A 144,179-nucleotide genomic window follows, 5' to 3' on the forward strand; every position below is an offset into this window, starting at 1 on the left:
GATACAACTAGGAACAAATTCAGAAGTGACCAAAATAGTGCAATGAGTTAATAGGTTAAGAGAGAGAATGAGAGGGGTTGGGAATGGGGATGTTTGGTAGAATCACTGACTAAGATGAAAGAAACAGATCTGCAGAGAAAGTGAAGAGTTAGAATTCAACTTGTTTTTCAGGCCTTAATCTCAAATTTACTACTTTTTAAATGTGTAGGGATTTTTAGAAGTACAGTTTCTAATGTTGCTTTAAATTACTTAGAATTTAGATTATGAATAAATATGTTAAATATTTTTGTCTGGTACTGGTAGAGTCTCTGTTTACTGTGAAACAGAATGAAGTAGTAAATTATTACAATGAGCAGGTTGCATTTCCAGTTGTAGTGAACCCCCTACTTACGACCAACCTCTGCCCCGCTCCCCCCTCAAAAAAAGAGAGAGAGAGAGAGAGAGTTGGCATTGCGCTGTGATACACATTAAGGAGTGTTCTAGTGTAAGAAAAGCTATTCTGTGGCTAGAATTTAATACAATGATTATCTTTAACTTTTATGTGAAACTCTATTTTCTTTTTGTCGCTGTATTGACCTAAAACAGACAGTGAAGATATAGGTTAATTTTTCTTTTGGCTTTTTCCAATCTTTCCTTTTTAACTCATTCCTATAACAGTCTGTTTTAAGCAACTCCTTTGACAGAAAAACCTATGAGGGGTTTCAAATTCAATAACACAGACTGGATAGAAGGCATCCCTCATCCCAACTTCAGCTGACTAACTACAGATCCTTAATACTACACACTATGCTGGAGGTCTTCACAGTGATCAGTCTGCTGAAAATATGCTGACAGCTCAGGGTGCTCTTGTATTGTCTAAAATGTGTTGTACTGCTATCAGGGTTTAATATGCTCAGAGGACTTTGGAAAAGATGGCTTATAAACAAAATGACCTGAGTTTTCTGTGTTTCCTCAGTTCCTTATGTTTATGTTCAGGAATACTGTGCATGTTTATAATGTACACATATAGCATACAAAAACTTGCATTAAAATTTAAGTTGCAAAGTCAAGCACTTGCAAGCTAGGAAATGTCAGAATGACGGTTTAATGTGAAAGCTTATTTCTGCCCAGTTGAAAGATGGGAATAATTAATTAATTTAGAATTTGCAGAATATAGACAAAATTCAGTGTCTTTAAATGTTGAGTCTATTTTTGTTTTTGTGGGGTTTCCTATGTTTTATTTTGCTACTTTCAATTTTCTCTTTAGTCTGATGTAAATGCAGTGTTGTTGAGAGTTTTCTCTAGCTGCTTATGCAAGATAAGCTTACTATGGGTCTTGGGCTGGCAAGAGATGAGGACCCTTACTCCTGATGGCAGGATGCTCAGCTTTTCACAGGAGTAAGTGCAGGTTACTATTTCACTATCAATATCTACATTAACCATTCCCTAACACCATTAGTATCCTATGTTCCTTAACATCCAGTATATATTTTAGACATATGTAGTTCCCTTTGGAACACGGAATACTCAAATTGCTCGTGTGGAATATTTTCTTGATAAAATAGGATGAAACACTCTGTTTTGGTAGCACTTTCAAAAATATGCTATCTCAAATAGCTTCCTAATATACAAATTACCATTCCCTCTAGTCTCGTCAACACACATTGGGTGAGAATGTCTACCTTAGAGAGGTGGTTTGGGGATATTGTGATCGTTGTTCCCGATGTGTTATTAGATTCACAGATAAAAAGGGTTCATTCTGTAAAACTTTAAATGTCCTTTCTTGGTTTACAGCTATAAAACATCTCTTCATTCTTTAAAAAGTGACAGAAAAAAATCTCTCAAAACTGGTGCCATTTCATGTATCAAAGTATCACTCCTTCTGGAGGAATCAACTAATATTTCTTAAGTGTGCTCCGTGGTACAAAGCAATAAGTATCGCATTCATCCAGATGTTATCTCCAGTTATATACTGACTTTGCTACATTTTCACTGTAGCAGGCTTCAGAACAAGGTGATAGCTTGTGTCACTTTTACAGAGAAAGACCTACAGCTAGTGTCAGTCTCATGGACAGCGACTAGCTGTGTTTTTGCCCCTCAAAAGGCCAACTCTCTCCTGTTCTCCCTGAGGTTTAAAAAAAAAAAATCTTCAGTGCTCAACTAGGTAACTGAACTCCCTCAATTATCCAATCTGAGTATAACATTTCTTATGTTTGTAAGCTGTGTAGCCTGAAGCTCTAGGGGTAAGGAGCTCTCTGCGCCTATCTGTTGGTGAACAGGAGAGAAGAATGGCTGGAGAGGTGTTTCTTCTGCATACACTATTTATCCAGTACTCCAAATGGACCAAAGCTCTGGAGAGGAAGGAACTATTTGCTCCAATCTATTGGTGAACAGGGGAAATACAGCTATAGCTTCATTTGCATAAGCTTTCTACCCAGAATTCCTCGTTGGGAGCCAGCATAACTGTACACAGAATCAGAATGGGTTAGTAGAACTGAGCTGAGAGAAGAGTAAGAGAGGAGAAGGGCTCCTCTCTAGTGCCAAGGAGTGCCCGGGTTGCAAGGACTTCTCTCAAGGGTCCTAAATGCTGCTGGTTCCTCCCCCTTCAGGATCCTGCTCTGTTCAGAGGACTTTGTGGTCAGACAACACAGACTGAGGCTTTTCAAGTCAGTGCTCAGCAACTAAATAATTGAAATCACTATCTCTGGGTTAGGTGGCAAAGTTTCAGGACTGGACTTCACTTTTCAAAGGACTAGAGACAGGCCTGCTTGAGAGCACTTCCAGACTCTGGGACTATATAACTCCCAGACACACAACCATGAGTGGGGTTTGGAGAATGGGGAAATGAGATGGTAACGGACATTTGCCTATTTGATGTTCACATCAGTGAGTAGGGAGCTAAGTAAACAGATAACTGCAAACGTTACTGTGGGGGGAAGTTTATTTATTAATTTAGATACACTTTTCTTATGTTTTCCCAAGCTTATGCTGTGTTTCCGTTCCTCCAGTAAAGTTTACCATGTTTGTCTTGCAAGTAAAGAGCTCTATCCCATTAAGTGTATCCAGGGAAGGTATTTAGTGATTCCAGAAATTTTGGATGTGGATTTTAGCTGGTGATGTGTGTTAGTTTTGAGAGAGACTCCTAGCCATTTGAATATGGCTCTTGTGGTTTACAACAGTGAAAGAAGGGTTTCACATATTTTGAGACTGTCTCCCTTAGGCTCAATTTTTTCCCTCATGACGTTTTTATTGGACCAATTATACACTAGTTTCCAGACCAAAAAAGTTACAATATTCAACTGTTAAGTCTCTTTCAAAGCAGTATGTACAATATGGTGTGGAAATGACAGTAAATAGGTCAAGTGTCCATTTCATATTAAAATAAAAAATGCAATGTGATTAATAATGTAAATGTCCATAAGCCAGTAAATGTGAACCAGGGTCGAACAGGTCTCTTAAGATTGTTCACTTGTCTTTTATTGCAGTCTTTATGATAGTGTTTACAACTGTATATGCTTACCTTGTACTTCTCTATCAATACAATTCCATCACATTCTTTGATTTGAGATTCAGATTTTGTGTGCCCTTCCTTTATACTGTGCCAGGCTTTAATAGAAATGGTTCCCTTTCTTACTTAGGAGATTAAAACTGGACCTCTGGAGAGACAGAAATCCGTGCTGTAATCAGTCTCTTCAAAGTGCTAAAGTATTCATTGGTTCATTTGAAATACCTAGTGGGAACCACTCCTTACTCAGACAAATCTCCCATTAAACGAGTAAGTCTGGAAATTTCCAAGCTATCTAAGGCAGTTAGACACCCATCTTCCATTGAAATTCAGATGGAATTGGGAGCCTATCTCCCTTGGCTCCTTCTGAAAATTCCAACTGAAAAGTTCTGCCTACCTAAGAAGCTTTGGCCCATTATTTTTTTTCCTTTTCACTTTAGTATTATTTGTCTTTAAATTGTTGTGATAAAATTACATCTCAAGCTTTCACATTTGCGTATCTCCTTGTAGCATGTCCATGCATCTTGGGCCAAATTCTGATTGCCTTAGGTTTCAAGTCAATGGGATTAATAGTGTGTAAGGCAAGCATGACTTTTTCCCCCCTCCTCATGTGAGGTCACATAGATGATGAGTGGTTCTAATATGTTAATACTATTCTCCACATCAGTGGATCTTCTGTACCAGAAGCTATAGTGTGTAAGTGACATACTTGTACTACAAGAAACACTGGTTCTGACCTCAAATCTCCAGTGTATTAGTTGATTTGCCACAATGCCTTTGGGCAAAGCAATTCAAATATATTGTAAACAACTTGCCTTAAGACTGAAACACATTCTATTTTCTTTATATTCCTTTCTAGTGTTCAATTTTTTTCCTTGAAAAAAGATTAAAGAACAGAATTATATTGGAACTGGTGGAGGCATGATCGTTCCCCCCCAATTATACTGAAACATTAAAATATCATCAGCATGTTAATTTTATCACTTGAACTATATCAGATTTATTCAGCATCTCTATCTGTTACATTAGTCTCTAGATATAATTTATTCTGATTGTGAGAATGTCATAGAAGGAGACCAAAAACATCTGGACTTCTTAATATGAAACAAATTTTCTAGGATGCATATCACCATATTAAAATTAATTCTGTTTGAGAAGACAGAAATAGTACATCCTGTTGCACATTCAGACTTCGGCCCCAAACCCTCTACTGGGCTAGTGCAATAGATTCTTATAGACTGCCACTGAAGGCCTAAACTTCATTCACCCTCAATTTCATAATAGAATCTCAGGTAGAATGAATTACTCTTCCCAATCTAAAATTAATTGATTGATTGATTGGCGATTCCTAGATTCGAGGATGATCTCAACCACGGATTTACATATGGGTCCTGAGACGACTCAGAAGTCCAATCCTGGAAATGCAAATCCACCCAAAGTAGATACAGACATTTCATGGCAGGCCATCTGCCTGCTGGGAGAAAGTTCTTTCTTTTTCCTTCCTCCTCTCTCTCTCTTTTCAGCCTAGAGGGCAAGGCGCTCCTCCTCCAAGCGGAGGATGGAGGATATGGTGCCACTGGGGTCAGTTGGTGGCTTGCTCCTCCCAGTCTGTGATGTCCACATCAGTTTTCTTAAGATACGCTTTCAATGTCTTTGTAGCGTTTCCTCTGACCACCACGGGATCTCTGACCATGGTTGAGCTGAGAGTAGAGGACTTGTTTTGGGAGGTTAGAGTCTGGCATCTACACACAGCATCCAGCCCAGCGAAGTTGGTGCATGAGGATCATTGCTTCAATGCTAGTGACACTGGCTTCGGCTAGGAGCTGGCGTTAGTGTGGTGATCTTGCCACTTGATGTGAAGAATCTTCCAGAGGCATCATTAATGATACCTCTCCAAACTCTTGAGATGCTGGTGATAGGTCACCAAGGTTTTGTATCCACAGAGAAATGTAGGATCAACAATTGTCTTATAGACCTGGACCTTGGTGTCATGCCATAGGTCAAGGTCTGTGAAAACATGTCGGAGCAATTTCCCAAAGGAAGCACTTGAGCACTGGATCCTGTGCTGGATCTCAATGTTGAATTTTGCATTTTGAGAAAGGTGGCTACTGAGATAGCAAAAGTGCTCAACTGTCTCCAAAATCTGACTCTCAATGGTGGTTTGTGGTGGGTCATGTGCAAGGCCTGTAGCAGGTCGATAGAGCACTTTAGTCTTCTCAATATTGAGTGAGAGTCCTAGGCTTTGGTAAGCTTGTGCGAGAAAATCCAGGTCATTCTCAGTGTATGCAAGGATGACATAGTCATCAGCATACTGAAGACTTTAGAATTCTAGCAGAGACATGGAAGATTAAAGAGCTGCCCTTTCATTCCATATTGAATATTAACTCCATTGGGGAGGTGATCTTTCAAAGGACCAAAATAACTGCTAAATTGATGGAGAACAGGGTTGGGGCAACAACGCATCTTGCTTAAGCCCAGTTTTGATGATGAGAGGTTCTGTCTCAAGGCCATTACAGACAACTGTGGCAGCCATTTGATCATGGAGAAGCCTTAGGTCCTTAATAAATTTTGGAGGGCACCCAAATCTGGATTGCACCTTCCACAGGGCTTTGCGATTAACAGAGTCATAGGCAGTTAACAGATTGACAGAGCGAGATGGGAATACCTAGAAATCACCTACTACAGGACAGGCCCAACAAGGAAAATAACAGAACACCACTGGCCATCACGTACAGCCCCCAGCTAAAACCTCTTAAGCACATTATCAATGATCTACAACCTATTCTGGAAAATGATCCCTCACTCTCACAGACCTTGGGAGGCAGGCCAGTCCTTGCATACAGACAGCCCCCCAACCTGAAGCAAATACCAGCAACTGCACACCACACCACAGAAACACTAACCCAGGAACCAATCCCTTTAGCAAACGTTGTTGCCTACTTTGTCTCCATATCTACTCTAGCAACACCACCAGAGGACCCAACCACATCAGCCACACCATCAAGGGCTCATTCACCTGCATGTCTACTAATGTTTTATATGCCATCATGTGCCAGCAATGCCCCTCTGCCATGTATATTGGCCAAATCAGACAGTCCCTACCTAAGAGAATAAATGGACACAAATCGAACATCAGGAATGGTAACGTATAAAAGCCAGTAGGAAAATACTTCCATCTCCCTGGATGTTCTATAGCAGATTTAAAAGTAGTTATACTTGAACAAAAAAACCTTCAGAAACAGACTTCAAAGAGAAACAGCAGAACTAAAATTCATTTGCAAATTTAACACCATTAATTTGGGCTTGAATAGGGACTGGGATTGGCTGGCTCATTACAAAAGCAGCTTTGCCTCTCCTGGGATTGACACCTCCTTATCTGTTGCTGGGAGTGGACTTACATCCACCCTGATCCAATTGGCCGTGTCAACACTGGTTCTCCACTTGTGAGGCAACTCCCTTCTCTTCATGTGTCATTATTTAATATCTACATCTGTAATTTTCACTCCATGCATCTGAAGAAGTGGGTTTTTTACCCATGAAAGCTTATGCCCAAATATATCTGTTAGTCTTTAAGGTGCCACTGGACTCCTCAGAGTCAAAGGCCTTTATCAAATTGATGAAGGCCATATACAGGTTCTAATTTTGCTCCCGGAGGTTTTCCTGGATTTGGTGGGTAACGAAGACTCTGTTGGTTGTCCCGTGGGATGGTCTAAAACCACACTGAGAATCTGGCAATATTTTCTTAGCAAGGGGAAGCAATCGGTTTAAGAGGGTATGAGCAAGAATTTTCCCTGCTGTAGATAGCAAGACAATGCACAACATGAATACACAACAGCAGATAACATAAAACCTAGGCATTGCAAACAATTATTTTCAATAAAGTATTTATCTAGAAAAACAAAAATCTTATAATTTTCTGAGTTATATTTTTCTGGATTTTCTTTAGAAGCACACAAAATGAATAACTAAGAAAACCTCAATTGGAAGACACTTTCCTGTTAACAAACATACTTAGTTTCACAGGGCTAGATTATCACATACCTTACTCAGCCATGCAATATTGAGATTGCAACTCTGATTGTATCAGCTATTTTCATGATATCTCCTTTTGCAGGCAATTGTGGGAGAAGCAGATGGAGGGGGACGGGAATAGTAGGAGATCTGGTTCTGCTCACCCCTGCCCACTTGCTAGTTGGGGACAGACAGGGAGTAGTTTATTCTCCCTCAGAACAAGGTGGACTCAATGGAGAAATTGTTATTGAGTTTAAAATTTGTCTTATAGACTGGGTTGGTATAGCTATGTGCCACCCTTCTCAAAGTTACCATCTAACCCACAGGAATAACAAGATTTCCCCCAGCTTCTACTAACACAAAGCTTGGTGTGTGCTTTGTTGAAAGAGAGGGTCAGAAGATAAAGGTTAATCTCTAGTAAGAAGTCTCTATAAGGTCAGTTTTTATTGAGTTTTTTTTGGAGTGTTTCCAAGGAAGGTGCATGAGGGTGGAGGGTGCATGAGAGATCCAGGTGAGCAAGGTCAGCAGCCCTATATGACTGTGACACTGTCATTAGACCACAGCTGTATTGTAAAGCAACTAGATGTAGAGGGCAGAATAAAAAACCAAAGTACATTACTAACACAGACTCAGAACAATTTTAGAACCATGTTTTCAGCCATGTGTCTTTTTAATTTCCTATTGGTTCATTATACCATTTACTTACGTAATTAATTTTATTTAGATTTGTAAAACAAAAAGGCTCCTATGCTCCTCATTCTAAGGGCTATGTTTTTGTATGACATTTAATATTATCAAAGAAAAGGAAATTGTGTTCTGCTTTATTACCTAACAGGAGTATTGGTGCTTTGCTTAATCCCCTATCAGAGAGGAACATTCTTAAAATGATGGGTAAAAAATATCTTGTCCTGTTCTGGCAAGAATCTGGCCATATCCCTTGATGATAAATCAGGCATGAGTGAATAGGCATTCATAGGAATATGTTTACCAATGAATTATATGCCAAGGTTTTGACACAACCATCAGTTATGCCAGATGCAAATAATTTACTCTCTGTCAGTTCAAATTCACAGTCTTGTTTGGATGGCTTAAATCTTTACTGGCACCAAAATACAGCAAGCAGTATTGCTCAACTGTAGAGTTGAAAGCATAGACATAGGTATAAAGTGCCAGAAATGGAAATAAGAAAATTCATGCTGCATTTGCTGAGTGTTTCTTCTTGGTAACATTTCATGGTATGCTTTTTGGGGTGGAGGGTCAGTAGATTTTAGTGCTCCAGAATGGTGTCTGGTTGTACTGATGTGCTGTATTTTAGGTAAGCTGCAAAACTGAAGTCCTGTCCATGCATTGCCACTAAAGGACATTAGGAACACTTAGCAAGTATGGGGGGCTTTCTAGTCAAATTTTTACTTGGACAATTACATTCTGTCTATTCAAAGTAATTCTGCATTGTCCATTGGCTAAAGTATTCTTAAATGATCAAATTTCTAATGCAGTTCATAGTTATCTTTTCAGGACACATTAATCCCATGCTATAGTTAAGGCTACGATTTAGTCATGAGTATTTTTAGTAAAAGTCATGGACAGGTCACAGGCAATAAACAAAAATTCATGGCCTGTGGCCTATGACCTTTACTATAAATACCCCTAATGAAATGGTAGCTGGGGGGCTCCAGGTTGCCGGCTGCTCTGTAGGGCCTTTGTAGTGCCACTACTTGGGCCATTCGCCTGCTGTGGCTGTGCCCGGGGCTGCTGCTCTGTCCATCCCCGGGGCTGCTTCTCTGTCCACCCCCAGGGCTGCTGCTCAGATGGTCCCTGGCTGTGGGGCTGCTCCAGCAGTGATCCGTGCTGCTGGCTGCAGGGCTGCTCAAGCGGCTCGCTGTGGGGCGGCTCCAGCAGTGGCCGGTGTAGCTGAACCCGAGGTTCCTGCTCAGGTGGACCCTGGGGCCAGCTGCTGGGGGCCGCGTAGTAGCAGCTGCTCTGGCTGCCTCAGGGTCACTGGTCCAGGGTTGCTGCTCCAGCCGCCCCCGGAACCTCTGCTCAGGCATGTCCCTGGGGCCAGCTGCGCTGGTCACTACCCGGGTTGTCCTTGCGGCCTTGTCCTGGGGCTGCTCCAGCAGTGGGTGGTGTGGCTGTCCTTGGGCCACCTTAGTAGCTGTCCCCGAGATTAGTTGCTTGGGCGGCCCTGGGGTCAGCCACGCTGATGGCTGCAGAAGTCACGGTGGTCATGGAAAGTCAAGGAATCTGTGATTTCCCCAACCTCTGTGACAAATACAGAGCCTTAACTATTGTTGTTGTAAAAAGCTGTTAATTCATTAAAAAAAAATCTTACTGTAGAGATCTGGAAAAAAAAAACAAAATTAAGGGATCATCTAGTCTGACATTTTGCACAGCATAGGCCATAGGTTTCACCCAGGTAAATTTGGCATCCAGCCCAGGAACTTATGGCTGAACTTAAAGAATATCTTTTAGAAAGACCTCCAATTTTGATTTAAAGACTCTAGTGGAGAATTTTCTCCATCTCTTAGAAAAAATTACTTAAAAAATACATGACAATTTAATAAAAAATGGATTGTATGGGCTTCAGATATTTGAAAGAGATTTTTAATTTCTGTATGTTTCATTATATTTAAAAAGAATGGAAGCTTTTCTTCTCAGGACAGAAGTTAAATATTTTAGTATATATAGAATATATAGTACTGTACTCACACTCTTTTTTTTTAATTAAAAAAATGCTAACAAGTTAGTGTAATTTCATTCTATTTTTTATTTAGGTTTAATTTGCAACTTTTGGAAATCTATTTGTATAAACTGTATCATATTTTACATAACAAAGCTAACTTTAAAAAAAAAACCCAGAAAAAAATTGACGTATGTATTTAGCACTTGGTCTGCTTCTATTTCCCTGTCACCATAGCGTCTGAGTGCCTTTTTAATATATTTATCCTTACAATACCCATGAGGTAGGGAAGTATTATTATCCCTGTTTTACAGAGAAACATCATATAAAGCATACCTTGGAAGTTGTACCAATTACAATTTCTCAATACATCTATTCAGATTAATCCATAGTGAAAACACACGTTCATGTCACACACACATCTATTCCCCCTATTTTATAAGTAGTCATCTTTTCCACAATTAACAATTCATTACAAGCCCCTGCCCCAATTCTTAGCATACAGTGAGTACTTCATTTACTGTAGAAAGTGCTCTACAAATACATCCAGAGATGCACTATTCTCCCTATTCCATTGCCCATGCAAGTCTGTTATTTGAGTGCATAAAGCAACCCGGGTTTCTGTTGTCTGTATGCATCCTGCGACAGGTGCACATTCTGGCTGAGTGTACTGGTTCAGCAATCCATTACTGTCATAGCTCCATTCAGGGTCAAATGGCTCACTTTAGAATTCATGAAGATTGTGAAGAACATAGCAAGTGACAATAATGCGGACAGCATTGATGGTACTGGAATCCATATGGGTCTGTAGACATTGTCAATGGGATTTTAATCTGCCAAACACACATTTAACCACTATTCTACATCTACTAAGAGTGCAATTAAACTTTCATTTGCAGGTCCTCTGAGATCCAGGTATGGTTTCATAAGCCAAGGCAAAAGGAGATACGTGGGGTCCTCTAGAATGAACACAGGGTCAGTCACTCTATTGATAAAGTCATTTGATGGGAATGGTGGTGGGGCTCTGCATGATGGTAGACTCCTGATCAGTGGAATTGTCAAGGGTTTTTCCCCCACTTTGAACTTTAGGGTACAAAAAGTGGGGACCTGCATGAACACTTTTAAGCTTAATTATTAGCTTAAATCTGGTACGCTGCCACCAGCCAGAATTTAGTGTCTGGCACACTTTCTGTTCCCCCAAAACCTTCCCTGGGGAACCTAGACCCAAACCCCTTGGATCTTAAAACAAGGAGAAATTAACCATCCCCCTCCTTTCCCCCCACCAATCCCTGGTGAGTTCAGACTTAATCCCTTGGATTTTAAACCAAGGAAAAATCAATCAGATTCTTAAAAAGAAAGCTTTTAATTAAAGAAAGAAAAAAATTAAAAGTTATCTCTGTAAAATCAGGATGGAAAATGCTTTACAGGGTACTCAGATTCATATAGACTAGAGGGACCTCCCCTCCAGCCTTAGATTCAAAGTTACAGCAAACAGAGGTAAAAATGCTTCCAGCAAAAAGACACATTTACACATTGAGAAAACAAACATAAGACTAATCTGCTTTGCCTGGCTACTACTTACAATTTTGAAACATGAAAGACTGATTCAGAAAGATTTGGAAAATCTGGAATGATGTCCCTTCCCTCTCAGTCCCGAGAGCGAACAATGAACCAACAAAGAAGTACAAACAAAGACTTCCCTCCACCAAGATTTGAAAGTATCTTGTCCCCCTATTGGTTCTCTGGTCAGGTGTCAGCCAGGTTTACTGAGCTTCTTAACCCTTTACAGGTAAGAGAGACATTAACCCTTAACCATCTGTTTATGACAGGAATACTCTGGTATCATGAGCTTTTCCAGTGTAGCCCACGATAGCATCCATAAATCAGCCTCAATGGTCTACAAGGGCCTGAAGTTTATGTGCTGATGCTCCTTGAGAAGGGCAAACTATGAGCACATCAGTCCCATCAGTGGCCCCAGTGCAGTTTGGAAACCCCATTCACTCAAAACCAGCAGTTACTTCTTAGATATTGTTTATGCCCACCACCTTTGGCTAAATCACATGCCTGATTGCTTCAGAAACCTCCACTGGTACTTTACCAACAGTTGACTTTCGAACTGGTTAGCAATAGCTGAAGTAGCCAGCTTCCAGATGGTTATACCTACCAACTTCTGGATTTAGCATGGCTGCCCTCATGTGTGTGTTGTGACCCTGGAAGGTTGGTGTAAGCTACTCATAAAGGTTCCGAAACCAGCTTGTTTCATGCAAAAGTTCTGAAGCCACTGCTGATCACCCGAGGACTGCATGATGATGTGATCACACCAGTCTGTATGTGGGGCCCTGTTCCAGAAGCACTGGTGTAGGTAGGGGGACATCAGTGGCTATACTGATAGTCATGAGTAGCATCAGGCAGTTTGAGTCTCCCATGTCTGTATCATACTCCATCTCTGACAGGTGCCTTTGGTAGATCAGAAAACACCACCGAAATGTCCACCAGAATCTCACAAATGCTCCACTCATTTTCTGAAACAGAAGTGAAAGCCCAAGCAGGACAAGTTCTTCAAATGGTGACTCCTCTGCGTTTCTGGGAGCATGTAGACCCAAGATGACTTGGCAAGACATATTGGTGGGCCTGTAAAATGCTGTGGGATGGACAGTTAAGTTTTCCTACAATGCACCAGAAAAAGTAGGTTAGAGGAGCTACAGCTGAAGAGGGCACTAGGAATCCTGAAAGAGGTTAGTTTGACTTGGGTCTGCATAGTACAGTGCAGATGCTTAAGCACAACTGTGAGATCCAGATCCAGGAATTCTCAACCTAGGGTCAGCGTGGGCACTCGAATCTTGGCTTATGAACACTGAGCCTGTGGACTCAAGTCCCACAGACCCTGGACTTATATTGCAACATAAACATTTCCTAAGTGACTTGCCCAAAGTCACAGAGAGAGTCTGTGGTAGAGCAGGGAACTGTGAACCTGTATTTCCCAAGCCCTAGGCTAGTGTCCTAAACACCCTTCTTTTACAATTTGAGTGCTGTAAACTTTTAACTAGTTAATCCAGCTACTATCCTACAGTAATTTGGCAGGCAGGCAGGCAAATAAGTGTTACATATGTTTTGTAAATGGGGAAACAAAGGCAGACAGGTTGTGATTGGCCCATGGCAGCTGAGGGAATTGGAATGTCAGAGATGGAATTGAGCTGTCCCTGGCTTCCTAGTCCCATATTTAGTTTGCTTGACCACACTATCTTAAAGTTAAGAATGCATCTGAAGCTAGTGATTGGTGGGACAAAAACACAGAGCTGGTCAAAATTATTAGATTTTTTTTTTTAAACTAGAAAAATTCAAAATCAAAATTTAATTTCAAATCAACATTTTGAAATGAACGAAAACTTTTTGTTTCATTTTGACTTAAAATGAATTTACAATATATTACTATTTAGAATTTTGGAAACCAAAAATCTTGGTTTCTCTTTTTCAGTATCTGGATTTTTGAAACTGAAATTAAAGTTTTCATTTTGAGAATTTCCAAAAAAGGAACCTTGTGGTGTGAAAATATTTGTTTTTTCTACCAACTCTGATTCACATACATAAGGGAAGTGAGACTCTTCCGAGTACCTCCATGAGTAGTTGCTACTGCAGATCTTCATTTCTGAACGGACAGAATGTGCTCAGAATTCCAGTCTTCTCAGGGTGTACATGGCTGGCCCTAATTTCACCTTTGCTCACACCAGTTTACAGTGGGATAGAATTTAGGACTCTGTTCTGCAGATAAATACTCAGGTAGTAAACTTTATGCACTGTGAGTAGTCCCATTGACAGTGCATAAAGTTAAGCATGTACATCAGTCTTTGGAAGATTGGGGCCTTAGTCCTTAATCAATATCCTTAAACGTTTAATTCATGTTTGGTTAGATTGTCAAATAATTTGTTCCTCTGTCATCAGCTAAAAATTCTGCTCATTTTATAGTAGTTCAACTTGCATGGATTCACTGGACTACAGAAAAAGTGAAATTTTAGACATATCTTAAGCTGAGTTCATAGAGGCCCACATTTCCGATAACAAAACTAGCAGTGACAGTGATGTATGGTTTTTTTTATGAGACCCGATAACTGATGGATATGTGATCTTATAAATGCTTAGACAAACTAATGGACATTATATTTTCCATTTGAAGTGTATTGCTAGGCATTCTAATACAATATCATTAGTTGAAATGGCCACAATGATACAGCTTGGGCAGTTTGTCACAGTAATTACAGGGTGATTATTTTTGACTGGAATAAAGATTTCAGTTTTAGTATGGTGGAAAGCACAATCACAAATTAGAAACAGTCTCAGAATAAAAAAAAGTGGTGTTTAAATATGGATTATAGTATAATTCTAAAACAATTTCTTTAAAAAGTAAAATGCACACATTTGGCTGAATGCATGATTTTTATTACTATTATTATTATTTAGTTTTAAACTAAGGTCCTACAAAGAGAATGACACTTACCTAATTAACCATTCCAATGTTTAAATACTTTACTGTAAGGGAGAATTTGGGCATGCTAACTAAGGTTTGTGTTATAATTTACATAACTGCTAAAATAGGCTTTTTTTTTAATCGGCACAAAAATAGATCATTTGTCTTCACTGTTTTCAGAATGGTTGATTAAAGTAGACAGTGTCCTAACATCTGTATTGAAAACTATATTAATCAATTGATTAATCATGAGGCATTAATCAAAATCTTCCTTAAGTGTTTTAGTTTTGGAGTGGCTCTTAATATTTTCTATCAGATTCCTTTTAAGGTGTCCATTATAGAGATTAAATTTGGGTGGTAAATATTGAGGGGTTGAGGCACATGTGGCTTTCCACTTGAAGGTCACAGCCATTGCTCATTAGTGTTACTTTTAATGGGATAAGAAGCAAAAGTTTTTAATATATGACTAAATCAATTAATCATATGCACAGTTGATTCTCTTTCCAGTAAGCGGTCTGTATTTTCAGAATATGCAAAGGGATCCCTAGCCTTTGTACATCCATAAATAGTTTAGTCTAAACTAAAGAATATTTTTATTTTAAAGGATTTAAGAGGAACATACAGTATAATGAACTGATGCATTGACTGCTATAAACTAAATTATTCTCAGCTACTTTTAAATATGCTGTTTTGTAAAAAAAACCATTTAAAGGAATCCTGAGTCAACCTTCATTAAGAATATATTTAAATAATATATCCTTGCCCTATACAATGAGTAAAAAGCTTCTGATTACTGGAATGAAGCTTTTTAGAATTAAAAAGTTATTTCAAGCATTTAGTTTGACTCAAGTGAAGCATAGCCATGCTATGCAACAAGCTGATCAACTGAGAATTTCAAGATTTGTGTTTCTCTGTGTTTGTTTTTGCTTGTTCCTATTTGTTTTTCCAGTCTGAAACATTAAATACTGGTACTCAAGTAAATGTATTTTGTGAAGCATCAATTATAGTACAAAAGAAAAGCAGTGATTACATATCTTTTCATGTGAATAAAAAATGTATGTTTCTTTCTGAATTCCTCTGGGATTCTTTAAGAAAAAATTAACAATATTAGTGTGGCTATTTATACTGTAGATAGAAAATATTATCTTTTTAACTCAGTTTCCTTAAGAAATTGCCATGTGATATTTCTATTTATTGATTTTAATTCTGAAAAAAATATATGGGAGAGGTTGGAATGTAGAGATAGAATTCATCTGAAATTCCAGTCAACTTTAGCATAAGTTCAAAGAAACTAGGCATCAAAATTTAGCAAACAGGAAACCTCTTCGCGGTGTGTGTGTGTGTGTGTGTGTGTGTGTGTGTGTGTGTGTGTGTGAGTGTGTGTGAGAGAATATTTATAATACCTATATATTTTCAATTTGAGGCACAGAGTATTTCTTACCAGTTTTATTGTAATGTATTAAAATAATCAAATATGCAGAAAGGCATAACAAATGAACTATGAACCATTATTATTATTTTATGGTATTATGGCAGCCGCTAGAGACCAACCAAGATCAAGACCCTTTTGTGTTAGGCACTGTACGAGCACAGAGTAAGAGAAAGACCCTGCCCCCAAAATATCATTCCTTGTGTGTCCTTTATCAAAAGTCAGTCACAGAACAAAGCACAGTAGGTTCAGATGTTCAGACTTGTTGAGACATATGCTGGAACAGCCCAGAGTAGCTATAATCTAAAAGAGGGAAGAAACTTCCACTGAATAAAGTGAGTCCGGGAGCAGGCTTTAGTGCATTAACTACAGAGAAATGCAGCACTACTACATTTAATGCAGCGCTACTAATCTGATTATGAAAGCCAGTTGCTACTGGTTTGCACTATAGACTGTTATGTGAGAATTCTTAAAAGTTCATTTGATGTATGTTAAATGGATGCTACATATAGGTTATTACATATTTCAAGCTATGAAACTGCACTGGAAATTTTCTAAGCTTTGAAAAAATGTTACTTGGACTACTTGTCACACAGTTACATGGAAAAGAAACGTGTCTTAAAGTCTTGAAAAAATTAGCAATACATATCTGAAAATAAGATAAAATCTACTCCTCTGTTGTTGTTCCACAGCTGAGCTCTGTTTTCGTTTTGCAATTGGTGGTGAAGGTTGGTTGCCTTCAGCAGGGAAGAAAATGCAATCTGCATAATTCCCATTAGTTTTTCATTGCGCAAATATATACTGATGATAATTCTATAGTGGGCTAGTTTGTGGCTAATCATCTTTATGCTTAGCAGCAGGTGCTGTGACAGTACTGAAAAAGTATCATGCATTTTAGAAATTATGGCTGTATAATTCATTTATAAAACACCTTTCTTGTTAACAAAATTATGTTCAACAGCTCATCAATTCAGCTCTTGGAGAATACAACCGTGTTACTGGCATGTAGGCTTATCACTATTGTGTTATCAAGAGCCATTGACAGAAACCAGGCAGAGAAACTAGGCTTTGAGATGATATATTCAGAACATAGAGGCTACTTCATATTTTCAGATGGTCAGAGGAACATGGGAGAGGCATTTTCTGACCACTCTCCATGTACAGGAAATAAATGTGTTGTTTGCAATAATATATATGGGTTGGAAATAGAGGAGTGGATGGGTATAGAGAAAAGGGACATAGTGATTCACAGTAGGCCAGTTAGTGGTTTTGAGATCTTTGAAGAGGAAAGATAAGAGGGGTTGGGGGGGAAATGCATTTAAAAGAGAGAGGGTGGAAGATAGTGAAATAATGGACAAGAATAGTGGGAAGTGGGATATGTATATAATTTCAATTTATAGAAATGTGCTTGTTCAATACTTAGAGCATGTACATGTGTGCTCGTTAGAAAAATCAACTTCTTGGACCAGTGTCCAACAAATGGAACTTTTTCAAACTCCTGGATTTATCCACAATGAGAACTTTTCCAGCATCAGCCACCAAATCAATTCTCTCCCTCCCACTTTACCCCTACTTTCCTCCTCTGGGAAAAGGCTAGGAGGATGAAATAGGTTTGCATCTTAACCTGAAGACCAACAAATCATGCATGGGGGGAAAGATACATGGGGTGAAAGGAAAAGTAGAAAGGAACATGTAGAAGGATGACTGAGGAAGAAATGAAGCTGTAGAGAAGAGTCAGAAAGATGAGTTACCGGACTAGTCTGAGTGAAAAATTAAGTAATGAATGTCTTAGGAAGATGTATTGGATGGAAAGCAAACACTCAGAAAAGAAAACATACAACAAGGTAGAGCAGAAAGAGGAAAAGTAGAATAAGAGATAAGGAAGAACAAAGCAAGGGAGACAGTATAGATTAAAATGATTTTTAAGGGAAGTCACATGCAAAAATGTTACAATAAATGCATTAAAGCAATCTAGTATTGGGCACATTGAACCCTGATGTGTCTGTTCACCCCATACTTGCCCTGAAAGGGTTAATGTAGGCTAAGAAACAGGTCAATGAACCAGACAGGCCACAGCTGAGGGGAATTAGGTGGCTTAAAGAATCCTCTAACTGAATGAGGGAGCCCAGCAGAGAAGGGACAAGCTGAATTTACAAAGGCAAGAAGCCGATAGCAGCCAAGAGGAGGCGTCCAACTGCAATAAGTGAACCCTGTGACAGTCTGTTTTACATAAAGCATGGAATTTTCAAACTTTGGTGCTTATCTTTAGATACCCACATTCATAATTGGTAGAGCTGGTCAGACATAATTTATTTTTTCCATTGAATAGTTCAATGAAAATGTTCTAATAAAAAAAATTAGTAGACAATTTTACCTTTTTTAATTTAATAAAAACTCTTAGTTTAAAACAGTAAAATTTCTGGCTGAAAACAAATATCTTTGAATATGGTTTTTCTGACAAAAGAAAAAATTTTAGAGGGAAGCAGACACTTTCCATTTTCACTTTGTCAAAAGACTAATTTTCCATCAACCAATATTTTGATAGGAAACTTTGACCAGCAGTAATTGTTAGGCTCATAAAAATGGGTCTTGGTTTCTAAGGTCCTGAGCATTTGCATGTCTGTCTGATGTCAATGGAAGTTGTGGGTGTTTTGCAGCTCTGAAAATTAGGCTAATTTTTAGGTATCTAAATATAGATATTGAGGTCTAAATATAGCATCCAAGTTTGAAAACACGCACTTTTCAGACCAGATAGCCGCTTCAGGGTGAAAGTAAAAACTAGTGTTGTGTGACACTTTTTCCATATTTACTTTGAAGGTAAAAAATAATGTTTCTGCAGTTTTGAAGAAAATTGCTAAGAGGTACTTTGTTTAAAAATGTACTTTGACTTGAAATTGTCCTTTACCTAACATTTTATTTCTCCCTCTAGATCAAAATGGATTTAAACTTTCTAGATAATTAAGTCACCTTCAAAACTTATGCACTGGCTATATTTGTGGAAAACAAGTTGTGATTAAGTATTAATGACTTTTGTCAGATAGTTTGCCGTCTATTAAGAATAATGAGAGTTTTTGCCTTTAATCTGAGTGGGAGCAGGATTGGACTGTGTGTGCGTGCGCATGTGAGTGTGTGTGTGAGAGAGAATATATTCCCCCACTGGTTAATTGTAGTTTAGAATATATGTCTGTTTCTATGCATAACTGAGATCTTGTTCAAGTAGTGGTTAGAAAACTAGACTATGTCTTTGGAGTAAACTTGTAGTCTTGGCTCTTCTGGTACGTATTCTATTATGGACAGGGGATGGATTCTCGATGGTTACATTTGCAATCACAGTCCCTTTATGAGTAATTTTGATCTCCACTGAAACTCAAAAAAGAAAAGCCTGTGTTAATTTACATATCCCTGACAACTAAAACATTTTCTGAAATTTTTAATTAAAACATGCTTTTTCAGATTTACACAATAGTAATAGTAATAATAATAATATCACATTTCTACCACAGATTTTGATAACATATGGAAGAAATAATAAATATTTTTGTAAAATTGCTATTTGAAAGCTAGAGAAGGTTTTTATGTTGATTTGTAACCAATAGAGGGGAAAATTACAGTAAAGAACATTTCCATCATCTAACTCCAAAGAGGTACTTTTTTTGCTGCCACATTCTCCCCAGAATGCTCCCTGCACTAAGGGGGAATATTCAGTTGTTCACTTTCCAAATGGGGTAATAGGAATTGAGAGTTTGTTGCCTGTCAAGTGTAACAGAGGATGCTTGTGGAAAACTCATGAACATCTGGATGTAGTAGACCTATATCTGAGCTACTAGATGATAGGTTCAAGTGTCTATAGTTAGACCATGTATAAAATGGGGATTAATATTTACTTATCTCTGAAAAACATAGACAAAAAATACAAAGTGTAAAGCACAATCTCAATGTTTCTGCACGTTGTAATTAATGCAAACAGAAATTAATCTGACTGTGACGCATTGCAGCCTAATGGGTTAGGCAGTGAGCCTAAAAAAAGAAGACCTGAGTTCTAGTTTTGGTTTTGACCCTTCCCTATGTTTTTAGCACCTTTACCAATGTATAGAGTGATGACAGACACTACTATCCCTGCATGCATGGCTAACGTAGCTATTTAGTGATCTTGTGTATGTTCTCGTGTGCATTAAATGAGCTAAGGCTCCACAGGAGCCATTTTTAGCTTACCCAGCACCACTTGCTATGTTAATAATCTAGATCCATCAATCCCCAACAAAATGAAATGCAGAGGGTGCAGCATGGAAGAAGGCACAGAGATGATTGTGTGGGAAGTGGACAAAGAAGTAATTTAGTAGAATTGATCAAAATTTTTCCACAGAACGTTTCCATCTTAAAATGCTGTTTCAATGGAATCAAAACATTCTGTGGAAATATATCACTTCCATCAAAACATGTCATGGAAACCAGGCAGACAGACTGGCTGGCCAGCTAGCTTTCCTGGTTTTCTGCCAGCCAGCCAGCTGGCTACTGACTTCCCGGCTTGCAGACAGGTGGGCTGCCTGGCTAGCATGTGGATGGGCTGTCTGGCTCCCTGGCAGCGCTGCCAGCTTACCATGCAGCCCATCCTGATGGCTTCCTAGCGCCCCAGCTGCCCAGTGGGCTAAGTAGGCACTGAAATAGATTGCTTCATTTCACTGGAAATTCTGTGATGTTGACACATTTCATTCTGATGCAGAACAATACAAAACATTGACAAACCAGAACCTCCCATAAAACAGAAATTCTGTTTTTTGGCAGCTCTGGAATGGAGGTTGACATTGGACAGGAGAAAGCAGTAAGTGATGGGTTAAAAGACCAATCAGAGTTGTAGGTCGAAGCCCCGTTATGATATCTAGGGCAATGACAGACATGAGTAGGTAATGAGTAGTAGTAATCTAGAGTAATACTGATGTGTGTGTATATGCATTGTAATAGGTTTACCTTAGCTCATTCACCAGATTGCAGGGTAGTGAGAGGCCAGTGGATTGGAAAGAACAAGTGTTCTTTGGGATGGTGTCACTCCCAGCCAGCTTTAGGGAACAAGGCAATTCAGTGTGAGGGCTCAGTCTTCTCTAAATGATTGTTAGATTTAAAGACACAAGGGCAAATCCTCAGCTGCTGTAAAAGTGTCATAGCACCATTCAAGTCAGTAGGTATATGATCATTTACACTAGCTGAGGATCTACCTCAGGGTAGTCTGACTTTATTAATCTGATACCCCTTAAACTCGGCATCTCTAGTGTGAGTAAAAAGAAACACTGAGTTTAACTGTTAAAAAAACACATGTATTCCTGAGGTCGTCATGTTTCAATTTGGAGGAGTGTCTTTTAAAGTCAAATTAAGAGTTGTTAAAGATGGAGACTGCAAATGGAAAAATGAATATAGCTTTAATAATGGCACTCCACACATCATGACTATGATATAACTGCTGTGTTTGTTATCACTGCTCTCTGACTCCTGCTTTTTATTAGCATGTGACTCAATTGTTCAAACAATACAATGTCTGAACATGGATGTCATATTTTTCTGGTGGCAAGAAACCTACTTTTGACCTTTCTTTCTGAGCATGACACTAGTTGAATCCTGCTTCAGTTCCTGGCAATGGACTAAACCCTTTGAGAGTTCACTAGTTAATTACTGCTAAGTGAATTTTTAATTTGCTCCTAAGATTACATGGTGAATACAGTCATTACTGTTAAGTTTATTTTAGAAATTGGCACTAGAGGGAGCTAAGTAATTGTATCATCTATGTGTCTGAGGAAAAAAAGATTCATTTCAAAACTTGCATTTTTTCTAAACTTGCTGATTTTACAAATATGGCAGCTATGCCTCAGCAAGTTATAAGCAATAATGAATTAGTTAATTTTCTTTAGTGAAAACTGCTATGCTAAGATGATTAAATTATTCTATTTCTACTTAGGGAAAGTAGTGACCAGTCAGTAAATTAGGATTTCTAGGACTCTTTTGGGAGAGTGATTTTGTACAATTATTCTTGTTTATCCTTATTTTGGTTTTAACAGAATGACAATGCTAATAATTACCTTCCCAAAATGTTTGTTCCAAAATGTTACTGGATGAATGCTCTTATAAAATATAGGAACTCTATCCGGAGCAAAAGAACTTATCTGTGGCATAGGTCATGAAGACTTTTGGAGATTTCCTGATTGTAGGAAGGCTGGCTGGAAAACAATAATTCTGTTCCTGAGAAATTGAGGTTTCAAAATATTTTGCCTGTGGTGTAAAATGAAAATGAGGCCACCTGAATTTTTTCAGGGAGAAAACGGGGAGAGACTGATCAACCCACCCCAGAATACCAAATAGCATAGTGGTTATGGCACCTACCCAGGATGTAGGAACCCCAGATTAAAATCCCTCCTCTGCCTGTTTCGGAGCAAGGACTTGAACCTGGGTCTCCTGTGTCACAGACAAGTGCTCTAGGTACCCAGCTGCAGAGTCTGTCTTTCTCACTAAATTGCTTCTGCTGGAGCTGTTCCACTTTAATTAAATCTATAAATAATTACATATTAATTGGCCACTGACTCAATAGCCTGGTAGTGAGGGCATTCAGTTGGAATGTGGAAGACCCATGCGCAGATCCCTGTTCTGAATCGGGTAGAGCAGAGCCTTGCATGTGAGTTCCTACATGCCAGGTTAATGATCTGATTACCCCTGCCCCTCCTCCTCTTGTAGTTTTTGACCAGAAATTCCTGGACAAAAGCTGCTGAGAACCATTTTCAATTGGGGAGAAAAAATATTAAAAAATTTTCAGTCAGCACTAGTCTCTATGCAAAATCAATTTTTCCCCCCAAAGTAAGGGTCCAAGCCAACTCACACTCAACAGACATTCCATTGATTTTGCTGTTTTGAGATATTAATCTGCATAACTCCTAGTTCAGACTTCCAATGGAATTCTGTCTTCAGAAATGCATGTACTTATCTCTGAAACATGGGCTAACATACTGAACTGCAGGATTCTACTGTAATCCTGAAGAATTTTGTAATTACTTTCAAATTCTCTCACTAACTCTGCTGCAGCATTCTATAAAGACAAACAGCTCCTTTTTAGCGCTATGGGATTTATTTCTATACCACCATTTGAAAAATTACTTAACTGAAGTCTATTTTGGGAACTTTTAGCATAGTTGGTGACCTTATAAAAAATTTCTATTGCCAATTCTCCAAATAAACCATGGTCTGAGAGATGCTAGGAGGAGAGTACACTTATAACGTTTATGGATGATTCCAACCTGGAAAAACTGGAGAAATGGTCTGAAGTAAATAGGATGAAATTCAATAAGGACAAATACAAAGTACTCCACTTAGGACGGAAAAATCAGTTGCACACATACACGATGGGAAATGACTATCTAGGAAGGAGTACTGCAGACAGGTATCTGTGGGTCATAGTGGTTCACAGGCTAAATGTGTGTCAGCAATGTAACACTTGCAAAAAAAAAAAAAAAGAAAAGAAAAAGCAAACATCATTAGGGGATGTATTAGCAAGAGTGTTGTAAGCAAGACACGAGAAGTAATTCTTCCACTCTACTCCATGCTGATTAGGCCTCAACTTGAGTATTGTGTCCAGGTCTGGGTACCACATTTCAGGAAAGATGTGAACAAATTGGAGAAAGTCCAGAGAAGAGCAACAGAAATTGATTAAAGATCTAAAAAACATGACCTGTGAGGGAAGACTGAAAAAATGGGTTTGTTTAATCTGGAGAAGAGAAGACTAAGAGAGGACATAACGGCTTTCAAGTACATAAAAGGTTGTTACAATGAAGAGGGAGAAAAATTGTTCTCCTTAACCTCTGAGGATAAGACAAGAAACAATGGGCTTAAATTGCAGCAAGGGCAGTTTAAGTTGGATATTAGGAAAAGCTCACTGTCAGGGTGGTTAAGCACTGGAATCAATTGCCTAGAGAAGCTGTAGAATTTCCATCACTGGAGATTTTTAAGAGCTTGTTAAACAAACCCCTGTCAGGGATAATCTAGATAATACTAAGACATGCCATGAGTGCAAGGGACTGGACTAGATGACCTCTCAAGGTGACTTCCTGTCCTACAATTCTATGATTGCATGGACATTCTTGCAAATTGTTGATAAATTTAAACACAAATAATTTAATTCAAGGTCTTCAAAAGATTTGTGGTCTAAATATGGAAAATGTGCAGAAATTTGTATAACCTCTAGAGGCCTCATGGAGTCTCCACAATCCTCCATCACCACAAATCCCTCATATACAAAAACATTTTCTTTCTCTGGGTATCTTCAGAGAATTGATTGCCCCCTCATGTCATCTCAGGATAAGGGCAGGATGAGGGCAAGTCTCTTTGTCCCAGGCAACTAAGGGGAGGCTGGCAGGCCAGTTTCCTCTTAGGGGGCAATGTAAGGAGATTGTAATGTATCTTTCTCCAGCAATTGTTTTTTTTTTCAGGTCATGGACCTTCTCAGCTTTTTCTCCTGTTCCCTGGGGGATCATGAAAGAGGCAGCTGCTCCTTCTAGGGGTCCCCGTAATAAAGGTTTGGCACACAGGATAGTGCTGGTGACCCCAATCCATTATTTGTTAGCCTCAGTCTGCTGGTCTTCCTAGTGGTTATAAATGTTAATCTGTCACATGAAAGTTGCAGGAATCCATTGACTCCAATCAGTGCTGTTGTATCTTCACTTCCTTGTTTTTTGAAAATTGTACTACGTGGTGCAATGGCCAATTAATTAAAATGCATACATGTCAAGGGTTGAGGTCCAGGTAGATGACCTGAGCTACTTGATAGATGAGATGATTTATCTGCCATTCACCTGTCATTAACTACTATCTCTGAACCTTGGTGGATTTCTTTACTCACAACAGCTCCTTCTACAGTCTCCTGTTCAGCCACTGAAATGGATCAACTACCTGGAGTCTGTTTGGTGCTTCTGATATTTTTCATTGTCAGTGACTGGGTGGATGGGTGGGTGTTATTTAGTCAGTAGCATAGGTCCACCATCTGTGGTGTGCACCAGTTACCAAGCAACAGAGGACTAGTATCCTCCTTGGCTTTGTTTTGATGATACCCCATAGAGATGGTTATAATATGCGCTTGATGAGGATGGTATAACTCTTTGCTTTCTGTGGAAAACCTAAGATTCTCTTCAGCCTATAATGGGGGTAACTGTTTGACATTCTTTTTATGGCTTACAAACTATGAATCCCTTGGATATGCCAGTGCTGCTGCTTTTTAAAAATCAAGTCATTTGCTATTTGAATTCATTTTTCTGTTACAACATTTCATTGTGCACAATAATATCTTGATATGGTTGCATGAACAGATAGCAAAAAGAATTGCCTGAGTAAGAGTTGCTCATGAATTGTGGACCATTTATTAACACTTAAGGAATCCCTTGGCAAGGACATAGTGATTTACAATGTGTTATGACATTGATACTTGATGTGTTGTGCAACAGAGCTATTTCAAATAAATATATGTAGTAGTATGCTCATAAGAGGGGTTCTTTAGGTCAAATCTGTTTCACAATTGGTACAAGGGCAACCAGTAATGGCGTGTCATTCTTTTGCATGTTGCTTTTAGTTTTATTATACATTTTGCACTTGGGTAAGTTGTCTCCAGTGACAGCATTTATGCCTGGCCAGAACAATACATCCTGACCTTTCTTTTTACACTTTTTACCAAGATGTGCACTGTGGATTATGCTTATATTCTAATATAATGATACATTACTCTTTGCCCAGAATGCCACCATATTTACCTCTAGAGTTCCTTTCAAATGTTTTATGTTGGGAAATGCCTGGGCTATTTGTGTTGGCTTTCAATTTAAAATCATTTTCTCAAGATAGACAAATCTTGATTTGGAAATGGGTGGTACTTGAATCATTTTTACTTTATACTGTAGCTTATAAATAATGTGATAACTAATTATTATTTTGTTGATTAAACTCCCATTATTTAAATTTATTCTGTACTACAGGTTAAAAATTCAGTGGTCTCACCTGGCAATGGATTTCTTGTAAAGAAAATGAGCCTTTCCCAAATGACATACTCTTATGGATCACAGTATTCATAACATTTTTGAATTACTTTGGTTGGCAATTTTCAGTCACTTAATATGTCCACTGGAGTTTACTGTAGATCTTCAATTCCTCTCTAGCTGTCACAGGTATTCCACCGCTTACTTGCCCATTTGGCCACTGCCTCCAGAATTTCCAACATGCCTGGCAGCGGATTACACAGGACCGCTGGTCCTCGAAATAGTTCAGACCGGTTACTCCATCCCTTTTATATCCTACCCTCCTACTCTTCCCCCTTCCCCGTCCCTCTTTAGGGACCCTTCTCACGAGCAATTACTTCGCACAGAAGTGGCACATCTTCTACAACTAGGTGGTGGAACCTATGCCAACGCAACCCCAAAGGACAGTTTTCTACTCCCATTACTTTCTAACACAGAAAAAGACCGGGGGATGGAGGCCTGTACTAGACCTACGCCGACTGAACAAATTCGTGAGAAAACAAAGATTCAAGATGGTCACACTGGGCACAATAATACCTGTATTGGATCAAGGGGACTGGTTCACAGCCCTTGACCTACAAGATGCTTCCATATATCAATTCATCCAGCTCACAGACGCTTCCTATAATTCACAATTGGTTAGGATCATTTTCAATACAGAGTTCTTCCTTTTGGACTCTCCACAGCTCCAAGAGTTTTTTCCAAGACCCTAGCCGTGGTTGTGGCTCACTTCTGCAAACACGGGGTCACACTGTTCCCCTGCCTGGACGATTGTCTCATCAAGGGCGACTCCTATGGCGAGACACTTCAAGCCATGCGTTTCGCCATCTCCCTCTTTCACAGCCTAGGCCTCCAAATAAACATCCAAAAATCCACCCTGACACCTATGCAACAGATTGAGTTCACTGGAGCTCATCTCAACTCAGCCCAGAGCAGGCCTCGCTCCCATACAACAGATTCCTCACTATCACGCAGCTCATACGCACACTTTCTATTCGTCCCAGGACGCAAGCAAGAATCTCCCTACAGTTCCTTGGTCACATGGCAGCCACCACCTTCGTGGTTCAACATGCCAAGCTACATATGAGATGCCTCCAGGGCTGGTTCAACTCCAGTTTCAAACCCAACAGACATCCCTTAGGGAGGCTGCTAACTTCTCCTCTCAATGTTATAACTTCCCTACAACGGTGGACAAGTCCAGAAAACCTCTGCACGGGGGTTTCCTTCCAGCAACGATCCCCAATGCTCATGCTCACCACGGACGCTTCCCTGATCGATTGGGGAGCGCATCTAGGGGAACACAGTGCACAAAGCCAGTGGTCCGCATCAGAGGCGCATCTACACATAAATCTCTTAGAGCTCAGAGCAGTGAGGAGAGCATGCCTTCACTTTCTTCCCCTCATAAAGAACAAATACCTGCGGGTCTTAACAGACAACATAGCATGTATGTATTACATAAACAGACAAGGGGGAGCCTGATCATATTCCCTTTGCATGGAAGCCATTCGACTATGAAATTGGTGCATATGACATTGAATACAGATCATCGCTTCCTACCTACCAGGCTGCCACAACACTACTGCTGATGCACTCAGCTGATGCACTTCTCGACAGAACATGAATGGGAACTGCACCCCGCAATACTCCAACAGCTCTTCTCCCACTGGGGCACCCCGTCAATAGATCTCTTCACCACGACCCAAAACCAAAAATGCCCCCTCTTTTGCTCCAGGGCGGAACTCGGGACTGCATCCCTAGGGGATGCATTCCTCATCCCATGGAACAACTACCTCCTGTACACCTTCCCACCTATCCTTCTGCTATACAGGGCTCTTTGGAAGATTGCAGATGACAAGGCCCAGGTCATCCTTATTGCCCCAGCTTGGCCAAGACAGACGTGGTATCCCTACCTTCTCCGCATGTCCTTCCGTCACCCATGGGCTCTCCCCAACAGGCCAGACATCCTTTACCAGGACAGCGGACGAGTTCTTCACCCCCAGCTCCAAAAGCTCCACCTCAGAGCCTGGTTCCTTCATGGTTCCAAACCCATGAACTAGCCTGTTCCGAGCAAGTCCAATATGTCATCTTGCACAGTAGGAAAGACTCCACTCGTAAAACCTACCTGCAGAAGTGGAAGCATTTTGCTTTTTGGTGCTCACATAAACATTTAGCACCCAATAACGTGACCCTCCCTAACATTCTAAACTACATCCTGAAACTAAAACAGGACGGACTTTCACTCAGCTCCATCAAAGTGCCCCTGGCGGCGCTTACCACCTTCCATGACCTATTGGATGGGTACTCACTCTTTACACACCCCACCATTAAACGCTTTCTCACCGGCCTGCAAAATCTCTACCCTGAAATTCACCCAACAGCGGCTACATGGAATCTTAACCTCATTCTTCATGCCCTCATGAAACCTCTGTTTGAGCCTTTGGCTATCTCCTCTCATCTCCATATGTCCATGAAGGTGGCTTTCCTAGTTGCCATGACATCAGCGAGGAGAGCTGGTGAAATGAGTGCCCTTATGGCCCACCCTCCCTACACAATCTTCTCCAAAGATAAAGTCACTTTGAGACCACATCGTAAATTTCTTCCTAAGGTGGTGTCGACCTTCCACCTCAACCAATCTATATATTTACCTACTTTCTATCCCAAACCTCTCAAAACTCCGCAAGACGCAACCCTGCATGCTCTCGACGTCAGGCGAGCAATTGCCTTTCATTTATACAGGACTAAACCATTTTGCAAGTCTCCATGACTCTTTGTTTCCATTGCCGAAAGATCAAAAGGCACGGCTATCTCTAAACAACGTCTATCCAAGTGGATTTCTGACTGCATCAGATCCTGTTACCGTGCAAAGAATCTTCAACCGCCTGATGACATTAGAACTCATTCCACTAGAGCCATGTCGGCATCCATTGCCTTCCTACACAACATTCCCATTCCTGATATCTGCAAAGCGGCTACATGGTCATCTGAACACACGTTTGCAAAACACTATGCTCTCATGCAAGACACCACGGGAGACACAATAGTAGGCCATACAGTACTATTTTCAGTACTCCCTGCCGCATCTCCAAAGTCCCACCAACCATAGTGGATACTGCTACACATTCACCTGGAGTGGAGCACCCACAGGGACAGCAGTTGAAGAAGAAGAGAAAGTTACTCACCTTACAGTAACTGAGGTTCTTCGAGATGTGTGTCCCTGTGGGTGCTTCACTCTCCCCCACCCCCCCTTTACTTTGGAGTACTGGTATGACTCTTCATGGCAGAGGAGGAACTGAGGAGGGTGTGGGTCGCATGCACTCAGGAAGATTCCAGCTAGACAGGAGATACCATCTGGGTGTGTGCGCCCCGGCCAGGCACTGCTACTGAAAATCTCCGATCGACAGTGCCGGGACGCACTGTCACCTAGAGTGGAGCACCCACAAGGACACACATCTCGAAGAACCTCAGTTACTGCAAGGTGAGTAACTTTCTCTTTTCCTATTTTTAGAGAAGGAGGTGAGAGCATAGTAGAATGGAAACTGCTTATTCTAAATTTAAGTTTGAAACACTCCCTGTTTTAACAGGGAATGTCCAGAATTGAATAAGTGAGCTACTAGTTTGAAAACCAAATATAAAAGTTGTCAAAGAAACATTGACATGAATGAAAAAACTTCTGAGAACTGTATAGAATGGTCAAACTACAAAAGACTGAATAAGAGCAGTGCTATCCTAAACTCTCCAATAAATCAAGCTGTGATGACTTCAAATGATATGCCAAAATGAGACTCCATTGACTGTTCTTCATAATGTGATTGATCCGTGTTCTTCCATGCATGTTTTGATCAGCAGTAAAATATTTAATGTTTCCAGTTACACTTTGATCTTCATACTTCAGAGTCAACACCTCATTGAAATCAATAAGGTTGATATCAATGGGTCCTTGAATAGAATGGTTAAATGGAGCATGAATTGTTTTCCTGTTTCAATGGCTCTTGACCCGTCTCAGCTATTGTTTCAGGCTGTCTATAGACTCAAACAGACATTACTGCGCTGTTTTAAACTCTCTTCACATTTTTAAGAGTATCTTAAGAGAGCGATCAGGGCTAGAGACTATTTTTTTTTGTTTGCCTGTTTTTAAATGTAAACTTAAATTCTAGGGCACAAGATGGCAGCATAAGGAAAAAAGTTTGGCAATGTTTGGGAAAAATTGTCTTGCTGAACTTGTAAACTGGCTCAGTTCAAGGACTGGTTGTGATTTGAAATAGATTTAAACAGTGAATGGGTTAAAGATTTTCACCAGGAAAATCCATAATTTGCACAACCTTTTCCAATAATCATAAAAAAAAATCCCAAAAGCCAGCCTCATAACTGACTTTCCTCTCCAAACCCAGAGCTTCTCTTTTTAAAAATAAACATTCTAAATTCTACTGTTCATCTTACAACAGAAGCAAAATAAACCTCAAATGAAAAACACCCAAGTGAAAAACAGTCAAGGTACTTGTTCCCAAACAGTAAAAGGCAATTCTTAAGAAATACCCAGAAGCTTGTTTCAGTCATTAAAATGTGCCCTGATCCTAAATCCCTTTCTTATGTACATCAGAACATATTGTACCATTTAAAATAGAAGACTGAATTTCATAAGCACCTCTTTATATACTTATGTGCTGAACTCTGAGTTGTTTGTGCTGACTGCAATTGAGCAGAATTCAGCTCTTTGGTAGCAACCTTTGAGTAGTGCTGAATTCATAGCTCTGTAGAACCAAATATATGAAATGCCCAGTGGTTTACTGAACATGATCTTTCTGCACTATCTCAGCAGCTGTTGGAGAATTGGTTGAGGCTTCTGCCTGCATCTCCTCTGAATATATATGGAGCACAGTTTGGTATGTTTTGACTATTTTCATACTTTTCAGAGCGACTGAAAAGTGTTTTTCATGGTTTCAATAGTATTCATAGAATCTTAATATATGGCTGGAAGGGTCAAGAGGTCATCAAGTCCAGCCCCATGTGCTGAGGCAGGACGAAGTAAGCCTAGGCCATCCCTGACAGGTATTTGTCCAACCTGTTCTTAAAAATTTCCAAAGCAGGGGATTCCACAATCTCCCTTGGAAGCCTATTCCAGAACTTAACTACCCTTATAGTTAGAAAGATATAAGAAAAATCTAACCCAAGTCCCCTTGCTGCAGATTTAAGCCCATTACTTCTTATCCTCACTTCAGTGGACACAGAGAAAAATTGATCACTGTCTTCTTTATAACAATGCTTAACATATTTGAAGGGTGTGATAAGGTCTTCTGTCTTCTTTTCTCAAGAGGTTTTTCTGTGTTTCAGAGGAATGTCCCCCAGTACTGTTTTTTAGCTTGGAAGTATGTGCACAGAGTTCTTTAAGAATGTATGTTGTGCTAGTGTGGCAAGGACAACATAAATGGTCTCCACATGCTAAACTGCATAGTTTTTTGTTGCAGTAGGAATTGTCTAGGAGGAGCCACAAGTTTTCAGAGCTAACCGAGAAATCTGTATCTACCTTTACCCCCTACCTTCAAGTTTGCTTGATTTTTGGGAGTGGGGGAAGTCTGTATTAGTTCTTTTTCATGTACTAATCCCTGTGGATATTCACTGTAGATGCGCATGTGTTCTATGCACCCAGGACCAGAAATGCTTTGATAGCAGTGCACTTTGTGCCTCCTCACACTTTCAACTGAGGGCACAAAGGGTGGCATGGATGAGTTGCCTCTCCATTTCCTTTTCTACAATCGCAGTCTGGGTTAGAACCTCTTCTCTCCATTCTTCTTTTCTCAAATCTCCTTCATTGAATTGGTAAATATTGCAAATATTATTTTAGCATGGATAGTTAGTTTTAGTGCTACTTAGTTACATGAGGTTTGGGGGAGAGCCAATGTGGGATTGTCCCCTCCATTAGCTCCACTTTGTTTTTGGCACCTATTATATCCAAAGTGCCAGGTTTTACACCTTGCCTGGCCTGCTTCCAATTCTTCCTGATGAGCAACCCATACAAGACCTGCCTGTATTGCCCAAAGCTTGTTCTTTGCTTTTCTTCCACATACCAAACACTCTCATGAATTCAGACTCTGGAGATCCCACTCAGATCCTGGACCCTCCTACTCTCCTTCCATCAGTCTGCAACCGCTGGACAGCACCCTGTAGAGTGTTTGCAATCCTCTACCACACACAGGAACCAGAAGCACAAGGAGGACAAGGGCAAACATCCCCATAAGAATAGGGATAAGTCCCCATCTAAATAATTGAAGAAAAGATCTGCCTTGCCCTTTCCTCTGGCCTGATGCTCTGTGCCCAGAATAGAGGCACCCGGAGCTTGGACTAGAAAAAGTGTCTGAGACAATACTGGTCACTTGTAGTGCCGGAAACCACACACTGAGGGGCCGTTAACTATGCTTGTACTGCATAAGGTCAGAAAAGATTGTGCTCCCCCTCTTCTGACAGTATTCACCACATACAGATCCACCACCTCCAAGTAGTCACCAATGGTCCAGACAAAGCCTGAGACAGTTCACTGCAGATGGGTCCTTGCTGTGCTCTCTTGGGAGGCTTAGCTATGTAGTTGGACCTGGAGTCTGATTTTTCTCAGAACCGATCCTGCTGCAGGAAGTCTCCACTCTGATGACCTCATATTCATCAGTACAAGGATCCAAGCAGGAACTGGAGGATAATCCTCATCATCTTTGCTACTGAACTTCCACCTCCAGCCCCACCGTTGGAATGTGAGGAGTCCTATTCATTGGACAAAAATGAGCTGGTACTGATGGTTCCTTCAGATACCCAGAGAAGAGCTATCAGTCTGGACAGGGCTTCCAGATCCACTTTTCTGCCTTCACTTCTTTGTCCAGAGAAATTCTGACCCAGGGACCAATGATAACCATCCAGGAATACACCTTGGTATCCCTGCATCTGACTATGAGGATCCTGCATGTGGCTACTACTTGATGAAGAACCAGCCCACAACCATCTGGACATTGTCCAAGCCACAGTTCCCTCTAATATGGCATTCCTGATTGGCAGGGTCCAAGATGGCATTGTTGAAGTGGTCTGGCACACTCCTGCCACCTTTACCATGACTCCAAAGGGGGCTGAGAAATGCTCTTTCATTCTCTCCAAAGAAGTGGAATTTCTGTTTTACCACCCTAAACACCAAATCCTTGATGGTCCAGATGGCTACAGGAAGAAGCTGGCTACACCAGTCAAAGTCCATTCCACTAGATAAAGATGCCAAATGACTAGACCATTTTGGAAGGAAAATGTTTTCTTTGGCCAGCTTAACATTCCAAATAACAAATTACTAAGCTTTGAAGTCCAGGTATGACTTCTTGAATTACAACAAGCTGTTGGATTTCATGAACAAACTCCCTTAGGAGTGCAGATCTCAGTTCCAGGACATCCTGGATGAGGGAAGGCTACTCACAAGAGCTTTCTCCTATGTGTCCTTTGATGCAGTGGACACAGTTCCACACTCTCTGGTTTCCTCAGTAGTCAATAGATAGGCTACATAGCAGTAGGTGTAAGGGTTCTGCAATGAGGTCCAAACCACCATTAAGGACCTTGTTTTTGAGGATAGCAACCTCTTTAGTGACAAAACTGATGAGTCATTGCATACCCTCAAAGACACTCATGCTACCCTCTGCTCCCTGGGTATTCATACTCCAGCACTTGTAGAAAATACTTCAGGCCTCCTCTGTCTCAACATCGATTCCTGCCTCCATCCTTCTTCCAACAGAGGACATATGTACGCCCTACGAAATAGCAGAGGACTCTGTGGGGTAGGCAACCTGCATGACCACTGTCCTCCACTTTTCAGTCTCAACACTTCTTAGAAAGCCATTTTGACACGACACTTGAGGGTCAACAGCCAGTCTCCACAACAACTGTTCCCACCCTTTGTCAGCCTCCTGACCCATTTTCTCCCAATGAGGTGTACCATTATAACAGACAGATGGGTCCTGGACATTATATCAAATGTCTACACACTAAAGAATTGCTTTCTTCCTCAACTCAGGTGATGGGTTTATGACCCTCAATTTGAAAGACACATTTTCATTTAGGCATTCACCCTGCTCACAAAAGGGTTCTGTGCTTTACAGGGTGCAAAAAGCACTTTCAATGCACAGTGCTCCCCTTTAGCCTCTTGACAGCCCCCAGGGTCCTACAAAAAATGTTGTAGCGATGGCAATACTTTCACAGGCAAAGAAGACTGATATTTCCTTACTTGGATGATTGGCTGTTCACTGCTTCATCATATCAGGAGGTATAAGCAATAACCAACACCACACTACAACTTTTTCTTTGCTTAGGACTCTAAGTCAACTTAAACAAGTCCACATTGACACCCATTCAAACCATAGAATTCATTGGGGTGGACTTGAACTCAGTTACATGCGTGCCTCCATACCTCAGGACTGATTCTTCATTACGAGGGATCTCATCAACCAGCTTTGTCATAGCCCTCAGATGACAACCTGATCCTGCCTTGTCAAAATGGCAGCCATCAATACTTCCCCCTGACACCTCCTCTTGGAGAGCTGCTCAGTATTTACTGACCCTTCTACCACAAAGTTCCTGAAAGACAAGATTCCCTCCAGTTCTGAAACTGGTCCCTGTCTGGGATCTGAACTTCATCCTCTTGGCTGTCACGAGACCACCATTTGAACTTTAGCTTCTCGTTCTGTTCTACACCTGTTCCTGAAAATCACCTAGTCATGCTAGAAGTATTGGGGCATATAGAGCCCAGTATGACAGATCTGCCTTACGCAGATTTCCACAGGGACAAGGTTTCATTGTGACCACATTCTAAGTTCATACCTAAAGTACCTTTTGAGTTTCACCATAGCAAGACTGTTCACCTTCCACTGTTCTACCAAAGGATAGAGGAGATGAGACTTCATTCCATAGAGATATGCAGGGCTCTAGCCTTCCACTGCCAAAGAATGGCATCCTCCTGAAAGTCTCCAAGGCTGTTTGTTACTATTGTGAAAAGAATGAAAGGTAAAGTTATCTCATCCCAAAGATTCTGTAAGTGGACCTGCATCCTCTTTTTGCTATATTATTATGAAAGCCCCCATGTCTCAAATTGCCAGGGACCATTCTACAACAGCTCAAGTGGCATTGCCAACATCCTTAAATGGTCATAACTTCTCTTCTGAGAGATATGCAGAGCAGCCACTTGGGTCTCCATAAACACTTCCACTAGGCATTATGCTGTCATCCCAGCTTCAGCTGCAGATGCCTCCTTTGGCTTAGTGATCTTCCACTCTGTGGTATAACATAATTCCTTGCACACTCTTTCTTAATGGGTACTGCTTAGGAATCACCCCAAGTGATTGTCAATAGGGATCAGCACTTGAAGAAGAGAGATAACATAGTGTATAGTAACTGGAGTTCTTTGAAATTTGTGGTTTCTATGGGTATTCATGACTTGCCCACTTTCCTCTCCACTTGGGTTCTTTTGGGACTCACAATAGAGTCAAAACAGGAGAGGTGGTCAGTTTACAACTTCCTTTATGCCCTCGTTTGGGAGCACAAGGAGGCATAAGGCATAGGCATGGACCAATGAACACTGCTATTGAAGAATTTCCGTTCCTGGGCACACAGAACTCCTGTACATTCATAGTGAATATTCATTGGGACCACACACCCCAAGAAACTCCACTTACTATAAGGTAAGTAATCTTTTATGGAATGTGCTGAGATTCTTCCCAGGCCTACCACGTGTTGTCACAAAGTTGAGCTATTTAAGGACTATATATCAAAATTCGATGTTATCTCTGCTCTCTACTACAATCAGACTGGCATAGCTCCTGCAGCTAAGTTCAGTGGTGGAGGAGGAGACAGAATACCTGCATGAGTGCTAGGCTATAGGCCCTTGTTTTCAAAAATGTATAAATATTTGTGAACCACTTGTGACACTGAAAATGTTTCCTGTTTGTTCATACTTGTTAGAATGTTAACTAGCAAATATCACACAGTGAAATTCTTTTGTCATGGAGAACTCACCCCAAACTCCCCTAGAACTTCATTTCCATTTGCTGTGACTCTTTTTAACAGTGATGAAACCTGCACCACTTTTACCATATATTTTCATACATCTGACAAATCCCCAGTGGTTAGATTAGGCTGTTGGCAGGCTGTGGATGTAGTGCGCATATGGATACTCCAAACCCAGAAACTTCTTATCACAGTTCCCCATAGCTAACCTGTATACCAAGGCATGTATACTGTACTCATTGTGGTGGAAGCCATACCAAAACTGAACTTGAGTCTCAGGCTATGCTTGAGCATGCTCTATTTCAGTGTCTCATTCTGGTTTACCAATACAAAACAGGCTCCTAAAGAAACTGGCCAGGTAATATTGTATAGATTGTAAGGGGGTAGTTGGGTAGAGTTGTATGTGTATTGCAGCGGCGGCTTCAGGCACCAGCACTCCAAGCTTGTGCCTGGGGTGGCAAGCCGCAAGGGTGGCCTGCCGGTCCCTGTGAGTGTGGCAGTCAGGGAGCCTTCGGTGGCTAGCCTGTGGGAGGTCCACTGGTCCCGTGGATTGGCAGCAATTCGGCAGCGGGTATACCGAAGCTGCAGGACTGGCGGACCTCCCGCAGGTACACCACCGAAGGCAGCCTGCCTGCTGTGTTTGGGGCAGCAAAAAAGCTAGAGCCGCCCCTGGTGTATTGGATATAAATAGTGTAGCTAATTGTACATATTTGGTCCTCAATTCTTCGTTGTGATCTGCTAGCATAAATCATAGTCTTCCAACTGGTTGGAGAAGGTCTCCACTAATGGATACTAATGCAGCAGTGGGACTATAAGTTATATCCCTCTCCTCCACTCAACATATGCTGCTGCTTCTAGCTAGGAAGTAAGTTTTTTGGAACAGGGACTCTGTTACCAACTCTCGCAATTATATTGAAAGTCTTGTGATGTTTGGTGAATTTCTTAAAGCCCCAGCTCCTAATCATCTCATGCGAATTAATGAGAATCTCATGTTTGATTTAAAATCAAAACATACATTTCTAGCCTCATGATTGTAGAGAAAAGTTTGAAAATGTGACTTGAGTGCACATTAAAGGTCCAAACCCCAGAAGGAAAATAAAATGAACACGGCGTGAATGTCCTGGTTCTGAGACTAGCTGCACCTTTGGCCCTTCTGTAATTCCTTGGAGTGCGCTCTTTAAGGTGACAGGCCTCACATCTTCATTTCTCTCATGGTGGAATCCTGTGATTTTTCCCACTCTTAGACTGGATCCCCTGGCTGCAGTACCACATGTAACCACTGAGACAGCTCAACGGATCCAACTGGGTTTGGCTACCTATGAGTCTTCCCTTCAGGAACTGTGACCAGAAGTGAATACAATGACCAAAACAGCCTTCTCGAAACAAAGTATTGTTTAATCTCAACTGTAGGAACAAAGCATAACACAATAAAAGTTTTTTTTTATTATAAATAATGAATACACACATCTATCTTACTCATAGGCTTAGGTAGGCCAAGCTTATACCAGACATCCCAATGTTTGCTTTTTTTTTTTTTTTTTTTTACATTGCTCTGTATTTCCTGATCCTGTAAAGTGCTGAAATAACATGTCACGTTATTCCTGGTCAAGCTGAAAGGAGGAAGTATTTAGATTTCAGAAGAAAATCTTTTTTCATGAGATTTCCTGGCCAGTTTGGCTGACCCAAGTGGTTCATGTAATTTTGGATGAGGTTTATGTAAGCAACTTAACTTGCATGTTCTTATAAAACTTCACCTTTTCAAATCTATTTCACTTATAAGAACTATAGGACATCAGTGCAACTTCTGTTCAGCAATATTAAATAGTCATCTCTCCAAAGCTACATTAACTATAGCTATTAAATGGTAGGGAATTGTAAGTACGTGCATAGTTTTTTGTGTTTGTGTTTTTTTTGTTTTTTTACTGTGACATTCAAAAAGGTTTAAACTTTTAAGTTACTTTTTGTTCATTTCCTCAAATTCCCCAGACACATCATTTTTAGCTGTGAGTTGCCAGCAACCTGTATACTAGAGTCATCCTTTTACAGCATTTTATTCCTTTTCTATGTGTGTGCACGCACTGTTTTTTGTTTTGGGTTGTATGTTATGAGGAATGTAATTGAGCTCAGTTGTGCTTTGTAAGTTTCATGTTTAATCAGTAAAAACAATGATGGAATGTTTGAGGTAATTAATTTTTTTTAGGTTCCTTGATTTTTGATTTCTAAATGGCAGGGTCTGTTCTAGTGATAGACACATCTCCATAGTTTCAGGACTCTAGATGGGATAGTAGTCTGAAAGTTTAGAAGCTTATTCAAGTAGTTGCTTGATTTGTTTGAGTTTGGGCTGAAAATCTCATGAAAAGAGACTTTCATGTAGGAGTCTGAGGATTTCCCAATCTCAGATGTGCTAGAAATACTAGAACAATATTTTTTTTGGAGTATTTTGGTACTGTATGTCTTCTCCCAGTCCTGCTGCACACTTATCAAAAGAGTCATCAACGAGGCATATTTGGCCCCCGAGCCAGGAATTTGAGCTGTCCAAGCATAATCTTCTGCAGCCCCTTGAATTCAATAGGTCTCTGCACAAGGCAAGGGTCAGCCCAGCACCCCACAGATCAGATTGCAGGATTGAGATGATCATTTGTCCATCTGGCAAACTTCAAAAGATATTAGTTTCCCTAGGGAAATATTTGCCTAGGGAAAATTCCACTATTATTTTCTTAAATTTTACACACCATTTGTTCCCTCCTCATCCCATCTTCTTTTCTTTATTTTAAATGAAAGATCCTTGTGCTTTTTACTTTGAAGAAACATAAGCATAGAGACTTGCTCCCTGAGTATATAAGGGAATAGCTAAGAATTACCTGGTATTTTCATTTTGTCATAAAATGTGTCCTGATCTTAAATTCCTTTAATATGAACTTGGTGGGAGCATTTTGTAGCATTTCAAAAATATTACTGGAAAAACTTAAGCAATTCCATACACGCTCATCTGCTTAATTCAGAAATGCTTGTGCATGACTGCAGAAGAGCAGAAATTTGCTCACAGCGCTTTTTGATTTATTTCCACAGAACCAAATACACAGAAGTTGTATTTCCACAGAACCAAAATTAGGCCTCTTCAACGCTGACTTCAGGCTGACTTTATTGAATATGTTCCTGAGTCTGAGGTTCCAAAGCTATCGTGGTTCTCATTTATATCTACCTATCTTCTGTGTCAGGCATACTGATCAGAGCTGGGGGAGGGAGGGCAGGCTTGGATATTAGAGCTGAGATGGAGTGAAGAATCAGGGTCATGGGACACTCAGGGGTGTAGTCAAGAGCTGAGCCAAGGGTTAGAGCCAGGGACCAGAAGCTAAATGCTATAACTGATGGGCAAGCCAGAGATGTGGTCAGAAAGCAGAGCCATGGATGTCAAGAGAGAGAAGGGCAGGAATTGGAATGAGCACAAGAGTAAGCTGGGCAGGGGCAGATGTAGGAAACAGGATCAAGGTCAGCTGCAGCATGAGATGCACTGAGCAGGTAGCAAGCTCTGGCTGCTGCTGGCTCAAGAAGTAGCTTAGTTCTGCTTCTCTACTGACAGGGAAGCGCATCAATCAGGGAGACCCTGCCAGGATCAGCCATGCCCACTGTATTGCTAGGAGACTGACCTTGCTGTGGCAGGCTCCATGACAGAGAGAATTCACAACACCCTTTGTGAGTTATACCTACTCAGCACCTGGCTTCCTTTTCAGGATGACTGTTAAACTGAGTTCATCTCTGTGTGTTCATCTGCTTTGCCATTTGGGACTGGTAGTGCATCTTCCTATATATTCTATAAAATACCATGCCACAGCTATGGCAAAGCAGATATAATAAAGTAATTAGTATAGAATCACAGAAACATAGGACTGGAAGGGACCTCAGTAGGTCATCTAGTCTGGCCCCCCTAGTAATAGGGATATTACTTGCTCTGATGTTTCTTCAAATGGACTAAAACAGGGCAAAGTTATGGTTGTTGACTATATGTGAAGACTAATAAACTTTAGCCTCTTGAGTGTCAGTGGTTTAGAGTTATATTACTGATGAGCTAGCTTCTTCTTTATGGTAACTCAGGCTGGGTAATAACTTAATCTATAAGTAGACCTAGTGAAAGTTCTTCAGCAGCAATTGTAATTCTTTGTAAACAATGCGGCTACTTATGGAATCAAGCATTACCCAGCCTGAGAATGGATGAAAGAAGCTGGCCCACAAGCTCTGATATTCTCATGCCTTGCTGCTATATTTCACAATCCTAAAGAAGTTCATTCTGTTCCTGATTCTCTGGAGGTGTTGGGGGTTAGTAAAATGTTGTCAGAAAACTTTTTGCAGACCAAGGACTAGATCCTCATCTAAATTTTTTTTTTAAATGTAGCATCAATGGAGCAATGCTGATTTATGCCTCCTGATGATCTGCCCCTAAATATCTAAACTGCCCCAATAACATACTTTTATGTATTAAATGCATATCCCATCATTTAATATCTTCATATCAGTGTCCGCCTGGCAAAACTCCTCTTTAAATCAATGTGGGTGTTGTGTGTACATTAATGGCAGGAGGAGACCTCTGGTCTCTGACATAATCAGCCCAAGATGCTCTGGGCTGCAATTCACCACTTGAAATGATCAAGCAAGGAGAATTTCCTTTTTCTAAAATAGTATAGTATCAAACTAACTGAGTAATCATCAAAATGGTATATGTTAGATAATCTGATTTTTTTATAAAGAAATACATCATTAGGGGTTACTATTATGGGGTGCAGTTATCTTTATCAACTAATTAGTGCAAGGATTAACTACAGGTTTCATTAAAATGTGAAGGTTTTTAACCCTGTTCTCTCTAGTTACTGAATGTGTTAATGAGACAAAAGGTCCAAGTAGCAAGCACCCTGCTCATAGGAGTTTTGGTGAGTAGCTGAACCTTTTTTTTTTTTTTAAAAGCTCTTGCAGAATCTTTCCCGCTGATGCTCCATGTTGTGACATGTCATGTAAAACTGCATCTGTTATGTTGAATTAAGAATATGAGAGAGACTCTGACATGATGAATCACAACACAACTTTAACAGCAGAAACATTTAAAACACAACACTATTTCCCTGTCACTAACCTCAGCCCTGGTAAATATGAGATATTTAGTTTAGTTTCCATCTTTACTATATCTGCATTGGATCCTTAACAAATCTTCTGGTAATTTTAGGCCCAATCCTTGAATTTTTTAGACTTGAAAACTGTCACTAACTTCTAAGTTCTGAAGTCAGTGGAAACTTTGCCTGAGTAAGGACTGCAGGATTTGGCCCCAGAGTTTTTACCATCTGTGAAGTATAAAATAGACTCAAGATTATACTAGCAGACTTGTTATTTGACAGTTTATAAAATATTTTAGTATCTTTTTGGCAGTAGCAGTTTGAATGCTGGCAAATGTACACATTGCTTGTAGTTTCAAAACCTTGTAATGAGTATTTTCCACTGTAATAGCAGTGAGTTGAAATTTGGATAAACCACTTAGACTTGTGAACTCTGACATGCATGGTAACTATGTCTTTGCAAAAGAATTTTGTAAAGTATTGGAGCTCCTACTAATAGCACATCCATCTTTCTGCACACCATAAATCTTAAGAAAATTTCTATTACTCTGCAATTTGTCTGGCTTATGCTATTTATTAGCCATTTTATTCTGCTGCTTTAAGAAGTAATGTGATGTTCATTTTATTGCTGGTTCAATAAATTGTTAATTATAATGCAGTGATTGCTGCTGATGTGATTTAAAAGCTACATTAGCACTATAGCATTAAGTTTTAACTATTTTACCCTTCAATTCCCTGTTTATACAACAGTAAAAGGAAAATGGTCTTAGACTAATTTAAAAAATGAAGGTACTTGTGTCTATTGATCACATGACATACTAGAAACTTTTGTTTAAAAAAGAAAAGGTTACATTCAGGTCTGGAAAGAGAAAAAATGCATCAACCAATTGCAGTGTTGCACTGCAGAGAAAAGTGTTCTTAAGGCAAAATTAACCCTAAAGTTAAATTAACTAAATTATTCAATTAAACTTATTAAAGGAAAAAAAGGTATTCAGACAAATCACCATAATTTTCGAGACATTGAATGCATTAGCTGGAGTACACATTCTATGTGTGCCTATTAAAGCAAAGGAATTTTACTGAGGCCTAAAGTGGAAGAAGCACATACTTTCTGTAAGAATACTGTCTGTATGAGGCTTGGGGGAAATCCTCTTAAAAATGAAAACAAATTGCTACAAGTATAATAAAAAAAATCCATGACTGAATACATAGACACCACAATGGCCTCTAAACCACAAACCAGGAACTTATTATGTAAGGAAAGAATTCACCTCAGAAACACAGACTTCCTACCCCTTATGTGAATGAAAGATATTTATTAGCTGTTAATACTATTAGAGTATGTAGCCTCTAGAGAGTGAGGCCCTTAAGGAGATCTGATCCATCTAATAGAAAGCATACACATCATATATATCCAGCAAGTCCTTCCCCAAATTAGCCTTCATAGCCTTCATAGAAAGTCAGTCCAATAGTTGGGTGCCAGTCAGTACCGGAGCTTGATACATGTATAAACAGAAGTTATGAATCTGGGTGTTCAGCTTTTGTAGTCTCCTCCTAAAGAAAAAGCATTCTTTAAAACTGCCATCTGAGCCTGTGCAGGTTGAGAAATGACTGAGAGAGCTGCTTGCTCTGTGCAGTTGTTCTTCCACACTCCTTTGGCTCTCCACATTGACTGGTACAGCTCTGGCATGTTTCATATTTGTGCCTTCTGAGTTTTAGCAGTGTGTTTGTGCCTTTCATTGTCTGTATTGTGAACTGTGACGATTAAGCTTAGTATGCTTGTAGAGCAACTTTCTCATCTCTGTATCTTCTCATATTGAAGTTGAAAGTTCACTGCTAGTAACTGTATCAGCACAAGCAGCAAAACAGTTTTCTTGAGTGTTACTGCAGCAGATATCTGACCCATTGTATAGATGGATAAGTGGAGACAGTGACTAGGGACCAAGGTTATTACGCACCTAAAAATGCAGATAGGCACTTTTGAAAAGTTCATTAAGTGACTATGTGCCTAACTCCTACTGAAATCAATGGGAGTTGAGTAAACTAGGTGCTTTTGAAAATTCCACTAGGCATCTTTCTGTATATTTAGACATGTAAATACCTTTAAAAATCTGGCCTTAGATGATTTTTCCAAGATCACAGCTGAAGTCAGTAATAGTTAATGAATCCATGAGTCCTGTTTTGGTCACCTGTTTTATCCTCTATACACTCCACTTTGCCAACTGAATCAAGGTGAAAATTGTCTGTCTTGAAGGAAGGGATTTTTTTGTTTCCAAACAGCACACAGCAAAACTGTATTTTAATATATCCTAACACTGTTTTTATAGCATCCTTATATTGTTGGTAGTCAAGACAGTAATTTTACAGGTCAATAAAGGATTAATCTTAGCCATTTCTGAAGGTGGTAACAAGAATTACAGAAAAGGAAGGTGTCTGAGGAAAAGTTTGACAGTCTAACTCAGATTTGTTTCTAAGGGAGCAAAGGTCTGAGTTAGAGACCAATAAAGATAACTGTGTAGGCATAATATATTTAGACTTCTGCAAGGTGTTTGGCTTTGTACCTCACAACATTCTAATAGGAAAAATAAGACATACAAAATCAATTTAGACCATATTAAATAGATTAAAAACTGGTTAGCTGATTGTACAAAGTAATTGTAAATTGGGAATCATCACCCAAATGGGGTCTCGCTGGGATCTCTTCTTGGCCAGTAGGAATTCCAAAATGTCATTGCTGAGAGCTGGCGCCTGGGAGACCATGTAATTTGGCCTGCCGAGCAGCTGAGCCAGGGCTCTGAAGGACCCAGGAGTAAGGAAGCCATAGGAGCCTGGGCTGCTGGGAAACCTGGGACCCTCTGCAGCTCACCAGGTAGGCCGCTGAGGAGGTGGATGGACAAGTTCGCAGGAAACTAGGCAGGTATCCATGGAATACAGTTTCAATGAACTGGCATTTTCCAATGGAAAAATTTTCGAATAAGTTTCCAACCAGATACAATTTTAATACAGTTAAATGTAAGGTAATGCGACTATGAACCACAAGCGCAGGTCAGACTTAATGATGAACTGTGTCCTGGAAAGCAGTAACTGTGAATAGAAATTAAGGATTATGGTGGATAATCAACTGAACATGAGCTCCTACTTCGGTGCAGTAAAGCAAATGCAGTCCTTGGATGTATGAGTAGAGAAAAATCCGGTAGAAGTAAGGAGATGTTATTACCACTGTATTTGTCATTAGACCATTACTGGAATAGTACCTCCATTTTTTTGGGTCCACAGTTTTAGAAATTGAAAAAGGTTCAGAAAAGAGCTAGAAGAATTTATATAAGGTCTGGAAAACCTGCCTGACAGTGAGGGAGAACTTCCGGCTTTCAGTAGCAAAATTCTGTGGTATAACTAGGTACTAACAGTCAGGATGGACAGACAGATTAGAGAGAATGCACCAACAGAAATATATAGTTTAACATAAAACCATCGTGTAATGCAGTAAGTAGCAGTGAGCAATCCATAATGAAAGATTTGAAAGGAAGATGATAAGACTGTACCAGAAATATCAAGGAAACAGTTATAAAGGTAGCATGCAAAGCAACTGTGGTAGAAGAGTAATGAAAGCACCAGTTTCTTGCACATAGGAAACCACTTAAAAGAATTGAGAGAATGAGAGAGGGCTGTATTATATGAGGCATGCAGTGTCAAAATTGTCAGCCTTTGTTTTTGAAAACTGTTCACATTGTAAATTTGGAGATACCAATTTACCACTGGCTGTAGGTAGCACATATAAAGTTATCCAGAAACCCATAACAGAAAAAGAAACTACTAATGAACTGTGAAACCAGATGCTTTATGAAGGAGAAGTGCATTCAAAAGTCTGCATATTATTATTTTATATTTCAGTAGTGCCACAGTGTGCTCGGTAATTTTCAAACATAGAGGCAGACTCAGTTCCTCCCCTGAAGTGCTTATGAAAGGAGTATTTTAATGTATTTGTTTGGCGTAAGGGTGGAAAAGTATTTGTGATTTAATAAGGGACCCTTTGTTGATTATTGTTGAGATTTGTAACACAAGTGTAAATTATAAATTTCATTTTTCAAGAGTATTTTACAGTTCGGGGCGAGGTGTGAAACTATTGCAGACAACCCAGCCCCATAGAGGAGACCACCCCTGGCTTTGACTAGGGCTGTTAAAAAGTGATAGTAGAGCCTGGATGGCTTATGTCAGAGCTTCTAAGAGCTAGACTGGGCTGAAACTGAGGGTACTTGATGCCCCAGAAATATGTATGAGACAAAGAATATGCTTAGAGATTAATTCTCAAAAGGGTTGACAGTCAGGAGAGGGTGGGATATGGGACAACAATATCTCTCTAGGGGAAAGCCTCTTCAACACACAAAGGCCACTGTGAGTGTGTTAATTACTTCTGGCTTAGTCTTCTCTGGAAAGCAGGAAGGAGAAGGCCTTTTAAAGGGAGAAGGGGAGACAAAAGAAGGAGGCTAAGAGAACAGGCTAAGCAAACAGCATGACAGATTGTCAGCTAGGGCGAGAAGGGCCATGAAGCGATGTTTGCTTCTAAAGGAATGTGCTTCTAAAGGAATGTAAGCTGATTCTTCTCTTTCTGTAACCAAATCTAACAACCTACATAGCTAATATTTGGGAAAAATAAACATAAAATATGTTAAACTTTTTAATCAATTGTACTTACTTTTAATGTAGTTTACTAAGAAGTCTGCTGTCTGTTTGGAAAGATTAGCCCAGGTCTTCTATTTCCCAGGAAAAATAGACTCAGATAGTATCAGCCTTAGGGGCCTGTCAGGTAAAGGAGTCTGGAGACTCAGGAAACTCACCCTTTTTTCAGTCTAGAATAGTGAGGATTGTGGGACACACATCAGTGATGGGTGAACTGCAAAGGCTGAAAATGGTCAATTCTCGAGGGGGCAGCTGAGAGACAAAAGTAGAGCAAAAGATGCTGGGGGCCTGAAGTTCATAACTCTTTTGCAAATATTGAGAGCAAAGTTTTGATCCTTAGAATGATTGAGAAAAGAAAGGGGAGTGTTACAAAATATATATTTGCATGAGTATTTGTGCTGGAAGTGTTGTTACAGCCATAATAAAAGCTTTTTGTGGGTTTGGAATTTGTCCAATCATGGAACAGAAGCAATGCTGTATGACTTAGGTGACCAATCACAAATAGTGTGTTCTGGATAGTGAAAGATGACTATAGACTGAAATATGTTTGAATTAAGTATGTATCAATGAATTGATAGAATAGTAAAAGCCCAACATCTGTTCACAGTTAATTTGTGAACAGAAAAAGGGGCTATATTTGTTTAATAATTTATTCAACATGAATAATTCACTCAGTTCTTGTAAGCAGTGAGACATAGAAATAACTTTCTTAAATATATGTTAATATAGAAATGATTAGTAATAACAACATATGCCCTGACTAATAAGGCAAACAAAAATGGTTCAAAATGGCAATATTGTGTTTCACTTTGTTTTGCTCTGACATATTGTGAGGCATTATACAATCATGGGATTTATTTTATTTTCAAGAGGGAGACCAAAACTTGCTGCTAAGAATTTGATGCTTGATTCTTCTACAACCAACATCTTTCTAAATAAGTGTTATAACTGGAACCACTGTTAGAAGATGTTAACACCACTATCTCCATTTTCTAATTTATCTATTACTAACGTTAAGATTTTTGTCACTGTTATTCTTAGTAAAAGCCAGGACAGGTCACGGGCTATAAACAAAAATTCACAGAAGCCCCTGACTTTCACTGAAAATAACTGAGACAAAATAGAGCTGAAGGGGTGGGGAGGACTGAATCCTGAGTGGAGGTAGGGAGGGGAAGAGAGCCTGAGCCCCTATGGGGAAAAGGGGAGGGGTCCAGCATGTGCCACCATGGTGGCTTGGAGCTTCAGGGGCTGCCTGTGATGGCTGGGAGCTGCAGGGCCCTCGCTGGCTGAGAGGTCCAGCCTGCCCCCCCCTGGGCTGAAGTGGAAAATGTCACAAAGGTCTCTGAAAGTCATGGAATCCATGACTTCTGTGACCTCCATAACATAATCTTATCTTTACCTATTACAGGAACCATTTCTAGAGCAACTCCACACATGGAACTTCTATTGTAGGCAATGATACAACTAGTATAATTAATATAGGTTGCAATTTAATAGGCTGGGTGACTGCTGGAGAGTTTGTGGGTATGAATGGTTGTTGAGGAGGTATGTGAAGGAAAAAAAGAGGTTATATGGCATAGTAGAACACTAGATGAAATCCAGGCATAATGATCAATATTGGAGAAATTCCAAGTTTGTCGGAGGAGGAGGACAGTAAAGGTGTCTGACAAAAACAGTATTTGTAGGGCACAGGGCCCACTTAAGGAGTGATGGATAATGAGAAATAACATGAAGGCGGGGCAGACTTTTGAAAAGGCCTTGCAAGCACGGAAATAGTTTGATTTGATGTCATCTCAGTTGAAGAGAATCTGGCTGGGAAAACATGGTTAGAGCAACATTAATATTTGCTTGACGCCAGGATTGGATGGACTTGGAGAAGCGTAAGCCAAGGGTTAATAAGGCCAAACAGATGGAAGTTGAAGAAGTGAAGGTGGGAAGTCAAGGAAGCTCCAGTATTATTTTTTGTTTAGGCTAGAACAGAAATAATGTTTAGTACTGGCATTTTCAGTCCTGGCTATGACCAAGAAGAGCCAAGAAACAAAATAAATACATAGAGGTCAACCAGAAGGGTCAACAAAACTATTTCAAACCTCAAAAGCTTCTGGTTTTGTTTCAGTTTGGAATGACAATTTGAATTGGCTTGTACTTCACCTGAACTGGTTCATTCACCCTTAATAAGTGTTTGGACAGTCCTTTTGGATAAAACCACATATAAGCTTTATGGAAAACTTGTAATTTGGCCTTTGACCAAAACCACTTCATCTGCATCATAAATCTTTGATAACATGTAAATTAGAACTGAGAAGAACCATTCATTTGGAAATCAAAATCCTTCCATGTCATCTGAAGTTGATGGGGTGAGGGGAAGGGGAAAAGTCTATTCATCAGCCTTATGGTGCTTGAACTTCTCTTTTTTCAAGTGTTTGCTCATTGTGAATCAATTGTTAATTTATCTCAGTCAAACTTTTATCCAATTAATTTTCTAACTTCTGTATTTTGATTTAGAAATTGTATTTTTAAAATTGTTTTTATGAAGCGTGTGATTGCTCTGTTTTAAAATTTGTCTGAATAAAACATGTAAACATAAGCTAAAGTCTAATGCTGACATAATATTTGATCTAATTTCTTTTTTATTGTTTTAAATTACTATTGATTTAGAAATTCAGCAGTAACAATAAAGTAACTAATATTATAACTAAGATTATTAAATGACAACATCCATACATTACAGTGTGAAGAATCATCATCATGGCAAATCCCAAAGGAATATGGCCTTCTTGAAAATCAAGTGCTACCTGGATTGATCTTTGGCAAGGTGTTTAAATTAGTCTGACTGTATATTCAGTTCATATCCATTACTGGCAATGTTATCACACTACTGAAGCTTTTGGTGCCCAATGGCATTCCTTAGTAGACATGCTTGGAATTGTTCAGTCTTTCATTATTATAATATTTCCATACCAAGAAAGACACCAAAACCAGACCGGTGCTGATGGAGGCAGTTGCGGGGTTCGGCTTGAAATAGCCTCACTTCTGAGCTTGTCCTGGTTTCAAGATATCAGGAAGCTACTTTAACATAGGAGAGAACAACACAAAACATCAGCTTAGCTCTTCAAAGTAGAAGTAGAGAATGCAGAATAGGCAAGGGGAATAATGAACAAGTTTATGGTGGTAAACACTTCTTTGGAGGCCCCTTCAGTTTCTGTAGAACATAGTCTTTCATGATGTTTTTTAAAGTTCTAGACTGATTTCAGATAGATGCTTTGAACATCAATTGATGCAGCGCCAAATCTATAGGCAGACAATCCACAGTTCAAAGGACAAAATGTTTGTCTGAGTGCAGGATCATTCCATCATAGTGCCACAAAAAGTGCTAGTCACCTCAAAGAAAATAAAGGAAGGAGACATCTGCATAAAGAGAGACCAGTTTTTTGTTCATATAAATATTTGCAAATTCATATTGTACTCTTTGAGAAGTTGCAATATAGGCATTATTCTGTGTCTCTTAATTTGGAATCAAAGGAGTTTGTACCTAAAATTGTTACTCTTCTGTGCTTGAATCCCAGGAAATTAATGGAGTTGCACTGTTGCATCAATTTTTTTTCTCAGAGTGGAATATAAGAATGTCCATACTGGGTCACACTAATGGTTCATCTAGCTCAGTATCCTGTTTTCCAAGAGTGGCCAGTGCCAGATGCTTCAGAGGGAGTCAACAGGATAGCGCAATTTATCCAGTTATCATAACCTGTCATCCAGTCCCAGCTTTCAGTAGTCAGAGGTTTAGGGATACAGAGCAATGGGTTGTGTACCTGGCCACCTTGGCTAATAGCAACTGATGGACCTATCCTCCATCAACTTCTAATTTTTTATGTTGAACCCAGCTATAGTTTTGGCCTTTACAGCATTCCCTGACAATGAGTTTCACAGGTTGACTGTACATTATATGAATAAGTACTTCATTATCTTTGTTTTAAATCTGCTGCCCATTAATTTTGTTGGGTAAACATTGGTTCTTGTATTATGTGAAGGGGTAAATAAGACTTCCTTATTCACTTTTTCCACACCATTCGTGATCTTATAGCCCTCTATCATATCCTTCCTTAGTTGTCCTAGTCTTTTTAATCTCTCATCAAATAGAAGCTGTTCCATATTCCTAAAACATTTTTGTTGTCCTTTTCTTTGCCTTTTCCGATTTAAATGTATTTCTTTTGTGTTGGGACAACCAGAACTGCATGCAACCAGAACTGTGTGGATATACCATCGATTCATATAGTGGCATTATAATATTTTCTGTTTTATCTATCCATTTTCTAATGGTTTCTAACCTTCTGTTAGCTTTTTTGACTGCTATGGCACATTGAATGGATGTTTTCAGATAACTATCCACGATGACTCCAAGATCTCTTTCTTGAGTGGAAACAGCTAATTTAGACCCTATCATTTTGTATATGAAGTTGGGATTATGTTTTCCAATGTGAATTACTTTGCATTTATCAACATTGATTTGCATATGCCATTTTGTTGCCCAGTCATCCAGTTTTGTGCTATCCCACTGTAATCTTTTGCACTCCGCTTTTGGATGTAACAATCATGAGTAATTTTGCATGATCTGCAAACTCTGCTACAGCAGTGTTTACCCCTTTTAACAGATCATTTATGAATCTGTTGAACAGCACAAGCCCTTGTACAGATCCTTGTGGGACCATACTATTTACTTCTCTCCATTGTGAAAACCAATCATTTTTTTTCCTGCTGTTTTGTTTCCTATCTTTTAACTAGTTACTGATCCATGAGAGGACCTTCCTTTTAACCTATCACTGCCTACTTTGCTTAAGTGCTTGGTAAGAGATCTTGTCAAAGGCTTTCTGAAAGTCTAAGTATTCTATATCCACTGGACCACTTTTTCCACGTATGTTTTGACCCCCTCAAAGAATTCTAATAGATTGGTGTGGCATGATTTCTATTTACAAAATTTGGGTTGAGTTTTCCCCAACAAATGATGTTCATCTATGTGTCTGATGATTCTGTTCTTTACTATAATTTCAGGCAATTTGCCTGATACTGAAGTTAGGCTTACTGCCCTATAATTGCCAGGATCTCCTCTGGAGCCTTTTAAAAAATCAGCATCACATTAGCTATCCATCAGTCAGCTGAGTCAGAAGCTCTGTGACAAGGTGCTGGGTAAGGAGTGCTTAACCAACCCCCTGCCATGCCAGCCCCAATTAAAGGGAGTAGATTGGAGCTGGCTGAATAGGCCTGTGCCTGTCTGGCAACAGCTGCCTGTCTAATTAGCCAGAGGCTATAAAAGGGGTGGGTGGGAGGCAGGAAGGAAGCCCCAGAAGGAGCGGCTTGAGGCAGAGAGGGCTGGCTGGCTAGCTGGCTGGCTGGCTGGCTAGCTAGCTAGCTAGCTAGCTAGCTAGCTGACTGACTGACTGACTCTGGTTTGCTGCTTATAAAGCCTCGCTGTGAAACAAAACTGTATATAGATAGTAAGGGGGTGGTGGGAAATAGCTACAAATGAAGTGTATTGGTGATTGCATCAACCTGAGGTGTCCTTGACTGGTTTGTGAGGGCAGCAGGGGCAGAAGCAAGAGGGAGGCAGCTGCACTTTGATACAAGCTGATTTAAGCAATAGGTTACATGCCATAGTTAGTAGTTTTGCAATTTCATATTTGAGTTCCTTCAGAACTCTTGGGTGAATACCACCTGGGCCTGGTGACTTATTACTGTTTAAATGATCAGTTTGTTCCAAACCCACCTCTACTGACACCTCAATCTGGGACAGTTCTACAGATTTGTCACCTGAAAAGAATTGCTCAGGTATGGGAATCTCCTTCACATGCTCTGCAGTGAAGATTGATGCAAAAAATTCATTTAGCTTCTCTGCAAAAGCCTGGTCTTCCTTGAGTGCTCCTTTGGCACCTCAGTTGTCCAGTGGCTCCACTGTTTGTTTTGCAAGCTTCCTGCTTCTGATGTACTTAATTTTTTTTGCTGTTATTTTATGTCTCTCTTGGTAGCTGCTCTTCAAATTCTTTTTTGGCCTTCCTAATTATACTTTTACACTTGACTTGTTAGAGTTTGTTTCTGGTCTGTTTCTGTCTTTGAAAGTGCTTGATAAAATAGCATTTACCACGGATTTTGTTTGTTAAATCCATAAACTTTCCCTTTTCTTATTCTCTGAATCCCCATGAGACTTCATTTAAAACAAACTAACCCTTCCATTTCCTCTCCTCCTCCTCCTCCATCCCCATGGCTTATTGTTACAATTCAGGCTTTCCTTTTTTGGGGCGTTGTTCTCCCTGAAACTCTCTGAAACAATCAGGTTACCTGTCAATGATTTACAGAAGATTAACAATGTATTTAGCATGCACAGTAGTGGTAACAAAACATTACCTACAAATGTTTAATAAAAGTTTTCATAATGCTTTTGCTACATGTTATAAATGATAAATAGGTGACAATAGATGTCTTATACCCTATTATGGTTGTTACAGCTTTGAAGAAAGTATTAAAAATGACTGCAAGTATAAATGTTGGAAATAATGTATATTTACAATCCCATTTATAATTTTTTTCCAAACATTAAAAAGTCACTGACATATCGATAAGCATTCCATATTTTTACATGTACTTTTTTTGCTCTTCTTTTTATCCCGTTTGATGTAATAATTCTTCTGTTTGTGACATGATGGGTTACTTGCATGGGAAGCAATTGTGGCATCATCCAAAGGGCTTGACTTTGGGTTGGGCATAAGCAAATAGACCTGAACTTTAGGGAAGACTTTACTGAATTTGGTATGTGATTTGGCTGGGTAAGGACAACAGGCTCAGTCCCACTAGGTGTCTGTGAGTTCAAGATTGATTTCCTTTTTATCTTATTTTGGAAATCTAAAAACTGATTCCAGAAAGAGTATAAGATCAGACCACCTTCATAAAAATTTTGACATTGAAACAGGAAGATTGTTCTAGTTCCAGCTTTGGTATCTAGTTTTCCTTCCTAGGTCAATAAAAGCACTGGATTTGATAGCTCAGTGGTTTGAGCATTGGCCTGCTGTATCAAAGGTTGTGAGTTCAAACTTGACAAGGCTATTATAGGTATCTGGGGCAAAAATTGGTCTGGAGATTGGTCCTGCTTTGAGTAGGGGGTTGGACTAGATGACCTCCTGAGGTCCCTTCCAACCCTGATATTCTCTGTTTCTAAGAAGCTATGTATGTGATAGGTGCATGACTGAACTTGTCTTACTGGAGGGTGCCTTTAACACTTGTAGCCAAAAGCTCACTGTTCTGTACAAAGATTTTGAAGAAGGCCTATTACATTCACATAATTTTCCTAAGAAACATGGTATGCCTCACTTGGGGTCCTGGATTATGAAACTTGTCCTGTGCATTTTTAATCTTTCTTTATTTTAGCAGAAACTTTCAGATTCATAGGCTGATTAATTAAGATAGAAAATTGGTTCAGAGAACATTAGAACAGTCTGACCTTTAGTTTAACTCAGTATTGATTTTGAAAAACAAAAACATCAGTTGCACTTCATGATTTTTAACTGGGATTTTAAGAGGAAATTCCAAAATCCTGTGAGAACCTATTCTGAGTTGGTCATAACCAAGGGAGAGTGAGATGTCATTGGTTAGCTGGTTTGATTTAAATTGTGAGCTCCTTCGGACAAAGATTGCTTTTCTACTACCATTTTACAGCTGTGAGAACATTGATGATGTTCTGAAAATAAGAGACCACAGTTAACTGGAAAAATGTTTGTTAGGTATGTACAATTATTAGTTGTTACTAAATTGAATTCCTTTTGCACATTAATATTGCCATGAAACATAATCCAGATCTGCGCATGGTTTGGTGAGCAACAGGTTGTTAATGCATTATTTCTTTGGATGTGATCTTGTTTCTACTTCAGTTCAGCCATTGGTTTCAATAGGAGCAGAAATGGGCCCTTTGTAAAGTACATTCAGGACAAACAACCTAATTAGTTTCCTCATACAGCTTGATAAATTTGTGTGGGAGATTTTAAGACAGAATTATCTGTGGTAGTGCAGGGCTGCACTCTACAACCCTAGGGTTCCTTTCTGGTTCATGTCTTATGTTTCTAAAATTTTATGCTTCAAGGATTCAGATGGTCACCTGTAGAGGGTCAGGAAGAGAATTATCCCCACCAATATATTCTTTGGGTGCATGGTATGGTTTTTTTCCCCCCTGATGAGTTAGAGATGGGCATGGCTGAATATGGGACATGAGACAGACCAAGGTGGTGCTCTGAGATGCTATTGAGAATTCACTTAGGTTCTTCGCTGGCTGGTTCTTGGTCACATGCTCAGGGTCTAACTAATCACCATATTTGGTGTTGGAAAAGAAACTTCATCTAGGTCAGATTGGTAGGGACTTGTGGGTTTTTCACCTTCCTCTGGAACAATTAATTCCCTGTAACTGCAGAGACCTTGGATATTGGTGCACCTTGTTCCCTTCTGTTCTCTACACGTGGCACACTGTAGTTTAATCACCAGGGGATTGTAATACTTTGATCTAATTCTGGTTGTTGGCTTCAGTGTTGAGGTGATCAGATGATATTTAGCAGCCTGTGATATATAGAAGATTGGACTGATCTGGTGGTCCCTTTTGGCCTTAAATGCTTTATGACTGAGAATCAGGTTCATTTCTCTCAGTAGAGGCAATGGATAATGTTTGCCTGTTTTATTTTTCTCTACATTATGTCTGATTTTTGTTTCATATGTGAAGCATGATACTAAAGCATCACTCTTTTCCAAGTGGAGAATGTGTAACATTATTTATAATTTTTTTCATGAAGGCTTTAACACTTTGTTTTGAGAGAGACACAACGTTCTTGCTCTGACTTCTGATGGATTTTGTTCAATGTTATGTAGCCACACTTTTCTGTAAGAAATTGAATCCATTACTTTTAAGTTAACTACATACAAGAGAATACTAAATAAATTCATTTTGAGCTTTCCTAATTAGTTTTGTCATACAATTCTCTTCAATAGCGAATTGAGAAATCCCCACGCTTACCTTGATGATGATAGTGTCACATATACTGATCATGTGAAATTGAATTTACAACTGATATTTAAATATGCAAGCTGACTTGAACCATATTTTCCCCACAGATATAGATGTCGCTGCTCTCTATGATGAGTAACATTTTGTTGAGTACTTAAGCTAAGAAAAACCAAGTTTCATGAACAGGATATTCATCTTGGGGTGGAGATGGAGTGGGAGAAGAACTGTTGAATTTCATGCCTTCGGATAGTACAGTGTTCTAGCTTTATAGCTTACACTTTAATTACCCAAGACAAGTATTTTGCAAAGCCTGTAACTTGAATCTTTGGCTGTAAAGATTAAGTATGAACACATGTGACACCAGTGCTTCCCTCAATAACTTGATGACTCTTTTTTATGCGCAAATAACTTGTTGTCCTTTCTACAAAAGCTAGATTACTTGTCTGTAGTTCTTGAATGCAATAAGTGTAATGGTTTCTACAATATCTTTGTTAGTTTCTTATTAGTATTGTTATAACCTTGGCTGAGTTCTGCTTCTTCTCAGACACCTGGCTGCTGTATTGGACCCACCTCTGGATTCCACATGTTCCAAGCCTACTGATTCTTAGCAGCACCCAGCCAATGTCCCAAAGTCTGGCCTCTCTGTGTATACTACTGGGGTACAGACCCCCTGCCAGACCACCTGGGATATGGGATGCCCCATTCCAGTTGCCCTAAGCCCCAAGATAAGTGCCTACCTCCAGGTCTCCCCAAGCACTCTGTCCCCAAAGCTCTGCCTACATGGCTACTTCAGTTTAGTTATTTCTTCAAGGTTTCTGTTAAAATAGTTAAAACAATATATTGTTAATGCAAGTCAGATTCCACACGGACACAGTTTAATCCATGGCAGCCTACTGTGGAGTAGATTCACACCCCAGCTTGCCACAAACTAATTGTTTGTGTAGACAAGTCCTAAGAGCCTTTTGGGTTTTCTGAGCTTAGGACCTTGTTTTTCTGCTGCTCAGTCTTCCTGCTGTCAGCCAGTGGATGGCCAGTGAGAGAGAGATTAGACTCAAGATCCAAATCTTAAATAGAGGTCTGTTCTCCTTTCTCAGATGATCCCACCACAGCAGTTTCAACCCCTATATCAGATGATCAGTTGCTTAGCTACTCAACCCTCTCTCTCCCTTCCTCCCTCCCTTCCTGCAGGCTCCAGACTTGGAAAACTAGTTCTTCTGGGCTGTAGTCAGCCTAATTTTCTAGGTGGGATCCTTTGAATGGAGGACCATCAAGGTTGAGGACTCACATTTTCTCTTCAAATGTATCTGTGAGTGTGAAAGAGGGAATGTCGAGAGGAGAGAGATGTAAACTTCAAAAATAGTATTTACTTTCACAACGAGATGTCCAGTGGCACCTTAAAGACTTAGTTTTTAAGGTGCCACTGGACTCCTTGTTGTTTTTGTGGATACAGACTAACACGGCTATCCCTCTGATAGTATTATTATGTTGTTATTGTGTCTCTCTACAAGGCCAGTTGGAGTCTGAGGCAGGACATAGGTCCTCTCCATCTGGTCTTATTCCCAAATGCATGCTTTCTCTAGCTTTTTAAATGGGGTGTGTGTTTGTGTGTGGGGGGTCTGGGTGGCTGGGAGCAAACAAGCTGTACTGTTTTGGAAGCTCCTTTGCTTTTCTTTCTAAATAAGACAGTATGTAGAAAAAAAGGTGAAAATCCTCAAACACAGCTTCTTAGTATACTGGATGGGCCTGGGTCTGCAGAATTTCAAGTGTGTAACTGCCACAGAGGTCAGGAGGAATCATGTGTGGGGAAGAGACTGCAGGAGGAGGTCTAGAGTAAATACAGATTTTTTTCAACATTTTAAGCACAACTCTCAGATTTGTATTCAGGTGTCTTCCAACTCATTCTGTTTGGGTACATATTGTAGACAGAAATGTACTGTGCCTATGTTTGATATGCAGTGACAAAGCTGATAAGCAGTTAGAGGTCAATAAATGGTTTTAAGTAGCACATCATCTAGGATTAGTGATGGTAACAGTAGCACCAGTAACAGTGAATGGGCCAAATTTTGATCTTGTGCACCGGACATACAACTAATATAACCCCATTGTATATTTTGGCCATGTGTCTCTGGAATACTTTAGATCTTGAATCTGAACACTGAGAATCCAAGACTGAGGTAATTGAAAGAGAAGCTGGACACTATAAAACCTAAATATAGTAAATACCTATTAGGTCCCATTAGTCTATGCCCCAGTGGAGCAGAAAGGTTTGATGACCAGCTGGCCTACTGGTCAGCTCATGGCTTTATGGTTTCTGCCAGTCTAGTTGTCTGGTAGCCTCTATCACCTTCTAGTTCTCCGTTGCTTCCCACAGAGGTCAGTCACTACAACAGAGCTGGGGGGAGGCAAACTGGCAACCATTGCACCTGGTTCTGGCCCTAGGGGGTCCCAATTACTGAGCTACCCAAATTATGTTACACACTGGGTCACTTCCTGCTAGTCTAGACCTCCTCTGTTTGAGGCATGGTCACTGGCTTAGCAGACTCTCAGGGTGTGAACACTGCAATTAAAAACCCGCGGCTGGCCTGTGCCAACTGATTTGGGTTTATGGGGTTCAGATTAAGTGACTGTTTAATTTCAGCATAGACTTTCAGTCTCAGGCTACAGCCTGAGCTCTTGGACCCTCCCATCACACATGGTCATAGAGCCTGGGTTCCCGCTGAGGCCGGAAGCCTGCACTGCAATTAAACAGCCCAGCAGCTCAAGCCCCGCAAGCATGAGTCAGGTGGCATGGGTTTTTAATTGAAGTGTAGACATACCATTAGTGTCCAATTTAGTTAGTGTGTATCTCTCTCAGGGCATTCAACTCCCAAAGTCCGTGCTGCTAAACAGCCTTTCCCAAGGCTCTTGCCACTCCTTGCACTGCGCTTACCATCAGTCTTGCTTCCTGATGCTACACGCAGCTCATTTTCCCCCCCTTTTGGGCTGCCAGTGTCCTTTTAAACTGTTCCTTCACTGGGAACATGCCTTGTACCTGTTGAGGGGTGAGGTCTCTCTAGCTCAGTATTGCTCTGTTCCCTGACCTTTTTCGGCATATGGCCTGTAGACCACATCACATCCAGTCACTATGGGAGAGATTCCTACAGTATGCTTTCTAGTAATTCATATAGTAGAGTTATTTTTAAAAATGCTGGAATAAGAATTCCCTAGGCATTCCAACAGGGAAAAAAATAAAACGAAGGAGTTTTTTCAGTCTTAAAAGGATTAATTCCTTGTAAAATACAAATGACAGTTTTCCTGTAATGTTTCTCCTACATAATGCACATGTTAATCCTTAATTTCCTTCAGCAGATGCAGTATAATCCTCCTCCTGCAGACACAGAAGCACAATTGCTGTTGAGAAAACAAGGGCAAAAGATGTTCAGACTATTCAAACACTATAAAAAGGAACTTCACATTTTTAACTTCAAGAGTTAGCCTTGGAATGGAATAATGCAGCCCAAAGGAGGAAGGTTATAATTCTCTGGCTTCAGGTTTCCATTCTCTTCGTAAAATATATGTACTGTGCTGTTCTCTGTCATGGATTTAGCCAACCCTCTTATTTTAAATATATACTTGTGCTCAGTCTGAGACCTGGTATTATTTTAATCATTGTAACAAATTGCAACAAAACATACATTCATTAATAGAGTGGGGATTCCATGCATATGTCACAATTCACTTGTTTTTCAGTTGCTTGGTTTTATCACTTATTAATGAATTGTCCCCTGTCCTAGAAGACCGTGTAATGAATCTTATGTGGGTCAGTAAATTAGCCTGTAAAAAAACTAACAAATCATTAAATAGAAAAAAAATTATAAATGAAATAAATCTATCCTAATGCATTTGAAAATTTGAATGTGAGTGGCAGTAAAACAACAAACTGTTGCAAACATGAGTTGAATTAATTCAGATATTCAGATTGGAAGGTTATCCTTGTTACAAATGTGTAGCCACAAGCAATATCCTAGGGATGAATCCAGGAACTTCATCTCCAAAAACACAGGTATCTACCTGTTAGTCAAAGGAGATTGTAGTATTAGCAGAAGTAGCGTTAAGCCTTATATACTCTTTGTAAGCCATATTAAAGAAGGTGATGTAATTTGGCATTTCATCCAGTAAAGGACAATAGAGTGCATACATGCTTAGGGGCAAATTCTTTCCTGGGATAATCAGGCACAAATTTATTTGAAAACCATATCTGTGATGTGTTGCTCCTGGGCCACTGAAGTATTTCTCTGGTCCTCCTTTTGCGTAATGTCATACCTAGATGTCCTTTATGAATATACCAGGGTTACTTTCCTAATTCTGCTGGAAATCATAAAGTTTTCTCTTAACTGATGGTGGAGAAGTAATTTTTAATGCTCACAGCTACCAGCAATGATGATCTAAAATGAGATTTCTCCTTATCTCTAGTCATCACTCAAGTATCTTTCATATGAGGCACCACCTGCTTTTCTTTTTTTGTGATCGCCTATATTTTATCAGTACATATTATTTATGTGTATTGCAGTAGCCTTTAGGCACCACAATTATCAACAAAGAACCCCACAGTGGCATTGTACAAACACATTACAAAAAGGCATTAATAGATTTCAGTAATCATGAATACTTGTTCTTCTATGTTGTTCCATCTATCATCTTGTAAATTGTGCCTTCAATAGTGTATTTGCCCCAGCTATGGTCTTCTCCAGCACATTGCTGAACTTAAAATGATACTTTTTCCTTTTCAGGAGAGGTCTTTATATTCTGGGATATGCTCTATTAGGGCTGTAATGTTCAGTATGCACTCAGGATATATAGTGATTGGAAAGAGAGCACAGCATATTAATTACATAGGTGCCCCATTCAAACTCAGACTGCTCAGTCTTCTGCAGAAATCTTGTTCACAGTGGGCATGTTCGGAAATATTAGTATAGCCACTCCCATCTTAATAACCTATGCCTATCCTTACAAAAGCATTGGAAACACTGTCTTCTAAGGTTTATGGATGGATGCTATCTGATTGTGGTGTGGTATTGGGGAGAGCAGTCCATTTGGGTTTGAGGAAAGGGAAGAGGAGATCCATTCTGGCTCAGAAGATAGGCATCAGGATAAATTGGACAAAAGGGAAGTGTTAAGAGGTGAGTTGCACAGCAAGTGGGGTTGAGAGGACTAGCTTCCAAGGAATGGTGTGAGGAAGGCAGAGTGGTAAGCTCTCAGTGCAAAGCACTTGAAGAATTTAATGGGGAGCTGAGAAGAAGGTGGAGTGAGCTGCCTTGGGAAAGAAGGTGTAGAGGGGCTTTGCCAAGGGTGGTCTCTCAGCAGGGCTGTGAGGTATCTCACTGTCTCGCTCTAAGTTGCCATCAGTCCGGGGTCTTCAGCAGTGTGGGATGGAAAGCACACGGTTAGGGGCTCAGACCTTTAAGCAAGGGCTTAGTCAATAGTGCAATAGCAACCCAGGCCCTAGATCAGGGCGGGGCAGCAAACATTCAGACTCAGGCCTTTCAGCAGGGACTGAATCAATAGTTCAAATTGTTCTAGCCTCTCAGGCCAGGAAAAGGACAAGGGGGAGCCTGTCACCCAGGAGTGGGTGGCGGGGGGGGGGACGCAGTCCCTTCCTCTCCACTGCGTCCCAGCCCGGGGCCCTAGCTGCAGCAAAGACTCGCTGCTGTCAGTGTGGATCCTGGCCACAACACACTGACACAGGTTCAGGCAGTGCTGCAGCCAGACTGGGGTCGGCTGCCCCTGGGGTACTTCCACGCTCCCCCTCGTAGGGTACCTGGGTCATGCTGGCATCCTCGTCTGTCTCGAACACCATCGGTTCCTTGGGGTACGCAGCGAAGGGCGGGCTCAGCTCCTCCCCAGGGTAGCTGGCACGGGGTACATTTCCAAAGGGCCTGAATTTGCAGCATTTCTTCAGGCAAAAACACCTGCAGACTTAAGTGGTAGTTCTGAACAGAAAACTACAGAATTGGACCGTTGAATCTAAAATTAAATCACATTGGGTCAAAGTCTGATCTTGGCTACCCTGGCACAATTAAGAACAGAATATGGCACCTTGATACCCGAAGAAGTTTTTTTCCTTATATGAGACTGTCCTCTTCACCATCAGATTTTAGCTTAAAAGGTGATTTAGTGAAGCTTTAACCAATCAGCTATAATATTTTTAACAAACTCTGCATTGACATTCATTCTATTTTTTGTAAATGAGTTCTTTGTGGTTTATTTGCCAGTGCACCAAGAAACAGTTAAATGACTGAATCACAAGGGGTTGAGCATTTCTACAAACAATAGTGGCAGGGAGGAAAATTAGTGGTTTTCTGTTAATGACTCATATTAGCAGTCTTTGATGATCCAAAGCAATGGATTACATTTATTTTATTTTATTTCTTCCATATTCTTGTCATGGGGTTGCTTTTTTGATTGCTAGTTTTGTTGTTAAAAATGTCACCCAGAATCTTTAAAACTAAATGCAGGAAAAGTGGAATATACCTGTCATTTAGATCAACTAGAACAAAGCTCTATGGAAAATACGTTCCCAGTTTGAAGATGCTTCCCTGCTGATTTTGTTTATCAGAAAATGGCAAGTTTTTGTTCCTAATGGACTGAAATTTAAATAAAATCTGACCCTTGAAATAAAAGCAGTCATTATGACAAAATAAAATTATATATTTTATAAAAGAAATTGAATTAAAATGCTGGCTTCCTTTGGTTAAATTCTTTTACATAAGGAAATGAATGAATGAGAGAGAGAATGAGATAGAAAGCTGGTTGTTGAAGTAAGCTTTTTAAAAATCAATAATCTCTTGTAATTTATATATATAAATCTTCTACAGACTTCTCTAGAATATCTTGAATTTTAGTGGCATTTGTATGTTTCCTTTCATTAAAATTTGAATTGGGGTGAAACGCTGACTGGGAACCAGCTTCTGGTCCGCAAAAGAAAGGTATCTGCAGAGTCCAAGCTGATTGAAAAATGATAGATATGGCTCATTAAAGACAATGGGAAATGTGAAGCAAAAAACCCCTCAAAACAGTTGCCCTTCCAGTATTTGTCACTGCACACAGCATTTACAGCTCCACACCATTTTTCATTCTATTCTATGATGCTTCTATCCCAAAACACTTGTAATGAACCTTCCCTATTCTTGCAGCTAATAATGCACACTCCCCTGATATCCCGTTCACCCCCTGCTCCCTGGCAGTCTCTCTATACAACAGGTATTGGAACTTTAGCACAGTTAATGTGCTCTCCAGTTCACTCTTTCAATATTATGAAGTTGGCTGCTCTCCCTACTACCTTCTCCTGTCTGGACTCCAGAACTGGGGTCCTGAATTGCAAGGTCTGTTGGGGTCAGCTGTATCCTTTTGCTCCTGCCTACATTTTGGAATGTTCTTTCACAGGATGGAGGTAATATCCTTAGGATGTCCTGTCCAGATTCCTGCACAGCATTTTGCAATAACCAAGGAGGAGATTGTCCCCAAACAATTCTCTCCAGGTTTTCCGCTGAGTCCAGTGCATATTGGGACAGACCTTCAGGAGTTTAGTTGGTGCTTTGTGGATACCCATGTAATATAGATATGAAATATATAAATAGTGAGTTTTATTGACCACAACTGTGTCTCAATGTCTTGATTTAAGGAGTATTCCAGTAATCTGGGACATAAGAGGCTCTTTGCCAACTGTTTCCCCTCTGCCTGAACCGCTTTTGTGCCCATTCTCGATAAATGCCTTCTCAGAGCATCTTGGCTTTTTGCCATCTGCTCTGATGTATCCGGTCCTCTGTTCCTGATGGGGTCCCACTTATCTGTTATGAATGTGAATATCTTTGAATGCATGAAACTTGGCAGACCTGAGTCAAGTGATTGGGGGAGTTTGAGAGAGTTTGAAAGTTTAGGTGGGAAGTAGTTCTCTTGTGATGAGGAAACAGAAGGAGCGGGCAGCTTCCTGAGTGCTGAGGGGTACTCAGAGAAGATATTTGGGGGACTGGCTTCTGTCATTTTTGCTGTCAGTGGGAGAGCGTGAGTTGCTGGGTGGTGGGGAAGGAATCAACCTGAGGGTTTTGCATGTGGCAGTAGAGAAGGAGATTGCATTTGGGTGGTAAGATTTGGCTGCTAGGAAGAAATTCATTCTAGACACTTGCTCTTTATGGGAAATTGGAGGATTTGATAGTGGCAGAAAGGAAAGGTCAAGATTAGAGTTTATTAGTGGGGGAGCAAAGAAATCTTGAAGAGAATTAAGTCACTTGTCACTGGACTGAGGATAGTGGTCATGGCACTTACGCTGGCGCAGAGGAACTGAAGATTGACAGCTGAACCAGTGAGGTGGCAGAAGGCATCTGTTGGCTGACTGATTCCTACTGTCACTCCTTTTCTCCACTCACCATTCATTTGGAATGGCTTTCTGTTCATCATGGTCAGGTTGCCAGATCAATTGAGCCTTCTCCAGACAACTCCCCATGACTGGAGTCCTGAAATGCTCACATCTTCTAGGCCGGCTGCTGGTGTGTGTACTTATACCACCAAGCACAAACTCCCCAAGATTAGATTTGGTTCAACTGACATGAATGAGACTGGTTCAGGTGGTTTGAAATTCAAGCCCAACACAGTAGCGTATGAGAATGAAATAAACTATCTATGTGTAGGATATAACTTGGACTGTGCCATACAGTGTAGCACACTCCACAATAGTCATCTTGTAGCACACAGTGTTTCAGAGCCATCTTTGCAGTTTTATTGGCAGGCTTGAATAGTGATGCTGAAGTGAGTTCCCCCTGAAACAAAATATCAGCCTAAAATCTCACAGGCAGATGGATAGGCTCTGACAGGCAGGCAATAAAAACTAGGCCATAAAAACCAATTTATAAATATGTTAAATGAAAATTAGAGCCTATCATAAACCTAGTCCCAGATTTGGACCTTAGCATCCAAAATATGGGGGTTAGCATGAAAACCTCCAAGCTTAGTTACCAGCTTGGACCTGATAAAGCTGCCACCACCCAAAAAATTAGTGTTTTGGGGCACTCTGGTCCCCCCAAAAACCTTCCCTGGGGACCCCAAGACCCAAATCCCTTGAGTCTCACAACAAAGGGAAATAAACCTTTTCCCTTCCCCCCTCCAGGTGTTCCTGGAGAGATACACAGAAGCAAACTCTGTGAATCTAAACAGAGGGATTCCACCCTCCCCGTTTCCAGCCTTGGAAAACAGAAGTACCGAGAGCTAATCTCTCTTCCCCCCTCACCCAGAGGGAATGCAAAGTCAGGCTAGTAACTCTAACACACACAGATTTCCCCCTGACTTCTTCCTTCCACCAATTCCCTGGTGAGCACAGACTCAATTCCCTGGAGTTCCCCACTAAAGAAAAACTCCAACAGGTCTTAAAAAGAAATCTTTATGTAAAATGAAAGAAAAATACATAAAAATGGTCTCTCTGTATCAAGGTGACAAATACAGGGTCAATAGCTTAAAAGAAATATGAATAAACAGCCTTATTCAAAAAGAATACAATTCAAAACACTCCAGCAACTATACCCAGGTAAATAGAAAAGAAAACAATAGAAACCTTACTGCCTTACTATATTTGTACTTACAACTTGGAAACAGAAGATTAGAAAGCAGGAAACAGAAATCCTCTCATAGCCGAGAGAGAGACAGACAGAAGACCCAAAAACAAAGGACTCACACACAACCTTCCTTCCACCCAGACCTGAAAAAGTCTGGTTTCCTGATTGGTCCTCTGGTCAGGTGTTTCAGATTACTTCTTTCCAGGTGAAAGAGACGTTAACCCTTAGCTATCTGTTTATGACAGAGCCATGCAAAACACTTGCATTGAAACCTGAAATCCCAGAGTATCTATTCCCAGTAGCGCTACAGACTTTCTTAATGACCATGGGTTGAATCACTTCATATCCCTGAGCCAAATTGAAAATCTCCCATTGGAGGAACCCCATGGAGAGGAAAAGTCTGTAAATTCACTTGTGCAACTTACTCTGTATCCCTTCAGTGAAGCACTGGGTTTAACCCCGCTTCCACTATGAAAGAAAGGGATCATACCCTTAATTCCTGCTAACCTCCAGAGAGACAGGACCAGAGGCACCAAAGTCATGTGCATCATCACGAGGTCCTGACTCTGTTGCCCTCTTCTCTAGCCACCTGGTAGTTGAATTTCCGTCCTGCAAAGAATTTTGAGGTTTTGAAGATTAGTTTTCATCCCAAATCATGATAAGGAGTTAAAAAATCAACATTTTTCATGGCTCTGAAATCCCAAAATATTTTACTTCAGAAACACAAAGATGTTCCTACTGCCTGGCTACCTGGGCTTGCCAGCTCCATAGCAAAGCTGAACCAGCCAGGGACACTTGGAAACTGGCAGCCTGGAGGACCTGTGTGATGGGGTTTTCCAGGCCCTTTGAGGCCCCCTGCTGAAGGCCTTGCAGTCTTTCCCCACCCCTCTCCAGGAAAGGAACAGTGAAGGTGGCTCCTCCAGGCCTCTCTAGAAAGGCTGGAGAGAAGCAGCCAATCAGAGCACATCATGCTCAGTTAAAAGGAGTTGTAGGGATGAGCTAGTCAGTTCCTGGCTGTGATCAGAGGAAGGGTGCTCCTTTGCTGGAGCTCAAGGGAGAACCAGAAGATGGATTCTGGTGATGCTAGTATTTGGTGAGGGAGAAGAGAAGTTGAGAACTTTAGTTCTGAGGTAAGGGTGAAGAGGAAGGGGCTACATGAAAAAAAGCCCAGGAAATGCAGCAGCAGCAACTATTAAAGAAAGCAGCACTTGGCTGCTATTTGTAGGGTCCCTGGGCTGAGAGTAGTGGGTGGGCCTGGGTGGCACTGTTAGCTGCTGGGGAAGTGGCTGAAGCCCCAACAAGGGGATAAGACTCAGTATTAAAGGCCCTAAAAAGGGGCTAGAATTTAAATAGAACACTAGAGAACCACTGAGGACAGAGTCTCCAGGGAAAAAGCCCTGGGTGCACTGCATTATACCAGAGCAGGCAGAGACTTAAAACTAGCACACAAGGCATTGAGGCCTGAGCCCAGAGATGGGGCTAAATACATTAACAAGGGCACATGGACAGGCCCTGTTGGACTTCTTACCCCGGAAAGGGTACCTTCATATGTTGGGACTCTGACTTAGCTGGAGGGCGACAGCCAAGAGCACATCGAGCAAAGAGAGAGAATACAGGTTTGCATCCAGCCAACAGGAGGCGTTGATGAGAGGTGAGTGCACACAGTCACAGCCTGCCCTCATGGTTTCCATTGAAAGGTGTGTGTTTGTTTTTTTTTCTTAAATGAAATCTACATGTTCCTGCATAACGTTTAGATTCTATTGGATTAGCATTTTCTGACTGAAAAGTGTTCAGCTGGAAAATTTTTGACCAGCTCTCCGTGGAAATGCTGTTCTAGTCCCAACTGGACTTATAGAAAGGGACTGATATGTGTCTTCTGCCCTCAGGCCGCCTCTGCTCTGCCTCTTCCACACCTGTGGATCCTGGACCGGTAGACTGAGTGCTGCGATTCTGAGGAATGGGAGGAAAGCTGACATCAAAGAGAACGGTGACCCCCTTCCTCATATTTCTGCTCATGGATACTGGGATAGGGAGAACACGCCCCCCCATCTGTATTTCAGTTTCCTTCTCTTTAAAATGGGGATAATATTTCCCTGCCACACAGCAGTGTAGTGAGGCTGAAATGATTAATGGCTAGAAAGTACTCTGACATCCAAGGATGTCAGGGAGAAGTTATTACTGCCTCTGTTAGATGGGTATTGTGGGGATTTGTTTGGAATTTTTTGTGCAGTGCTTTGAAAATAGAAAATGCTAAGTATTATTATAACTACTATTGTGGCTTTCTGCAATGATTATTGAGGCTATTCAGCACCTTTTTGTTGTTCCTTTAATCACAAAATGACTCTTAAGCTCTTAAAGTTGAGTACGGTACCACTGCTCTACAGGAATCTATACATTCACATTGTCATATGAAGACTGTTTAAATATTGTCCTGCTCTCATTATGAGAGGAGTGAGTCAAGGAAATCTATTCATTCCATTTTTTCCTGCAGTTAGAGATTGAACAATAATAGTGAAAAAGAGCATATGGTTTTGAAGCATCATACCAGTCTCTTTTAAAAGCTCATCTGAATTGCGGGGGGAGGGTGTATACTAATTATTTTAGCAAAATTCTAAGAAAAAGAAACCCAGCCAACATTTTCAAGCCTCTGGAGCAAAATTTAGGCTCTTAAAGTTATGTTTAAGCAGCTAAATGAAAATGAGCTGATAACTTTTCAGAAGTACTGTGTACTCACAATCCCATTGGAGCCCATAGGAGTGCAGTTACTTAGCACCTTTGAAAAATACATAACTTTTACGGATTTAGGAGTAGAGCAGGGTGAACTATTTCAAATGAAACTTCATTTCTCTGAAAAATAAAGAATCGAGTCAGGTGAAATATTTTACAAATTCATATTGATTTCAGCAGATTGTGTCAGTCAAACTGGGAAAAGATTTTTTGTGGTGGTGGGGAATAATGTTGAAACGAATGGCTAGTCACTGGAGGAAGGGAGTGACTCCTGCTGAGAGAGCAGGACTCACAGAACAGGCACAACAGCAGCAAATTGAAAGGGACCAGGTGCTTCTGGAGGAGGATCAGTGGCAGACAATTGCTGTTGAAACAGCAGTAAGTCAGTAAACCTCACAGTAAGCATTACATCTCAACCATTATTCTTCCAAAAAAAACCCAACAAAAAAACCCAACAACAAGGAGTACTTGTGGTACTTTATAGACTTCTAGTCTCTAAGGTGCCACAAGTACTCCTCGTTGTTTTGCTGATACAGACTAATACAGCTACCACTCTGAAACCTGTCGTCATTAAGTTTCCTGCTCATTTTGGTCTTTGTCAGATACTTTGGCGACAGGGCCTATTCCTGTAGAAGCTGCTTATACTCTGGAGGGTTGGGTACTGCTACATCCATCAGCTTGTCCTTTTCAGAGCCCATATACATAGCAAAATACATTCTTTTTTCTATGAAAGTGTCAGTGGCTAAAAATGTATTAAGAGATTCTTAATCTTGCTTATCTTCTGCTACCTCCCTCTCCTGAGATAATCAAAGCCTGAATGAGTTATTTATGGACTTCTTTTGTTTATAAAGGTTAGATCATCCAATCAGAAAACTGAAACATCTTGTGACTTAGATGAGCTATCATACTGCCTAAACAGCAGATTGTAACTTCAACAGGTGAAGGAATGTTGCGTGTAGAACAATTTATAGGTTTCCATTGTTTGTGCAGAGTGGTTGTGAAACAATTCCGAACAATGAGCAAAAATTGGAAAATCCTGATCTACTCATAGGCAACATGCAAAGAGAGAAAAGGGCTCTGCCAATTTATGTGGTACATAAATTGTTCATAATTAATTATTCAACCAGCTAATCTTTAGGTTTTTACTATTTCCAAATAAATCTCTACAAACTGTAATTGGTTCTTATGCTGCCAAACACTTCTGTCATATTCTAACTCTCATACTGAGTAGGGTTCAGTTTCGTCTTTCCCATTTGGCTATTTTATTCATTTGATTACATCCTGTTGTATCTGATACTTACCAGAATTAAGCTCTCCTCATTGTAATGAAACCTCAGTAAGCCTGGAGAGCTTTGGCAAAAATAATCTCAAGCTTGTTTGTCAGGAGGGTTTTGCCAAGCCCACACAGCTCTAATTACATCTTTCCACTGGCCTGCTTTAAACTGTCCCCTCTTTCCAAAGTCTTTTGTGTGTTATGCAGAAATATGTTGTTATAATGAATACAGTATGTTTAGAATAAGTTTCACTGGAATTAGTAGCCAAGGAATTGTACGTTTTTATTAGAGGTATTGTAAACTTCCAATGAAGATAATATTTATACAGAGGTCCAGAATTGTTTGCATTCAGAAGGATAAATAAAATGAATAATATCTAAACAAGATAATTAAAATGTCAGTTACAAAGTACCTTTAATTTGCTTTGGCATTTAATTTGCATATTTGTTCTTTTACTTTAAAGAGAAGGGGGGTATACTCGTACCAAGTGCTGTAGTACAGTTTCCTCATTATATCCCTGTAAAAGCTAAGTATGCCCTTTAGGGTTGTATTTATAGAAATATTTCAAAAATTGCACAAGCATACCCACATTCACATATGCAACCAAATTTTTTCAGCACACAAACTGATTACTTGAAAGACAATGTTCTTTTTCTGATTTTTCTGGTGCCACACTCAATAATGGATAGCTGATACAGGAATAAATGTATGTTAAAAATCACAACATAGTGGATAGTGAGAAAATAATTTGAAAAGTATCCTCCAAAGTGAATTTAATGCTCATTGAAAAGTATGATTAATTGCTAGTTGTAGAAACCAAACTCCTTATGCTGCCCCATGAAGAACTGGAAATCCTGCCTAGGGAGAATGTTTATGGGTAAGTGTGTAGTTAGATATCAGACCTGGTCTACACTACAAAGTTAGGTCGACATATGCCTTGTTAGGTCGAGTTAATAATGTATGTGTCTACGCTACCGAATCCCTTCTGCCAACCTAAGGGGCTTGTAGACTCGACTTCCAAATGCCACCTCTGTGAGAGGCATAGCGCTTTAGTTGACATCCAAACGTCGGCATGGGGATAGTGTAGACACTGTGCTGTGTAATTTGAATGAATTGGCCTCCAGGAGATGTCCCACAGTGCTTGGCTGTGACCACTCTGGAGAGCACATTCAACTCTGCTGCACTTTAGCCAGGTACACAGGAAACAACTGCCCACCTGCTAAAACCTTTTGAATGTTCATTTCCTGTTTGATCAGTATGGAGAGCTTATCAGCACAGGTGACCATGGATAATCAAGGCCGCAAATGCGCTCCAGCATGGAGAACACAGGAAGTGGTGGGGGCTTATTGTGTGGGGAGAAGAGTGTATGCAGGCAGAGCTCTGAACCAGCAGAAGAAATGCTAACATCTGTGCCAAATCATGCAAGGCATGCGGGAGAAGGGCTACGCCAGGGAGACACAGCAGTGCCACATGAAAATAAAGGAGCTTTGGCAAACATACTAGAAGACAAGGGAGGTGAACAGTCCCCACACATGCTGCTCCTATAAGGAGCTGCATGCGATTCTAGGCAGCGACCCCATCACTACCCCCAAAACACTCTGTAGATACCTCCCAGGAGCCCCAGGCAACCTCGGGCAACAATGAGGAGGAGGACATTGTTGATGAGGAAAAGGAGGAGGAGAATGTGTGGCAGGCAAGCACATGATTCATTCTCCCCGACAGCCAAGCCTTTTTTTTTTTTTAACTCTGGAGTCCATCCTCTCATACGACCAGTTGGCAGTGGACCATGATGCCAGAGAAGGCACCTCTGGTGAGTAAACATTTTTCAATCAAACTGTAGGGGTTACATACTATTATTTTTAATGTTGAATCTGAATTAAAAAAATTGAGATAGTGGTTATCAGAAGCCACTCCAGCTACGCAGAGTGTGCACTCCGAAAAAGACTGTTTGTTTGTTTATGTGCCCAGGAATCCTCCTTGGAGATCTCTAGGAAGCTTTCATGGAGGTACTCTGCAATCCTTGGTGGAAGGTTTCTGGGAAGGGTTGCCTTATTTCATCCACCATGGTAGGACACTTTCCTGCACAACTCCAGTATTAACTCTTCTGGCATCATTGTGGCACACAGCATTGCAGCATAAGGACCAGGTCTGTACCCAGATACTTGGAGCATCTGCTCCCTTTCTGCCTCTGTTACCCTCAGGAGAGTGATATCGCATATGGTCACCTAGAGAAAACAGGAGAAGTTTTAAATGCTGACCCTTAAACCGCAAGCAATTCAATAAGTAATCTGCACCTGTTTGGTGAATTCTGGATCTCATAATCACGCTTGCCCAAGCGTGTCATGGTTGTGGTTGGAAGGGATTTCAGCCAGCATTTAAAGAAAAGGGGGGGAGACGCTTCCTGTTTGTCTCCCTTCCACCCCAACCTGATGTTGCTTTTGTAACAATCAAATTAGTTGCAGACTTTTACGCTGGTTTCTGTCCTCAAGCATCATCCAGGAGGTTATGGGAAAGGGGACTATGCTGAAGTTGGAACCTTTGATCCCAAGGATGTCTTAACAAAAGCTGCAGCATAAGACCTCTTGCCCCTGCCTTGTGGTCTTACCGTGGCTGGAGCAGCAAACCAACTCTTGCAGTAGTCTGCAGTTGTGATTACCTTGGGGCTTGCAGAGAAGTGAATTGAGGGGTGTTTCTTTTATAAAAAGAATTAACTTTGCACCAGAAACAATGTGTGCACTGTCAATGCTATCCTTGTGCTTTGTATTCTTTGCAGCTGAAACCTTGTCCATTGGCTCATCCTCCACATCGGGACAGAGACTTTCCCAGATTAGAAGGCAGAAAAAGAAGACTTGGGAGAACATGTTCAATGATCTAATGCATGCCTCTGAGAGTGACAAGATGGAGCTCAGCACATGGAGGACTGCACTGTCCGACAGCTTGTACAATGACCGCAAGGACAAGAGAGCATGCAGGGAACATGAGCATGACATGCAGGACAAGATGGTGTGGCTCATGAGGGAGCAGACATGTTGAGGAATCTGGCTGAGGTTCAAGAAAGGCAGCTGGATGCTAGAGTCCCACTGCTGCCATTGTAACCAAGTTCCACATCCTCCTCTCCCAGGCATTGTAGGATGGCAGTGAGGAGGAAGTCCAGTATCCCTTGCATTCAACTCCAGGGGAGGGTACAAGGACCAGAAGGTGCCCATTCCCACACCTTTGATTTATATTGCAGTGCAGTTGTAAGCAGTTTCTCTCCTCCTCCTCCAGTGTTATCAGCCCCTTAGCCCCAGGTTATCTTACTTTTCTTTGCTGTATCTCTGTTTGTGAGCATAATGAAAATAAATGGATTGAGGAGAAAAGGCTCTTTATTCATTCAACACACTGTTGTTAGCGAGGGTGTAGTTGACAGGGGAGTACATGCAATCAAGGGGATAGCTGGGTAAGGAACAACATACATAAGTGCCCATTACTCTGAGTCATTGATTAAACTAGTTTTCAAAGCCTCACAGAGACACAGTTTGCTTCAATGTCCTCTTCTTATTGCCCAGGTGTCTGGCTGTTCAAAATTGGCTGCCAGGTGATCTGCCTTGACCCTGTCAAAAACTTTTCTCCCTTTCTTTTACAGATATTATGGAGCATGCATCAACAACGATGGGGATATTGCGTTCGCTGAGACCTAACTGTAAGCAGACTATGCCAGCAGGCTTTTAAACGTCCAAAGGCATATTCCACCACCATTCCGCACTTGCTCAGCCTATGGTTGAACCTCTCTTTACTGCTGTCCAGGCTGCCTGTGTATGGATTCATGAGACATGGGAGCAAGGGATAGGCTGGGTCTCCCGGGATTATGAATGGCATTTCAACATCACCAACGGTTATTTTGCAGTTTGAAAAGAAAGTTCCAGATTTCAGCTTTCTGAACAGACCGAGTTCCTAAAGATGCGCGTCATACACATTTCCCGACCATCTCACGTTGATGTTGGTGAAATGGCACCTGTGATCCACCAGCGCTTGCAACACCATTGAGAAGTACCCCTTTTGGTTTATGTACTCTTTGGAAAGATGGTCTGGTGCCAAGATAGGGATATGTGTTCTGTCTATTACCCTACCACAATTAGGGAACCCCATCACAGCAAAACCATCCATGTCCTGCACGTTGCCCAGAGTCATTGCCGTTCTTAGCAGAAGTCTATTGATTGCCCTGGAAACTTGGCTCACAGTAGATTTACCCACTCCGAATTGATTCCCCTGTGACTGGTAGCAATCTGGCATTGCAAGCTCCCACAGAGCTATTGTCACTTGCATCTCAACTGTCACAGCAGCTCTCATTTTAGTATTGCTGCACTTCAGGGCTGGGGATAAGCTCTTCACATACTTCCGTGAAAGTGGCCTTGAGTATTTGAATATTCTGTAGCCACTGCTCGTCATCCCTTAACTGCATAACCATACAATCCTAATAGTCGGTGCTTGTTTCGCAGACCCAAAAGCAGCGCTCCACCATCTCAAGGTCATGCATGAAATCTGTGAATTGCTCCTCTCCATGGCTTCCAGCAGGGCTGCTTGAGTGGCATCACATTGTTTTCTGCGGCAGCTAAGCAAATACTGCAGGATAAGGCCCGATGTGTTTGTAATGCTCACAACAACAGTGTACAGCTGAGCAGGGTCCATGCTTGCCGTGCTGTGGTGTTTGTATGAGTAACCCAGGCTTAGGAAAAAAAGTGCAAAAAAGGCTTGGTTTGTTTGTTGTTGATTTCAGGGAGGAAGGGAGGTGCATCATGGGAGGCTAATACCATGTTCCCATAACCACGCGCACAAATGTTTTGGTTCCATGATGCACTGCAAGCTTGACCCAACATTCTACTTGGCTCCACCCACAGTGCAGTGCTCCATGAGTTGATGCAAGCCCTGCTAGTGAGGATGCACTCCGCTGACACAATGAGCATAGTGGGGATGTGCAAAATCAACTTGTTTAAATCAGAGGCTCAATGTGGACTTAAATAAAACTGACCTAATTTTGTAGTGTAGACATACTCGCAGTGACCACAGGAATCCTTGGTGCCTCGCAGAATTACAGGAGTGGTACGTTTAACACTCTCATGTTGCTGTAGAAAGAAAGCTTGCACATTTCATGGTCACTACAGGTATGTTGGCAAGTACTCATAATGGATTCCAGGGCACAACTAATTACCAATAAAGTGCTCTACATGGGTAGACTCCATTTTTCATACCTATAAGAATTTTGAAACAGTTGACTGTAAGTTATATAAAGATTTATAGCCAAGAGCACTGAGCTATAGCTTAAAATCATATCATGTTATGAGCATGCACTTCTCTTGTATAGTTTCCTCAGTCTCTGACCTTGGGAGTGATCTTGTTTAGACTTCTTGATTTTTCTTTTTGACATGAGTACTTCTTCCTGAGGCAGCTAACATTAAGAAATTATTATGTTCAGTAGTAAAAAATATGTATATGGAGCGTATATTCGTAGGAGTAAAACCATAGAAGGGTGTAAAAGTTACAGCCCAGTTGCCAGGGATCTTGGTACCTACATATCTTTGTGCATGTTCACTGAATGTTTGTCAGCTATCTTTTTATTTTCAAATCCCATTTTTGTTAATAATTCAAACACATAATTCCTTCTTACATATACTAGAGAAGGGGTTCTCAACCTTTTTCTTTTTGAGGTCCCCCAACATGCTATTAAAAACTCCATGACCCACTTGTGCCACAATAACTGGTTTTCTGTGTATAAAAGCCAGGGCTGACATTAGGGGGTAGCAAGCTAGGCAATGCCACAGGGGTCCCCGTGAAGTTACATTGCTCAGGCTTCGGCTTCAGCTCTGGGTAGCAGGGCTTGGGGCCCTGGGCTTTAGCCCCATGCAGTGGGGCTTCAGCTTTCTACTCTGGGCCCCAGCGAGTCTAATGCTGGCCCTGCTTGGCGGCCACTCTGAAACTTGCTCACAGTCCCCCAGGGAGCCCCAGACCCCTGATTGTGAACCACTATATTAGTGGGTGGCAGAACATGAGAGAGAGAGAATTATTTTTTGCCATATTAAGGTCCTGTCTGCTGTTCATAAACATTAAGATCCTATGGCAAATAATTGTGCAAGTAGAAGTTTGCCTTTGTGTTCTTGGATAAAACGTCTCCTGCTCCTATTGCTGTATGGTGTGGTATGTTCTCTTTGTCCGCTTGATTACTGTTCTCCATAGCAGCTGTGCCTGTGTATATAGTTTTGTAAAGATGTGATCATGCAAGATGAAAGGTGGCTATGTGAATATAAAATATTATCACCTCTTGGTTTGTTACTGATTTATAATGCTTAGATTTTAAATGGATAATTGTATTGCATTCTAAATGAGTGGAGATGCTCACTAGCCCATTCAGTGTGTCTCCATGAGGTAAGGGAGAAAAGATAAGTTAAGCTTTTTGTTTCACTAATAGATATTTCTGGTGTTTTTATTAGATTTTTATTTCCCAAAACTGAAATGTACTCCTTTCCCTTTTTTCTTGAAAATTAAAAGCTTCTACCTTAAAGAAGTGAATGATACATTATCTGCTTTCTCTAAATTGAACCCATTTGGAGCTATTTGCATCCTGTAGAAACCTACAGCTGAGTGCTGCTCTCAGAGGTGTAATGACTGGTTGTCACAACACGCTGGAGGTGGCCCCATAACAAAATGATCCCCTGTCAATCCCCTTGCAGGAAATGCATTGGCAACCTGTAATTCGGTCCCAGTATTAACATCCTGCCTGGGTTTTGTTAAATGGCACTTTCTAGGAAGTAGATCTGGTGAACTTGTGTTTAATAATGTTTTAAGAGGAATATTTGATGGAAGTTTTAGAAAGCATCACATGGGGTTAAAAGTGATTTGTCATTTGTTTCTAATTAAAGGACCTAATCTCTTATCACTGGAGCAGCCAATCTTTTTTATACTAAAGGCACAGATGTGAATGGAAGCATATTAATGAGATGTCATACTACACAGTCATTTAGTGTTTTGTTTTACTTAAACATAGCAGAAAACGTGCATCTAAGTAGACACTCTTAATAACATCCAGATAGAATTATAATTTCCTACATTTGCATAACCTTCAACAACATTCACTTTAGATCCACCTTGCGTTGGTTATTTTATTTTCAAACTTGACGTTTGTTGATGATAATTGAAAAATAAAGGTCTAGCTGCACAGAGCAATATTGTTTCCCCATCATCTGGTCTGTTTTTCTTGAATGTACTACACAAGTCTCTTTGATGTAGATGGCTCATTGTAGAGGTAAATAAAAGTCCATTCACCCCAACAAACATGCTCAGTATTCATGCACAATGATTACAAGCAAAAATTAGCCCCTGCCATGGATACTGTACCTGCTTTTCTGATAGTCTGCCGCCAGTATATATATATATTTTTTTTAAAAAGAGATTTATATTTAGTCCAGAAGGGACAATTGTGATCCTATAATCTGGCCACCTGCATAACAGACCATAGAATTTCATCCAATAATTCCTCCATCAAGACTAATAACTTGTGGTTGAACAAGAAAGCATATATTTTAGAAAAGAAATGGCTTTCCCAGGGTCATACAGCAAATGAATGTTAGATCAGGGATAAAATATTCAGCTGAGACTTTTGAACCCACCAATGTGGGATTTTTTTGAGCCGAAATATTCATTAAATATATTATTAAAGTCATACTGGAAAGGCCCTACAGGAAATGAAACAGAATTGCCAAATAAATATAATCAATGGAGATTTCACCGAAGTTATAAATTGTACTCATGTTTTCTGTTTTTACTCTAACAGGTGCAAAAAGTTGCTGCTACTCCAGAGTGTTGATTTCAAGCTCTCCTGATATATGCCTGCATGCCCTGAGCTGATGACATCATTAACGCCATTGATCAGCACTGAAGTGAAGAGACAATCTGTAGGGAAAAGGTCAGTCCAATTTTATTCACGGACACAGTATTCTCTAATTGTTTGATTGGACAATTGAGAGTCAAAACACCTTGGTTACATTTTTGTGCCTTTCTCACAGTGACTTTAGTCAAGTCACTTAGGACCAAATCCTGCCTCCATTGAAGTCAATTTCAGAGCTCTTTTTCAATAAGAGAAGAGGTTGTCCCTTAACCTCTCTGGGTCAGTTTCTAATTTAATTTATATAAATGTTAAATGGAGAAACATTGGAACAAAACTAGCATGAGATCAGAAATGGGCCCCTTTGCTACTTTCTCTACTTGAATAATAGGCATAATTAATAAAATCTACTATCTCTCTGTCTGACTTAATGTTTGTCAAGAACCTTGGATGAAAAGTACTATGTTTGTGAAAAGTATTTTTATACTGTTGTTACTTTAATGGTCCTATTTTTTTCACAACTCTATTTTAGATACAGCACAATAAGTGGCCAAGAATAAATAAGAGAGAAAACCTACAATAATCTCTCTTTAAAGGTTTTATAGTTTATACCACATTTAGAAAGAGTAGAAAACCAAAATGGTTGGACATGAGTAGCATGGAAAATAGTGTGTGTGTGTGTGTGTGTGTGTGTGTGTGTGTGTGTGTGTGTGTGTGTGTGTGTGTGTGTGTGTGTGTGTGTACACGCACACACACACAGAGAGTGAGTGTATCTAAAGCAGGGGTCAGCAACCTTTCAGAAGTGCTGTGCCGAATCTTAATTTATTCACTCTAATTTAAGGTTTCGCGTGCCAGTAATACATTAATGTTTTTAGAAGGTCTCTTTCTATAAGTCTATAATATATTACTAAACTATTGTTGTAAGTAAAGTAAATAAGGTTTTTTAAATGTTTAAAAAGCTTCATTTAAAATTAAATTAAAATGCAGAGCCCCCCGGACCGGTGGCCAGGAACCGGCTAGTGCGAGTGCCACTGAAAATCAGCTCGCATGCCATAGGTTGCCTACCCCTGGTCTAAAGGGACTTAAATCAGCTCAGTACTCACCAAGTTATAAAATTCTGCTGGAAAGCTGAAATGAACCTATCCTTCAGATAGAGCAATAGGACCCTAAGATTTACCATTCAGGCAAATGAGCAGCATTACCACTTTAGAAGCAGACATTGATTACTAATTGCTTTGTTGGAGAGTAAATAGAAAGATCTGAATTCCCAAAGGGGATGTGTTTTCCTACGTGTGAAGAAAGTAGGACATTTCAAATATAAAAGATAAAATTTTACAGTTTCATTAGGGTTAAACTCAAATATGCATCATTTAGAACTTCTCTGAAGGCCCCCCTCTCCTCTGGCCCATACTCCATCTCTCACCACAGACAGCTCCACTACGGTTCCCAGCTACTAGGCTCATAACCTCCATATTCTTTCTTTAATCCTTGTCCATTCTCTAGCTAAGTCCTGTCATCTTCTTAATGTTACCAGTATCTCCCTTTTCCTCATTGCCCAGATCTCGGTCATCTGTTGCCTTGATTACTGTAATCTTTTCTGTTCCAGCTTTTCATCCACTCTGCTTCAGTCTTTCCAAACTGCAGCTCATAAAATCATTTTCCTCTCCTGTCTCTTCAGCTGTCACCCCTCCTCTCCCTTGAATTCCTTCAGTGGATTCCCATTTTTGCATTTAGATTCGGACTCTTCAACTTCAAGGACTTACCTCTGTAACCTTGATTCCAATTATATCTCTTCCCTCATATTCTTCTGCTTCCTCTTTCTATCCCTATATTTTCTCAGTCCACTTGATTTTCTGCTACCTTCGATTCTCAACTTTGTACGTTCACTTCTTGTCCACCAACCACCCTGGCTATCTTTCTTCCTCCAAATTCCTCCTTAAACTCTGTTTCTTCCTGAGAGTTGTTCTACTGATGAAAAGTGACATATAAAAGATAGGTATTGTTATAATTACCATTTTTTCCCTCACTTACTTGTACTCTTCTCTCCATCTTCTCTGTCTTGGATTGTGAGCTCTCAGAGGCAGGAAGTGTGTCTAACCCTGTTTTGTAAAGCCCAGTGTATATTTGTGACCATATATATGTGATTTTTAAAAAAATAGGAATGATTGCCATTTCCTACAGTATCCTGAGTTTTCTTTGGATATCTCCTATATATACTGACCTTAGCTTGTGAAATCATGCAACATCACTGTCTGAAGTGATATGGCTTCAGAAATTAAATCAAGGAGCACATGTCTATCTGTGGTAGCATTGGGCACACAGGAATGATCTCACATTAAGTACTGTAGACTGAAAAATGCTTATTATATCAAGTGCTAGCCAGAGTGTCACAGGTAGTCAAAGATTACTGGATGACTCAGGTGGTTCATGGTAACATGGACCAGGAATCTTCAAAATGGCAAAAGTGTGTGTGCATGCAGGGGAAGCATCATTATTCTTCTTCCTCAGAAGACAAATGTTGAGATCTAATATAAACAGCCATGAGAAAGGTCTGTACGGATAACATAACTGCAGCATGCACATCAGAGGTTAGATGTATTTAAGAAAACAAGAAGTTTAAATCTCTGACTAGAATTCACTAGGAAGTCTACACTGAGAAGTCACACCAAAGGATTAAATTTGTGAAGAGATGCTTTGAGAAATGTTTCTCTCACATTTCCAGGTGGTTTCCCTAAGGGGTTGTAATCAATGGCAATGTTTCCTTTGTTTTCAATCAGGCCAGGATTTCGACCTAAATGATTAGAATAAGAAATGAAAGGAGGGAAATATATACAGTTTCTGTACTAGCAATGCTTAGAACTTCCTTGGCTGTATGTGGTGCAGAAGCTGGTTCGATTTGATAGGGGAGAAAGAAGTGTGAGTAGATATTTCAAACAATTCAACTGTCTTAAATGTTTCTCTAGCAAAACTACAGAAATTAATAATTAAAACACAACAGCAAGAATTCAGCTCCTGTGGAGCTTAGCTAGCTGTGGAAGTCCAGTTGCCATAGTCATCAAAACCACAAAAAAATGTTTTAGTATGAACAAGAGCTTACAATATTTAAAGTTTGTTAGATGTATTTGGCACTGGAGAGTTCACTGGATCTCAGCCCTAATAAATAAGCCAAATGTTTCAGAGATTTTGTTTGGGGGAGAGGGCAATATACTCAAATGTTTATGTATTAGGTGAGTAAATTATTACATAAACCCCACATTTTAAAATGTAAGCAATTTTTCACCTCTAAGCTAGTTTATTGCGGTTCTGAAGTAGCCATTCTTTGGTGATAGACAGTTTATCAAAATGTAGGGTGTCAAAAGACATGAGATTATTTATGTCTACTTCATTTGCGTTTACTACAGTAACTTCATCTATATGTTTGATCCATTACACTTTAATTTAAAGGATTTCTCAATCAATCAGTCAAAGAAACAGTTATAAATTGACATAGTTAATGCAGAAATGCAGTGGAACATTTCTAATTACCCTAGAAGCATATTATGATGTCAGAGTGCAGATTGTTACAGAAAGGGCTGTTCTCTTCCTGTGTGTTAATTTATAAAGTTAAAAAATTAATGAGCATAAATCTACTTGGACCTTTGAATCTGTTTCTTTTGGATGGTCCCTCAATGGAGTTACTCAGTAGTAGACATTAAATACTAGGTGACATTCCTTCTTTCATGAGAAGAACATAAGCCCTGCATTTCTTTTGGCTGTAGTAGTTCTGACAGAAATGGCTGCTGACCAAGAATCCCAAATTTGATCCAGATTTCACTCCTTCCTCACTTGGATCATATTTATAATTTAAAGGATTTTTTTAAAAGAAAAAAGGCAATAGCAGCACCAGGAAAGCAATAAAATTGTTATGCATTAATAGTGACAAACAGCAAAATCCAAAACACTACTCACTGCACAAGGTCTCCCAGCTGACTTCAACCACCAATCATTTCTATCAGTCAAGAACAACCTGCCAATTGAAGGTCCTATAAGTATACTGTCTGATCTCACTCTGGCATCACAACACATCTCAGTCTCTCTTTAGGGGAAACATCAAATATGTGTACTTTGGCATTGGTGAAATGTTTAGTAGAATGCTTTCCTCCTGTAGCAAAATATCTAATATAGTGATTATAATGTGACTGAATGTCAGAATTTTCAAGTTTAAGGCCACTGAATATGAAAGCACTTGGATGGTTCATTTATAGGGCAGGAAGCATCTAGGTAAAAGTGTTTGTGCACATTTATTAAACACAAAAATTAGGCTTTAGCCTTTGAGGTTACAACTACTACTTCTGCTTGTAACAACTTTTAATGCTTTGTAATAGATTCTTCTGGCTTTCATATCTAAATCACTGGCTCAGATCCAGCTCACTTTAGTATTGAACAAAAGTGATTATCATCAAATGACTGCTTGCTAGATTAAGTGAAATAAACTTGGTGGTCTTAATCCAATTCCCAGTAGAACTGCTACCACAATTGCCAGTAGTTGTTTGTATATAGAAAGGCCAAGGATTGAATGGGCATGGAAACTCTCTTCTACTTCTCACCCATATAGGTAGGCCCTCAAAATCACTGTAGAGGCTATTGGCAGGGTAGCATAGGAAATCTGCATGTCTTTGTGATTTGAACCTGTACTGTAAAGAAATAGAGGATTCTAGTCTACTGGACCATCAGTCATTTAAATGAGTACTTAAGACAACTTTTTAATATAAAAAAATTGTTATACTGAATATAATTTAGGTTTCATGCCTATGGAAGAAGATAGGAAACTAACATAAGTCAGAATGTAAGCTATTGAATCTCTTTTAAGATGGAGTCCTCAGGGATCTTTTAATTTAAAAGCTTTATAAAACTAGCAATGTAAAAAATATATTGGGCCCTGTAGTGAGGTGAGCCTCACTGGTGCAGCACCTCCTGCTGGTCATCCTGGGAATTAGCTCTTATCCAGCCCAGAGTGCTTTCTGCAGGTTGGTGTCTCACCTGCCTGAGGGCCCCCTCTCAGGCCCCAGTGCCCCTTACCTTGGGGTTCTACCCTGACAGTACCCCACACTCTGGGTCTCTCCTCCCCGGGGAACCCCCAGTACCTCTACAGCTGCAGTACCTCTGTAGGCCTTGCACAGGGTCCACAGCCTCGCAAGTTACCAGGCTGGAGCTCCCCAGCACCTCTTGCCTTATCCCAGTACTACTCTACTCAGGTCCCCTTCTCTCCCAGGCAGCCAGGTCCTTCTCCCTCTACAGCTAGAGAGAGACTCACTGAGCTCCTGGTTCACAACCCTTTTATAGGGCCAGCTGTGGCCTGACTAGGGCATGGCCCCAGCTGTGGCTGCTTCCCCAATCAGCCTGGCCTTTCACAGGAGTGGGGTAAATGCCCCGCTACAGGCCCAATCCTCAGTTGGCATAAACAGTATAGCTCCATCAACATCAGTGGACATACAGTGCTCTTCATTAGCTAAAGATCTGACCCAGGGGCTTTGATTTCTGTTTAATTTAGAGACCAAGCTGTCAGCTTGAAATTTTCTAAGTTTCTCTTTTCCCTTCTCTCTCCCTCTGTGAAAAGTTCAAAAAGGGCTCATAACTGGCAAAAAGGAACTCGTATACAGGAAATAGGACTTGGCAATGAAAGCCTGTTATGAAGTACACTACATGGTTTGTGGATAAATATTTCTTTAATGCATGTAATTACTGGATCAGCAGCATAAATGTGGTCATGTCCTTGTAATTAATACATTGTCAAAAGTTCATTTAAGTATAATAATTTTACAGGGAAAATGCTGCCTATGTAGTTCCTACTATAATTTGTTAAATTAAGTGCAATAAATATAACATTACCATTAGGTATATATTTATTTTTAAGTTCTTAATTCCAGCATGTCATCTAATGCCTTTAAGACAGTTTTTTAATAAAAAGAAAGATGCTAAAAATAAGTGCTATAATTTTTTTCCCTTTTGCTGAATTCCTTTCAGTTTTCAGATAACACCACTTAGTATTACAGCTGCTGCTGGCAAATATTTAGTTAAGAATTGTGTAACCAAACTGGCAAAGATTTTAAAGCCCAGTATGGAATGCCCATTGAAATTTGCCTGTTTATCCGTTGTGCAAAGCTGAACATTTTCCCCTGGACTGCCTGTCACATTTCTTCAATTCTGCTATGGAATACAGTGCTGTGCCAAATGTTATACTATAGACACATCAGGAGTTCTTAGCTAAGTTAAGGTACCCACTTTATATATTTGGATCATTTAAAAATAAAAAGGCCAGAGAGGAATAATAATTCTTAACTCTCAATCACAAAACCTCACAAAACACTAAGATGTAGGGAAACAGTTCCTTTATGAATGGGGAAACTGAGTAAGAGAGGTTAAGCTTCCCTCCCAAGCGCACACATGGGAAATCTGTGTTAGAGCTGGAATTGGACGATAAGGTCCCTGGGCCAATGCTTAATTCACTAGACCTAGTCCCCGGGGTAGGCAACCTACCGCATGTGCGCCAAAGGTGGCACGCAAGCTGATACTCAGTGGCACTCACACTGCCCAGGTCCTGACCACTAGTCCCGGGGGACTCTGCATTTTTATTTATTTTTAAATGAAGCTGCTTAAACATTTTAAAAACCTTATTTACTTTACATATAACAATAGTTTAGTTATATATTATAGACTTCTAGAAAGAGCTTCTAAAAATGTTAAAATGTATTACTGGCACGCGAAACCTTAAATTCGAGTGAATAAATGAAGACTCAGCACACCACTTCTGAAAGGTTGCCGACCCCTGCACTAGACTATGGTTCTCTTACATGTCATAAACCACCGATTGATTATCAGATGATAAAGACTTCAGGCTTTGTCCACTTCTAAATATGTGACCCAGAGAGTAAAGGCTTTATATTCTAGTGCTAATTCTTCAGAAACATCTAATCATCCACTTGGCTCCCCCTTTGAAATTCCCTAAAACTGGTATTTTCCCATCCTCAAAGAACTCTGCACTTTGGGCCATGTTCATTTTGTGAGGCAGAAGAGAGAATAAATGAGTTTAATTTGCACAAGTGATTAAATTAATTTTGGCCTAATTTTTAAGATGAGTCCCCCAACTCACTTTCAAGTCAATGTGAGCTGTGGGATCTTAATATCTCTGAAAATCAGGGTGAGCTTTATACTCTTCCCGCTCAAACCTGAGAAAATGATTAAAACTTCAATTCTGTAAATTTAAATTAAGAGTAGGCTCGATGATCATAGCATGATACAAAATCACAATACATAATAGGAACTAAAAAGCATCTTTCAGTCCCAGAATCTGTCAACTAGGACATGCATTCCACTGTATCCTGTAGTATCAGGCTAACACTTATATCTGCTTCAATGAAATATAAATGTTACTTGACCCTGAAAACTGCTCATGAGGCATGTGCAACATCCTGTAATTAAGCTTAAAGATACATTGACAAACATCATTCAGATAACAGGGTTAGATGGTTACAAGAAGCCATAAAAACAGAATTTTTAGACTGCAGGGAAATTGGTTCCAATGGTTTTTTATTATATATTGGCATTGAGACATTGTATGCAGAAAGAATAATTCAATACTGCTCATATAGATTCATAAACAGCAGAACATTAATTATATACTTTAACTTTATGTAACATTCTAGTTGTGGAAAACATAGGATAAGTATATGTATTGTTAATGTCAGATCTTTCCCCAAGGAATTTTTCATTATTTATGATGATAAATAAGGTGTACTGATGTATTTTCAAACTATTTTTATATTTATTTTATGTGTTTTAGTAATACTATGTCAATAAAGGTGGTATGTGGAAATATATGTAGTATAATTAATTTTATTTGCCTTTTTATTATAGCACTCACTTCACATCAGCTCCCTTAGAGTGTATATCTGAAAAAATGTACAGATCATCTTTTAGTAAAGCTACCAAAAAGATCTCAATCATATTTCTAATGAACTTTTTATTAGTGTTTGAAAATATTTACATCAGCAAGAAACAAATGTACTTCTAATGAGGCCAGATTCAGAGATAATAGAGGACAGTGCTGTATTGTCAGTGAAAGGTTACGTGGTGGGTAGATGGTCACCTCTTTGTAGGGAGCGTCCCTTTCTAGCAATATGCTTCAAAAGTGCCTTTGATATAACAGACTGGCTTGGATATACAGTGGCACATGGAAATAGATGAAAACTTCCATAACTGATGTGTGATATATTAGCACTTAGGTGAGGCATCTAATACAGTTTCTACTTCTCTTAAACTTGTATTGCAGGATTGTTCTTATGCTAACATACAAACATAAGAGTGGACATACCGGGGCAGAGCAATGGTCCATCTAGACCTGTAGCTGTCTTCCAAAAGTGGCCAGTGCCAGATGCATCAGAGAGAATGAACAGAACAGAGCATTTATCGAGTGATCCATTCCCGCCATCCAGTTGCAGCTTTTGGCAGTGAGAGCTTTATGAATATCAGGAGCATCTTGGCTAATAGCCATTGATGAACCAATCCTCTATGAACTGACATAATTCTTTTTTTTTTTTTTGAACCCAGTTATACTTTTGGCCTTCAGAACCATCACCTGGCAATGAGCTCCACAGATTGACTGCACATTATGTGAAGTATTTCCCTGTTTTAAACCTGCTGCTTATTAAGTTCATTGGGTGACCACTGGCTCTTGTGTTATGTGAAGAGGTAAAGAACACTTATCCCTACCCTACACCATTTGTGATTTTACAGACCTCTATCATATCCCCCCTTAGCTGTCTTGTTTATAAGCTGAAGAGCCCCAGTTTTTTAAATCTCTATCATATGAAAGCTGTTCCACAATAATTTTTGTTGTTCTTTTTTGTACCTTTTCCAAATCAAATATATCTTTTTTGAGGTGGGGTGATGAGAACTAAACGTAATGTTTGAGATCTGGTCATACCATGGATTTATATATGATATATTCTGTCTGACTATCTATCTCTTTCCTAATATTCTGCCACTATACATTGTGCAGATATTTTCAGAGAACTAACCACAATGACTCAAAGATCTTTAAGTGGTAACAGTTAATTTAGACCCATCATTTTGTATGTATAGTTGGGATTAGGTTTTCCAATGTACATTTCTCAACACTGAATTTCATCTGCCATTTTGTTGACCAGTTATCCAGTTTTGTGAGATCCCTTTGTAACTCTTCACCGTCAATTTTGTATGGAACTATCTTGAATAATTTAGTTTTATCTGTAAACTTTGTCACTTTGCTGTTTACTCCCATTTCCAGATCACACATGAATATGCTGAGCAGCACTTGCCCCAGTACTTATCCTTCTTCTTCAAGTGATTGCTCATATCCATTCCAGGTAGGTGTGCGCGCACCGCATGCATGTTCGTCGGAAGACTTTTTGCCCTAGCAACACTCGGTGGGTCAGCTGGGCGCCCCCTGGAGTGGCGCTGCTGTGGCACCAGATATATACCTGCCGACCCAGCCACCCCTCAGTTCCTTCTTACCACCTGTGTTGGTCGTTGGAACAGTGGAGCGCAGCTTAGCGGACCTCCACTTCCCTAGCTACTTGTAATTTTCTGATTCTTTATCATGTATATCGTTATAATCCTTTTTATATAATTATAATTAGTGTAATTGTTTATAGCATAATTAGTCCACTATAGTTAGAGGGGTTCGGGGATTAGCCCCTTCCCCGCACCCGGTGCCAGGGCCCATGCCCGCCTCACCGGGTTTCAAACCGTGCTCGGCCTGTCACAAGTTGATGCTGACAGGAGATCCACACGACTCCTGTCTGAAGTGCCTCAGAGAATAGCACCTAACCGCTAAGTGCCTCATCTGCAAGGCTTTCAAGTCACGAACAAAAAAGCAGTGGAACATCAGACTTAAACAGCTCCTCATGGAGGCGGCTCTCACCCCTCCACCCTCGGCACCGAGCGCTGGCCAGTCGACTAGCAGAAGGGCCTCCTCGGCACCGGACCGCACCGGTACCGTCAAAGTCTCTCAGCACCAGCTGTCACCGGCACCGAAGTCGGCTCCACACCGCTCCCTCTCCCCAAGTTTGAGAAAGGCTAAGACTCCTGCTACCTTTATGCCGCCCGCACCGCAGCCAGAGAGCGTGTCTAAGTTGGATCGTCTGGCACCAACACCTCCTGCGGCACCGACAACGTCGGCACTGTTGATTCCGGTCCAACAAGGGCCGTCGAGTCTGGCGCCTATTAGCTCCCCGGCACGGGCCGCAGTAGAGCTGACTATACCATCCACACCGGAGACGTTCTCAGCGGCGAGGGATCTGATTGCCTTGACAGAGTTGACACTGCCTCCACCCCCAGCACCACCAGTGTGGGTGATACAATTGATAGGCAAACCGGCCTTGATAAGACCATCATTTGTCGGCACAGCGGACCGGCACCGGTCACGATCGCGGTCCCGCAGACGCTCCTGGTCCAGACGGCACTCCCGCTCCCGACGCCGCTTGCAGTCCCAGCACCGTTCCCCTCCTCGGTACTGGTCGAACTCGTAGCACCGGTCGGCATCCCGTTCGCTGGCCCGCTACTCTCAGCACCGTTCCAGCTCTCAGCACCACTCCAGGCCCTATGTCTCCTGTAGCCGATCATGATGCCGAGCTTAGAGATCTCGGTCGACCTCCCGGCACAGCTCTGGTCGCAGGTCCCGATCTCGCTCCCAGTACCGATATGCTTCCCAGCACCAGTCTCCGATACACAGCGGAATAAGGTCCGCTGGAACCTCTGCTCAGGGCTTCTCCTCTCCTCCATGGCCATCCAGACACACTTCGGTGTCATCCCACGCGGACAGCTACTATGCTCAAGACCGTGATTCAGATGTGCCTGCTGGAGTTTTTCAAGAAGCACAGACCCAGGACCAAAGCCCACATCAGTGGTCGTTTTGGACGCCTTGAGTGTCCCCATCAGGTTCCCTTCATTTAGCCCTATGACCTCACTCCCGATCCTGTTTTTTCATTAGTTGTCCCCCGCAATTACTTGGTGTCCCAGACCTGTGGCCCCTCCCCTTAGGCTGGGGGGAGGTCCTTTAGAAGTGGGTGGTCTTTGCCCGCCCACCCACGCTGGATGCCAATAGGACTGCTGGAGCAGGAGACGGCCCCAGACCAGGTGGTCACACAGGACCTGCTCGTCCCCGGCATTTCTTTCTCTTCCTCTCCAGATGAGGCCGTGGCAGGAACATCCTCCTTGAGCCCTCCTCCAATCGACCTCAGAGCCCATCAGGACCTCCTCAGGAGGGTAGCACTCAACATGAACCTCCAGGTGGAGGAGGTCCCGGAGGTCGAGGACCCTGTAGTGAGCATCCTGTCAGCAGATGCCCCCACCAGAGTGGCTCTACCCTTTATCAGGACCATACAAGCCAATGCCGACACCTTATGGCAATCCCCAGCCTCCATCCCTCCTGCGGCAAAGGGAGTCAAGCGAAAATACATGGTACCCTCTAGGGGGTACGAGTATTTGTATGTCCACCCCTCCTCCCTGCTCACTAGTTGTTCGATCCGTCAATGAGAGGCAGCACCATGGCCAACAGGCGCCAGCCCCGAAGTCAAAAGAGGCTAGGCAAATGGACCTACTCGGCCGCAAAGTTTATTCAGCAGGCCCCCTACAGCTCCAGGTGGCGAATCAGCAAGCCCTGCTGAGTCGCTATAATTATAACACCTGGGCGGAGGTGGGTAGGTTCACAGAGCTACTTCCCCAAGACTCCCGCCAGGAATTCACTGCATTCTTGGAGGAAGGGAAAAAGGTGGCCAGAACTTCCCTCCAGGCTTCGCTCGATGTGGCCGACTCAGCAGCCAGGACCCTGGCCTCGGATGTCACCATGAGATGCATCTCCTGACTACAGGTTTCCAACCTCCCACCAGAGCTGCAGTATACCATCCAAGATTTACCCTTCGATGGTAAAGGTCTCTTCCCAGAAAAGACCGTCCCTAGTCTGCAGAGCCTGAAGGACAATCGAGTCATCATGCGTTCTTTAGACATGCATACACCTGTGACCCAACGCAGGCCTTTCCGTCCCCAGACTCACCGCCCGTACTTTATGCCTTGAAATAGACAAGACTTTGGCAGACGGCCTGGGCGGGGTGGGCATAGAAGCCAGTCAGGACCCCAAGGGGGCCAAAACCAAGGTCCCTCCAAGCCACCTGCGGGACCTAAGTCCGCCTTTTGAAGGTACGCCCTAGGATGGATCCTGGCCTCAGTTTCAGGCCAGGATCCATTTCCCCCCCTTCTCCAACCATCTTTCCTACTTCCTCCCAGCATGGTCCCAGATAACCTCAGACCTCTGGGTCCTACGCACGTTGAAACACGGATACCACCTCCAATTCCTTTCAACCCTGCCTTCCCACCCTCCAACCCAGTCCCTCTTCAGGGACCCCTTTCTCGAGCAATTTCTCCTGCAAGAGGTGCGGAAGCTCCTCGCCATGGGAGCAATAAAGGAGGTGCCAAAAGACGAAAAGGGCAAGGGGTTTTACTCCCGTTATTTCCTGATCCCCAAGTCAAAGGGCGGCTTCAGGCCTATCCTAGACCTGCGAGGACTCAACAAGTTTATGATAAAGTTGAAGTTCCGCATGGTCTCCTTGGGGACCATTATCCTGTCCTTGGATCCTGGAGACTGGTATGCTGCCCTCAATATGAAGGACGCGTATTTTCACATCGCCATTTTTCCTCCACACTGGAGGTTTCTTCGCTTCGTAGCCAACCGTCAGCACTTCCAGTTTACGGTCCTCCACTTTGGCCTTACCACGGCCCCAAGGGTGTTTACGAAGTGTATGGCCGTAGCCGCCACATACCTCCGCCGACTTCAGATACACGTATACACGTATCTGGATGATTGGCTCATCAGAGGAATCTCCGAGATACAAGTCACACAACATGTGGGCGCTGTCAGGGACCTATTCGCACGTCTAGGCCTGATGATCAATATGGAAAAATCCACTCCAGTTCCCACACAGAGGTTAGACTTCATAGGAGCTACCCTGGACTCCAGTCTAGCCAAGGCCTACTTACCGCAGCCGCGGTTCCAGGCAGTGACAACAATCATCCAAGGTCTACAGAATTTCCCGACGACCTCAGCTCGCACTTGTTTCGGCCTCCTAGGTCACTTGATTGCCTGCACATTCATGACCAAATATGCCAGGCTCCGCCTCCGTCCTCTCCAGACTTGGCTAAACTTAGTATACCGTCCAGGCAGAGATCCAATAGACACAATAGTCACCATTCCCCTGAGCACTCTAGCCTCCCTAGACTGGTGGCTGACCCTCTCCCTGGTGTGTGCGGGGCTACCGTTCCACCCCCCCCCACCTTCACTGTCCCTGACAACGGACGCGTCATCTCTCGGCTGGGGGGCTTACCTCGGACGCCTTTGTACTCAAGGCCTCTGGTCATCGCAGGAACTGGCGCTTCACATAAATGTCCGAGAGCTGAGAGCAGTCTGCCTGGCGTGCCAGGCGTTTCAGCAACATTTACACGGCCGTTGTGTCTCAGTGTTCACGGACAACACAACGGCCATGTATTACATAAACAAGTAGGGAGGGACTCAATCTTCCCCCCTTTGTCAGGAGACCATCCAACTCTGGGACTTCTGCATAGCCCACTCGATAGACCTGGTGGCGTCCTTTCTCCCAGGCGTTCGGAACACTCTGGCGGATTGACTGAGCAGATCCTTCCTGTGTCACGAATGGTTGATACGGCTGGACGTTATTCATTCGGTTTTCCAGAAGTGGGGATTTTTGCACATAGACCTGTTCGTCTCCTGTGCGAACAGGAAATGCCAGATGTTCTGCTCCTTCCAGGGTCTTTCACGGGGTCGATCTTGGACGCATTCCTAGTGTCATGGAAGCACCGGTTGCTTTATGCCTTTCCACTGTTCCCGCTGGTTCACAACTCCGCAGGGACAGAGCGCACCTAATCATGATTGCGCCAGCGTGGCCCAGACAACACTGGTACACCGCGCTGCTCGACCTGTCAATAACCAACCCAATTACCCTGCCACTCCACCCAGACCTCATAACTCAGGACCACGGCAGTCTTCGCCTCCAGACCTACAGGCCCTTCACCTCACAGCGTGGCTGCTGTGTGGCTAAACCAGTCAGAGTTGCGCTGCTCTGCTCCGGTACAACAAATACTCCTGGGTAGCAGAAAGCCTTCCACTCGGTCAACGTATTTGGCCAAGTGGAAACGTTTCTCCTGCTGGTGCGCAACGTAGAATGTTACTCCCTCTGGGGTCTTGATCCCTACCATCCTGGACTTCCTTTGGTCTCTTAAGCAGAAGGGCCTGGCGGTATCTTCTTTGAGGGTGCACTTGGCGGCCATCTTCACATTCCACCCAGGAGAGAATGGCCGCTCCGTGTTCTCACACCCTATAGTTACTAGATTTCTCAAGGGTCTGGAGCACGTATACCCCCAAGTACGCTGCCCCGCCCCTACCTGGGACCTTAACCTAGTCCTAAACAGACTTATGCTTCCACCATTCGAGCCGTTGGCAACTTGCTCACTGCTATACCTGTCCTGGAAGACAGTTTTCCTCATAGCCATTATATTGGCCAGACAAGTCTCCGAGCTTCGGGCGCTCACGGTGGACCCACCATGTACTGTCTTTCACAAGGATAAGGTACAGTTGCGACCACATCCAGCCTTCCTCCCTAAAGTGGTATCGGCCTTCCATACCAATCAGACATCTTTCTTCCAGTCTTCTTCCCGAAGCCGCATTCACCTCGACGGGAACAACAATTACATTCCCTAGATGTCCGTAGGGCGCTCGCATTTTATATTGATCGGACGAAGCCCTTCCGTAAATCCCTCCACCTCTTCATTGCAGTGGCTGACCAGATGAAGGGCCTATCTGTCTCCTCCCAGAGGATCTCCTCATGGGTGATGGCGTGCATCTGCACATGCTATGACTTGGCTCATGCTCCCTCGGGCCACCTCACCGCACATTCTACCAGGGCTCAGGCTTCATCTGCTGCCTTCCTGGCTCATGTACCAATCCAGGAAATATGTCGCACAGCTACCTGGTCCTCGGTTCACACCTTTGCTTCTCATTATGCTTTGGTCCAACAGTCGAGAGATGATGCAGCCTTTGGCTCAGCAGTTTTGCACTCTGCCACATCTCACTCTGACCCCACCGCCTAGGTAAGGCTTGGGAATCACCTAACTGGAATGGATATGAGCAATCACTCGAAGAAGAAAAGACGGTTACTCACCTTTGTAACTGTTGTTCTTCGAGATGTGTTGCTCATATCCATTCCAAAACCACCCTCCTTCCCCACTGTCAGAGTAGCCGGCAAGAAGGAACCTGAGGGGTGGCTGAGTCGGCAGGAGTATATATCTGATGCCGTAGCGGCACCACTCCAGGGGGCGCCCAGCTGACCCGCCGAGTGTTGCTAGGGTAAAAAGTCTTCTGACGAACGTGCACGCAGCGTGCACACACCTAACTGGAATGGATATGAGCAACACATCTCGAAGAACAACAGTTACAAAGGTGAGTAACCGTCTTTTCACGAACTCTTCTATAGACCTCTCTCCATTGTGAAAATTGACCATTTATTCCTGCCCTTCATTTTCTATCTTTTAACCACAAAAAGAACAGGAGTACTTGTGGCACCTTAGAGACTAACAAATTTATTTCAGCATAAGCTTTCGTGAGCTATAGCTCACTTCTTCGGATGCATCTTTTAACCAGTTACTGATCCATGAGCAGATCTTCCCTCTGATCTCATGACTGCTTACTTTGCTTAAGAGTCTTTGATGCACATCTTAAAACTACCTATATTAACCAGAATGTGGGCTTCATTTTAACTGAAAACAGGGCAAAATATTTCATCAGATCTTGAGCAATGAAAAAAAAAAACCACTTCAGCAAACACCAGGATATGAGTGAGTAAGCGTAATAGATCAGAATAAGGCCCTAAATCAATTTTATTTTCACAGTTCTAGCATCATAAAAACTGGGTGGCAGTAAACCAATTATTATGCAACTTAATGAACTAATTAGGAAAATCAGAGCAATAATAGAACTGGTACTGACTGATCTGAATATAAAAAGTAGAATTAGGTTTTTAGTATTGAACTTTTCAATCCAGGAGGTATATTATATAATGACTTTTACAACATTCCTCATTTCAGGTGTAATGCCCACCCACGGGGGGCATCGGCAGTGGGGATCAAATCTGGATGTCTGGAGCTTAATGCATGAGCCTTTGCTGCATGAACTAGAAAACACCTGTCTCTTAGCCAAGGCTGTAGCAAGCTCATCAATCTCTAGTTGGCCTAGCCACCACTAGATAAGGACAGAGTGCCACGCCAAGAGGGAAGGGGTTAGGGGTGGAATCTTAGAATGATCTGTAATATCTGTATATATCTAAAAGGATACACTATTTCATTTGCTAAATTGTTCGTGGGGCTTAAAGACTAAGTCCCTGATCCTGCAAAGCTTTACACATATGCTTAACATCACACACTGTGGGTTTGTTAGCAGTGCATAAAAATAAGCACACACTGAAATCTCTGCAGGATTGGGTCCTAAATCAGAATGAATACCCAAGAATAATCTAAAATAATCACATAAAACTTGTATATCTTAGTGAATATTGCTACAGTAAAATATAACCCTTTTACAAAACTTATAGCAAGAACATTACAATTTTTAAAAATGTGCTAATCAGCTATTTTTAAATTAATATTCCATTACTCTTATATTTCATCTAGTTGGACAATTAGGGTATGACATCTGAAATCTCCTTACACGTTCCAATAATAACCTTAACTTAACTTAACTTAACTTAACTTAACTTAACTTGGGGGGAGGGATAGCTTAGTGGTTTGAGCATTGGCCTGCTAAACCCCCAGGGTTGTGAGTTCAATCCTTGAGGGGGCCATTTGGGGATTTAGTTGGGAATTGGTCTTGCTTTGAGCAAGGGGTTGGACTAGATGATCTTCTGAGGTCCCTTCCAACCCTAATAATCTGTGATTCTATGATTAACTGTATGAGGGATGTGTTTGTTGGAGTCTCCCATTTTGGCTGACATATGAGAGTCGGTTTGTTTGAGTGTCTTCTGGTGTTAATATAAACTGATGAGGGTTCTGCAGATGCATCTGCATGTCAGGCAGACGTGGCTGTAAGCTTTTGCCACAGCCTACTTTCTTCTCTCACTCTTCTTTGATTTTTTCTGTGTGCTTTTTGAAATGGCTTTAACCACAGACCAAGGGGTCTTCTACCATCCTGATGTATTGGCAGCAGATGCTTCCCATGTGTTCGGGTTAACTTGGCCAGTTTTGGCTTCAGATTTTAGATCGTCCTTTTCATTTTCACTGGTCTCCCAGTGTATATGCGCCTGTGTTCAAGTGTCCATAAAATATGGTTTTGGGGAGTTACATAACATCTGTATGTACTAAGTGACCAGCCCATCAAAGTTGCACCAGTATGATTAGGGATTCAATGCTAGTTATGGAGCACCAGTGTCAGGATTTTGAATATTCTTTCTGTCCACTTGATGTTACAGATGAGATGCAGACAGCACATGTGAACACGCTCTAGTTGCCCCAAGTGCCTGCTATAGAGTGTCCATATTTCACAGCAGTAGGGAAGAGTTCTTTGATTGATTGTATGATAGACACTAATCTTGTGATGAGATATATGTTGAAAACATTCATAAATATATATTTTCTATCAATGCAATATCTGTCTCTTACACTTCTTAGGTTATTTCTAGTTTAAGATTCTCAGTGGTTTGTTTAGGATGTTTTGAGGATATGTTGATGCGATATGATTTGTGTGATTTTTGGGTCCTGAACCTATTCCCTTTAAATTAATGAATTAATTAAAAGTCAGTGTTTGCCAACAGTATCACATAATGGTATCTAAAATACTATCAGCATTATCCTATGTTTAGGAAAAGAAACTACTGTACTGTCTCAATGTCATGTGTTGACTTTTTAATGGTGACTGTCATATGACACACACACGTGGAATTACTGCCTGAAGATGAATACTACATATATAGTCTGATCTATAAAACCATTTAGCCAGATTTTGTCCTGAGATGGAAACATGTGATACTCAGTGACTTCAAAGGGAATGTCTTGGTGGGGGGAGGGTGGAATTCTGAAGGCAGAATTTGGCCATGTTAATATCCAAAAAGTTGGTTTTTTTATTAATATGAACATTTCATGCTTCTAGGTAGTTTTTTGGTCACTCTACTTTTTGATGAAACACTTGTAAAGATGCAAATCATTTTATTTAAGGCAAGACTAAACGAACTTTACTGGAATAACTTTATACTCCATGGAAAACACCAACTATGAGAGAAACAACATTTTTCTCTGATAAAATACAATTGATATGATTGGAAAATAGCTTTGTTTATTTTCCCAGTCAAAAAAAGTCACTGTCAGAAGTATGCTTAAAAGAAGGAGGGAGAAGAGGGGGAATGGCCTTAAAACAAATGTATCGCAAAGAATGTTTCAGAAGAAGAAAAGAAAAACCTAGAGCAGCATGTTAAAAATGAACATTTCCAATACAATTTGTCACCCATGCATAAATCTTGCTGACATTTTCAGTCACTTTAATAGCCTGGCCATTTTATAAATCAGTATAAACTTGCACAGTTGCAAAAAGTGTGTATTTTGAACATCTCATTTGCATACTTTACCAAAAGCCAATGAGGCAGTGGAAGCAACACTGGTGATCATAATAAGTGTTTGGAAAAAGGCAGAAAGATCACTAATGGTTTGCCTTTAGGGATTTCTGTACTCCATAGGGGACGAAAATGAGAAATATTTTTCAAACAGCAGGGGTAAAGGTTTTAAAACTAGAAACACATGCAGTGATAAAGATGTTAGTGCCACAGGGCGCATAGCAGGAAAAATTTACAATGTAAAAACTGTAATTTCAGCATTAAGAAGTAATAATCGTGTTTCATCATTGTTATTAAAGCATGACCCTTAAAGTCACATAAATTAGGTATAAGTTTCAAGAGATGTGTATTAGTCTTCAGTGGAAAATTATTAGAAAAGTTTAAAATCATGTGAAGATCACGTTTGCAATGAAAGACAGCATCTTCTGAAGTAGACCTGTTTTTGAAAGAAGCCTATAACATTTGGAAATGACGAACTTTTATTTACTGATGTTCAATGCAGTACATAGTATATGTGGACCAGAACTTTTCTACAGAACAAATAATTAGTAGATATGCAAGAAATGAACACTGGCAGATTTTAATGAATTTAGGAATGACAGAAAGTACTATGCATAGACATATGCAACAGTTTATATTTGTCCTTCAGTTATGTTTGAACCAAATGCAACTAAATGATTAGTGGAATATATTAGGTTTGTTGGAAAAATACAAAATTATGCCTTAAAATATTGCAATCATGTTGTTTGGGAAACTTACATAAAATTAGCTATCTATGGAGTAACAGCTTAGTAATTACAAATTTAAATGTAATTTTGGTCTTACCTGTAAAATGTGTTCCTCCACCCATTTTTTTCTTTTCTCAGGACCATTCAGTGGAGGGGGGAGAAGATGTAAAGATATACATCTAACAAACTGATGGAAGATTTACCCATTTTCCACTCTGATTTGAATCTTGTATAGAATTTTGATATTCCGTGATGGTTCTTTGAATAGTATCCCTATGGGTCCTCCACCTTAGTATATGCTCACGGCCATGCAGTCTTGACTAGATATTTTTGTCAATGAAAGTGGATCCGTGCCTGCACCCTAGACACCTTTGTATTCTGGTATGACCTCTGATACTCAGATCTGCCACCACTGCAGTTCCTCCTTAACCATCTACAGTTTGCAACAGAGTATCATGGTGCCCATTTGCTAGCTATGTAGCTTGCTGCCTTTCTCACTTAATTTTTCATTTTTCTTTTCTTTTTGTTATTTAGCACAGTTTGTGCTTTGGTTTTTTTTTTTCTCTCTTCCGTTCTTCATTTGCCTGATCTTTGTCTTTGTTTTTATCTTGGGCCTTGATCTGGTGCCTGAAGTACAGATTATGCCCAAGACCCTGGGCTTCAAACCCTGCCAGACCTTCCATAGGACCTTCCTCCTGCAGTGATGGACATACAAGCTGTCTCTGTTACCTGGGAGAGACTCATTTTCCATCCATGTGTAAGATCTGCTCAGGATTGAAAAGCAGATCCAAGAAATGGAGGGAGGACAGACTAAAACCAATCCTGATGGAGTACTCTTTGAAACCTGTGGAGTCCGAGTCAATTTGTAATTTGAGTCCTGTTGCTCAGAGAGCCTCTGTGACTGTCTCTGCTGTGATGGAAAGCAAAGACCCTGGGGGCCCTTCAGAAACATCTAGACCCTCAAAGAAAAGAAGACTCCATTCTCCAGAAAGGAATAAAAGAGGGAAAGTTATTCCATTGGCCTGGGTCTTTGGAGACCTTCTGTCCCAAAACCATATCACTGGCTAAGAAGACCACAGTATGTACTGAGAAGCCATAAGGTAAACAACCTAAAGTAGCACTGGCATCAGCACCAGACTCAGTGCCTTCAAAGTACAAGGCTTCTTGAGCCAGGCTGAAATAACAATCAGTACCATCTTCTGTAGCCAGACATAAAGGGCACATCATTTGCACTTTGTTACCTTCTCCATGTAACCTGACCTGACTCCCTGGTACTGTCCAGGCTCTTATTCCATGATGACTTTTGAATCCTGGAAGAGCCTGAATCACCATTACTGAGACGTACCAAGAGAGACTTTCCCCTGGTGCAAACTCACCTCTTGGAGCCTGCTTACCAGCGGATCCTACTATTTTCCATGGTGACTTCTCCCCCAGTACTGACGTAGTCACCAGTCCCACAAAGCATCAGTACTGATGCAAATACAGGACCATCTCTGGGCCCTGGTACTGAGTTTATTGTCAAGAGTACCTGCCGCTCTGACAGATATTGGGGATGACACCTCATCCAGTTCTGAAATATCTGTACAAGGTTCCTCCACCTTCCAGCCGTCCTCCCTTGATTTATGCCCTGAGGAGGAAGTTCCAAGCAAGAGATACACCTGGCCACTCTGGGAAGGACAAATGTGAGGCTTTGCCTACTTCCCTTATGCCCAACCACAATGGGATTATTTGAACAAATGGGCCCTGATGGAGAATGAGTTCTACAGGGTCCCATCTTGTAAGAGGCCACATCAGGAGCAACAACCGCCATTGCTGGGTACTGCTCCATACGAAGATCTTACAGAGGAGCAAGAAGTAGCTGAGGAAGAAGAAACACCACCTTCCCACAAGTCTTCCTCCTCAACAAATGGGTCTGTCATGCCTCCCATGCTGTCTTCCACCAGCAGTTCCAAGGACTTGCAAGATGTTATGAAATGAATAGCAGAGACATTACAAATGTCATTGGACAGATACAGGAGCCGCATTGTTCCCTGTTGGGCTGACAAAAATACTATACCCTACCCAGAGGCTTGGAGTATTTTTAATCCCACACCTCACACAACTCCCTGGTTGTCAAGGTCATTAAAGGACACAACAGGCAACACTGGGCCTCCTCAATGCCATCTGACAAGGAGCTGAAAAGATTGGACCTTCTAGGCCACAAGAGCTTCTTCTCAGCCTCTTTGCAGTTCAGAGTAGCCATTTACTAAGTGCTGATAGAAAAATTCAATTTTACAAACTACTCAAAGTTTGTATCTCTTATTAAACATATGCCTCAGGATGAGAGGAAACAATTTCATTCTCTCATAACAGAAGGCCAGACAATTGCCAAGTTGTGTCTCTAGGCCTCATGTAATGTTGCCGATACAGCTACACGTTCCATGGCTACAGCTGTAGTGAAGCACTGAGCTTCTTTGGTGGAGTCCTCTTGCCTTCTCTGGGAGGTACAAAATACTGTTGAAGACCTTCTCTTCGAGGGGTCAAGTTGTTTAGCGATGCCACAGATGGGTCTCTTCAGTCTCTTAAAGACTCCTGGGCAACACTATATGATCTCTGGGTACCTATAAACCTGCAATAAAGAGAAATACAATAGATTGCAGATGGCTCAATGGTCTCACCCAGTCCAGTACCAGCCCATAAAACTGCCTGACTCCCCTTTCCCCAGAAGCAGCTCAGGTTCACTAAGAAAGGTCCACCCTCTACAGTGATCTCCTTAAAACAACTGTTTTGACCCTTGGGTTGAGGGTCATGAACTGTCTCCACTCCAGATCCTATACTGCATCTATGTCCCCTCCATCCTTATGACGATAGTCTCTCCCATTTCATAATTTCCTGGGAGCTCACCATCACTGACAGATGGATCTTGGAGATCATTTTTACAGGCTATTCCAAACACATCCGCTCCTTTCAGCCTCTCCATTTCTCTTCTCCATCCCCTCTTCAGGGTCCCTTTTGATGAGGCTCTCTTGAGGCAGAAGGCATAATCCTTCCTTATGTAGAAGGGATCAAATCTGTTCCTCTGGACTTCGTTGGGAAAGGGTTATTCCTAGTACTTCCTGATCATGAAGAAAAATGGGGGGTGGAAACCAGTTTTGGACCTCAGGTTTTTGAGAGTGAACAAAGGTGTTCAGCCGTTCAGAACAGTAACCCTTACAGTGATGATTTCTTCTCTGGATTGGGAGATTGGTTTATCTCCCGCAACCTTCAGGATGCTTACTTTCATATTGTCATGTGCCCCTCACACAGATGTTTTCTTTGTTTAATGAGGGGTAGGGACTACTACCAATAACATGTTATACCTTCAGCCTCACCAACCCCTTAAGTGTCTTTACTAAAATCTTCTTGGCCATCGCATCCAATCTTTGCCAGATAGGAACAATCTTATTTCCCTGCCTGGGTTATTGGCTCCTGAAAGGCTGCTTGTTTCTCAAGGTACAAACAGCAACCAGCAAGACCCTATCTGTCATCAATTCACTAAAAAAGTTTACCCTCATAGACACTCAACTCTCAAACTTCAGTGGGGCCCCTCTGGATTCCACCACCACTAGAGTATTCCTGTGCAACGACAGATTTACCACAATGTCCAACCTCATTTCAACAATACAACAGAGCCCACAAACCACAAATTGGGCTTGCCTGAAACATCTTGGTCATATGGCAGCCTGTATATTTGTAATACTCTTAGCAAGAGTACACTTTGTCTTCAAGTCTGGATGAAAATTGGCTACCCTCCCAACAAGCACAGTCCATCCTAGCGGGTATTCATACCTTGGAGGGTCCTTGATTTTCTAAATTGGTGTGTGTGAGGATTCCATCCTTGCAGACTTCTGTCATGAAGATCATCACTACAGACACCTCCCTCATAGGCTGTGGTGCAAATTTGCAAAACTTCACATCTTAGGGCAAATAGACCCCTGAGGAAGTGATTTTCCATATCAACATATTAGAGCTCAGAGTGATTCACTATGCTTTCCAGCATTTCCTACCTCACATCTGGGGCCACACAGTTAGAATAATGCTGAACAACAGAGCAGCAATGTATTATGTCAGTCATGAAGGGTGAGCAGGATCCCAGACCTGATATACCAAATCTTTGAAACCATGAAACTGGAGTATATCATACTGCATACAGATCTCAGTGATTTAGCTACCAGGACTACAGGATGCAGTAGCAGTCTCCCTTAGCAAGAATTTCTGCATTGAACATGAGTGGAAGCTGAACAATGAGATATTCTGAGAAGTAAGTCTTACCTATGGTCATCCAGAGATAGATCTCTGAAGCATCATCCATTGCAAAGTGCAGATGATTCTGCTTGAGGGAAGGTCATGGCCACAACTCATTAGGAGATGCCCTAATCATTCCTTGGCTTTGTGTATTGCTGTATGCTTATCCCCCATGCCTTTACTGTTCAACATCCTAAACACATAGAAAAAGGAGAAATTAGTAACCATCCTTAGACCACTGCTGTGGCTGAAACAGGTGTGGTTTCCAGAGCTGGTTTGCATGTCTCTACAACTTGCTCTCTATCTTCCTAATGAATCTCCTTACCCAGGAGTTGGGATCCATCCAACCTCTTGGCACGTCACCTCAGGGGATACCTAAAAGATGACCCCCTGTAAAAGACCAAAACGATACTGCTAATAGTAGAAAACCCCCAACAAGGAAAACTTACCTGCAGAAATTGAAATGTTTCCCCACTTGATGGAGCCACTTCCTTTTGAGTCTGGTTTGACGTACATTCTCAATTTAAAAACCACAGGCTTATCGCTGAGCTCTACGTTTCACTTAGCTGCTATCACAGTTTTTCACCCCCTCACTGAGGGGGTTTCAGTCTCTCCACCCACCCCTCCAACCACAGTGAAGTTCAACCTCTTCCCTCCAGTCAAGATTCCAATTCTATCATGGAACCTCAACTTAGTTCTCAATGAGCTGAGGAAAACCCCATTTGTAGTTAGGGGGGAACTGTTCCCTTCTTCATTTGTCCCTTAAGATTTTGTTCCTCTTACCCATCACCTCAGCCAGGAGGGCAGAGGAGTCTTGGAGCTGACCCATTGTACAAGTTGTTCTATCGCAATAAGGTGACACTACATCCACATGATCAATTTCTACTTAAAATTTCTTCAGAATTCCACATGAATCAAGAAATTCACCAACTGCTGTTTTATCCCAAGCATCACTGTTTGAGAGAAGAAATGATCCTCCATAGACTAGATATAAAAAGAACTCTTGTCCTTTTACCTTGACAGGACTAGGCCCTTTAGGCTTTCCCTTAAGCTTTTCATCTCAATTGTCTAGCAGATTAGAGGACATCCAATTTCTGTCCAAAGAGAGTCCAAATGGAGTGCAGGATGCATCTTAATCTGTTATGAAGCCTCAGGGGTTCACTCCCACTGAGTGTGATTGCCCATTCCACCAGGGCTCAATCTACCTCTATAGCCCTACTGAAAAACATATCTATCTCATTGGACATTAGGAAAAAGTTCCTAACTGTCAGGGTAGTTAAACACTGGAATAGATTGCCTAGGGAAGTTGTGGAATCTCCATCTCTGGAGATATTTAAGAGTAGGTTAGATAAATGTCTGTTAGGGATGGTCTAGACAGTATTTGGTCCTGCCATGAGGGCAGGGGACTGGACTCGATGACCTCTCGAGGTCCCTTCCATCCTAGAGTCTATGAATCTATGAATCACTGCTTGTCTACACTGCCTTGCAGTTCAGACTACAGGGGTGTAAATAGCATTGCACATCAAAGTGCTGCACTGTAACTGCCCCTTGCAGATGCTATAAGTGCAGCCTAAAAGATTCCTAGTTCACATTTAATGTAGTCCTCTGCAAACAGGACTACTATAGTACAAACTATGAATCTTTCCTAGTACATATGGGGGTGTTAAAATGCAGCACTTTTGGTGCATGCTGCTATTCACACACACACAGTCTGAACTGCTGGGAAGCACAGACAGCCTCAGAAATCTGCAAGGCAGCCACCTTGTCTTTGGTAAACATGCTTTTATGTGCTCGGGCCTGCTTCCAGAACTGAAGTGGCTTTTGGGTGACACTGTGCTATGATCTGAACTGAATCCGCCTCCTTGGCACCCACCTCTATATTGACATACTGCTCAGGAATCTCTCAACATGGAGCACCTATAAGAACTCTACTCATAGATTCATAAATTTCAAGTCCAGAAGGGGCTATTGTGATCATCTAGTCTGACCTCCTGTATAACACAGACCATAGAATGTCCCCCAAATAATTCCTAGAGCATCTCTTTTAGAATAATATCCAGTCTAGATTTAAAAATTGTCAGTGATGGAGAATCCACTATGTTCCAGTGGTTAAGGAGGAGAGGTTACTTGTATAGTAACTGGAGTTCTTTGAGATGGGTGTCCCTGTTGGTGCCCTACCATCTGCCCTTCTTCCCTTTTGGATCAGTGTCTTATGCTGGATTTTTGTTGTTGAGAAGGAACTTGGGGGGGGGGAATAGGTTCACTTCCCCCTTATATACCATCATATCAGAGCATGAGTGTCTAAGGTACAGGCACAAGTCCTCAGACACTGCTGATGAAAATATCCAATCAAGAGAGCACAGCCTTGTGTGCATCCTGATGTGGAGCACCCATAGGAACACACATTGAGAACTCCAGTTAGTGTACCAGGTAAGTAACTTCTTATTTAGAGAGGCAAAGAGATCTGCTTCAGGTCACCCTTTCAGTGAGGAAACTGAGGGAAGAATGTCCTACTGAAGAACACTTTTGCCAGGACTGACACTTTGAGAACTTGAGCAGTCAGCCTTTAAGGCAAGAATTGAGTTTTTCATTCTGGAATTCTTTTCCATTTATTCAAAGAGAACACTGGTGTCTCTGGCTAGTCCTACTCCTGGTAATTGATGCAAAACAACTGAAATGTTGTTGGATTGAATGAAAAGTAGTGGCTTGGAAAATATCCTTGAACCTAATCAAAGATTTTTCTGAGTTCAAGAAGATGAGGTAATTTGCTCCTCAATCCAAGATTGTCATCTGTGGTAATGAGAGCCCATGGGGGCTCTTCCCAGGGCATGTCTTTCAAAGAGTGATATGGCAGAATCCACCAAAAGAGGACTTGTTTGACTGCCAAACTGAGAAGAATGAGCAGACATCTGAAGATTGAAAAGATACTTTAAACTTATCTGATACAGGGTCCTTGAGTCAAGAGAGCCCATAGTAGAAGACAAGTGCTTCCAGGCCCCAGATTCCAGTGAGATTGACTACCACTTACTGACCACGTTAACCATACAAGTGCATCTCCCCTGACCTCTTTACTAAACTGATGGTTTTTACCGTTGTTTCTCCTACAAAGAGAAGACTGACCTGATGGTTTCTGGGGTCAAAAAGAATTTTGACAAGCTTTGAAGGCTGTACTGACTATTCCTGTTCCTTGGAGCTCTGGAGTTGTAGGTTATTTGAAACACAGACCTAAACTAGGATCTGTTTGGCAACGGGAGAGACAACAAAATACAACAGTCCCTAAATCATTAGTGAAAGGATGGATAATTCTTTGTGATCAGGGGGAGTTCATGGAGCTCTAGTGGCACTTTTGAAGGGTGTTGTAGTGACATGTGGCTTGGTCTGGAATCCTCTTTCTCAGGCCTTGAGCTGCAGATCCCTTCTGTCCATAAAGGTGAGGGGTTGAATGAGAGATAAAATGACCAGATCAAGACTGCACTTTATAGAAAGTCCAAGAGCAATCGTATATCACGGCAAGTCATGCTGGAGTTTGTGCTGCCACAGCTTTGCTAGTATTGTTATTTGAACTATGTAGATCAAAATTTGTTTGAATATGTCTACACATGCTTAGTCACACCTCTGATTGTGGTGTAGACATACCCTTTAGGAGGGATTACTTCTTTACTGAAGATATAACTATTGGGTCTATATCGTGCATAGTCCAACAGCCAATGAAGCCATTTTTTTCAGTCTATGAAGCTTATGTATAGCCTCAGGTGAGGCAGGTATAGCTTCCCAGGACTCTTGGATTAACTCCTCACTATATAAATGAATGGGGAAAAATCCATTAGGATTTTCTCTGTATTAAGTGTTTTGTTTTTTTTAAGGGGACCTTGCTTGTCTGTATCAGACATGGTTAGGATAGATGACTCTGCCTCCAGTAAAGCTTCAAAGTCCTCTGAGAGAAACTGCTTAGCATACTCTTAAGCATGGGACTCTAGGACTTTGTCAATCCCTTGAGGTCCAGGGTCCCAATTTGGAGAGTGCTCCCCTTCTCAGCAAAGAAAATCAATAGAACAGTTACTAGAATGGTTCCAATGAGATGACAGGACTTCTTAGTGGGAAGAATGAAAATGGAAATCCCAGACTTTTTTTTTCTCCAATCTTAGAACATTTTCTTTATGAGCTGAAAGATTTAGAGAAATAGACCTGGCCTGATTGGAAGGGGAGGCCTGAGAATATGTAGTGGAATAAGGAGAGTAATGTGGTGGAGGTAAACCTGCTGCCTTTCATAGCATTATTTCAACATTGTTCTTCAGACATCTGTTTCTTTTTTTCAACCATTGAATATTTAACTGAGTAGAAATGTATTAACTTCCACGGCTGTTATAGTAATAAACCAATTGCCAAATTCTGCACTGTTATGTTGATGTAAATTAAATTTTTGATTGAAAAAGATGGTTCAAGTCTTTGAGCAGACAGTGTGCATAATATTTAAGTTTAAAACCTTTTGGGTTTCCAATTTAAGAAACCCTAAATTTTTGGGATGTTGCTTTTGAGGTAATCAGTGGTCTGCTTTAGAGACATCCAGAATAGAATTGTGCAAGCTAATTATATTCCACAAACATTTATATAGATTCACATTTGAATTTTCTTATTTTTGAGAGGCTGATGACATGAATGTCACTTTAAGAGCTTTTATTATTAATAATAATATTGTGGTAGCACCTAAGAGCCCCAGTCATGGACCATTCTGCTAGGCACTGAACAAACACAGGACAAAAAGATGGTCTGTGCCCCCCAAAAGCTTGCAATCTAAGTATAAAACAAGAGTCTGTGAATGAATATGAACAGATAGATGGGGGAGCATAGGGAAACCATGACACAGTATTTGTCACCATGATAGGAGGTGGTTTCAGCACACCAGTTGCCTTCTTAAAGGTTTCTACTCTACTACACGAGTGTACATGTGGAATTCTTCCACTATGTAAATGAGATCAGAAGTTAACTCAGCTGGGCAAGTCTAGAGTTGAAGATGCTATATTCTGTTCTAGAGATTGCCAAACATCTGTTTGTGTGGATGGGGGACAAAAATGGAATCCTGCAGCGAAGGTCAGAATGTGAAGCAGGAGCTTTCAACTGCCAGAACACATGAGATGCTGCTTAGCCTCAGAACTAAAGACTATTTTCACATTTTCTAAACATATACTGTAACAATTAGACAAATCATGTCTTGAAAAAGATTTGCACACATAGCATCTGACTTCTACATCAGCACACAACTTCTTCATCAGCTTTCTAAATCATTATAATACGAACCCCAATGTATTTATAAAACCCTTCAGAGATTGCCACAGAGTAATTTTCAGTCTTTTTCTCTGATCCACAAAGGAGAACTTAATAACTCTAGTTTAAACTCTTTGATTACATTCACTCAGATGCTAATTTGATACAATTTAGCATGTTCTTTTGTTTGGTCATATCCATTCAATACATTTACAGTACGTGTAGCCTATATTTAGTACTGGCTGTCAACTTTAGATTCAGTCTAACAGGTGCACTTCATCAAAACCAAGCTCCTAACTAACCTTTTTTTTTATTTTTTTATCAGCTACTAACATTAACTGTTCAGGCAGATGGAGTAGGGAAGAGAGAATTCTACAATATCTCGCTTGGGATGAGATTAGTTTACCCTGTCTTTAAAGTCTGTTCTGTCTCTCTGGCACGTCTGTTTTAATATCATAGTGCATTTTAGAATGTTGTTAAATAGAAAATCCTTCCTCTTCCACGTAATGATTATTCATATCAAGAAGACCATTACACCATATCCTGCAAACGAATAGATTACTACAGATCACTGTCATTATAAACACACATCTTTGTAAAAGGAGCAGATTTGGACACAGCTACAACAGAGGGGTTGTCAGCACTGCACAAACAGTATCTATAGAAAACACAAGAATGTCTTGTCTCACTAATTATCTGTAGAGCCTGGGAGCCTGTTATGGACCAGAACTGTCACGCTCTGGTTCTAGGTGTTCAGGCCTGATGGTTGTAGAACAAGTTCCCAGGATCGAAGCCAGATATAGACTCAGGACAGGGCCAAGGGAAGCGCTAAAATCAGGGTCTGAAGGCAGGCTATGCATTAGATCTGGGGTCAAAGTCCGCAGACGTATCAAATCAAGATTCTAGTCAGAGTCAAAGCCTAGTTGAAGTCATCCCAAGGGTCTGCCGGTCAGGAGGTGGATGCAGGGCTGGAATGGATCAGGGACAAGGCTGGAGTGAGGTTGAAATAGGGTACGAACAAAGCTGAAGTGGGCTAAAACAAGTACCAGGCAAGGCTTGGGCTGGGACAGCACTGAGGACAGGCTGGAAGCCTAGGCAGCCGGTAACACTGTGAGACAGCAGGAGGGTTCCTGCCCAAGTGGTGCTCTGGCACAGACTAACTTGAGAGTGAAATACCTGTGCCTGGAGTCATATGACCTGAGTCCTTCCCAGGAATAGGCTGCTGCAACATGGCTGAGGGATGAATCTCTGCAGACTCTGCTGGTGGTTTGAGTTATTGTAGCTGAGTTTGCCTGACAAGGAGTCCATTGTGCTAAGCACTGTACAATAATCTTTATTTCTGTCTCCATATCAGGAATTAAATATATTCAAATATTTATAAACTGCTACATCAGCTGAGTTCTGGTGGTGAGGAGGAGGATGTTGATCACATTTTAATGGCTTCCTTGTGAGTTTTGTCATTGGAGCACATGAAACACTGCCCCACATTATCCCATTTCTATACAACATTCACGTCTGTAAAATTGAACAGCAGTGTTTCCATCTTCCAGATGAAGGATACAGGTGGGATCAGCTTGCCCCTGTGGCCCAGAACATGTAATATATATTCCAGTGGGGGGCTCCATAGCAGCACTAAGCACTTCAGAGTAAGATTCTCCGGTTTTAGAAGTAGCCACAGTGGAAGAGGAAGGGCACTTTCAAAATGTCCTTCATTAATAAATATTTCTACAGTTAAGGAGCATTACACTATTGAAACTAAAATTTTGGCCTAACCCAACCATTGATAGACATTTAAGGGGATATACATGTGTTAAAGATTATAATACATTAATTACAAACATGGGAGGTGTTGCCCAGACAAGAAGGTGGCACACATTTTCCGTGAAATATTTAGAAATGAGAGGAAAGTGTAAAGACTAAATACATGAGATCAGGTTGCCAAATAGCTATGCAGCATCAGGCACTAGTAGTATTTGTTCAACATCATTTTCAAATATAGGTGACTAAAATTAGACACCTAAATTCATAGTAAGGTAGCTACTCATGATTTTTTCCTGCTGCTCCTGGAGTTTCTGAACATATTCATCTGAAGTTAGGATACTTATAGTTGTGTTTCTCAGTATGGATTTAGGTGCTCAATTTTAGTCACCCCAGTTTGAAAAAAAATCAGACAAAATGTTTGTTTAGTACAAGATATGGTTGTAAAAATGTGCCCTTTTCTATTGTGTCAGCCATTGCTCAAATTTGTAAATGCAAACATGCACATTCTTGGCACATTCCTTTGAAAATCTGGTTCTAACAGCATCATTGGCTTTGACAAGAAAACTTGGAAGGTTGGTTCTTGAACAGTTTCCCATGTGTATGAAGTATGCAGGCTGGGTTTTTCCAACTTTTAAATATACATTTAGCTAATTCAAAGAAAATATTTTCACTATTGATTATTTGACTTTCTAGATTTCATAATTTTTAAGGCCAGAAGGGAACTGTGATAAATGAAGGGAGGGAGTAGGTCCCTTTCATGGACACCCAGCCAGCCAGTTAGCTATAAAATTCCTCTTAGTAGCTGTTCTGTACTTGCTTTACCTGTAAAGGGTTAACAAGCCCACACGTAAAAGGAAAGGAGTGGGCACCTGACCAAAAGAACTAATGGGAGGGCTAGAAAATTTTTAAAATGGGGGAAAAAAACTTCCCTTTGTCTGTGTGGTGGTTTTCTCTGGGAAAGAGGGGAATAGGGAGCAGTTATGCTGTGAGAAGCTTTAAGCCAGGTATGAAAAAAAATCAGATCGTACCTAAAGATTGCTTATCTGAACCCCAGAAATGTAAGTAAATTAGGGAATCTCTAGGGAGACGTGATTAGGGTTATTTCTTTTATTTTTTATTGGTTTGTGAACTCCTCTGTGTTAACCCCAGGTGCTTTTGTTTTGCTTGTAACCTTTAAGCTGAACCTCGAGAGAGCTATCTCGCTGCTCAAATTTTGTAAGTGAGTTTTTAAATCTAGCAAAAGCCTAAGTTCCAGATGTATTTTCTTTCTCTTTTTGTTTTTAATAAAATGTACCTTTTTTTTAAGAACAGGATGGGATTTTTGGTGTCCTAAGAGGCTTGTGTATATGTTGTTTAATTAGCTGGTGACAACTGATTTCCTTTGTTTTCTTTCTCATCTCTTCCTTGAAGGGGGGCAGAGGGCATGAGGGTACCCCACAGGAAGGAATTTCCAAATATGCCTTCCTGGTTTAAAAAAGTTTTTTTTGCATTTGGGTGGTGGCAGCATCTACCCCTCCAAGGTCAGAGAAAAGCTGTAACCTTAGGAGTTTAATACAAGCCTGAAGTGGCCAGTATTAATTTTTAGAATCCTTGTGGGCCCCCACCTTCTGCACTCCGAAGTGCCAGAGTGGGGAATCAGCCCTGACAGGAACCTTTATGATCATCTAGTCTGATATTTTGTGTAACACAAGCCATAGAAGTTCACTCAGTGATTTCTGCATGAAACCCATAACTTCTGGTTTATCTACACCATATCTTTTAGAAAGACATTCAGTCTTTATTTAAAGACATCACTTGATGGAAGATCCTCCACATCCTTAAGTTGTTCCAATAGTTGATTACCCTCACCTTGTGTGCTTTATTTCTTATCACTGGATCTTTTCATGACTTTTTCTGCTAGATTAAATCTCTTCCTCAAGTAGATACTTGTAGATTGTAATCAAGCAACCTCTTTTAATCTTTCCTTGGATAAACTAAATATTTAGCTTCTTAAGTCTGTCTCATTGTAATGCATATTTTCCAGACTTGCAATCATTCTTGTTGACTTTTAAAAAAAACAACCCCCTCCCCTACCACCCTTTCCAATTTCTCAACATTCTTTTTGAAGTGTAGACAGCAGAGGTGTGGGTGGTGTCAGTCCTTTTATGGCATCTCAAGAAAATAATGGAATATGTACTAGAATCGTCTTCTATGTTCTCTCCCTGAACCCCCCTCTTCTTTAGTCTTTATTTTTAAGACTGCTGTACCATGGAGCAATTGACAATGTTCTTATTCTTTTTCCATGAAAAAAAGTTTTTTTTAGGGAGGATTGTCATGATTACACTTAACATGTGGAGATTGAGAGTCTTTCTGCCATAGCCATACACTAAGAATGTATTGCTACTAGCGATTGAAGATATATAAGATTTGACACATCCCAAGAGGTAAAATAAGGTGAATAAGCATGAGTCATTATTGCGACTAGACAAGTGGTGAATTGAGAGCTCTGCTTATTATGTAATTTGATTGAGATATGATTGTATTGATGGTTTTTTCTCTCCCCCATGTCCTCCCCCTTTCTTTCTTTATCTCATGAACCTCTTGTGCATTGTCATAACCTAGCTTCTGATTCTGCACTTGATAGCATGTGGGTGGACTTCTGTGCCTGCTCAGGGCCCTGTTGACTTTAATAGGATACTGCATGGGTCCATCTGTACAGATAATTTAAGGATCAGAGTCCTAGTTCGTGAGCTCTTTGAGGCAGGGACTGTAGTTTTACTCTCTGTCTATAATGGCTACCTCAATGGCATCCTTGATTGGGGCCTCTAGGTGCTACTGTAATATAAATACTTTTGGATCCAACTTTACTGAAGAGGTGTACTCATGGTATTCAACATGACATCTGCTAGTAAGTGTCTGTCACATCAGTGAGCTCTTTGTATGTAACTATAATTTGTTTTTGTTGGTTTTGGAAGGAGATCCTCCACCATACATACTTAGTTATCAGTGGTTACCTGCATGACACCTTGTATGTTAACTGTAACCAACCTGGTGTCCAATATTAACTATAAAGCTAACAGAGAAATGGTTACTTCTAACTGTATGGTGTGATTAAGTTTTTACCCCACACAAGGCTTTAGGGGTAAATTAGGCCACCTATGCTACACCTGGAAGAAAGCCATGGTGTGCTAAGGCCTAAATGCTGATGAAGTCCTGTTGTGGGAGGAGCTGGGTCAGGTTTATACAGATAGATAATTGGCAGCAGAAAGGAGCAGCAAAGGAAATAGCTTGCAGTCACTTCTTAGGAGAAGGGAGGAGGGTGTATTTTGGGGCTACAATGCCAAGTAATCTGTGGTTACACCCTGGGAGGAGGGAGTTTATGCTAGTAAACCCAGAGATGGGGATCCAGAAGACAGAACTGATAAGTAGGAAGGAGTCCAGGGAAAGAGCAACATGGCCTGGGAGAAAGCATGCTACCAATGCTAGAGATAGGGTCCCTGGATTGGAACCTGGAGTAGTGGGTGGGCCTGGGTTCCCCTACCAGCCAGAGAAGGAGTGGCATGGTCATGACAATGAACAGAAGACTGCCATTGTTGTGTGGAGGGACTTTGATACCCTGGAAGGGGATTATGTTGACCTGACTAGATGGCTGAATTGTAAAGCAGGAGCACCCTGACTCCCAGAGAATGGGAGAGAACGAACAGAAGGGGGCATCAGACCTGTAACTAGCTAATCCCCAGAGCAACCAGAAGGAGGTGCACCCGTGCAGAGTAGAGTCTAGGACAATGGGGGAATATTCAATTGTATATAAATCTGCAATATTTTTTCATTTGCACGATTCACCTATCTCCGAAACAGTGGACACATAATATTGCTGCTGCTGTGAATATAAATGCTGTATCTCTTTCAAATATCACCATACTTTACAAGGAAAAAGAGACATGTAGACTTTCAAGGAGGTAAAGATAAATAAGGCAGTTTGGTGTATGATCTTGGGCAAGTCAGTTTTCTAGTGTTTACCTATCTACCATGGGTAATGTGAGAATTAATGCATATATGTAGAGGTTTGGATATCTTAGTGCTGAGTAAGTCCACAATATGAGCATTTTCATCCATTTTGTCCAATCGAGGTGGGCAGGGGAATGGAGATTGAAGTGAACAAGTTCACTGTGTAAACATGTGTTATGTATATCATATTGCTACAGTTTTGACCCATTAAGTGTTTGAGGCCAGAAGTTATTTCTGGGAGTGCATCCTTCTGCTGGCAATGGAATGGGGTAGAGATGATCACTTAAGAAGGCAATGGAGCCAATCAGCTGAGTGGTACACTTTGATTCAGTGTCCTGCTCTGCATATTTGGTGAAGCTCATTTGCCCATGCTAAAAGGCAGCTCTCAGAACTACAAAAAGCATAACAATCATTTGACACAGTAGAGCTAAGTAATAGCTCAATCCCAGTTCAGTATGTATTGCTTTTGGTATAGTCACAGTGATAAAATTTAATCTGTAACTCTTCTCTGTTATGTCTGAACTTCACTTTAAGTGCTAGAAACTAACTACAAAGAGTTGGATTTTGGAGTTCAGCAAATGCAAAAAAGATATAGGTGAGAACATTTGTGAAACTGCAGTTACACAAATTGCAACAATGATGTCAATATAGCGAGAGAGGGCTGTTATCCAGATTTAACAGTGTTGACTGCCCCATCAGCAAAGAATAGGAGTGCATTCTTTGGCATTCAAAAGACCAATGAGCATTTAGAAAGAAAGGTGACCACTGAGGTTGTCATTTGTGTAGGTATTTGGTATGCATGGGTCTGGACGTGGGACCCTGCAAACAGCTGACACATTAAAAAGTGTCCACCACACAGCAGAGTGGGCTGCACAAACTGAGAGCAGCTGTGAAAGTTGGCATATTGTGATACTAAGGGCTGGCTACCCTCACAGATGAGGCTGGCACAAGACTACAGGAATGAGTATGGGATAATACTAACAAGGCTGAATTAATCTGCATATATTACAAAGAAAGAACAAAATACTTGCATAATAACAAATCTGTAAAGTAGGTCCAAGGGAACACCTTTCCTTTACTGGGGAACGAGAAGGCAGCTGCAAACATTTTTGGCAAAAAGTACATCTGCATACATGAATCAACACCAACCGCTCTTCTGTTGGTCTGAGTACAGCTTAAGTGCTGCATAATATATTGTCAAAACTTACTCTGGGCAGCGTTATGGCACACCTTTATAGTCCACTTCATGAACCTGGAGGAGATAAAAATAAGCCTCTCATCTGAAAAAATATGGTATGATGAAAATATTGTAGAGGGCCTATATGTAAATATCCCCAGGCCGTAGAGAGGGATAGGGGAAGGCTGAATATTATTTTTTTAGATGTTGCCATGTGACAAATACTGTCTCTCTTTTCTGCCAATTACCACTTGATATTGTGCCCACTAGTAGAGAAGTAACATACATATTTTAAGTATGTTTAAAATGTACATTAAATACATTCCCATTAATATCTTTGTATATATTGGGCATGCTCAGTCAGCCACTTGCTTATTATGCTATTGAGTTCCTGCTTTGGAGTGATGGAAGTGGATAGAGAAGGCTCAAGTCAAAAGAAAGAGAAAGAGACGGGAAAAGTATCTGGCTATCAGCACTGGTTTTCTTTGTTTGGCTGTTTTTTTAGGGGGGGGTTTATATCTGAAAGATTTGTTGTGACAACTTCTTCTATAAGCCCCAAACTTTGTATACTACATCTCTTTGGGGAACCACAACTGGACCATTATGAGAATTGTTTTGTTAATATTGTTTTAGCTTTAGACAAGCAATGTAGAATGCCTCTAGAAAATCAGAGAACTTACCATCAGCTGTGCATTTAGGGAAGGACATTTCTGTATGTGATGCCTTTAGAGAAAGTAACTTATAACACAAGAAGACAAACCACTGATCTGGAGTTGATATGGTCCCTGTACTTCACTTATATGCAAGAAATTTATTTGATCCCAGATCCAAGAATTTAACCAAACAGGCAGATAATTACATGGCAATCAAGTGAAGAAACTGGAAAAAAATAATCAAGATCTCTGTTGCAGAAAACAAGAATATAAATTACAGAACAAATGACTAATCATGAAAGCTGAAAGCAATATACTAAATAAAGGACTATTTCATGCAAAAATCTAGTATTAATACAACATTAAGGGAAATGATCATGCAATCAAAAGTAAGGAAATGCAGAGTGAAGACAGAAAACTCAACATTAATGCTGACCTATGTGCTTAATCTTTTAAAACTGATTTCTCATTATATCATTAGAAATTATTTACCAATTAATAAAATCACAATATAAAATAAACTGGAACCCCATATGCAGTAAGACAGAGAGCATAGTATGCAGTATCTTTAGGTTTGGTTTTCTTAAAAAAAAAAAAAAAAGGCCAGGTTTTTAAATAAATCTTTTTTAATGCATTCCTTTTTAAGCTTGATTTCTCATGCTTAAGGCAATCCCTGAAAATTTTGAGTGCTTGACTTCTCAAAACTAGCACTGCATTAACACTGATTCTTTGCACATAATTTCTTAATTTTTTTAGAGAGAAGTTGTAATAATTACTAAAGGGACTTATAAGTTCAATTATTTTTTTTGTTCAGGTATTGAATAATACTCAGCTATCATTACTTAATACTTATGTTTGCAAGTTATGTATTAAAAGTGTAGTGGGAAATTTTCAAAATGTTATGCTAGAACTTAGAATTTCACAAATATTTAAATATCACCTAAGTACTTGGCATGAACTAATTATAGCAATAATAATAGCTACTGTATTTATAAAAAGAAATATTCTAGTATTGCCTTAATCTAGCAGTACTCACTACTGTTTTAGGGAAGCCATCATTATGTTTATCATGTCCTCATTTAGTAGAATATACGGTAATTATATTTTACATTTATAGAACAACTTTGTCTATCCCCCATTCCCACTTATTAGATTATTATACAGGTTGCACTACTGACCTTTAGCAGTCTATATTATCGAGACTGGCAACCATCTAGCATATAAGACTGTAAATAATAGGTGAGGGAGAAAAAATTTCTACATGATAATGGGATAAACTCCTAGTCTTGCAAAATTAATCTCAAATATCTATACTGATCAGGAAGGGATTTATTTATAAAGTCCTTGTCTTAAAAATGTACACACAACAGGAAATTGATGGAACTTGGTTTATCTACTGTGAGAATGAAAACCAGAGACAACATCACTGGGATTGGAACTATGCACCTGGGGAAACTAAATCTTTCAGCATGACAGTTTGGGTCACTAAGACATCTTCTCTGATAGAGTTTAAAAAGCTTCCTTTCTATGGAGTAGAGCTCCCACTATAATAAATGCAATAAAGAAAGACCAAATGCAGGCATCCTTAGCCATTCCTACTCAGGCACATTACCTATTAGCTACAATAGTTCTGGACTGCACCCACAGTTATACTGGTTACAGTGGCAGTCTTAATGAATACTTTTTATTCATATATTTCTCAGATGCTGCATTAGAGGCATGTGAAAAATAACTGCACATTACAAAATGTGATTTATGCACCTACTTAAAAATACTGACTAAACATAAGCAGGATACAGATGATTAAAAGAGAAATATAACTTTTTTCTTGTAGATTCTTCTCTTGACCCTCACTTTGGCCCATGCAATGCCAGATATGGAGCTATACAGTAAGCATGAAAGTTACATCTAGAAAATGTGTGGAGAATTTAATGAACAGAAAATCTACTAAAAAAGATGTCTTTGGTAAGTAGCTCTTTTCTTCCCTTCCTCCCCCCATATAAATTCTATGGACACATAATATTGAATCAGAGCATTAAACATGAGTATGTGAATGCTTGGAATACAGTATTCCACAAAGTGCATTGCAGAAAATTTAAAAAACAAATGAAGGTACATTAAGATAATTGCAATAGTCTAATTAGACTTTCTCCTAAAACTGGCTTGTCTACTAGTTGTTTAATAGATGAAGGATTTTAAAGGGGTTATAGAGAAACAGTTACAATAATCAGAGAAGAAAAAGTGCTGAAGGTATCACGAAGGCTCATAATTAAACTGAAGCTTACAGCTCAATTAAATTTGAGCATCATTATGCATAAAATATCAGTGGGCATCAGGAGTCCAATAAAAAGAGATGCTATCAATGTTAACAACCAAAAGGTAAGACATAATATAGATTGGACCAAGTCTTCCAGATAAAGTCAAGGAAAATTGTCAATAAACTTGAAGTACAATCCGAACAGTCTCTAATAAGCTGATTAATACGTGTCTCACATTGCAGATATAGCCATTGCATGACATTACATTGAGCATAGGTTTATGCAAAACACAATGAATTAGTTTTGGGGAAAAATATACATGGTTGATTTATCTGTACAAACAAGAAAGGAGGAGACACCTTTGTCAGTGCAACACTCCTAACTTTTAACCATATGCAATATTTTTTAGATTTAGACTAGGAAAGACTGACCTTGGTTTCGATTTTCAATTTGCTTCTGTGAAGCTTTAGTGATTAGTTATATAACATGGTACTGCTTTCTGTGTCAGATACATATAATCATGTAACTCCTTTGTAAATGTGTGACAAACACTATGTAAATATGCAATAATTGAATGATCAGTCAGATTACATGGAATTGTAAGTACCTTTAGTTACTCAAGACAGAGATCCCTCTGTTTAGGGCTGTTCTTAGTAGCCAATTGTTTTGCATTAAAGTCATGTTCTTGCTACAACATATTTGCTTTTATGTACCTCAAGGGAGCTGAGAGCTAGAAAGCATTAAACCTGTTATGAAAAGCTTTGTAACAGAAAGGATGACACTGTAGTTCAAAGATTAATAAGATTGAAACTTGAAGTGTTCAGATCTTTTTTTCTATCCATTTTAGATCTAATGTTAAGATTCAGTTTCAGAAGGGAGATGCTAGATTATCATATTTTGGAAAAATATACACTGTAGAAAATCCACGTGGTGGAAATTATTTCATTGTAATGTTACAAATATATATTCGTAATAAACTATAGCTTTTTATGTCTTTTTCTCTGTCAAAGCAGTTGCTTACAAGAACATCAACTAATAAATTAAGAACACATTGCCTTTTACAATCAGTGTTTTGATAATGGGAAAGTTAAGTTAATGAGTGGTAGGAGATGTAGAGAAGTAATGTTCCTAGAGGTAATAGAGTATCACAGAAAAAGAGAGGAAGTCTTGGCCTGAAATGTGTTTCACACAGATAGCATAACACTCAGTTACTGTCAGATTAATACCAGTAGGTTCTCTTGTCCTTTCTTTTTGCTGCATCTGTATCTCTCCAGGATAAGTGTAGCTTGGATTGGTAAACACAAGTGCCCCACAGTTCCACTTAGGGTGAAACGTGCTGTTGGGGGAAAAATCCACAGATGATGGGTAAGGAGGGACAGGTGTTGCTTACAAAGGAATTTATCTGGATCCAAATTATTCCCTCAGATACCTGTGTGCAATGCCCACTGACATCAATAGGAGTTACATGCTCATGTTTAAGGGTCAAATTTGGCCCATCTGTTTGAATGTTAGTCATATTTGTCCCTTTTTGAGCTCTGGTGCAATGAGGGGGGAGGTAGAGTCATGCAGAGTACAGGGACCCAGATCAAATGATCTATTTGATCATGCCTTAATTAGCCATATTCTCTATTTGCTAGTGAAAATGGAAGTGCTCAAGATCTAAAGAATTTAGAAGGACCTGTAATTCCATGTAGAAATTCCTTTCTGATTTAGGATCTTTAGTTATAGGCTTATCGTGAAATTAATTGTTGAGTTTGTGACACTGATCATAAATATTTTTCCTCACTTAAATTTATTTCTTATACATGAATATTGTGTGTGTGTGTGTGTGTGTGTGTTTATAAATGTAAAATTCTGATTAGAGGTGGAATTAGCATGGTTACCACTTCTGAAATAGTTGAACACTTGGTATAGCTGAAAAAGAGTGGTAGAAACATCATCAGTGGATGCAAGCAAAGACGCTTGTGAGCACAACAAATTCAGCTCGGGGGGCTGGGGTGGGAGAGGTGGGGACAGAAAGCTGTGTAGCTCACATAGAACAGATCAGATCTTGCCTCTAATTTTCGTTAAAAATGCTCTAGTAGACCACTTTTGCTAATAATGGGGGAAATGTAGTTGGTGCTTCTATGTCAGTGAATGCCAGAAAAGCAGCTGACCAAAGAGGCACAGAGAGTGGGAATATTTTTCCAAATTTTGGGTATCCAATAAATCCACAGAGAAGCCTCTCGAAAGGCCACTGAAGACCGGGACTGAAATCCTGGCCCACTGAAATCTATGGCAAAACTCCCATTGACTTAAGGGCAGAAGCACAGAGAGAAATTCTAGGATGGGTACAAAGGGACAGAGGGCACGTGTATATGTATTTCAGAGCATATGCACTTTGTTGCCCAGAGGTCAGTTTTTGAAACTGTTGCATGTTAACTTCTTATTCCCTTGGAGTAAGGTGTTGTTCTTTGTGAATAAGGATGTCAGAATCTGGCCCCAAGGGAATACAATACTCTTTGTAACACTGTGGTATTTAAGTTGCTTTACAGTAGTCAGCTTTTGTCTTGCAGTTCGAATCAGCTCTGGCCTTACCATTAGAGAGCATCTGAGACCAAGTTCACCTATGGTGTAACCTCACTAATGTTAACAGTTGCAGCAGGAATTAATTTGGCTTATGAAATGTAAAACTGTCCAATGTCCCGAGTCCTCTGATACAAAAGTGTGTGTGCTATGATCTGATTAGAAATGCCCATGGAAGGATTGTTTTTGAATTTGACATTTTGTGTTCGCTTTTTGTTTTACCATTAAAAATGCACAGGATTTGAATACAAGAAAGACTATAACAATAATATCAAGGGTCTCACTAAACCAACAAAAGCAAGCAAATTCATAAATCCCATAATCTGTCCCTTCCTAGGTTTTGCAGTATATATTCTGATACCTAATGTTGTGACTATATTATAATACTCTGACCTAACTGAGTTGAGGATGAAGTGCCCATATTTCATCTTCAGTATATTTAACCTTTCCCAGAAGATGCTGTTAGTAACATGGAAAAATTGTATTATAGTGAAATTATATAAAAAATAAAATTCCCTCCCCCGAAGCCTGTGGTATTATCTGACAGTTGGGAGGCAGAAAACATATTGGTTGAAACCATTACAATATTTAAAAACCACATGGAATTGTAAAAATTGGAATGAGTCCTCTAAATCTTCTGTAAAATGGTTAATCAGTTGATCCTTAACTGCTACTATATACAGTACAGTGAGCTTGTAATTCATAGTTGTGGGTTCAAGCAGTGTTCCCCAAGGATGGTCAGTGAAATAATTGGAACATTGGAAAGAAGGGAAAAAAAAGTCAATCATCTTTTCCATTTAATTTTTTCCCATTTTAATGTCTCTTGTCTTGCAAGAGTGAAGGAATCTTAACCTTATCTTCCTTGATAGAAACAAAAAATCTCAGTTGGAATATACAATAAAACAATAATTATAATACTTGTTTGCTACTTTTAGTGAGAATTTTCTCTCCAGCCCCCACACCCCCCCCCCCAAAACCCCAATCAACCAACCAAACACACACAAAAACCAAGTCCTGCTATGTTTTGCAAAATTAAGAGCTGGCCAGTGCTGAGAAATCAGTGGTTTATATCCTTCCCCCGACCCCTTCTTTTAATGACAAACTAACAATGGTCACACAATTCACCAGTGCATTCCAAAAATTTCATGCTGTCATCATAAAAACCTGACTGTAGCAGAATCTGTCTGGCATTGGACATAGCCCAAGTGACCCTAAATTCTCACAGAGATCCCTGGTGATCAGAGAAAGAAAAATAGAGTAAAAATAGAGAAATATGTAAACTGCTTAAGTGACAGAAATATGCTCTCTAGAGGACATCATTCATTTCTTTTCAGTCTTTCACGACTGTCAGAGGTACCAGCTCTCTGAACTTGTCTTTTGTTTTTGTTTAACAGGACACACAGTGGAAGTCACTAGTCACTTTAAAAGTCAAATTAATGAGGAATCCAGGTCATTTCCCCCAGTTCTACAGTTAGATCAGTACATTTCCACTATTTAGACAACGTGCACAGTGTAACCCTTTCCAGTGCTGCTAGATGAACTTTTCTGATCAGATTTCTGTTTCCTAGGCTTCAGCTAAACTGAAACCAGAGATTCTGTTTCAAGGTAAACCAGCAAATAAAGTTTTCCATAAACACTGACTAGTTTTAATAAAGTCTCACATGGAGCAGAAGGAAGTGCCCCATTTGTTCTCTCTGTAGTCTAAATATCTCAGACTCTATCCCCACTTTCTCATACTGTCCTATAAATGTTAATAGAGATGAAACCAACAGTGTTCTGCAAAAGGTTAAAAAAAATTAAGCAAATTGCTCTGAAAACATAAAGAATTGATTAGAGATTGATAAACTCCACCATAGCTAGTCCTAAGGCTAGTTGAAAAAGAAAGAGAGTTGGGGTGAGGCTGACAGCTGGCTGTAAAACTTTTGCCAAATAAATCCACAAAGTTCTTTATATGAAGTAGGGCATTCCCCAGAACGGAGGAGTAGCGCCCTCATCTCAGTGCTACTTCAAGGGTTACTGCATCGTTCTGGGTAGATGCAATCCAAGAAGAGAGTCCAGAAAATAAGACTGACATCCTAATATGTAGTAAATAGGGTGTTAAATTTAGAAGTGGAGAGTATGAAAAGAGTTCTGGAAGACCAAAACTAGATGGATGGATGTCATCAATAAGGATTTATTTAGCAGCAGAGTTCTGAGGAACTGTTTCAAGACAGACTGGAATGGAGAGAGATTCAAACAACAGACCCCATATAAATGAGACTAAGGCTAGGAGAAGAAAGAGAATAGACGTTGATTAAGGGTGGCCAACTCTTACGATATTTGATGTTTTCCTTAAAGCCCCAGCCTCTGAAATTCAGATTAATACGCTAATCTCAGCTTTCATTAAAAAAAAAAACGAAACAAAACAAAAAAACCACCTTGTTCTTGTTGCAGAGAGCAGCTTGAAAATGTGAACCTTAAATGGGTCACCCCAGAATATAAATTAAAAAAAGATCTAGAGTGTATTTTTCAACTTTCATTATTTTTAAGACAGTCTCATTATGGGTTAGGGCATGACTCACAATTTTTGAACTCTAGAGGTTGACAATATTGGTCTCTTTCTGTAGTCTTTAAACCATCCTATAGAAGTCTGTAGCAAGGGTAGGAGTTTCTATTACATTTGTTAGAACTTTTCCATGAGTGGGAGAAATTTAAATAGAGTACTGCTTCTTCTTGATCAGCTAAAGTTAAAGGTGCATAACAGTTAGTTCCTGGTCCTCCAATCAGGTCTGCTCATGTGCCCGTGCAGAACTCCAAGGTGGCTTTTTACCAGGTGTGACTGTCTGTGCACATACATTCAGCGTAGGATTAGGGTGTCTCAAGAAGCAAGAGGACTATTCTCAGGTTTATGCCTCTGCAATACATTGCTGGTATTGAAAAATATAGTATCTATCATTCTATTTTTGAGAATTTCCCCATAGGTCTAAAATAAAGTCACTTTTCACATGTAATAAAATCCTATAGTTTGAGTGCAAATGATTAGTTGGGCAAAAATCCCATTGACCTCAGTGGGCGTTTTGCCTGAGGAAGGCTTGACTAATAAGTGTGCAGGATTTAACGCATATTCAAGAACTGACTAAAGTGTACTTCAGCGAGGATACAGCAGATCTCGACTCCCTTCATTCTGAGGACCATTACTCTGAATTTCTAATTCCTCACTGTAACAGGGTAGCTGGTCCATGAAATGAAAGTGGGCTCAGTGCTCCTGTTCCAGTCCAGGTGCTCTCAGTTGGGCCAATTAAAAGGGAGTGGGGCAGCAGCTGGGAACTATAAGAGACCGGGAGTGTTATAGCAGACTGAGTCAGTTAGGAGTCAGACAAAAGAGGAGGAGATGAAAGCATTCAGAGAGAGAATGTTGTTCCTGAGAGAGGTCTGAAGGCAGGAGAGCAGCAGGAGGGGTTTGCTGGCTGGCATCCCCAAGCTAGAAAGTCAGGACTGGAGAGGGCAGAAGGCAGGAGGAGCAGCAGCAACGGGAGATGCCTTGCTGGCTCTAAGCTAGAGAGCCAGGGTCACAGGCCAGAAAGGGCTGAAGGAAGGGGGAGCAGCAGAGGGGCTTATCTTGTAACATTTTCTGGCTGGAGAGCTGGGCCCAAGGAAAACTACATGAGGTTCACTGTGGTGAGGCTGTGGGAGTTCCCACTGGGAAGAACAGAGTTGTGCCAAAAAGGAAAGGCTGGTGTGGCTGAGCGAAGAGGAACAGAGAAGGACTGACAGTGTCCACGGTGGCAGAAGACACCAGGATGATGAGAATGAAGCCAGATTTTAAGGCCACTTTCACAGGGGTGATGTGGACTGTGTTTGGGACTTTTGCTTATAGTCTTTTGCACTATGGTTTTGTGAATAAATTCTGTTGATGGACTTGAAGATCAGCTTGTATGGAGTTACTGGGGACCAAGAGAGAAACTGAGGCAAGTGGCCAACTTTTAGGGCTGCCCAGAGGCTATGAGAAGGCAACTGAGAGGAGGCCACATGCCTACTCTCTCACTCTTATGGAAGATCATGACCATAAATGTGATTCTCATTCTCCAGGCAGGTGGAGAACAAATGGGCAGCTGGTATGGTCAGTACTAGCCTGTTCTTTATTAAGTTAGCTGATTTTGTTCCTACACAAAATCCATTCTCTTCCCCATATAATCAGGCATATCCAGCAGCCCTGAGAATGAGAAGCTCATGGCCAGTTCTCAACCCAGATCTCCAGTTCTGAAGTGGGTAGTGCTTCATTAAAGACTAGAAAATTCTTGTAATTTAAGCATGTTGAAAAGAATGCTAAAATTGTTATATCAGCTTTGAATTGATTAATTCCACTCCATTTTACTAGAACAACACAAGACCCCAACTTGAATAATATGTTTTAGGTCTATCTGTGTACCATCACCATAGTCTCTTACACCTAGCAAACGTCAATAAATCTAGCTTTACAGCACCCTCAGAGGTAAATCAGGAAGACATGATGTAAATATTTCAATCTCTCTTTTTGCAGCAGAACTTTTATTTCCCTTACACATATCCCTTATGTTTGTGGAATTTGTATTTGTTAGTACAAGTTTTCTTTAAAACAAAACAAAATGGTAATTTATCTAGTTTATTTCTTTCAAAATCGTGTTCTTAAAGTACATCTTGCAGATAGATTATCTGTCCCTCACAGCAAAGCCTCACCATGGGAGTCTAATAATTGCTCTTTTTTTAATTTCACTAAATGAGTTATAATTATTTTATGTCTGTTTTATGGTTACTGAATAGTATTAACCTAAGCTCTAATTATAATATAGCTCTCAAAGAAATGTATGGACACTGAATTGATGGACTGCCAGCGTATGTAGGAACATCACATAAAGTAGATATACAGCTAGTAGTTTAAGGCATAGCATGTTAAAATTCAGGGGCACAACTCATTCATGAATAAATACCAGGGTGTATATTCATTGACTATCTTTTTGTACCAGACCAGATAGTCAGGAACATGCACACATGATTAATGCATATCAAAATGAATGTACAATTAGAGAAAAAAAATCACATCTACTGATATGATTGGAAACCTTGATTAGAATTTTCTAGTAACATCAGTCAATATAATACTAATACTAATGAATAATGTTATGTCTGTTGAATTATGATGATTTGTAACATCTTGGACAGAGAAAACATTGAGTGAATGCTTTGTTACAAAATAACAAAACATACCATATATTTGACAGGTCTCCATGCAACATGTTGCACGGTCACAGTAATTGTTACTTTGGAATTTAAAATTTGTTAAAAAAGGGAAATGTAGAACACAATGTGTTGATATTAAATGTCATTCCATAAATACAATTAAAAAGTTTAATATTTGCCAGCAAATAGAGAATCTACTGGTACTTTTTTTCAAAGCAGAGGAGTATATTCTTGTATCCTGGATTTTGCTGTGTAGTAGCTATAGGCAGATGCTGATTTTTAAGAGTAGCCACTAGAACCCTAAAAATAGTATAAGCGTAGTTTCACATTGTGAGTGGTTGGATCACAGAAACCCCCTTGGGAACTGCCAGCTGATGTGCCAAAACTACTACTTCCCCTGCTTTCCTGTCCTGCCAGCCTGGGACTCCAGCATCCTGTCTTGTGGAGCCAAACACGCCAGTCTGCTCCAACACAGACGGAGGGTCTGAACCACGTGCCCCAAAGCTGCAGACTTAATTGAAAGCAGCTTACAAAAGTGTTCCTGTCTTTAACATTCAGATGCCCAACTCCCAATGGGGTCTAAACCCCAAATAAATCTGTTTTACTCTGTATAAAGCTTATACAGGGTAAAGTCATAAATTGTTCTCCCTCTATAACACTGATAGAGAGAGATGCACAGCTGTTTGCCCCCCAGGTATTAATACACACTCTGGGTTAATTAATAAGTAAAAAGTTATTTTATTAAATACAGAAAGTAGGATTTAAGTGGTTCCAAGTAGTAACAGACAGAACAAAGTGAATTACCAAGTAAAATAAAACACACAAGTCTATGTCTAAGAAAACTGAATACAAATAAAACCTCACCAGTTCCAGAAAGATTCCTTTTACAGATTAGTCTCCTGCGAATCTGGGTCCATCACTCACACCCCCTGTAGTTACTATCCTTTGTTCCAGTCTCTTTCAGGTATCCTTGAGGGTGGACAGGCTATCTCTTTAGCTAGCTTAAAACAAAATGGAGGGGTTTCCCACAGGCTTAAAAAGACTTTTTCTTGGGGGAGAGGAGGCCCCCTCCTCTCTCCTATGCAAAGTCCAGCTCCAAGATGGAGTTTTGGAGTCACATGGGCAAGTCACATGTCCATGCATGACTGAGTTTCTTACCAGCCAAGTCACATTCCTGGGAAAGCTCCAATGTGGATTGGCATCTTCGAGTTCATTGTTGGCTTAAGTGGTTCTTGATTGGACATTTAATTTGCACATTCCTTTCTCAATAGTAATCAAGCAGGTATACAGCCAACATTCCTAACTTCAAATACAAAAATGGAGGAATGTGTTCAGTAGATCATAACCTTTACATAGATATGTTACATGGCATATGTAGCATAAAACATATTCCACTTATATTATATATACATTCATAAGCATATTCCCATGAAGCCTATGGGGTACACCATCACACACATTACATACTCCACATGAAAGCAGAAGTTTACTATCCAATTAAAGCAAGGGATGAGGTGGAGAGGAAGGGCCCAGAGAAAGATGATCATAGACTAGTCAAAAAAGAAAAAAACAATATCATGTGAATACTGAGTTTTAAATTGAGTTTCTGCAGTTCCTATGCTTACTATGGTGTTCTGAGGCCAGGGTCTATGTTACTTCTCAGACTAAAGCAGTGTAAAAGGAAATACATTGGGCAATATTTTACTCTGTTATATCAGTTTCACTCCACTGAAGCTGCAGAAGTGTGGCTGAGGGCAGAACTTGGCCCATTTAATCAGGAGGAATATTCACATTCAGGCAGTAGGGGGAAAATACTGACCCCTACTTTGTCATGTAGAAGGGCTCTGTACACAGTACAGTGATTCAGTTCCATTGTAGGTGGACAGGGGGAAGACTGGAATTAAGCATATGTACAAGAGGTACTCAATTACTGTGCAGCTGGAAACTGTATGTCTGCAACAATTACCTGTATGACTATATGCAGTGGGAAGTGGGTTCATGGTGGGGCAGGACCAAACATCTGGTCTGTCATTATGTGAACAACCAATCTTTCCTCCTACCAACACCCCAATGGAGAAAGGCCCAGACAGACAAGCTGTAGCCTCAGGGCTACAAGTGTGACTGTGGAACAAATTCACAACAACTTCATGGTCTTCTGGGGAAGTTTTCTTCCTCTTCATCTCCCATGAATGCCTCCAGTATAAGGCCTGAGAATCAGGCTGCACACTGATTTCCAGATACTGAGTCCAAATCAGTATACCACTGAGTCAAAACTAGGCATAACTTAACTACTTGGCCCTACTTTTAGTTAAATTCATCCCTATGTAATAAAATTGAATAGTGTCTCAGTTGAGTAGGAGATGTCCCCATTGACTAATATTAAACCAAATTTGTTTTATAGATGTTCTGATTGAGAATATTCCAATTTATCTGCCATGAAGTTTGTCAAGGTTTGTAATTGTATTTTAGAACACAGAGCCATCCTGTCGGCAGCCTGTTCCAAAGTAAAGGAACACACACTTCATAAAGTCCAGACTTGCACTTTACCTGCAGCTTCATTTTATTGGTAACTTGAATAACACTAACAAAACTGTAAGCCTCAGCCTAACTTGGACATTCCTAGGGCTTTCCCTGCTGAGTGTAAAGTGCTTTCTTCATCCTCTTTCTCAGTGAACCTGTATGGTTTAAAGAGTGACCACAAAAATGCACAAATAAAAGATCAGTGTATTTCTAATTAATTTCTTTACCAGGTTTAATAGTAGTCATAATTTGGTGTGAACAGTAATTACTTTAGAAGCTGACTATTTGCCTTATTACAGCAAGAGCTAATATTAACAGTACTATGAAATATGGAAGAATTCAAAAATACAAGGACACCATATAAAGGCTAGAATTTCCCCACAACAAAGGTAAACCATCGCAGTTAGGCACCCTGAATATATGCCATGTATTTGATCCTGGGTTTAGATTTTAAATGCCAGTCCTGGGCTTTGAGTTTAAAAGTGCTGTTTGAATTAGCCTCAGACTAAAATTAAATGTGCGATACACACCTGGCCCTTATCTAGCCAACAGCTAAACCTTGAAGCATGAGAACTAAATAAACCTTTCGGCCATTTCCTGGGCACTATGTGAATTTTTCTGCTGGTTTATTTTTTAAAACTCAGTGTCTTTAATTTAATTACAATAAAGGTCCACAGATTCATTCTGCTGTATGCAATTAAATATAAATTGTTTACTGGCTTTAAAGGTGCAGGGAGATTATACACTTTTTTATTATTAATATTCCCCTCTCATATCTGCTGCTTTTGGACAGAAATTTCAAGCAACAGTTTTTGGAGAACATATGGAGAAGCACATTGAAAGTATTGTAAGGTAAGTTAATAGTAGTAGATGCCAGGATGTCTGGCTGCTGTTTATTCTGAGAAGCCTTGCATTCTTTATGTTTTGAAATTATTCTGTTGTAGCTATTTTCAGTTTAGTTTAGTTTAGTTTGGCAATATATCCTTGTTTCAAAAGGTGTGTGCACTTATTTGACTACCAAAAATATTTACTTTTCTAAAAGGCAGCTTAACCTTTGTTTAAATTTAGGGTGAACTAAAGGTCATTGTAATTATTTACTGTATTATTTATGCCATATCTGAGTTACTATGAAGACTGCACATGCATTGCCCTTTATTAGAGAAACTGCTTTAAAAAAGCCAAGAGAATCTCAAATTTTGCATCCAGCAAAATATTTGATGGAACCATTCACTGTTACAGAACATTTTCAAGGTTCTCTCATGGACTCTGACTGAAAGTGGTTGAGGTCAAGGTTCTCCTTTTCCAGAGGAAGGGAGAGAGAAGGACAATTTTAACATGGCAGCTGTCTCTACTTCAGCCTCCCACTCTACTTTGTGTTTTGATGGCCAGCAGCCAGGAAATGGGCAGAGCGGGGTTCGAGGCCTTTTAGGAAAGAGCTGCAGGCAATCACAGCATTAAAAACAGACAATGGTGAGGTAGAGAGGCTGGCCTGAGGATGATTTCAGGAAGGTGCCACAATATTTCTACTGACAGGAGCCCACTAAAGGGAGTGAGAGAATCACTACTTGTGAAGGAAGATGGAGGAAGCGTAATAATTGGAAATAAGCCACAGGTTCAAGTTTGACACTGTGGTAAAAAGGACTAATGAGTTTATTAGACATAAACAGAGGAGTGGTGAATAGTAGGCAGGTGATTGTATCCCTTTATATAGCCTTACTGAATGATACTGAAATACTGCATCTGGTTTTGATGTTCACATTTTAAAAAGAGGGCTGAAAAGTTGGAAATGAGCCACAAAGATGACTTCAAGAATGGAAAACATGACTTACAGTGAGCGAATTAGGGAGCTCAATTTGTTCAGTTTATCCGAAGGAAGATTGAGAGGTGATTTGATTACTAGAGGGATCTGTAATTTAACAAAGAAAGGCCTAACCAGAACTAATGTCAAAAATTTAAATTAAAGTTAGGAATAAGGCACATTTTTTTTTTTACCAGTGAGGATGATTAACCCCTAGAACAAACTACCAAGGGAAGTGATGGATTCTCCACTTCTTGATGTCTTCAGATCAAGATGGGATGCCTTTCTGGAAGATATGCTTTAGTCAAATACAAGTTATTGTCTTAATATAAAGTCACTGAGTTAAATTCTTTGGCCTGTGTTATATAGGAGGTCAGACTAGATAATCTAAAGGTCCTTTCTGGCCTTAAAATATATATGAATCAATGGCTGACCTTAGAACTTCTTATAGAACCATCACAAGCTATGGCAGAACGATTGAAGAGACTGTTCAGTTCATCCAGGTGGACTGGGTAAGTAGGAGAGTAATGGCAGCACTAATAGTGTACCAATGTCATCGAAACACATGAGATTTCTGGTCAATTTTGCATCTTTTTGTCATCTATTGATTTGCTTGGCACCAAAGAGATTGAGGTGTTTGCAATGGAGATTTTGGTTTCAGCTCATTTCTAATTTCAGTTACATCCATTTAAATCCTGCCCTGGTGACTGCCTGGAATCTGTAGCAGTAGGAACATTTGAGAGATTTGAATAGTACAACACCCTGATGCCTAGCAGAGATTGCAAAGACATGCTGACCACCCTACTTCCCCAATACTCTGGGAACAGAGGACTTGTCAGGGGTCAATAAAAAGAGAGAAGTATAAGGAAATGGAGAAGAACTACAGTCACTGCTCCCAGCCGGGGGTCATCTAGCAGTGACTAGAGTCAGCGCCCAATCACAGTTCTGGGTACAAGGAAAAGGATTGGAATGTGATAGATTTTGAGGATGTAGAAAGAAGCATGGGATCCTGAGTAGAGGGCAGAGGACACTACCTTATATTCCCGGGGTTTAAGCCTCACAACCACTTGGTAGTTTAGCCTAATAAAACGTGTTTCTTTCTTAAAACCAGTTGCTTTCCCATCTTCCAACAATCAGAAAACATTAATGGATCCTTAAACAAATATGGGGCTTTTCTAACTGTTAAAAGATGAAAAACAAAGCTTGTCTTGATTCCACTGAAGTAAATGCAAAACTTCTGTCTATTTCAAATGGAGCTGGATCAGACCTATAATGTTTGAATGGAATTTAAGGGCCATGATCTTTAGGTACTTTTTTGCAGCCTATGCTTAGGATGGCAAAAGTGGCTGATATATTTGGGGTATCTTCTCCTCTTTCTGAAGGAAGAGTCTGGAAACTTTGTGTATTTAGGGGTAGCAGCAGAAGTTTTTGTCATATGTACAGGTGGGAATGTTTGATTATCTCAGAGTGGAATATTAATCTTTGATAGAAAAGTCAGTGCTTCTGTCACAGGTAATATGGATGGCTACATTTAGTCCTAGTGGATGTAATTCCCACAATGAAAGGCCTGCCTGCTGACAAGATCACTCTTGAGTATTGTCTGTACTGATTTGTTGCAATGTATCTGGTGTAATGCTTACCCTTTGTAAAATGTTATATTACATAAATGAAGTGCTGCCTCTAGCTTCAGTTAATAGCATCAACCTGAGTTAGTGTTAAGGGGGAGGAAGGAAGGATAGAGAACATACCACTGTTAAATTCCTATATTTATATGTCTGACAGATGCCTTGTGAGCTCCCTACCTTGTAATACCCAAGTGCCACTGTATTCTGTAATAGTGTGAAATAAGGTATCATTTCTGTGCTGTTCAGTTCTAGGACTCTAACAAAAGAATAGCTGTTATGCCATTTGTGTAGTGCTGTGATTGAAGCTGTGGTCCAATGCTAATGAACTTTAAATCTGGTTTGGGACCTAACACATTTGGCATGAATACTGTTCTTTTATTATTACTGAGCAAATGTTTAACTAGCTAGGATTCACCTGGAGTATTTCCACTTAGGTTAAAACTGAAAAAAATCTTGTCCAGATGAAGCGTGGGCTGCACCTTGGAATGCTCAAGAAAAACAAATATGATAAATGGCTTTCAGCAGGTGGTGTGCCATTGTGGATGCATAGAGATACACAACTCATGGAGGATTTGTGAAACTCAAGCAACTCAGATGTCTCATGGTCCATCTACTTAGGGAAAGTAACCCAGATTATTTTTGTGACCCTGGGAAAAAGGGAATCCACATAAAAGAATGAATGAAAATTCATAGTATATTACTATGTGTGTCTACACTGTAGCTGGCAGTGTGCATCCAGCCTGGGTATACAGGCACGGGGTAGCTCTGCTTGAGCTAGCATGCTAAAAATAGCAGTATGGACATGGTGGCACTGGCAGCAACTCAGGCTAGCCAGCTGAATACTGACCCAGGGAGTCAGGTGGGCTTATAATTGGATCGCTCATCTGTGCCGCTGCCTATACTGCAACGTCCACACTGCTATTGTTAGCATGCTACCTGAAGCAGAGCTAGCCTGTCCATGTATACCCTTCCCGGGGAGGCATGCTCCCTGCTGCAGTGTACGCATACCGTATCCTGAGTGGCCAAACAGTGTAGTTCTTGTTCAGGTACAAGTTCCACTGAAGTCAATAAAATACCAACACGTTGACTTTTACAGTGAGGTACAATTGTAAGAATTTGTGCTTATCAGTGTTCATGGTTGTGGAAAATAGTGTTAAATGAGAAAAAATGCTATATCTGACTGAAACAAGAAAAGGACTTGCGATAGTAATAGCCAAATGGTGCTTTGATCTAAACATTATGGCTAACATCTCTATTCCTTGGGAAATGGGACGTGATATGTTTAATGACAAGTGGCCCTATCCTATCCAATCCATCTGTCCAAAAGATTGCATCTCCACCAGCATCTAGGTTGCCCTTCTAGCACCACACTATGGTATTTGGTTCAGTTTTGATACAAGAGAAAGAGTTCTGATAATTGTCCATTAATTTCTGCAGCATCTTGATTTAAATCAAAAGTCCAAATACTGACCAGACCTGACACTGCATGACTTATCAGAACTGGAGAGATCACAGCCTGATGCCTTATAACTATGAACTCCTGTGTAATATAGGCTATATAATTTCACCCAGTAAATACTGTATTGAGCACAATAATTTGCATTTTACTAAAGTATATCTTCTGGAGATATCCATAACCAATTTTGGCAGTCATAATAATGGAGAGTATAAAATAATAAAAGGACTGGATAAGACAAATCAGGACTATTATTTATTCTTTTTTGATAATACAGGAACAAGAATACATCTGTTGAAATTTAAAGGTAACATTAAAAATTGATGATAAAAGAAATGTTTTCAACACACTTAACCAGTGGAACTCAATGCCACAAGATGGCATTGAATTCAAGAGAGAGTTTCAAAACCACAGAGGACCATCATGCTCCAAACTACCATTGAAAGTCAAAGGGGGTTAGACACTTAATTTCCATTGGTGCCTTGGAAAATATGTCCCCAAGATGTTAACAGGATTAAAAAGCGGTTCTCAAACTTCATTGCACCTTGACCCCGCTTCTGACAACAAAAATTACTACAGGACCCCAGGAGGATTGCGGGGGGCTAAAGCCCAAGTCCTACTGTCCTGTGCAGGGGGAGAGGGCCACACCAAAGCCCAAGCCCCGCCACCCTGGGTGGTTGTGGGGGCAAAGCCAAAGGGCTTCAGTCCTATGCAAGTCTAATGCCAGCCCTGGTGACCCCATTAAAACGAGGTTGTGACCCACTTTTGGGTCCCAACCCACAGTTTGAGAACCGCTGTATTAGACATTTATATTTATAACCTGTACATCCAAAAGTTGCATAAAATGGGATTATTAGATAGTAAGGGTTATGTTATATTACATCTTCAACCAAATCTATCCTTCTCTGCATTATACAATAGCAAATATGTTTCAATCTGAAAGAGCACAGTAGTTGCGTTCCAAAGTATATGATCTGTGTGCTGTTCAGAGCATGTTTATATTTATGAAGATCTTTATGGTCATGAACTGAAGGTGTCATGACTCTTGAGTGGCTGCAGGCAAGTGCTTTAGTTGCAGGTACCCAAGGTAACATAATCATATGACCCTGAGTCTACTTCTAAGTGCCTAGGAGTTGGGACACCAAGAGGAAAATGATAGATATTACTTTAGGAAGAGTTTTTAATAATAATAATAAAAATTCTGAATACAATAATGCACTGTTGTATTGAATCCCTATCTCTATAATAAATAGTCTGTCTTTGCTCAACAAGTCCCTTTTAACAAAATCCATCAAAGAGAAGATACAATCTAATAGCAGCCTTGCCTGCAATCAGTAGCAGGAATTGTGTTGGCTAGACCTCTAAGGGTCATATGAGAGTAATTACTCTTTAGAGACACTCATGTGAGCAAATGGAAACTGGAGAGAAGATTCTAAGTGACCTCACAGCAGGAGATGAGAACATACTATTGTAATAATGGTTTATATTGGCAGAGCTCCACTGTGGAGCAAGCCATAGTGGTCATTGTGCAGTATCTCTGTCATCTGTGCAGATAATGTGATATGGACACAGCTGGAAATTATGCCATTTTCTCTGTTCTGAGGGTAAAGCCCAATCTTACAAAAACAGCAAGACTTTTAAAAATGATTTTTGTTTGTATTTTAGAAAGGATTTACTATATGATGGAAGTTTCAGATCACAAGTTTTCTTGTAGAAACCTGGGGAGGAACTAAACCCTTTGGTGCCATTTGGTGATATCAATCTGTCAATAATGCAATTCTTGCCAGGAAATCACAATTTATTAGGGTCAGCATGTTAGCAGGCTGGGCTGTTTGCTACCAATTGGCAGACATAAAACACATATTTGATCTTGTGACATAGCTATGATACAATATAAGGTTCTGATCAATATTTTATGTGAACCATTGTGATTGAAAGGCAAGAAATGCTTGTATAAAATTCACAAGGAGTTTTGTAGTAAAATGTGTGATGAGTAGCTATATTAATTTTCTCCTGAAGCCTTTTTTTTTTTTTTTTGGAAAAGTATACTAGAAGAAGAGGAGAAACTTGACGTTGGAAATCAAAAAGGCAGGATAGCAGTTATGCTGCAGATGTACATTTTATAGTTTAATTTTTTGTGTGTGTAAAAGCAGTTGGGATTCTGAGCAGGCACAATGTAGAGCAATTTAAAATTAATAGCGCACTTCAAATTTTTAGGAGCACTTTATGTTAGGAATGATCTTGGGCAGACTCAGTGCAGAAAGATGTAAAATTAAAGAGCTGCAGATATTTAAGATTATATCAGTACAAAAGCAAACTCAGCAACACCCTGGTGCAGCAGATTAGGATTTAAAGAATTATTTTAAAATGTAACAAAAGTAGACACTTAGGGAACAAATTTTGTTTTACTGTGATTTTCTTGAATGTTCATTTTTTCTCTTTTTATAATCCATTTCCACATTACTTCTAGTATTCTATGATTTTAAATTATAGGCCTCAACTCAGTCCAAAAACAAAACAAAAAAGACCCATTTGAACTCCTCATTCAAGTATATAGCTTGACAAACTCACCCCAGAAATAGGTTCATTGTCACATACTTTGAAACTCTTAGTCTTTTTCATGTCCTACCTTCAACCAAGAATGCTTACCCTGCTATCATAAGATTCCATTGTAGGAAAAACTATAGATCCAAGTCTGTCCTCAGACATACCTGTATACAACTCCTGTATATTTGTACAGGTATGTCATGTCCTTGGGCAGGTGGAGACCTGTGGGATATAAAAGATTAAATAATTGTTACATATACTCCTTACTTTCCAACATTAATTTTGTTATGGAAGGACAGTCATTTAATAACAGTGGTTTTGAGTAGTAAAGCACTTCTAAATGAAAGGGGGAAAAATAATCAAATGGGTTGGGCTGTCTTCCCCAGTTTGTATGATAACATTCCACTTGGTTTCTGGGACTGGACCAAGGTAAACTTAAATAAGTATTAACTAACAACAGCAAAGACTAATTTACAGAAACTACATGAGGAGTTCCTGAGCGCAGCCCAGATAACAAAAATATTATCAACGTTGTTTACAGTGGAGTAAGTCAGTTTATTAGTTGGAGTGCTTAAAAGATGCAAGTGATAGTCTCCTAGTCAAAATAAACAGGCATAAAGTGTTCCACATATACAATTTGTGGAGAACGGTTACTTTGCTATTTATTTAATAATTGACCATAAATGGAGTCAAAGTGCAAGAGAAAAAAACTGAAAAAGCAGCACACTAAGGGCTTTTTGAAAGATTGATAAATAATGTGGAATCTCAATTAGGCTTTAGAAGGAATGCAGATATTAAAAATTTGGTCAAGAATCTAATTAGCTGGAGGTAATTAAACAGTCTCACACGGGGTCATTAATCTTTTCCACAGACCTTTGATGTTTTGCACACTGTCTTCTAGTCATTAATAAAATTCATAACACTCCTCTTTGTGGTGTTTTATCATCGTGTTTTTCTCTGTAAGAGCATAGAGCAAGTGTCATTGTATCACAAGGGCCTTACTTTAGTTAATTTCTTTTTTTCTGCTTGTTAGACGTAACTCTTTCCTGAACGAAATGGAATCAATTTAAACTGGATGTTTTAAACACACTTTTTAAAAACCCATATAGGGACCTTCTTTCTAGAGAGAAAATTTAAGAAATTGCCCAAAATATGTGATCAGTTTTAAAATAAACTACTTTTTCCACTGAAATCACCAATCCATACTTTATTTTATAACTTAGTTCATATATCAGTCAGTTTTATTTCAATAAAATGAAGGGTTTTATTTTTTACACTGTTTCTGTACCTTTAGGTTCTGTTAATGGTAAATGCTTTGGAAGCATAACTTGTAATATCCAGTTAATTTTAGTGCCAAAATCAAGGTGCTACTGAGGACATTACTATAAAAGTGAAGAATAATTATTTTTTTAAAAAGGACTGAAGTAAAAAGGGAACAGTACAGTACTTCAGTAATACATTATTCTGACATATTTCAAAGACAAACTGTTTTCAGAAATAGCTGAATTTAAAAGCCATGGAACTCCAAAGAGTGTCTTGAGAAGATATAAAGGTGCAGTCTCGCTCTCACGCTCACACTCACTCTCACAATATGAATGCAAACCAAAATAGAGAAGGAACAGGTTAAAGAGTATTTAGATAAGTTAGATGTATTCAAGTTTTCAGGGCTAATAAAATTCATCCGAGGGTACTTAAGGAACTAGCTGATGCAATCTTGAAACCATAAACAATTATCTTCAAGCACTCATGGAGGACAGGTGAAGTGCCAGATGATTGGAGAAGGGCAAACATAGTACCTGTTTTTAAAAAGGGGAACAAGGAGGACCTAGGCAATGATAGATTAGTTAGCGTAATTTTGATACCTGGAAAGATACTGGCACAAATTATTAATCAATCTGTAAGCACCTGGAGGATAGTAAGGTTATAAAGAACAACCAGCATGGATTTGTCAAGAACAAATCATGCCAAACCAACCTACTTTCCTTCTTAGACAGGAGTGCTGGCCTAGTGGATGGGATGTGGGGAGGAGCAGTAGACACAGAATCATAGAATATCAGGGTTGGAAGGGACCTCAGGAGGTCATCTAGTCCAACACCCTGCTCAAAGCAGGACCAATCCCCAACTAAATCATCCCAGCCAGGGCGTCATCAAGCCTGATATTTAAAACCTCTAAGGAAGGAGATTCCACCACCTCCCTAGGTAACCCATTCCAGTGCTTAAAGATATATGATGTATCTTGATTTTAGTACGGCTTATTGACACAGTTTCACATGACATTCTTACAAGCAAACTAGGAAAATGTCTAGATGAAGTTACTATTAGTTGGGTGCACAGTTATTTGAAAGACCGTACTCAAAGAGCAGTTATCAGTGGTTCACTATGAAACTAGGGGGATGTATCTAGTGGGGTCTGGCAGGGATTGGTCCCAATATTTTGATTAATGACTTAGCTAAGGGAATGGAGAGGATGCTTATAAAATTTGCAGATGACACGAAACTTGGGGGAGGGGTTGCAAGCACTGTGGAGGTCAGGATAAGAATTCAAAACAATTTTGATGAATTGGTCTAAATTCGATAAGATGAAATTCAGTCAAGACAAGCACAAAGTGATTTAGGAAAAATCATATATACTACTAAAAAATGGAGAGACTGGCTCTGTGGTAGTACTGCTGAAAAGAATCTGGGGGTTACAGTGGATCAAAACTTGAACGTGAGTCAACAATGTGATGCAGTTGAGAAACAGGTGAATATAATGCTGGGGTGTATTAACAGGAGGGTTGTGTGAGACAGACAGAGCGTAATTGTCCTGCTCTACTCACCTGGAGGCCTCACCTTGAGTACTGTGTGCAGTTATGGATGCTATACTTTAGGAAAGTTGTGGACAAATTAGAAAGAGTCGAGGAGAACAACAAAAATGATAAAAGATTTAGAAAACTGGACCTCTGAAGAAAGGTTAAAAAAAACTGAATATGTTTAATTGTGAGAAGAGAAGACTAAGGAGGCTATTTGATTCAGAGTCTTCAATGTTATATATTAAGGGCTGTTATAACAAGGACTGTAATAAATTTTTCTCCCATGTCCACCAAAGAAAGGAAAAAAAATAATCAGCTTAATCCTCACCAAGGGAGATTTAGGGTAGATATTAGGAAAACTTTCTAACTATAAAGGAAGTTAAAGCTTTGGAATAAGTTTCAAAGGGAGATTGGGGGAATCCCCATCACTAGAGGTTTGTAAAAATGAGTTGGACAAGAACCTATCAGGGATGATTTAGGTTTATTCAGTCCTGCCTCCGTACTGGGGGCTGAGCTTAATGACTACCCAAGGTCCCTTCCGGCCCTACATGTCTGAGATTTTATATAATATATATAAAATCAAATCCAGCCCCCTATAAACCTAGTGTGTGTGTGGGGGGAGTAAATGTATATAGTATGTATATTATATTACACATACCACATGTATTAAATAAACTAAGTAGAGATGTGCGTGTGTATAGGGAGAGATATAAATGATATAGTAAATGTTTGTGTTATATAACAACATTTCAGATTTTAGGAAAATGCATTTTTTCTGAAACAGACAAACCTGTTGTTTCATAGAACAATTTGTGTGTTTTGCATTTTATTCTGTTTTCTGTTTGAGCCATTCATGTGTCCCCTAGTGGAATATATTGAATCACCATAGAATGTATGAAGATAGCTTATACTTTTAAAACATTCAGATGTAATGGTAACTCTAACACACTGCTGTATTGTATAGTTTGCATAAATGTATGAGAAGGTCTTCACACAGCACCTGAAGAAATCCAGAATGCTCCATAAATGCTGTATACACTGAATGATAAAATTGGACCATGTTAACAGACAGAGGTCACTTTAGAATTTTGTGACTTCTCTGATTTGTACTATAAAAATATAGTAGATGCATGCCTAGGCAATTGGATAATCCTATTTTGGAACAAAACCATAGTTGATACCAATTGAGTATTAAGGGTATGAAGCAGAACCAAAAGTCCAGATACCCAAGAGGTATTTAGTTATACCCACAGTCCGTACTGATGTAATACTGTTCTTTCCATCTTGTATGTTCTATTTGCTAAATGTTATTTTAGTACATCGATGTCATTACTTAACGTTGTTAATTTGTGGCAGTCTCTTCCATTATGTTCTTAACCACAATACTATTTAACTCTCTGCAGTACTTGTTAGCAAAATCTGAAATTTGCAAAATAATAATAATAATTTGATTGATTAGCCACAAAGCTTGGGTAGAAAACAAGTTGGGGAACAAATCATATAATTTGGGGAGAGGGGCAAAGAAGCATTTTCTTTGAGGAGGAAAATGGTTAGTAATTATTTTATTGTTAAAATATTTGGTAAAAATATTTCTCTTAAATATCCTACTAGCCACATAATATTTTTATGCAAAGTTGGTCAACTTAAATATGACCATAGGATAAAAATATGTGCGTGTGTGTGTGTGGGGAAATTGTACCCCTTTGTTCTTCATTTATATGCATAAAAAGGGCCTGAAAGACATCTCCCCCCCAAAAAAAAAGTAAAGGGTGTTTTTCTGCTTGTTGTTTTAGATTAGAAAATGAGATCTTGTCTACCCTAGACTATATTATAACTGGATAAGAAGTGAAATGACACAATCACAAGATTGAAGAGAGTGAAATATGAGCAGTTGAAAGAAGGGTGGATTTTTAGTTGGGCCTTCTAAAACTTTTTTTTTTCACATTTATCTTCAATTAATAGTTTTTTTGATAAAGGACATCATCTTTAAAGATTTAGTACTACTCCACCCTTTCAGTTGAGGTGCAAGCACTCAAAAACATTTCTGAAACTCCCAGGGAGTCCTCTAGCAAAAACCAAAGACCAGATTTGACATTCCTGATATTTCCAAAGTGAAAAACATGCAAATTTTTAATGCCTTTCAAGTTGTCATTACACACTGTTAAATAAAAAAGGAAAAATGGGCCCAATCTCAATTAAAAAAAAATCCCATGTGAGTCATCTTTAACAATAAGCTTAGCGAATTGAAAGGCATCACTTCAAAAGACAGCTTATCAAAGTGCACATGAAGAGATCTGTGTATAATACTCTTAGGAAGTAATGGAACTTGTGCAAGAAGCACCCATTTGGGGGCCAGTCCCATAGTCCCCTAGACAGGCTAAATCCCAGGATTAGGTCCCCAGTATGTTGAAAAGCTGGTTGAGATTTGGGCAGCTGGGCAGACCATTTATTTAGTGTGAGCAATGTTGTAATGATGAGTGAGGAATATGTGTTTTTTGATGATAAAGTGGTTTCTATATTTTAAGAGGCACAATGTTAGTTTTCAGAAAGCAAGACTTGAATGGCTGGCTGCGTGTGATATCTTTTGGCTCATTGACACTGTGGCCACAGACAAGTTAGTTCTCTCAATATTCCTTTCAATAAAATAGTGCTAATAATTGTGGCTTGTTTATACTTGGCTTTGCAAGAGGTGAGTGCAGGCACAACTATGCTTTGTTCCCCATCCTTGTGTAGTACCTGGGCATAGTCCTTGTTTGGATCAAATGCACAGCTTCTTCCCAGCTTCCCTAGGGGTGCTTCCTACCTAATGTGGCCAGGTGGGGAGGGAAGAGCACACTGCATCCTTTGAAAGGGGGGTAGAGCTGTCTCTGTCAAGCAGATTTTCTGGGAGCCTCCTTGAGGAAATTCTGGAAGCGTAGGCCAGAATGCTTCCTGGTACATAACATTGCAACATGGTCCCTTCGGTATCAGTCATGGCTTAAAAGCCATGCTCTGGCTAGTATCAGAGGGGCAGCCGTGTTAGTCTGGATCTGTAAAAGCAGCAAAGAATCCTGTGGCACCTTATAGACTAACAGATGTTTTGGAGCATGAGCTTTCGTGGGTGAATACCCACTTTGTCAGATGCATGTAGTGGAAATTTCCAGGGGCAGGTATATATATATGCAGGCAAGCTAGAGATAATGAGGTAGTTCAATCAGGGAGGATGAGGCCCTGTTCTAGCAGTTGAGGTGTGAAAACAAGGAAGGAGAATCTGATTTTGGAGTTGGCAAGCTATTCACAGTCTTTGTTTAATCCTGAGCTGATGGTGTCAAATTTGCAAATGAACTGAAGCTCAGCAGTTTCTCTTTGAAGTCTGGTCCTGAAGTTTTTTTGTTGCAGGATGGCCACCTTAAGGTCTGCTATAGTGTGGCCAGGGAGGTTGAAGTGTTCTCCTACAGGTTTTTGTATATTGCCATTCCTAATATCTGATTTGTGTCCGTTTATCCTTTTCCGTAGCGACTGTCCAGTTTGGCTGATGTACATAGCAGAAGGGCATTGCTGGCATATGATGGCGTATATTACATTGGTGGACGTGCAGGTGAATGAACCAGTTATGGTGTGGCTGATCAAATCAGATATTAGGAATGGCAATATACAAAAACCTGTAGGAGAACACTTCAACCTCCCTGGCCACACTATAGCAGACCTTAAGATGGCCATCCTGCAGCAAAAAAACTTCAGGACCAGACTTCAAAGAGAAACTGCTGAGCTTCAGTTCATCTGCAAATTTGACACCATCAGCTCAGGATTAAACAAAGACTGTGAATGGCTTGCCAATTACAAAACCAGTTTCTCCTCCCTTGGTTTTCACACCTCAACTACTAGAACAGGGCCTCATCCTCCCTGATTGAACTACCTCATTATCTCTAGCATGCCTGCATATATATACCTGCCCCTGGAAATTTCCACTACATGCATCTGACAAAGTGGGTATTCACCCATGAAAGCTCATGCTCCAAAACGTCTGTTAGTCTATAAGGTGCCACAGGATTCTTTGCTGCTTTTACATGCTTTGGCTGTTAATAGTTGTTTCAAGAGGAAGATCACTAAACAATGTAAGTAGTAATCTCTGTAGCAAAAATAAAAAAAAATTGGACCTTAGTTAGCGAGCTATAAGAAATGACGTTAAATAACAACCTCCTGCTATTATTCCAATATATTACTCCTAGAAATATGTCAGTCTCTTATTTATATTGGATGACATTCATTATTCACTGCAGAAAGCCCAAGTAAATGAGCATTGTGCAGGGAATTAAGAGGCTATTGGGAAGGACAGGCCATGGATTGGAATAGCAGCCCCAACCCTTCTGCACTACCTACATAAGGAAGTGTAGATCCAGTCACCCCTTCCCTAAACTATTTTCTCCTCTAGCCTCCTCCATGCCAATCTACTCAGAACAAGTGCAGAGCCCACAGGGTTACTGCAAGGCATACGTGGAGTGGAGGGCTATGCACAAGCCTTCTGCACTTGGGTGAATTTCACTGGCTGTGAACAAAAAAACCTCCTGCATATTTACTGAAATACAACAATTCTGTTTCAAATAACCATAGAGCTACCCATGTCCATAAAGTCTACACCCAGTGCCAGTGTACAATAATATTGCACCTAATAATATCTGTGCATATGCATGGGTATAGCAATGCTGCACCAAATATCTGTATCTTGTTAGTGTGTAGGACAGGGGTCAGCAACCTTTCAGAAGTACTGTGCCGAGTCTTCATTTATTCACTCTAATTTAAGGTTTCGCGTGCCGGTAATACATTTTACCATTTTTAGAAGATCTCTTTCTATAAGTGTATAATATATAACTAAACTATTGTTGTATGTAAAGTAAATAAGGTTTTTAAAATGTTTAAGAAGCTTCATTTAAAATTAAATTAAAACGCAGAGTCCCCTGGATCGGTGGCCAGGACCCCAGGCAGTGTGAGTGCCACTGAAAATCAGCTAGCGGTCTGCCTTCAGCACAAGTGCCATAGGTTGCCTACCCCTGGTGTAGGACAATATGTACCTAGTACCTATGTAACTGTTATAGTACCACAATTAAAATCTTTGTATCTCACGATTTCACATGTATATCTATTTTTCTAATTACATGTGAAGTTCCCTAACACAAATATAGGATTTAAAAAAAGTTATATAACCTATGGAAAGCAATGCACCTAACGTATGATTTTTATATTTATAATCAGTTTTAGCTATTTTACACCTATTGTATATTTTACACTGATTTTTAATGGATGAATAATTAATGAATTGGATAAATGAATAATTAATAGAACCCTTATTGAAGTCACATTTACTGCATGAAAAATGGGATCTGAAAAGCAGTTTAAAAGTGTTGAAAGATTTTAAGGTGCACAGATCCAGTGTGTTAGACATCATATAATTTTTTAAGGCCAAATACGGCAAAAATATTTATGAGTAACTTTACTTACAGGTGTAATCCCTTTGAAGAGAATGGGATTACTTGTGTGAGTGTCCATTTGCAGGATCAGGTCATTAGTAAATAAATATACTAGAGAGTAAGAAATATGCAGTGCATTTAATATCATATGTCTGTATATGATTATTAATGTTTAAAAACTTTATTTTCTGTCAGTAGAGACAGATTGGGATTAAGTCTTGTACTAAAAAAGAAAGCAATAATTCAATTCCAGAAGTTAAAAATATTCAATGAAAAGTTTTTCTGTGAACTTTATAAATATCTATTAAGATGTACATGTGATCAGATCAAATATTTCCTTTTACTAACTTTAATCTGCCCATATTTAGTTCTCTAAAGTTTTGTGTGTTCCTGTATGGGAGCTTCACACTGAAAAATTAGAAGTCAAATGTTTAAATCTTTTGAGGTTCAATGCCACTGTACAGTTTCCTGGTTAAATGTAAGGTCATCCCACAAACAGCTGGGCATAGGGAAAATATACGATTCTGGAACCATTATATCATTTCCTGCTCTGTTTCCCCTGTCAACTGTTGCTGCCAGAAAATGGCTAATAACGGGCTATTTCCACAAGGCAATAGGAGAAGCCAGAGTTGAAGTTATGTTATAATGTCAAATTTACTGTGTAAATGTAGTTATAAAAACTGGACTAAAGAGGGCAGGAGATACTCTTTAAAAATACATGCAGGCGACTGAATAATAAAACTCTGTGGGGAAACAATAATATACATTTCAGTGTATGATAAAATGATTTATTTTCAATAAAATCTGTAAAACTACTTTAGTTACTTTGACACCTTGATTAACTGGAGTTTCAAAGATATTTGTGTGTGTGTGAACCTTCTTCATACCAATGATTCAGAATACTTTATTGCATCTGGTATTGAATATGTATGTTTAAAAGGCATTTGCTATACTGTAGTTTTACTGGATATGTCAGGGACAAAGTAGATTAATATCAGACCTCAGCCAGGAAACATTTTTGTGACAGTACATGAAATGAAGGGCTCTTTGCTGCTCGTGTTCTCTCTGACTTATTTGTTGGGCTGCTTTAAACAGCAATATGGTCTGAATGAAATATCTGCTTCCTCCAAAACCACTGGTCGTCTTTACAAAGCCCACCCTGAGAAAGTTTGTAGCCATGGGGAAATTTAAATTTGTTTACTTATCTGCTGAGTGAAGTAAAAAAGAGGAGTGAATCAAGGTTATGCTGAATAATGACTAAATTCTGCCCCTTTCAAGTCTTGTGCTAATAAGTATAACACTTTTGCAGATTTCCTTCTGCACAGACTAAGGAGCAGTGTAGTAATAATATGGATTTCTATAGCGCCTATGGATCTCAAAGCACTTTAGAAACATTAATTAATCCTCTCAGTACCTCTCTGGGGTACTTACATACGTTGTTTTACACCTAGGTAACCTGGGATATACAGCAATTAAGGCCACATATATACATGCATGAAGGGGAACCTTTAACAAAAGGACGAAGTCCTATCTCAGAAGAACTTTGCTCTTAACCACAGCTCCTCTGTCGCTTCTGGCTTGGCAAAGTAGAAGAGGACAGTGGGAGGATGGCTGGTCTCTCTTCCTTTCTGTCCCCCTAAACTCTGCAGGGGAATCCAGTAGATGTTAACTTGTAATAACTTCTATATAATTGTATTATTCCAGTTCTTCCTCCAGATCCTGGGCTCTGGCTGACATGCAAACAGCACATTTCAGGGATGGAGGGTACAGAACTGGTGAAAAGCACATATTTGCATAAATTAAACTAGCATGTTGGTTGCTTTAACTTAGGTCTGCTGCTGACATCCCTCCAGGGCTTGAACCACAGCTGGAGAATTGATGCAGTGCAGGGTTGTCTAGCCCTTTCTTCTGGTTATATCCCCTCCACCACTAGAAGGGCAGAGATAGCACAGAGTCTCTACATAGGCACTGAACAACTGAAGGATCTCATGAGGTGATCCTTCTGGAGCCAAAAGCCCTATCTGTATGGCTACAATCTGCCAGCAGAGCAAAACTGATGCACTATGTTAGAATATCTTGCCAATAAACCTATTTCAAACCTTGCGACAAACCCAGGTCTCCTGATTCCATTCTTTAACAACAATACCATCCTTTTTTCTTTTTTTTTTTAAAAAATCTGATGGAGGACCTGACTGCGGGTGACATTTCTCCATGAATTTTGCTATTTGTGACATATGTTTCTATTTTAACATTTATATCAGTATACAAGTATTACAGATAATTAAAGGTTACATTTTAAATTGAAAAATGTCCTTTTTTCCAGCCTGATATTTTTCATAGATTGTTGACATCAAAATTTGTATTTTTAAGTTGCAATATTTTTTAATTTTTATTGACATTTTTCACTTAAGAATACAGCTAACTGATTTTCATTACAATTTTGATTTAAAAAACCATGAAGCTTTTGGAAAAAAACACCACCAAAAAAAAAATCCTGGTCCATTTCAAACACTGCAAAATGAAAATAACTTGAAAAGTTTGAAAACCGTTTCTTGTTTTGACCAGCTATGTGTATTTTTGGTTCTCCCAGTGTGCCTTGTTCTGGGTTTGAAATAACACAATGGGTAATTTTAGTTATTTCCTTATCTACAGTAGTAACAGCTAATTTACTCATCTTGAAGTGCATTAACTAAAGAATAACCAAAGCTCTGCTGAAACTCCACAGTCCAAAGAACAGTTATAATATTTGACAAATTGTTGTTCAGGTAAACTTTTAAAATATCTCCTTTTGGTGATACTAGGAATATTGAACAAATATTATTCAAATCCTGTGTTCCAATAGCATGCTACATTATAGACCAGTCACCCTAACTTTGGTCCCTGGAACAAATTATTAATCAATCTGTAAGCACCTAGAGGATAATAGGCTTATAAGGAATAGTCATACCAACCTAATTTCCTTATTTGACTGGGATGCTGGCCTAGTGGACGGAGGAATCAGTAGATGTGATGTATCTTGATTTTAATAAGGCTTTTGATGCAATCCCACATGACATTCTCATAGGCCAGGGGTTCCCAAACTTGCTTCACGGCTTGTTTGGGGTAAGCCCCTGGCGGGCCGCGAG

The sequence above is a fragment of the Gopherus evgoodei genome, chromosome 11 (assembly GCF_007399415.2).
Source record: "Gopherus evgoodei ecotype Sinaloan lineage chromosome 11, rGopEvg1_v1.p, whole genome shotgun sequence".
Taxonomy (NCBI): domain Eukaryota; kingdom Metazoa; phylum Chordata; order Testudines; family Testudinidae; genus Gopherus; species Gopherus evgoodei.